General features: G+C 46.8%; 1 protein-coding gene across 1 annotated transcript; it reads right to left on the bottom strand.

The window, feature by feature from the left end:
• Positions 1-41,197: 41,197 nt before the first annotated feature.
• On the bottom strand, positions 41,198-142,426 carry LOC128728774 (uncharacterized). The gene is made up of 9 exons (XM_053822420.1): positions 142,366-142,426; positions 61,942-62,051; positions 61,777-61,872; positions 60,929-61,064; positions 60,723-60,856; positions 60,167-60,338; positions 58,737-59,178; positions 51,219-51,433; positions 41,198-41,388 (listed from the first exon to the last, which is right to left on the bottom strand). Exons 1-9 carry the CDS (start codon positions 142,424-142,426, stop codon positions 41,198-41,200), a joined length of 1,557 nt encoding a protein of 518 aa, XP_053678395.1.
• Between the last annotated feature and the right edge of the window lie 1,753 nt (positions 142,427-144,179).

The raw sequence follows: 144,179 nt of genomic DNA, 5'->3' as shown, positions 1-144,179 counted from the left end.
AGCTATGTCCTTGCGTTCGTTAGCTTTTACTTATAGTTAAAAGGAAAAAAACTCACATCGCCGGTGGCCGACCACTGGTTGTACGATAAAAAGACATGAACGGCGAGCTCGGCCCCTTATACACACTAGGTACACACAGCTATGATAGTTACATATAGGAAAGATAGCATGATCTCGTCTGTTTTATGATGTTCATATAGTTACCGTAAACGTTAGTTACCTCTTACATGCAGCAAACGCTCTTATACGCTTTGAAGTGTGCCCACCATTGACGCATGGCGTTTGACATTAGCGAAACAACGATTTCTTACTGGCCCATTTGCTTCACACCCACCGGTCAACTCGCAAACTAGCGGCTACTCTGCATCCTACGGATGTGTACAACCTATCGAACCGAATCTGACCAGGCAAAGCTCCTAACACTCGCCACGCGGCAGCTGCTCGCTTTTCTTTATCTCTCTCTTTGTCACCTCACACCGTTGGGGTTATGTTTCCATTTGCTGAAGGAGCTCCTTCCAGGGCCATCTCGTAACATTCACGCTAGCTAACAATAGACTTCGATAGACTTTCAACGCAACAGTTCGTGGAAAAATAGTAACACAGCGCTCTTGCCGTCGTGGAATGTTTGAACAGAAACAAATATGGACCTCTGGAATTGTATACTCTACGAACAACATGCTGACGTTGCCTTTGCCCTATTAACCGTATCGAATCGCACACACAACTCGCGCACGATCCTTCGAGCGTTTTCCGCTAAGCAGTTTTACGAGACATTTTGCTTTTCGAGTGTTTTCTTTTGCAGCGATTACTGGTGGGTGGAACATCATCCTTTGATGAAACAGCGTCGGTATGTTAGTAAACGGGCAGAATGAAACGTGTATACTGACAACGTAAAGTAGGCAGCAGGTTCAATCTGCGACGTGCGTTTATCTTATCGATATTCGTACTCGTGGCAGCTTACCTTGTGGCTTTCGTTTGTACGAAGCTAATGGTTAGAGTTACCAGTAGTACTAAGTAACTACGCACATCCCAGCTCAATGTCTGACGCAACCGGGAGCATACATGTACACGAACACAAACAGAGACATGTAATTCGTTTTTCTTTTGCTGCGCTGACTTTTCCACATCCAGTGTATGGATCGGTGTGTGCAACGCTCTGTGTGTATGCATAATGTTTGTTTTGGTAGCTTTTCTGCTGCATAGTATTCTAGCCTAACCACCTTCGCCAGAGCCGACCTTTACGGTCAGTTTCTGTTGCTTAATTATTACATGTTGTTGGTTTACGGTTTTACTTTTACACTTTCGTTCGCGTGCGATCGCGCCTTGCAATGTTCATCCTGCTCGCGCAAGGACCTTCGGCTGGTTCTGACCAAACTTTCAGCCATCTTGCGCCCTCCATTCCTCGATGGCTCGCCAGCTCTGCACATAATGGGGTTTCTTTTTGTCTTGTGTATTTTTTTTTGTTCTTAGCGCACCATCGATCGTGTCAGTTACACGCTAAAGTTACCTCATTATATATAAAATGAATTGTCATCAATTACGCGTTCACTCGAGCCTCGCAGCGCCATCTAGCACGCGCAAGCGGCTGCGTATCCTGCGCATATCGCGCGCATCCCTCATCTCTTTACATGCAACTTATCGATGTAAAATTCGAGTGAAAGTCTTATGTTTTGCTTTGTAATGTATAATAAGTATAATGTGTATATATGTATATATACCGTTTCGCGCTCTTTTCCAGTTGCCCTTTTTTTTCTCTCTTCTTTCTGCCCGGAAAAGCCCGCCGTCCAGCTGCTGCAGCTGCTGCCCAGCTAATCTCGCAAGCAGGATTTCAAATATGCATACTAAACCGTCAATTTAGTTCCACGGTGCCCTCGAATGTGAGCCCTCGATTAGTAGAATAAATATTTACTATCTCTTAACATTCTGCTAAACTATTCTCGCTCCGTCTCGCTGTGGTGTGTGAGGGAAGTGCGCATTTTGTGGGTTGCTGACAGCTGAGTTTTTGTCCGTTTTGCGAGTGGTTTGAAGGTGCGCGTGCTGCGTATTAACGGGGAGCGTGCGTTTACTCGCATGGGTTTTGTGCTTCGTCGGTTTACAGCGCGCATTTTGAGCTGTAAATTAGGATGAACGTAACAATGAAGCCCTGGTGTACAAGCCGTGTTGCTCACGATTCGGGAACCAGCACTCATTGGTAGGAAGCCCTTTCGGGACGAGACACACATACTTGCAGGGCGTCTCGGTTGGAAATTAATTCAGCGATATTTGTGCGTTTTGTGACGAACGTTGACCAAGACCGGTCAGATGACTGATATGGCCGGCGGTATTTAATACACAGCTGCTAGATCGGTGCTTGGAGACATCAATTCGGGGTGGGCTGAGAAAGAGGAAAAAATAAGAGAAGAAACCCCATTAGTGGGTGCTGTTTATTCGCTTCCACTTTCGTTCTATTCGATAATTATTTTGGTGCATTTTGACAGTGAATAGATGATTTTTGGCTTCGTAAAGGTTCGAGACCCCTAAACTCAAATGAAGAAGAGCCAGCTAAATGGGGGCTAATATCCTTTCTGTTTGGAAGGTTCAGGTTCACCCGGTGAATGGAACTTACACCGAATACTGAAAACTGCCCGAAATCAGGGACCGACTAGCCGACCAATAAATGGAACCACGTGTAAGGATTTTCACATTAATCTTGATTTACGGTAACATTTGTAACGTCGCACTCTACGCTACCGACAAACCGTAAAACCCTTCGCTTCACACTAATGGTGCCCATTATATTTAAACTCCAGCTTCATTGGCTAACCCTGCCGAGCAGTTCAGGGTGCATTTTCGAGTTGTACTCCATCTCTAGAAGCAGAGTCGGGCAATTTTCGGTCTGTGAATTTTGCGGTTGCAGCTGAGCGCACGAGATATGATGCTTCATGAAAAGAAATGGGTAATTTTGGCACAATGTTCGTGAACCATTGACTCCTCGCGGATAAATTCTAGGCTCGAAAAAGCTTCCGATGGGCGGTTCAGGTCGATAGCAAGCGTCCTATACACAATGGTGTTTGATAAATTGATCGCGATACTGTTCGTTCTGAAAGCCTGAATTCCAATAATAGTAGCAGCGAAAGCGTTACGACACAGAAAAAAAAGCTCTGCTGTGAAAACCAACCAGTTGATCCTTCTTCACCCAGCGCTGGCTATAAACGCTTCAGTTGAGCAGCCACCGTGGCGCTGAGGTTGATTTAAAATCGATAATTCGCTCGACCACCGCAAACATCAAACCCTGGGGCTCATACTTGGGATCGGTGTCGTAAGTGAGCGAGCTCACTCTGTCCCTCTCTCGCCCACTTTCCTCCTGCAAAAAGGCTGTTCTGATTTAATGCTGCAACCGAAACCCGCCCACCGTGAAGCCGACGCCCATTTATCATCCCCTGCAAGGCCTGCTGATGATGGCCGTCAGGAGTTCACCCTTCTCTACCAGGCTCTCGGCGTCGATTCGTCGATGCTGCCTTTATGCTCGCTTCCGGATCGCAAGGATCTTTCCCTTGATGGGAGGCCTAACGACATGCAACCAAAAAAAGAAAAAATAACGGAAAAAACGCGCGCGCACACACACACCGGCATAGGGTGCGGAAAAGCGCTCTCGGTGACGCTGTGTGGGTCTAATTTGTTACACACTAGCCATCCGTCCCGTCCTGGTGGCTCTGCATGGTGCCGCAACAGGTGATCCCTGGGGGAGGAGAGAGGGGTGGGTCAGCGCAGGAGTGAAACCGGTAGAAGGAAAACCCGGCGGGAAAGCAAAATTATCTGCCTCATTGATCAGCCACTGCGGTGGAATCGATTGGCAGCCAAGGAGCCAGGGTCGAAAACAGGGAGCTTAGGGTTGAATTGATTGCCGCTTAAAACGATATCGATTTGCGTGGGGTGGCTGGGGGAAGGGGGGAGGGGGTGGTGGGTATGAAGGGCGGGGTGCACGCAGTTTTTGTTGTTTGTTGTTGCAACCACCTCGTGCAGTTGTCGACTCGCCCAAACGCAACATCTGGCGTTCGCTGGGGTGCAGCATTTCCGGATCCGGAAACTAACCATTCATTCTTGTGGGTGGTGACGAGGGGAGGTGATTTTCAAATGCTTAAACTCCCACCTCTCCCCTCTCCTCCCCTTCATCTCTCATCCACCAACCGTAATGCCGGTAATTTGTGGCCTAGCTCTGCGGGCATTCGATGGTTTGATTCGATGTAAAACCCCGTAGGAGGGAGGTGATTGTATTTCCGTTTTATTACCACCCAGACTGGCTGGCCAAATGGACATTTTGAACAGTTTCTCTCTCTCTCTCTCTCTCTTTGTCTCACAATACGAGATAATGATAAGTAGTGGCTTTGATGGTTAAAGGTTAAATGTACTCTCAAATTGGAAGCGCTGGAGGCTGTGAGTAATTCTGTTTGATTGTTTGAATTGATAATTTCTTCGTCTCACAGCGCACGTCTGCATAAATAGTACTAGAAGTGTGTATAATGCTGGCGAAAATACACCGTAAAATAGGTACACATTTACTAATAATGGTTAGCAGTATGTCGTAATTGATTACTTAACAGTCGCGTAGTAGTAATGTATGTCAATTAGTTTACTCACACGGACAGGTTTATTTTTATTTTAATGCAATTTTTGGTATAGCTCTTCATTATTACCCGCTAGTGCCGATGATCTTTTTCTTTTTATTTGATTACGATGATTATCCTATGAAATTGAATGTATTCCTTCGCTATACGGTGCTGTAAAAATTTGCTCATGCTTAGAAGTGATAAAAATGTTGCAATTTTCTCTAGATTAGCTGCAGGGCAGGTTTTGCGTTAATAATTGCTCATGGTGTTGATTTAGTTGATAAAAATGTTTTAGAAAATGCATGAGTATGAGTTTTATGAGCCTCCTTATATATATATATATATATATAAATGTATATATATATATATATATATATATATATATATATATATATATATATATATATATATATATATATATATATATACATATATATATATACATACATATATAATATTTATGCATCACTTAAAGGAAAAGACAGAGATAAATCTAGTGTAAAATCCTATAAATATTGAGTATTTTTAATCAAAACATATCTGGAACGCGTGATCTTAACTCAACTTGAACTTAAAAAGATTTTAAAATTTTTTTTCAGGAACGCTTATGAAATTTTAATACAACAAATTTATTTCTCTCTTTTTTTCTATATATGTCTATTGATGCATGTCTTCGATTCAGAATATATTATTTTTGACCCATTACTTGTTTTTAGTTCGGCGATTTAGCTTCTGTTGCTTTGTTTGTATTTGCAAAAAAAAACATCTGTGTGCAAAACACGCTGAGCGGTAAAACTATTGTGTAAGAGTTGAGGTCATGGAAGAATCGAGAATGCAATACAAGCGGTGCACAGTGTGCCTTCGCAAGCTGCTTAATTATGATAAAGGCACTCTTTTAAGGGATGAAAGACTCCAGGATGAGAGGGTGCGGTTATTTTCATTTCAGGTAAATAGATGCGCGTGTAAACAGTGTAAACGTGTATTAAGAACTAATATCTGGGATATGCTTTTTTAGATAAAAACTGGATTATATAAGCCATATAAGATGTGTACAAGTTGTTTATCAGTGATATACCGTTTCTACTCCTTTGGCAGAATTGTGGAAGATGTCGAAGAAAAGTTGATTTTTGATGATGATCCAGATCAAATAAATATTAATAGCGATAGCGACAGTGATGAAGAAGATAATGACGGCACAAATTCCGAGGCACGTGAGCCAATTGTCGATATGGAGACAGATTCTGAAATTATGCAAGCGCCAGAAGTTAATGATTTGCCGATTGCCAGTAGTGCTATGCTACAAAGCCAAGACGAATCCTCCTGCTATTTTACTTACAATATTCCAAAAAATCATACCGGTACGACTTCCGAGGCGCATGAGAAAAGTCTCGATATGAAAGCAGATTATGGACGCCAGAGAATTATGCAGACGCCAGAAGTTAAAGATCTGCCGATGGATAGTAGTACTATGCCACAATCTCAAAACGAGTACTCTAGCAATTATACAGACAGTGATGAAGAAGATTATGACTTTACGAATTCCGAGGCGCATGAGCTAGGTCTTGATATGATGACAGATTCTGGAATTATGCAGACGCTAGAAGTTAAAGATGTGCCGATGGATAGTAGCACTATGCCACAAAACCAAGACGAATTCACCCACTTCATTGGATGCAGTGATGACGAAGATCATGACGGTACGAATTCCGAGGCGCATGAGCTAAGTCTTGATATGATGACAGATTCTGGAATTATGCAGACGCTAGAAGTTGAAATAGTACCGATGGATAGTAGCACTATGCCACAAAACCAAGGCGAATTCACCTTCTTTATTAGATGCAGTGTTGACAAAGATCCTGACGGTACGAATTCCGAGGCGCATGAGCAAAGTCTTGATATGAAGGCAGATTCTGGAGTTATGCAGACGCTAGAAGTTGAAGTTGTGCCGATGGATAGTAGCACTATGCCACAAAACCAAGACGAATTTACCTACATTATTAGATGCATTGTTGACGAAAATCGTGACGGTACGAATTCCAAGGTGCATGAGCAAAGTCTTGATATGAAGGCAGATTCTGGAGTTATGCAGACGCCAGAAGTTGAAGTTGTGCCGATGGATAGTAGCACTATGCCACAAAACCAAGACGAATTCACCCACTTGATTAGATGCAGTGTTGACGAAGATCATGACGGTACGAATTCCGAGGCGCATGAGCAAACTGACACAAACAAGAATGACTCAGCGATGACATCAATGACCGAAAAGGTAGATAATTCAAATGAAGAACAGACCAGCTCAATGGAACAAGATTATTTTGGTAGCGATAGCACCACACTACAAACATTAGTTTGCAAATTTTGCAATACATGGTGTATCACAGAAAAAGCATTTATTCGACATCAATTTACTTTACATCCTACTTTTTTTTCTGAGAATATTGTCAGAGATTATTTTAGAATCGAAAAAATGCTTACGAAAAGCAAAAAAATAAAAAAGCGTATACATGCAGAACACGAAAAACACAATTACCAAATATGTCACAAAAATTTGAATTTTAAAAATCATCCATGTGATGTATCTGCCCATGAAAATTTGAGCGTTCGTAAATTGAAATGTGATAAAAACATGAGCAAAAAAGTTCCAATATGCAATCAAACAGTTACTCCACATAACAATTCTACTCGCTATAGTTTTAGGAATCGTTTCCTATGCGAAATGTGCGGTTTACTTTTTCCACGCAGCAAAATTCTAATGAATCATATCCAACGAAAGCATTCAGCTGATGTTTCCACCAACATCTACTACTATTAACGGTCATCCCCAAAAACATGTACAACTCAAAATGAAGCGATCTTCAAAGACAAAAATACTAAAGAAATCAAAGATCAGTAAAAACATCACATCATAGAATGTTTCGTGAGTTTCCAATGGAAAAGTTTTAAGGAAAAGTTCACCTTGCTACCTATTAATATAGTTTCTAGTATTTTCAAATGCTTGGAGTTTGGCAGAATGTCTTTATATCCAATAGGACTACGAATATTGAATAATGCTTTGAGAAAATTTAACAGTCCCACCCACATTTAATCCGTCCGATTTCTTACATAACTAGTAGTTTTAAACGGAATACAAGTTGAAAAATGGTAAATTTCTGCTATTGAAAGGAGCACACACAATCCCGCATCTTTGAGTATGCTTTGCTAGATCATTCGTAAACTCAAGCATCTGCCTTTGCAATAAACACCAACTTACATGTTTTGAGAAGAAAAAAGTACAACTTGTTTATTAAGCTTTGTTCTCCGCTATTCTGAAAAGGATCGAGACAAGAGCTTCATAAAATGTGTTTTATGGGGCTTAAAGGACCTCAATGAGATACAATTACAATTTTACTCTTTGTTCGTTTTACGTAGATACGTGTTAATTTCTCTTTATTAATCCTTACCCGTCAAACGTAGAAAGCATAGCATGACATGTCCTCAAAAAAGGCTCCATCAAAACATACCTTTCGATCAAACAGGAACCATTTTCAAGTAAGCAAAGCTCTATGTTTTGTTTTAAACTAAACTTAAAAAACTTTTTCCACTATCAGAGCATTCTGTGACTATTGCAGACTAAGGTTTTATTACTAACGGCTCCTAGGAAGTTGATAGTGTAAAAATTAATTACATTTTCGCCGCTCTTCACTATAATCTAACAAATCAACGAAATCTTTCTTCACTATCGCTTGTATGTAATTTTTGGTGTAAAATGAAGCTTATCTGGTGATTTTATTTTTCTACTGCTTGAATGAATATTGAATACCGTCCGGGTTTTTTCTTGATACCTTTACACCCTCGATCAACGCCACGATATACTTCCCGGCAACAAGTATCGCGAAGCACGTCGATAAATCATGAAGGAAATGACTAATTTATGGTCAAAGTGACCGAATTCCTTTCGTGCTGGCCGGATCACGGAAATTCATCCGATTGGTATCCGACTGGTTTTCCAAGCGTTATCTTATGTAAGCCCCGGCACACGCTTATGCACGAGCAGTAACGGATGGGTTGGTGCGGTCAGTGTTAATTCTTTAGGGGCACGAACGAGCATGCGATCCGAAAAGAGCCCTAATCTCGGATTCGCTTGCTGGGTGTAGCGCTGCTCGGTTGCCGCACAGGCTTGCAGCGCCACGAAAAGCGCAGCTAATAACATTTATTCATGAGACCAATTTATATTAATAGTCAGCTATTCCCACCAACAGCCGCCGCCATCTTGCAGCTAGTTTGCATTTAAATGAAGCGTTGCGGGTGGACGAGTTTTTGAAGTATTCATCGACACGTTCACCATGCAGGCTCGTGGGCTTGCTGGTGGGTTATCTGCGTGTGCTGCCACCGTCCATCAAGTGGTGGAAATGATATGATAAAAGCAGGTTCAGTTGGAAAATAACAATCCCATTCGCGCACCTTCGCGTGCAGCACCGTGGCGAATATTGTCAAAACAAAAAACAAAAAACAAAAAAAAAAACGATGCGCAAAATGCAAAACAAAGCGCATCAAGCCAAGTGGCACGAGTGCGAAAAAGATCAGGAAATCAAACGATTCCAAATAACTCGGCTCAAATGGGCAACCAACACAGCCGATGGAGGCGCCTGGTGGTTCAGCGTTCCGGAGCGAATTGAAGGCGAGCCAGTTGCGGTCTCGTTATTTTATATGTTAGTGTGTGTGTGTGAGATTGTGTATAGTTTTCGATTTAAGTATATCGTAAAGATTAATGCCCCGCAAAGGCACGAGCTTGTTACGCCTGCTGCCGTTCTCAAATCTGCGCCGGCGAGTTTGCTTAGCTTCAGATTTTTCTTTTATTTCTCTTCCAACCCCATTCGAGTGTGTCGCCATGACGCCATCACATCGTAACAAAGCGAAGACCTTTTCCCTGGCCTTGCTCGCTCGTGAAACCAGCGATGGAAAAGCGATGCAAAAGCGATGCAAATGCACCACCGGCGCCGTAATCGAATCAACCTAATGGCGGCCTGCGCTCGCTTTATTGCCCATTGTGACGAATCGCCGCAACTCAAGGCACTCGGTACTTCGTGCCCTCTGGCAAGCTCCAGGAAAATGGCCATTTTTCAAATCGTATCCTACCTTAACGCCGGACACGTAATCGAGCGGAAGCGAAACCGCAATTATCCCAAGCGCTTGGTGAGCTGCAAACTGCCGGCCAAATCACCGACTGTCATGCAACCGCGTCCGGCGGAACTTTAATTGCTCATATTTATCTACACGTTCCTGAGCTGGCATGTAAATTGGATCGGGTCGTAACTTCGCGTGGAAAACAGTTTAAGAGTTTTAAACCACCGTCACCGGGCGCTTTTTCGAGAGTCTCCATTACACGCTCGGTACGTGTGCCGAAACGGATTAGCGGGCGCGCGAAAAAATGGCGCCCAAGAAGCTGCCCCAAGAATCGATTGATTGTATTTTACGGCTAACGGTCACACTCGCTAGTGAGATTCATCCGTTCACACACCGCTTGCAAAATGGCGCCATGGTTGAGCCATGGCTTCCGTCACAGCTGTTTCGTTTCCGGCTGGGTTTTTTTGGGTTTCCAGCCGAGTGGAAGTTAGTACCGAACCTCAAACCAGACTGCTAGAATGCGAATCGAGCTCCACCCACCGGAACCAGTGTGGAGTGCCCTGGAATGTGATCGTGAAACTATAAAGATGTCAACCTTGGCCCACAGCGGTTCGCCCGCGCGTTCCGGTGCGCTGCTTCTCGGTTTCGGTGTTGGAAAAAGGAAGGAGGGGTGGGAGGGGTGGTAGGCTTAAGGGTGGCTAAGGGTGGGTGGCCGATCAAGCAAGTGTTTTTCGGGAAGAATGCTACGTTCATCCCTCGACGGGTCGATTAAAAGGGTTGTAGATGCTGGACCGATCAGGGTGGTTGGGGTGATTGGGGTGGGAGAGTTACGTCATGTCGTCTCGCAATCTCCCACGCATGAGCACGTCTCCCTCGCCACCCCCCCCCCGCCCCCTTCCCCCGGGCACCCAAAATTGCCGGATAAAATATGAGCCGGTCCGATAGGGATGTGTTTCGCTCGCTCGGCCCAAACAGCGTTGGGCGAAAAACGGGAACCCGTGTCGTTAGTGCTGTCAATATTTTATGGATTACATTCCATTCAATTCCGCCAAATTACAGTGGCACCGGCCGGTGCCGGCAGAAACAACGCGCTACGCAATAATCCACTCGGTTTGGTTTGGTTCGGTTTATATGTGGCCCTCTCTGAAGGGCGCCGTTGACATCAAACGGAGTTGTGCGTGTGTATGCGTGTTAGGATCCGGGTTGTTGTTTTAAGGTCGGGTGTTCAGCTGGGAAAAGGATCACATAGTGGAAAAGCTAGGAAAAAATCGCACGCGTAACTAAATTTTTTGAGGAAATATCTGCTTTTTTTGTGTGTTGCAAACAGAATTGAATATTGGCCTGTTAATTCATTTAAAATGATTCATTTATCACAGTGTTTCAAAACTTTTTGTCATATTAGTAAAAAATTGGACATATGACCGTCTTATCCCCGAAGTGGGGTGTTTTGTTAATTATTCGAAGTATAAAAGAGTTTGAAACAATTAGTTTTATTGGCAAAATTTCACTTTGTTTTCGCGAAACAAGCCATGCGGTAGCGATTACACTAAAACAAATACATCGTTCATTTGACTGTTCTTTAAAGCAATCTTTAACGCTAAAAAAGGCTCCAAAGCGAGCATAAATGACGCCACCTACCAAACGTACACTCGACAAGGGAGTTCAAAAGCATAACTCTGCTCGACGCCGCGTTCAAAAAGGCCGAGCCGGTGCCCGGTTTCGACCGGTATATTTTCTTCACGATCCTTGGGGTATTTGTGAAAACGAAAATCCCCAACGAAATGTAAACGAGAAAGAGAGAACCGAAGGGGGAAAAAATCCACCCCAAACCCATCCCCACACATACACACATACTTCACAAACCGCATTAGTTCGCACGCGAGCTGTTTTGCATTTTATTGCTTACTCTTTGCGGGGCACTGGTGAGAAACATATTTCTTGCCCCGTCCCTGGGTAAAAAAGGACCACTGATGGGTGGGTGGAGATGGAATTCGATTTACCGCAGGTCCGTGCGTTGGAGTGAGTAAAAACCAAAACAACAGGACGAATGGAAATGGAAACACGCTTTCCTACTGGCGCAGCATCCAACGTGGGTGAATTTAAAATTCATTCCAGCCGCTACATGCCAGCGGAATGCGCTCGTTTTTTTTTGCACTTTTACTTTTGCATAAATGACGAATTAATTGATGTTACGTTTTGCTGTAACACCCATAGACCGATGTCCAGCCGAGGCGCAACAGTTCCGGTGGCAAAAAGGCTCATCATCATGAAATCGACCCTTGTGGCTAATTCATCTGCATTTTGTATTTCCGCGGTCAGAAAAAATGCTGACCGTTGAGCTCTTTATAGAAATATTAAAAGAGCATTTCTCGGGATGGCAAAGACTTGAGCAAGTCTCTCGTCTAACTTCATGCAGCAACTTGGGACTTTTTTATGTCAAATTGTAAACTTTAATAATAAACGAAATCGATCAAAATGATGAATATTGCGCACCTGAATCTATACCTAAAACGCTGCGATTTGCTTGTTTTGGTAATTTAAACAGTTGATAATCCACTGCGATCCATGCAATGAGAGTTGGAATGGTATTGCTATTATTGTGGAAAAACATGAAGTAAATAATTCTATCCTGAATCATGTTCTGGTTTTTATCAAACATTAAACAAACATGTTTTGGTATCAGCTCAAAATGTTCCATAACTATTGTAATTTTCAATGCCTAATCAAGTAAGGAAAAATGATGTTGAAATAGGTTTACAAGCTGATCATAATGTAAAAGTTGACCGATAGAAGTTAATAACAGGCGATGAAAGCAGACCATACGTGTTAGTATTAGACGTTCGAGTGCCCTGGACGTCTAATACTAACACGCATGGTCTGCTCTCATCGCCTGTAAACCTAAAAACCTATCGCCTGTAAAGCTTATGAACCTATTTATACATCATTTTTCCTTACTTGATTAGGCATTGAAAATTACAATAGTTATGGACAATTTTCAGCTGATGCCAAAGCACGTTTAATGTTTAATGTTTAATAAACACCAAAACATGTTTAATATTTTAGGTCCAATACATTGGAGGTGTTTGAGACTATTAAAAATTGGTATTAAGCATTTTTGCTAAATGCGTACTTATTCTGATATACGATATGATATGGGAATGAATCATTTACTTCGCGTTTTTCTACCATAATAAAAAAAACATCATTCATGAAGAAATTGTCATTTTTTGGATATTTTTCGCATTGGGTATTGTCATGACTATTAAAAATTCGTATTGAGCATTTTCACGATTTAATTTGATATAGGTTGTAAGATTTGATTATTCACTTTGACTTTTTGTACCATTTTCGGTGTTGGGTTTTTTTTGAAAATTTTTTTTATAACAAGGACGAATATTTGAATTTTTTAAAAATTTTATTATTTTATAAGGATATTTTGACATACATTTTCATGACTTGCTCTAATTTTCTCATATTTGGTTGATTGATTTGATCTGTGGTTTCCTATTAAAACTAATGTGATTATAATTTATTCTATCATTACTTTTGTATACTTTGAAGTAGGACTTTTTTATCATTACTACTTTCGTATTCCTCTTATCACGTTTCGGTAATATCCCTTGTAGTGTCTCCTGAAATTTTTTAATCTAATTCTCTCTATGAAACATAATGAATATACTATGATATTGTGAAGCAGAAGATAAAACAGATTCATGTTGTATTTCAGTTCAAAAATGCAAGCAAAACAAAATAAGTACTATTTTTTAAGAGAAGGGGTTTTAAACAATTCAAAAGTTAAACTTCATTGTTGTCTCACAAAGATCTATGAAAATGCGTTTTAATCGATTCAATTTTAATTTGTCTACTGCTCGTACAATTATATGCAAATTCAAAATTTCAAATTTATCCGTTTAACTTGTATGTCAAAAGATCGATATCTATTTTTAAGCATAACGATTTTATTAAGAAATGTTTCTTAATAGAATAAAAAAAATGAATAAAATAAAATAAAAATGGATGTTTGCAACACCACTCAACGTTTTTTTATTTTCGGCAAATTTATCAAAAATATTTCGAATGAAATCTATAAGACTCAATCGAGCCCAATCATTCTTTTCTATCGAATTTGAGAAAAAATACTTAAATATTTGTGGGTCTAGCCAAACTATCAAGCAAAGTTAGTCATAGCCATAGGTCATAGCCATTGTATCTAATTGTCATTGTAATAACGAACGGAACGGTTCGAAGGAACGGTTCACTGACCTCACTCGTGACCCAGCTGGCCACATTTCGCAAATGTTGTTTCATTTCATTATGCTTTAGTGACTGAAACCCCGAACGGTTTTGGAAAATAAATGTCGCAAAAAAAAAGGAAAAAGAAATAAGAATCATAATTTTAAAATGGGAAAAACTCAAACAAAAGCACTTTTCCCGAAACATTCCTCGTTCCTACGCGGCATTTTGCCCGTCGTCCTGGCGGGATTGGAAATCGTTCATGTTTTATTTCGTGGCGATAATTTCAGCCCACTCAACACCACCACTAAAAGGGTGGATGGGGTGAGGGAATGCAATTTTCCCTCTTGCCCGCACACCAGATCGCTTTACCCCACCCTGTGGCCTCGATAGAGCGTTGTGCGGGGATTATTAAACGTTTGAAAATGTTACCACATCAATCATTGTTAGTAAATACAGCGAACCGTAACGGGTCGCCGCCAAACCTGCCCGAGCTGCTCGATAACGGAAAAAGAGAACAGCAGAAAACCAGCAAAAAAAAAAAACGAAAGAAAAAAGGAACCCATGCACGAGAGTTGGAACGGTCGTATGAAAACTTCCAGCAAAACCGCGCCGCTTCGGGCTTTCCACCTGCACCTGAGCCACCCCTCCAAATCCGCCTTCTTCTCTTTCAACTCTGCCGTCCCGCTGGCCACCCTTCGTCCGTTTCTTTTGAATGGCGAAACGCAAAATGGCACAAAATAAAATAAACACAATCAACCATAACTGACCGCAGCAGTTGTTCCTATGAGTGACATTTCCACGCAGCTTGGGCTTGGGGGGGGGGGAGGGATTGTGCATTGGCAAAAAGGACTCAACCTTCGGTGGGATAGTAAGCGAGAGCGAGAGCGAGAGAGAGAGAGACGGAGGGCGAACGCACAAAGTGAAATGCTTATCGCTATCATAAATCCTGTCAACCCCTCTGGGGGAAAACGGAGCCTACCGGAGGTGAAAGAGGGGGGGGTGGGGGAGGACGCTTGAGGTGACCTTTTCTGAAAAGGCTCGAAAGTTCGGTCAGCGCGAACAGCCCCGGAGTCTGTCACAATATTAATTACCTGTGCTTGAAACTTTGCTACATGTGGTTGTTAATTTCAACGATTTTTGCTGTCGTTGTTGTTGTTGTTGTTGTTGATTGTCGTTCCCCGCGGCAGCGGCGTTGGGAAATTAATTCCACAAAACCGGTCTAAGTTTTTTTACTTCACTTGTTTTATTTTTCCTCACTCTCACTTTTCTGTTTCGCTGAGCGCAACCGCTCACTTCTCGCCCTTTTCCCCATTGCTCCCTCAAGCACTGGTTTGGGAAAATAAACATTAATTGGGTTTTAATAGTGTGAATAGATTTATTTCTCCCATACAATGTGCATCAATCTTCCAGCTACAATGATAGCCGTTTCAAACGAGATGAATGGTTATGTGTGAGGGTAACATGAGCTTGACATCTATGAGACACAAGCTTTCCTTTACGGGTGCAGTGGTATAAAAGGAGATGAAGGCTAGATTTAATTTATTTGAAAGAGCTTAGACAAAACGAATCGAGCGGTTGTTAAAGAATAAACACCAAGCCAATAACTTAATTTACATTTAGTTGAAATCAAGTTTACATTTAGTTGAATTTATCTATTTTCCGACTTATGTTTGTTTGTTTAAAATATAACAAACTGAATTGATAACTTTTCGGTATCTTGAATGTTTAGCTTGATTTACCTAGCTTAGCAGGTTTAGATAGTTTAACAGGTTTAACTGATCATATAAGTATGCTTATACCGTGCTTTGTAGTTTTTATACATTCTTGAAATAGAATTATTTGAAAAAATTTTTTTTTTCAATAGATTATGTATACGAATAGTAAATTGATAACAAAAACCGCTTGTAAATCGAGGTATAAGAAATTATCGCCTATTTCAGGCAGGTTAACTTTCATATAATAATTCTGGATGCATCTGAGAAGGCTCGCAACAACCTGCTCTTGAAGAAGCTTAGTCTGATTTAGTCAAAAGGCAAAACCTTGCACCAAATCACATGTTGTTAATTAGCATAATTTACATGTCAGGTAAAGTTTGACTTGAAAATAATTGTAAAATAATAATTTCAACTAAACACACTCCAGATTTGATGCGCCGATATTTGGAAACGTGCGTCACAACATCACGATGCAATCAGCTCAACAACTTTGTTGAAATTTGTTTGTATTCGATGCCTGTTTTTTTTCTGTTTGCATTTTTCCCTCCCATGAAACGGTTCCGCCTTCTGCACGGTGCAAGCTTGTTTTGATGGGGGAAAATACGCAGAAAAGCCTCGCTCATCATTCCTTCACGTTCCAGGCAGGATGACGCGCTGCCATCCTCGTTTCATGCCGGGGTTTTATAACCTTATAACCGGTAACCGATCGATCCTCACCGCTCGGTGACACCGAAATATCAAAGTTCACCTGCCGACCCGTCGCGCGACGGGGCGAAACAATCGAATGAACCGTGAATGGCATTTCCCAAGCCGTGGCCACGCGAGCTCGGCGTGGGAGATTGGTTTTTCATTTTCCGAAAGCTTGCCCACGCTCGCATCAAATCGAGTGTTTTATTTCTTCATCCGCAGGGCTGCTTTTCAGGTTGCTTTGGTGCTGCGGAAAGCCGGCATTTTGTTTTTCGTTCACTCTCGGGCAAGCGAGAGTGAGGCTGGGCAGGGCTCTCGTTAATGGTAATCGCACTAGGGCTAGGCCCGACCCAATATATATGTCTCGAAAAAGGGTTGCATTTGTTTAACAAGATGACTCCGCATAAGGGGATTGCCTTTCGCTGACCGAACCGGCTTAGTTTCGTATTTTTCTCTTCTTCGAACAACTAAGCCCATCAATTTTGAGCCATTTTCTCACCCCGAGGGAGGCGGCTCTGGTGCGGAGTATCCTGGAAAGTTAATACCACTGGAAAAACAGGGGAAAAAATAACACGAAAAAAGATTCTCAAAAATTCAACACGAGCAGGAATCACGAGCGCGAACGTTTGATGGAGGAATGAAGCCACTTCCAAGGTTGGCATATATTGGTTTGCGAGTAAGTTTTGGCTCATTTTTCATACTGTTTCCAAGAAGGAGAGGGGCGGAAAGCAGGCGCGGAAAGGGAAAGCGTTTGTTGTTCTTTTCAATTTCACAGCCTTCCGGCTAGCGGTAAATGTGTTGCCAATATTGTGAAGCGAGCAGAAAAGAAAGAGCCTTTTTTTTTGTCGACAACCGATTTTAAACCGAGTTTCTCCTCGCTAGTAGTTTCGAAATGTAACCATGGGAAGTTTTGTTAAGAGTATTTTATCCTTGCCGAAGAATGTCGTGATATGGGTAGATTTCTTCTGAAAACATGAACCGTATTTAAATGGGAGCGTGGGACACAAAGATATATTTGTTGGGTTTTTTTAATGGGTGATTAGTTGGCTTTGAATTCGTATACACAAGATGGGTAATTATTTGAAAAAATCGATGAATCATATATTTTTTAACCTTTCTGTAAAGGGTTTCAATTTATTTAAAACGTGAAAGTAATTTTCTAAAGAAGATTTCCAGCTAATCATCATCAATTAGCTTTTTGTTTCATTTCGAAATGATTTGATGATCCACCTAGGTTAGGGCATTAATAAAACAACAAATTTTCTCGCAAAATAAGTATCTTACTGCGGGCAAACAACAGGCAAACTAGCCTGTAGAATGTTTTAGGGTGGTTTTCGTGCTAGGAACCCGAGTACTCTGCTAGGTCAAGATTCTTCGAAGGAAAAGATTGTTTCAACGACCTCTAAAAGGTAAACCGGTGCAGGGTAATGTCGTTTATTTGCTTTGACCTTTGTTATTCTTCTTTCTTCGACTGCTTCTTCGCCGAAAAACGTCAAACTAAAATCATACATAAATCATAACTCGCGCACGAGCTGAGCTTGGTAGCCCTCGCGACACGATGGAAAGGTCAACTGTGGCTGATCAAATTGCAATTTCCCGCGAACCGGGCCAAAACAAACACTCTCTCGAACGTTTGTCCCATCTCAGGCCCATAGTGCGGCCGCGTAAACCCACTGTATCGTTCATAACGCGCTCAAAATGGCGCTTGGCCACGTCCTTCGTGCGCTTTCTCCGGCACTCCGCTTCGTGGGATGGTTGGGTTTTTGTGTGTAATTTTTTCGACATTCATCCGTTACAGTTTTTCGCCGGATTGATTGTTTCCCATTTTCTTGCCCTGCGCTTGCTGGCCCATTCGTGGTGGCCTGGGAAAGTAAAAAAAAAAGGGTTTTGCATGGCGGCCCCAACATGGCGAAACCGTCTAAGGATCTCCGACACGCTCGCCCAAGCGGCTGGGTTCTCGGGGACGGGTCGGTTGGTGTTTTAATCAATTCCTCACTTGAGCGAGCGCGTTTCCACATTTTAAGAAGGGCTGAATCAGGATACGGAGCGCTACTGCACGGGTAAACCAATAACATTATGTTTGGGTTGCTGCGCTGTTGGCGAAGGCGAGATGGCGTTGCATACGGGCGTTATGCAAATGTACGCCACAGTTCGGTGCTTCTGAGTTCCTTTTTTGGCCACCCACTCTTTGCGTCGAAGAAAATAAGGGTGGATGAAGAACAATCACCAACAAGAAAGCGCGACACACGCATACCAAAAGAAGGAGAAACTCCATTCGCCCAAAATGGTCGAACAAAGAAATCGTTTATCGAATGATTTGGCCACGATTTCGGGGGGGTTTTTGCAAAATTGAAAAACCAAAACCGCATCGAGAGTGGGTGCACGTGAAAGGCGATGTTTCGGTGCGTTTCGATGGAAATTTGCGTTTTCTAAAGTTGCGCCCACACAAACCAACCCACTTGGGGGCTTTTATTGTTGCTGTTGTTGTCGCCCACACTCGTAAATTCACCCAATTTATGTGCCCTCGGTGGGTGCCTTTTTTTTGAGATTTTTCTTTTCGCCAGTAGTTTTCGTTTCACCAGCCCAAGGTACGGGTAAATGCGTGGTCATTGCGATGAGAAATGGGATCTTTTTGCCAGAAGGGATTCTCGATTAGAGTTTGGGTAAAGTTTGCTTCTCCATATCCACCATAACTATTGTCGTGTAACAGATGGCATTTGAAATGGGATATGTCTGAGAAACAGCAGGCTAAATGCACTAGTAGCATGGCATGTGAAGCAAGCGATTGGTGTCCCATCGATTTTCCCAGCATATTTCAATCGGTTGTATTCGAATCTGGCTCGTCAGACATGTACTCCAGGGCGCATAATGTTGGGCAGTTCATGGAAAGTTTCGTAAAACACCCCATCTTGTTTTGGAAGAGTCGAAGGGCAGTTTCTTGTTGAGGAATAGATAGTATCGCAATTCATGCATAATTCAAGAGGATATTAGATAGAAAATATCTTCTGGAAATATCATTTTAAATTGTTGTTGGACATTGCACAACAAGCTGTTATCGTATATGCTTCCGTTTTTTGGCATTTTGAATGTTTGTGTTGTGTATATATGTAAGAAAGTGAAAATGAGCTAATCAATAATCATAAGTCATTTTAATATCATTGTGTTAAGCCAATAGAGAAGCTTTTTAGAACTATTAAACAAGAGATAGATATTCAGGGCCTAAAAAGATTTCCACAAGGAAGATAACGTATGAATTCATTTTCTATAAGTTCCTTCGTATATAAGCGATTGAAAACAAGCTTTTTGCGTAAGCAATTCTAGAAATTTTATGGAACTAATGGTGAATATATTATGATATATTTCTGGAAGGATAAAAGAGAATATGTATTAACATTATTTTGACTTTGGATTGATTAACTTGAATGAACAGATTTTTTTACAAAGAATTTTTCATAATTTTTTCTAAAATTGTCCTAATATTTGTCAAAGGTATATGAAACATATTTATGTCCATTTGAAATGAAATGAAAAGGAACCAAAGCTCAACATAAGAGTTCCATGATCTCGATATGAATTGGCTATAGAATAATAAAATGTTAATGTTAAGAACTACATTTATACATGAACATTTAAACAAAAGATGAAAAGACTACGATAGGAGGACAAAACGTGACCGAGTAGAGCTGAGGCTAGAGGTTAGGGTGATGATTCAGGAACATTTTTCTGCTTCCAACTGCAACCCATATAAGAGTGATACAATGTTGCATCGCCACAGGTATTGCAATGAAGGGCGCATTGAAAGAGAGTCTATTTGTTCGCAACAATGTCAACATGACAACTCCATATGTAAACCCCGTACCATCGTAAAGTTCGCACATCGAGCAGCTGCAAAATAGCGCCCACAATTCGGTAGCATGCATAAGGGAAACTAATTCGCACGTACACGTCGCAGCGCGTCCATTGCCAAAGCGAAAACCTGTGCACTGTACGATGTTGATCTATTTGATGCGCCCGGTGTAAACGCAATTTGGGCACCCCCCCCAGGCTCAAATACAGCGCCCTCTCAAGCGTCAAATCACAAATGTCAAATCCCTCGGGGTCGAGGATACGGCCGGTTCACCCGGTAGTCGATGACAATGGATGCAAATATCATTATTCTCATTAGTGAAACTGCAATGGCGGTGGCGCACTCGTCAGGCTGCGTGCCCTGCATCGTTTCGTCGTACAACATTTTCCGACACACCCGCTCCTGCTTCTCCGTCTCCCAGCTGCTCTCCCCACATGGTGCAATTGAATTTCCCACCGTGCTCGGTGAATGGGGAGTTTTCCATCGTTCCCAGCTGCATGCGCACACGCGGTGGTTTCGCACGCGACCGTACAAACAACTGGACGGGGGGTAGTTTTCCTTTACGAAGGGAGCGGGTTTGGCTGGCACAGAAAAGAGGCGGGAGGGGAGATAAACCAATTAGAATAACAAACTTCGTCTCGCTTGCCCCCACCATGCTGCCTACCTGTGCCATTTCCACCACCAGTTCAGGTTGGATCTTCCGGTTCAGCTCCTTAAAGTTTGCCTCCGGGGTTTCGTCGCGTTTTCTCTCGCTCGTTAAAATACAATATAAAGCTCAGACACCTCTTACTGCGCTTGGGGCTTTCCTTTCCGCTTCCTCCTGCTCAAGCAAACGCCGGGATGAACGGACCACATCCCTTTTCGGAGTCGCTCTCAGGTTTCGTGACGCGAACAGAAGAGTTTTCCCACCGAAGCGGGATGGAACTATTTGGCCATCTCCGGCGTGCGCTCGAGCACTACCCCGTGCGAATGCGTGCGGAAACCTCAAAGCGAACCCCTGGCTCGGTGTCTTCGTCCTTTTTCGTGCCCGTTTTTCCGTGTTTTCCCCCCCAGCTCGTCGTCAACCAACGCCAACACTCGTTCGTCAGATAATGGTGCACGAAATTACGATAAGAAAGTACGAAGCGCAAAAGACACACGGAGTTGGTGCGGGGGCGGGAGCAGGGGTGAAGGAAAAACACCTACACCAGCGTGCGCACGCTGAAAGGCACGAAAATGCTACAAGAAAACACATAAAATAATCCACTCGGAGTCGCGTCAGCTGAAGCGATTTCGCCACTTCTCGGGCAAACCTTTTGGTTGGGTTGCTATCTTTTCTTTGAGTTTTCCACCCCACCATCAGGAGGAACCCCCCCCCCCCCCCCTTCGCTCTCACCTTCTCTCGGTGCTGCAGTACACTTTTCCGACGTTAATTTTTATGGCACAATTTGATTTGCAAAACTTGCGCCGGCCAAAAACGCCACGGGAGCGTGTCCCCTTGCGGGAAACTTGCTTACACCCTTTCCAAAACCAGTTTTCCTCTCTTCTCTCTCTCTCTCTCCTCCCCACCCTCTGCTGCATGCACTCTCTATCACCCGACAGCACGCTTTTCCATTTTCCCGATAGTTTTGTGCCCCCGCGGTTTCGTTTTTTGTTGCTTTGTCTTTTCTCCCACGTTCTCGCGGCGCTGTCGGCTGCCTGTGTTATTAAATTAATTAAATTTCCATCCCCCCCCCCCCCCACGGTTCCTTTCCACTCCTTCACCCCCCCCCAAGTGGGGTCGAGTGTACGCACGCACACGCGCACCCAATCCAGCTTCCGGTGGTTGGTTGCATCCCGTCCGGCATTAATGCTTATGTTACGGGCATGCTCGGGTGCCCTTTTTTTTCACCTACATGAGCCCGTGCGGGTGACTGTATGTGTGCGTGTATGTGCCCTCTAAAAACATCCCCGTAGTGGGTCGCATTCTGCCAACGTTTGGAGAGGTCACGTCTGTTTTTTTTTTCGCGGCAACTCGTCGCACTCGCGCTTTCCATTTGGCACCTCTCGGCGAATGCATCTGCTGCACTGTACGGTAAGCGGTTGCGTTTCTACCGTTCGATTGCAACACCGGCATGCCGCGGAAAGTGCGCGCGAGATGCGCTAATAGCCGTAAAAGAACGTTTGGGAAGCTTTCACGCGTCGAAGCATTTCGCAAGTTGGTTGGAATGCGCCCGCCGAAGGATGCACCACAGCGAATGCAATGCTGGGTGTGGTTCATTGGTGTGTGCATGTGGCAGCCATTTTGTGACAATTCAACGCCATAATGGCGGCCCTGGGAGCGCGCTTCGGACGGTACGGGTGATTATTCCAGCTCAGCTAACCAAATCGAACGAATGAAACTGTTCAATGTTCAAACGAAAACCATTTAAAATCGAAGCACTTCAGGCACTAAATTTGGATTAAAAAAGCACAAGCAGCTTTGGTTGCAGCAAACGGGACAAAAATGAGACTTGCGAACCGTTGTTTCATTGCGACATTCAACATAGTCATTCATTTGAGGCTAGCTGACATTGCAGCCTGTCGCCTGCAACCAACCGGCAGCAAGTCCGACTAAAAAGCGAGAAAATGAGTGCACAAAGCCTGCACCGGCGGGCCAGATGTTTTCCGCGGCCCTTTCCGGTTTGACAGTGGAAAAACCACACTCGACAGCCACGCGACACCCTTCGCCGAGGGAAAACGAAGAGATCAAGCGCTCTCCGACAAGCTCCGGACGCTGATGGAAGCGAGCGTTTCCAGCAGTGTGTGAATGAAAATGGTGCCTTCGCTGGAGGACGAAAAACCTACGACAAGCTGGCTGCCGTCACACATGGAGTGGAGGGAAAAATCAACGTTAGAAACGAGCAAAAAACAAAAAAAAAAGAAAATAACGAGATAAACACTCATCCATTACACGAGCAGCTCGGTTGTGCTCGTGCGCCCATTTTTTGGATCCATCCTGGCGCTGACGGTGAGGATTTTCCATTTCGCGTTTTCCCAATGCACGGAAGGAAAACGGATACGGTGGGGGAGAAAAAAAGAAAAGAAAAACCCCCCGCATCGCTCCGCGCCGTTCAATCAGCGATGGCACTTGTTGCACTTTTAGTGCGCTCGGAGTCCATTTTATATATGTGTATGTGTGTGCGTGTGTGTGTGTTGGAGTCACCGGAGCGTTTGCTTTGCAACCGAAGCGAGAAAAACCGGGCTCCCAATGAGTAGCGTAATCAATCATTTTCCAACCCTCCATGTCGAGCGTGGAAAGAGCGATGTAGCTGCAGATATGTTGAAGCGCATCATGTTTAAACGGTTGCCCTTAGCAGTGGTTGCTTTCTACTACTTATTGCTTGCTGCGTTTTTCTCCCCTCTTCCGACATCCATTTGAGTTTGATTGCTTTCTGTCGCTCGTGTTCGTTCGTTTTTCTTTTCACCCCACACCGACTAGTGTCCCGCGGGAACCTATCGTGTTTGATGGAGCTGGGTAAATCAAACACCATTAAGTAATAATGGTCCATCCTTGGGGTTTGGGGTTTTTCCCTCTTCCCGCAACAGAGTCCCAGCTCTGCCATTCTATGGGTGCGTGGAAAACTTGTTTAAAGGTGGGTTGGGAAAACACAAACCTGTCCCGATCGCCCTGGCATCATGCATTATTCAACTCGCAGGTCGCCGATACGCATGTACCACGCGGTTTAGTGACGTAGGCAGGATTTATGCAGTCCGAGTGGGGCTGGCAAATGGGTCGCATACGAGGAGTCTGCGAAATTATGACGGATAGCATGGTTATGATCATGCACGGCGCGTTTTCCCATCCGGTACGTGATTTTCGTGCACGAGTACGAACAACGCATCGTCGGCACGTGTGGTGGAGCCGCATCGAATGGGGGCGATCGTTTATTTTCATTCTTCGGTGGGGTTTGCTTTTCCAGGTGCTAGCATTGGTACTGTTTGGGATAGTTGCTTCTGTGGGTTGGTATGGCAAAGAAAATATCCTTATTTTGTCCCATTTTGGAATGCATATAAATAGCGATGGTTTATTTAGTCGTTTCGTAAGTTTTAGCTATTAAAAGATTATCAAGAAAAACTCACTTCTGCTAGGTATTGAGATTGAGTATAATTGAAACAAATACTTTTTACATAAATCCATTTTTCATTCAAAATTTGTCATGGTACACATGATTTAAATGATTTTTTTATTTGAAAAAAAAAAAATGTAAGTACTAAAATTAAAAAATTCCATTTCTTTTTATAAAGCATTGGCTTATTTGACAAAGAGATGTATTGAGATATATAGATCAAAAACACTATGATTGGAAATTATTTTTTTTTATATTTTTATATTTTATAAAAAGTATCTTTTGTATGTTAGTTTTATTGTGACTTTCATTTTACGCTCCGTTCAGTAATCCTATTTCTTGAAGATAGAAGGTTTAGAATTGTTTTATTATTACATTGCACTTTATTAGACTTTTAAATCCTTTAAATTGGTGGATTTAAGGTTCGTTTTAGAGTAGTATATCCTCTTCAAATGTTACCAAATGTATTTAATCTAACAAATCTGTTTATTAAGTTTCCTGTTGGTTAGTTATAGTTTTTTTTTTGCCAAAATGCAAATCAATATCCCTGAATATGATTGTATATCGGCGGGTAACTCAATCCGAATAGAGTGAATAGTTTATTTCCCAACAACTAAAAGAGACATGAATCGATACGAGCCTCAATTCGACAGCATAAAACTCACCGCCTGTAGGAAACAAATAACGAAACAATCATTTTAGCCGGATCGAACCATCGAGGAGTATAATCATTTTCACTCCGACCGCTTTTCAGGCCATTTGATTGTTTTTTTTCTCTTCCACCCGCTCATGCTCAAACACTCAATCGGAAAAGCGGCTTGCGGTAGAAATGAAATAAAAATCGTTTGGATGGAGGCGCAAATCCGCATGTGTAGACACTCAACTATGTGCAATTGGGACGCACGATAAAAAAAAAATGCGTGCTATATCTGGAACAGCAACTCCGCCTCTTTTCTGCCGCACATGTAATGAAAATCGTGCAACAAGCTGAATGAATGCTGCAATTGTGGGTAAACAATCACGGGCCCGGTGTGGGTGATGAGAAAGGGAATTTTCTCGAGCCATTCAGCATTGAATGGGTGAATGGATGCGCCAGACGTTTAGCTGCTCGGTTATCGTTCCTTTCGCTGTTGTTTTAATGCAACAGAAAACAGTCTGTCTGGTTTATTTGCACAACGGCGTGTGTTTGGTGGCTATAAAAGCGTTCAGAAGATGTGAGACGCCATAAAACGTCTATTTTGAGTTCAATGAATGGAAGAAAACTGCATTCTGGATGTAGTTTTAATTTTAGAAATGATGCACGTGCGTTCAATAGCGGATTATTTCATTTTATAGAAGATAAAATATGTAGCCCTCATGCAGAAACGCATTGAAAAAAAAACTGAAGTATTTTATGCCTAGATATAAACCGAATTGGGAGAAATACTTACGTCTTAATTAACGTGTTTGAAGAACTGCCGCTTTAGTAACGTTTAGGAGAAAAAGACCAACATTTGAGAGCTACAAATGATAGCTCAAACTACCACAAGCGAGTAGGTTTCCTCGGTGAAAATACCCAGCGGCCATGGTAAACAACGAACTTCGATATCATTCTTCCAGGAAATGGCGGCCTGTGCAGTGCCGTTTCATGCTATTTGATATCTTGATTCGTTTAGAAGATATTTACAGCAGACGGCGACAAAGACACGGTCGAACCTTGCGCCTAATAACACCTAATAACAAGACACATCACTACTCCACAGCCTGCGCCAGCACGAAACACGACCTCAGATGGCAGACAAAAATAATATCCACGCCGAACGTTGACCGGGCACAGATCTGACATTTCAATTTTGCCAATCTAATTAGCCGGAATGAGATTAGTTCGCAAACAGTGCCCGGGAAATCTGTTTGCTGCAGGAGGTTCTCGACCCAAAAAAAAAACCCCACCCACAACTGTCTCCACGGGGTGGCTAAAGTTGCCACCTCGAGCTGGCTGAACGTTCCCGTTCGATGTCACTGCATTAAAATGCCAACGTCTTTTTTGGGTAACGGTGACACTCCACTATATGACCACAGACGGACTCGTCGATGGTGCCAGCTTTTGGGGTAGGTTTGGGGCTAATATTTGCCATTAGAGGCATTACTGCGCATCCATAATTTCTTCAATTCGATTAAAAAGGGTCAGCTCGTGGGTGGATCGTCGCAGATGCCGTCTTGCCGTATCGTTTTTGCTACACAAATGGCACGAATGTGGAATCTTTTTTGTCTGCCAACGTCAACCTGCTAGAAGAAGTGTTTAAATGTTTCTTTATACTTGACCTTGGTTCGGGAAAGCGCAGGATCGAAGGTTTAAAGATCTTGATCTGTCACTTTAAGATTGTAGTAAATAAACGAGCGTTTGTATCGAATGTGCTTGACTTTTAAAGCTTAATGATTAACTCTTACATTACTTTATTCCATTGCTATTGGAGTAAATGGGAATGTTTCTGTTGAATAGCTGAAAGACGACAACTTGTTTTATCAATAAAACAGCTTAGTAGTAGGTGAAATAACAGAGTAAAGATTGTTTAAAGAATATCTCACGAAAAGTAAAAGCAATTCACACTCTACTGCACAGCCTCAAATGTCGCAGTTTAACATATTTACATAAAATCCCAAATTGCTGAGCAAATACCTCCTTAAGTCCTGAAAGAAAGATGGCGGCTTCCCACGCTCCAGCGACTCCCCAAAACGACCACAAACCATTTTTAGCTTGCAAAACATTCCACCCTTCAACAAATCCCAGCTGCCCTTCGCACGGACCCATCGAGCCCATCGGTGCCTGGGGCTGATCAAAAATTAAAATCAAAGGAAAGCAACAAACTGCCCCACCGGCCCCGTGCGGACTTCGTGCGCATGAAATATGCATACCGATTCGCCTGCCTTGTACGAGCATTTGCCCCGGACTGGGTGCAGCATTTCGACAATGTTTGGGTGCCCTTTTTTTTTCCACCTCAGCTCGCTCAGCACGAGTTATTTGCAGCACGTTCGCTTACATCGATCAATTTTATGCTCCCCGGCTGGAAGAATGCACCGGCATCGGTTCGCGTTGATTGGCTTTTGGGTTGGTGCAACACATTCGTGGAATTGCTGCAGCTCACCATTGAGATATTCGTCGAAATCCGTGCGAGAACATCCGCACCGTGACGAAGGACTCGACAGGGTGACTGTTTTCTAGCGCTTTCTGCGCTGCCAGCTGTGGTTCACTCGCTTCTATTCGCAGCAGGATGTGCATCTAGATTACCACCGGCAGCTTTTGGGGTGCTCACGTGAAGGAACCGTAGTTTGGTTCGTTTTGGGGCCACTCGAGCTTCCGGGTTGACCGGTATTAGTCAATATTTGTATACCCGGTTCTCTGTGACCGGACAAAGACTGGCTCCGGTGGACGTTTTGGGTCAACTTACGATGCGATGGGTGGGAGTGAAACTAAAAAAAAAAAAAAAAACACGCCACACGCCAAGCAAAGCGGAAAGCGTTTTGATTTGTGCCCTGTTTGCTTCGCGATTCGTTTGCGTGCGTTATGCTGCGAAGGTTCAACAGGTCGCATGGGTTGGTTTTGTTTCGTGGAATTTCGGTTGTTTTACTTCTGATCTGAGCGCTGTTAGAGAGGGATATAGGGTGGGTCAATTTCAATTCGGAAAAGAGCGTTTTGGGAAAGAGCGTCAATGCGAATTTACTGCGAACCTTGCGCAATGCCGTTGGGTGTTGGACAATCTGCTGAGAGTTGGCAACTTGTTGGGCGTAAATTTGGTGGAGTGAAGTTCAAAATGTTTTACTCTAAGCTTTCAATAATTGTGTTGTGAAATTTATTATAAATTGATGATTCAAATGAATGACATTTATATGCTTCTATAGTTTCATACGTTGGGATATTTAAATTCCCAATTTTTTTTTACAACCTATTTGATAACAGTGAAAGCATGAGCGTTAAAAATATAAACCTAAATATAACTGATAAATAAGCCAGTATAACCAACACTTTCCTGTATGGTATTAACAAGCAAGCGACTGCATAAACTCTATGTTATTAAAGTTGTTTAAAAACTCTACTGCCTGCTATTAGGGAACAGCTTGAAAAACAATTTTGCACGCCAAAAGCAGCCCAATGACACCTGAAAGAAGTGCATCTAGCTCAATTCAATTCAGAGATGATCGAAGTTAAATCGATTGCTCGCGAAACACACATCCCTGCTGGGCGTTAGAAGCAACAATTTTCAATCCAGCGAAGGCTCTCGCTACGTGCATGGAAACTATGCCCAAGAAAGCAGGTCAAGGACGGCAAGTTTTCGTGGTAAGATCAAACGAGCAATCGCAGCTCAAAAACCGGTTTCGAAGCGGCACATTTCCAACGATTATCGACGCACGTATGAGTGTGAGTGGTTTTTTGTTTGTTTGCTGCTTCATTTTCTCGATCAAACGCGACTGTCAAGCGTTCCCCGTCAACGTCAACGCTCTGTTATCGGACGCTCAGAAGAAAGGGCAATAGTTTTCAACCGCAAGCGTAGTTTTGCAAGCGAATGCGTGCGTGTCAAACGAATTCTACGCCAGCGTGCGCGTCTCGCTGCGTGTTCCGTCACGTGCCATTTTGCGTGCTCCAGCGTGTTACATTGCTCCGGCAGACGCCGATAAGTGCGGCTGAGACTTCACCGAACACCGAAGAGTGTTTCGGTAGAGCAACAGTGGCAGGATGTTGGGTTGGCCCTTCGATTCGTGCCCCTCCAGCGCACAAACAGCGGATAATCGTGGAAGGTAGTCGCAACCTAATTGCGACTTCGAGAGCCACCACCGTTGCGCTGGCGGGCTGGAAATGGAATCCATTACACGGTGCAAATGAGGTTTCGCTCTCGAGAGAAATAAGATAAGCTTGGGCGGTGTTGAGTGGGGTGGCTTTTTGCCCACCAGAATCTCGCTCCTTTTCGTGAGCGCTTCCAAAAATGAGCTTTGCGTCGGAGGGTCAAAATACGGTTTCAGTTGCGTGGGCGCTCGCAGGAGTTGGCTTTAACGGTGGGGTTTTTCACCTTCAGGAAGGCTTCAAGATGCCCTCAGCTCGAAGGCACGTGTCCACTCGGTTCGCACCACCCACACATTGGTATATTGGAAATGAAGCCCGCAAGGAGCTGTGACCATTGGCTGTTAATATTGGGTCTAATTCACTGGCACCACCGGGCGTTCGGGCGTGATTTGGTGGCCCTTTGCTGGTGCGCTGCGAGTGCCATAAATTTCGCCAGGACTCGCAAGGACGAGCGCACAAATAAATAAGCACAGCGCGTGTCCCAATTAGGGGTTTTGGCAAACTGGCGCATTCGCTCTCGCTGGAGCTTACCGGAGAAGGCACGGCTGCAGGTGGCGCCGGCGCAGTGTGTTTGTGTGGGTGCGTGTGTATGTGGTTTATATTGGCGCGTCGAGTCCTTTTGCTAAAGTTTCCACCCAAGCTGTACTTCATTATCGCCGTCAGCCTGTTTTTTTTTACGACCCACATATGCCCGGATTTTATGGACACGTTCGCGGTGTTCGATGTGTCTTACATGACACATCCGGGGTTGGTGTTGGGTGGATGATTGAATTCGAAGGGTGGGGGGAAAGAAAACTTTCCCACGAAGGCGTGACGTGTGAGAAGAGCGCATCAATTAGCGGGACACCTTCGCGGGATGGGCGGATTTTCGCGAACTTGCTGCGGGAGTTTGCCGGAAAAGTTCACCTCCCAGCTGTGTGTCGGCATTTTGAGAGTTGGTGTTAGGCGCGTTTTTTTTCCGGTTCAAGAACTTTGGAATTTCTTAACAAGGACGCGCTGATGATACGAAGTAGCGGAAGCTCGGAATGTGGCGTAGCGAGTATTTGTATGTACATTTCAAGCATGAGGAGGTGATTATTTTTCGACTAAAATGACAGTCATTCTCAGAACAGTTACTTCGCGAGCATTGGAATTTCTTATGAAAAGTTTTACAAGAATTTCCCAAAACACAAGAATATACAATTAGGAAATGATGTCAGGCATTTAGAAAGTTGGAATAAAAACATCAATATAAAAGTGATTATACACATGGTTGGGATTTTTTGGTTCAATTCAATGAAGTGTTCAATTGCCTTGTTCAAAAATACTAAAAGCATAGATCACTGCAGCTGAGCCAACTACGAGTGTATAAATAACAGAATCTACTGCCAGCGTCACAACGTTGTAGCACCGTTACTCCACCAGTCGAAGCACGTTCAGAAGCAACAATCATCGTCCTGTCGGGACGTAATTGCTTTACCATGCGGCTCTACGCCCACGTCTCTCATCGACATCCCAAAAATACGCCACCAGACAGACAAATAAACAGCCTCGATGGGCAAAGCTGCATAAACCAGCAAGTACACACTCACCAGCCGCCGGGGCTAATTGGGCGCGCACATGCAGAAGGTAAATTTCATTAGTAACGTTCGATGGGTGCATCTCCCACCGGCCGGCTGGGATCGTTATCCGATTAGGCCGGATTTGCTGACGTTCGGTTGTCCGCGACAGACAACCGTGCCGGTTGCATTCCTGATTGCACCGGACGGGTTTGGCTCATAAATACCAATCAACCGTCGGCTGCCTGGATGGCAGAAACTCGATAGAGTGAAGGTGGTCAAGCTGCTGGATGATGCTCTCGAACATGGGCTTTAAGATTCACCGAATCAGGGCAACCCGAAACCGGTTTCTCGTAACGCTCCACTGAGTCTTGGGATTGTCGTTTGGGATGTTAGTCACGCACCGGTGTTGGGATTGTCTCAGAAACAGCTGTAGGAATGCTGATTTCAAGGTCATCTAATACGCGCGCAGATGAATCGCTTTCCATTAGAATCATATTTCGAACGGGTTTCAAATCGAAATCAAGCCAGATCCAGCCAGCCTCTCGGAAAAGCTCCCTTGGGGAACAAATAATTTGTAGTCGCTCTAGACCACTACTCAGGAACAAGATGGAGCATTTTCCTTCCGTTCCAATTAATGCCACGCGTCGTTCCAGCGCTCAACTTCAGCCTACGGTTCGTCCTGATGACCGGAAAATCGTTTCGTTCCAAGCATGCGGTGGGCAACTCGTTTTGGTTAGCGAGCGTTTTTTCTTTGCTTTCGTTTTCGGGTTGCTCTATATTTTTCATTTACTCGCCCGCTTGCAAGCACTTCCGGGGGGGTGGCGCGAGTTCGAGCAGAGGCTTAAAGGATAATCAGTGGCACGCGATGGATTGCCCGAGCCGACGGGTGGAAAACTCATTTTCACGAAATTAGAATTAAATCGACTGCCGCTCGAGGTCTCGCTAGCTGAAGGCCAAGCGCGGCTTCTGCCCGGGTGAACCCGGACCTAGGAAAACTGCCCTTGTGGGGAAAATCGGAAAGCCCGGACGTGGTTCCGGACGACCCTTTGAAGGGCGAATAGGGCTCGTGTTCGCAGAGTGGAAGCAAGCGGAACGGACCATAATCAATTTAATTACAGTCGGTATTCGCGCGCGGTTTTCGATTGCGCCGTGGTGGATGGAAATTCGTTCACCGTCAACGATTGCCTGCAGCCGATTGAGGTCGATTGTGGAGGGTGGAATTTTGGGAACATCACAACTATAGTGTCGGAATGGTATTCAGGATCGGAGGGATTTTCAGTCTAGCTCGAGCTATTTCAGAGCAGCATAAAGACCAATTCTAGGTTATTGGTAGAATAATATATCTACACCAGAAGGTCTAGAACTGATGAGGTATTCCAGCCAGGGGTTTCTGCTTTCAAAATCTCCTAATCACGGATTCTCAGACTGTCTAGTTTCGTTCAATATCTTATCATTTGAGCTCGAGGTTCACTCGCGTTCCATCGTTCGCTGTGCTTCATCACTCCAATTAGATCTTTGTTTCTTCTGCTGAACTTCCGCCACATTTGTGCGCCTCCAGAGCAAAACCCTACACGGGTCACAGTTGCATTTACCACAGTACAAAGAAGTTTTCCCTCATTCCGTTGTTGCGCCGCAAAAATGTCGTCATGCTTCGGTGGCAGCGAGCAGAAGTTCCCAAAACGGCAGCTCGACATTTTATCGCTTGCCCCGGACATGTCGGGTGACATTTTGCTCCAGCGACCGGACGAACTTTCTCGACCCCCGTCGGCTTATCTGGGCGGCCTTTTGATAAGCCCGTAAGCACGCAACTCCAAACCATCGGCTCCGGTGGGGAAAGTTTTCCTCTCCACCCAAGCCAGGGACGCGCGCGACAGACGGGACTTAATTATCTACCGCCTGGAGCAGCTACATGGCGTGCTGGCACGCGATTGTGGCACGGTTCCTCGGAGCGACGTGGGCTGACATTGTTGGCCTGCTAGATGCATCGTTGTGAGCTGGTTTAGTTCCGTAGATACGCGACCGAGATTCAGGATGTCTGAAGCGACAGGCTCGACGACTTTTCGTGGTGGTGCATCGTGCTACTGGCTGGTAATCGACAGACTTAGCCATCATTCTCGAGGTCAAAATGACGGTCTAACTCGTGGAAATGCTCGGTGTTTAGGTTGACGGAAAAACCCCCCAGTTTTAGGCACATCTCTCAGTGAAGAGCATTTCGATGTAAACACGAGCGTGAAGGTCCTGCGAAGCTTCCGTGCGATGTACATCTGCTCGAGCCCATTCCGGGTCGCGTTTTCGTTTCAAGATTCCCTATTCTTTACAAGCCCGTGAGAGCGCCCGCTGGAACGGCATGTTTATTATCATTTTTATTATTATTACCATTTGCTGGTGGTTTCCGCGCTTTACCCAAAAGGGCCACCATACGAGGGTTCGCTATTTCAATGTTCATATTTTACAATTACTTGCCGTCACCTCCTCGGGCCGGTTGAATTGGGGTGCCTTCGCTTTTCCGGAAGGCTTCGCTTTGCCATACGCCATTCATGGGCTTCCCGGGGCGCTTATTTCCAACCGGGGGGTAGGTGTGGGAAATGGGAAATGGTTTCCGTTTGCTACCCGCGCGACAAACAGGCATATGAGCGAAGGGTTTCGTTTTCCGGGCGAAGTGAAATGGAAAATTGGGAAATGGAGTGCCGTCTGCGATGGATCGCGAGCGGTTGGTGGGGCGGGCTGATAGTTATGAAAGGAATGCAAAAGTTGCCCACCCCCCCCCCCCCCCTCCCTCACACACACACACAAACGGGTCCCGATGAGCCACCCTCGGGGCCGGTTCCGGTTGCCTCCATTTTGCATTCCTTCTTCATGCAATTCTGTCCCGGTCAGGTTTTCTCTCTCTCTCTCTCTCTCTCTCTCTCTCACTTTGTCTCTCTCTCTCTATCTCTCTTGTGATGACCATCGTCGGTTTGGACGGCAGAAACACATTAGGCGGCTTGCCTTCAGGCGCTAGGTTTGGAGCCCGGGGTCGTCGGGAAATTAATTTCCCGAAACTAAAAACCCAAATCCAGAGCCCAAGCACGCCCTTTTCAGGGGTCCGCATCGCAAGCGGAACGTGGGCATTTTCACCACCACTCTCTACCCCCCCCCCCCCCCCCGGGGGAAGGTGGTTCGCAACCACGCGCAACAGATTGTAGCAAATAGTTTTCCCACCGCCTGGTTTGGCTCTGTAGGTCGCTGAATTCGAAACTCCCAAAACGCCAGGGGTGCGTTCGAATGATTAAGGGTTGGTGCAGGCGTCCGGGCTGGGCGAGGGTAGGGTAACGGGTGGCGAGGAAGGAAACGATGGAACTAGGCACCATTTTATCCGTTCGTTTACGCTCGCTATGGTCTAGATGTGTCAAATGTGCGAAAAGCGAGCCGCTTCGAGGTCTTCGTTAAGCCATACTCCTGGGTTTTGTTTGCCCGGGAAAATGGTAGTTGGTTTTTTTGGGTGTTTCCGCTGAACAAAGTTCGTTTTCCCAGCGAGCTTAAGGGTGGAGAGTGGTACTGATTGAGCCCAATAAAAAAAGGAAATGCCTGGAAACCAAGATGGCTACGACAATTTGCTTCGTGCCATAGAATTTGTAAATGAATGCAGTAGTTGAGGTGTGTGTGAAACAAAATCCCACGCAAAAAATTTCTCTTGATGTGAAACAGATTCCTTAAGCACTTGAAAGTACGTGATTAAAGAGAGCATCGTCGTTTTCCACGAGAAAGTGAGGTGATTGGCAAACGATTGTATGTTTGCAGTTAACTCACGTGCATTACACGAGCAAAAACGACGAATGAAGGCAATAATTATGCACGCATCGAGTTAAGAGATGAACAATCAAAGCGAAAGAACTCCATGGTGTAATGAGAGCTCATTTCCACACAAATGCCTCAAAAGATTCACTGCATCCAACGTTTAGTTCACTGAAAAGGATGGAGCTTTCTCTACACCCACACCAGCACATGCCTAATGAAAGCTCCCACCATCATCAAAGCGTGTCACGATCAAAAGCTCCTCGATTAGCTCGGCAGCCTTCGCCACGGTAACGCTTTTCCGGGGGGTGAGCTCGAGCTTGGTTGAAGAAAAATAATAATTTTCCCTCGCCACGAGCGCCAATGAAATCGTAAAGGACCCAAATGGGCCTATTGTCTTTCCCAACCGACGCCAGCGATGAGCGTGAGCGTGTGTTTGTGTGTGGAAAAACAAGACCCGAGCCGGTCAAAATAGAAATAAAATAAACCAGTGCCGAGGCGCGTCGAAAGAAGGCGCTAACAGTTTCCGGTGGAAAACGGCCCGGGAACAGGAGGGTGGGTTACGGTGAGAAAAACTTTGCTCTTCCCGCCAGTGGCTAGGGAGGAAAGCCGCGATGGAACGCGCGGACAAAGGTGGTGGGGGAGGGGGTTGTCCCCTCCCCCCCCCTCCCTCGGTTGGACAGTGAAAAATAACAAACTACGTGCCGGGCGGCGACACGGGCCTGGAATGGACAATGTATTCATCCGAGACAAACTTTGTCGTGGGTCCAACGGGGAAATGCGAAGAAGGAGGGGTGGGTGGTAGAAAATTTCGTCGGAAAAATGCCACCCCTCTGGCGGAATGGAACGGGAAAATTGTACGGGATGGCGGTGAAGGAGCAAAAAAAAAAATACACGTTAAAATGACGGCTAGGGAAATGTCGCTCTTAGGGGGTGGGTGTGTGTTTGTGGTGGAGAGGGATGATGATGTGGGAGAGAGATGGAAGGAATGGGTGCCAGAAGGACGCGGCCAGCTCCAACACGGCCAATCGACTGCCTTGTAAGCCTTTTTGCTTAGGTACGAAAGAGAGAGAGAGAAAAAGAGGGCAGAAAAGCAGCTCAAAAAGAACCGGAAAAACTTGCACAGAAGAAGAAGAAAACTAAAAAAAAAACGATGGGTAAAAGATAAAACTCCTCTACGGTTTCACTTCGCCGACCGGCCACCCCCCCCCCCTCCCCCCACCCTCATCGACGGGTGGGTAAGAAAAATGGCTGTGGCAAGTTCTGAATAAATAAATTGAATTTATGCCTCGGGGAATCGGTGTTGATTTCTGAATGTTTGGGTTCCATTTCCTCGGTGTGAAGGTAAAAAAAAAAGGCACCGATAATGAACTTTTTAACAGTGAGGGGAGCTCGCCACCCAGCAACCACGCTGGATTAGGGCTGGATAGGAAAAGATGGAAATGATGATGATGATGATGATAATGTTGATCATGACGCTGGGCGTTGATGGAGTGGATTGGGTTTGGTGCGTGTTTCTAAGAACGAAATTTTTGGATTGTTCTCGGTGTCTCACTTTGATGCCTGTCGTGCAAATCTCGGATGTGCGAAAATGCCTTGAAATCAAATGTGTTTAGTTTGATATCAAATAAATGCTTTACGCCACGCATCTCGAGAGTGTACAAAAGCCAAAGAGATCAAGACATACTGACTGTTTGTTGCATCGAGAGGTAAATGATGCAGATATGATGAGTAGAGAAATAATTCGACAAATTGTTTGATGCTGCTCAGGCAGCATAACGCAAATCGGTTTGATAGACAAAACTTGTGAAAGAATCATCGTACTTTAGCTAAATTGGTTAAATCTATTGGACTAAATCGAGAAGAAATAAAAAGTAATGATTTCAGAGGTAAAAGGATCGTTCGTAATAACCCGCAAAGCGTACATTTTAAGATAAATATCATTTTGGAACTAATCGCTATCATATTTTTTTTTGTTCTAAAAGTTGTTTCAGGCCTCACGGTGCACTAAACCATTCACAGTACCCAGTAACAATGGAGCAAATTAGGTTCTACCTGTTGCGGAGCATCGATTCGCATCTTTCCACGCTTCATACGTGGTCTGCTACGATTAAAGATGAAAGGATGTTTAAAGCCATAAAATCATTTATTCGCAGTACTCGGTTAAGTGCGGGTGCAAACTCGCATGATGTACGTGTGTTGCAACAATTGATAGTACGGATTGCTTTGCAAACGCAGCATATTATTCACCTCATCGATGATGATGAAGATGAAGAAAGCGACAGTGGCATAGACGCATAACGAGTGAAAAGTAAACCAAGAACAAATGATTATTTTAAAACAAGATACTTAATCGCAAGTGATGATGAAAAAAATATGCTAACGGTGTGTTGGGAAGCAGGAGCAAAAACTATACGACATACGATACGACAGAATTCGTAGGAACGGATGAGCAAAATTGACGTTGGAACTGGATTAACTAAAGAGCAATTTCGATAACAGACTATAAGCAAAGGAAAGACGAAATGCAGAAAAATATCTTAACGAAGGTACAATTTCTAAAGGACGGAGAGAAGACTGCAATCATTGTACTATGAGAAGATGAGCTGAATCAATGTAAGAAACAAAACGTTATATAAATATTTAGAAATTAAATCCGTATATATATATATATATATATATATATATATATATATATATATATATATATATAAACATATATATATATATATATATATATATATATATATATATATATATATATATATATATATATATATATATATATAAATGTTTCTTCTTTAAAATGTTATTTTTCAATTCAAAAATATTGTACAATCATCAATGTAAAGCTTTTATTCCACCTACTGTATTGATCGATATAGCTGTTGATTAAATTTTAGAGTAATTTTTGAACGGAGGCAACATTTGAAACCATATATTAGAACATATTTGTTAGCAACCAGTAAAAAATAAGGATAAAAAAGTTTTTTTGATGAAGTTTGTTGTAACTGTCTTGATTATTTTTTATTTTATATAACTACAGGTTTAAATTGAAATGTGGAAGCTATTGCAAGAAAATGTGGATCGATGCGTTGTAGGACGAGCCAATGGAGCAGCTATCATTAAAAGACAAAAAGGATCCCAACAACGTGAAAGCAGTGTACAGCAGGATATGATGGCTCTAATGGGATACAACGTCGAGTTTCGTAGCGTCCTGTAGGCGATGAGTTAATGAGCAGCAAAGGATGCATGCATAAAGGACCTCAGGGGTACTGACAGAGCGCTTAAATGAAGATGACTTCAAGGTTCTACAACTTCTGATACTTCCTAAACTTCTAATTGACTATTAATTATTATTTACAGATGTTAAATGCCTATGCGTAGGTAAATGATAAGCAATTAACTACAAACGACAAATGAAAACAGGGCTGAATAAAGCCTTGTGAGAGTATATGATGCGATGAGCTATTAGACTGGGTAAAGAAGGCCGTTTTGATTTTTTATAATTCTGCTGCTTTTGAAATCCGCAGATCTTAAATTTCTCTTGTGAAAAATTATCAACCAACAATCATCTAGACGTTTTTTTTTTAATTTCTACTGATTTGCTCTTTACTCGAAGAAGCATTAAATATACATATAATTTTTCAGTTAAAGAATGTTTTGTTTTAGGAACCAAATTTAATATTCAATTGTCAACATTCAGATTGAAGTCTAAAACCTGCAACGGTATTGCTGAATGCGTTAACTGTATTTGAAATGCTTATGATACGGCTTCAAAGGTATTGAGACTAGTTATTGAGGGTATATAATCTGCTGAGTAGCGTTGTAGAAGTGCTTCTGTAGTGCATGAATGTTGAAAATTATAAAACAATGCTGCGTAGATTTGTAACATCCCCTATTTCGTGAAGATGCGTGAAGATTCTGGAGCTCCTGTCCAGAGCTAACAGCTTTAGCTAAATGGGCAAACAACTGATAAGAAGTGTATGAAAATTAATTGTAGCACATTATGGGCAAATTTTCTTCCGAGCAATCCATGCCCATTGCAGAAATTTCGGTGTGTTTGGGTGTTTAATGTTTCTCCGGTAATTATGTCTTGTAAGAGAGAAAAACCGAAGGTGCGCCAATCGATTATGCAAATTGGCTCTAATCAATTCCATCACATTGGTGCATTCATTTCCAATTATCTGTAGCCAATCAGCCCACTTCCGGCAGCACTCCGGTGGGTGGGTAAAAACAAAACCCGGAAGTAAATCGGTTACATTTCCCCCGTGTGGTGTGGGGATTAATTTTCCACTTAACCGCTTCACCTCGCTTTCAAAATGAAACCCACCCCGCTCGGTTGGGTGCGAGGAATCGTGCATCTGGGGGTCGTTTGCGTTCAACTTCTTCCGGTTCGGGTGATGCACCTAATTGCTGGTAGTGATTACCGCTCGGCCATGATCGATTCCATTAGCCAGTGCAATCAAGGGGGTTTGATAAAATCGAACCGACGAAGTTACCACCATCGCCGATTGTCTCCCAACCTTCGGCTCCGGTGGTGAAAAGTTGGCCCGTGTTGATTCGCAAAGCGACTGTTTGGTTGATTACATGTTTGCTTAGGGATTTTCCGGCCCCAAAACCAACCCGAAGGTATCTGCTTCAGGGTGGAGGGTGAGCTGGAAGCAAGAAACCTGTTCCTTCGTCAGGTTTCTTACGTATCTACCTTACGTATCGTTACTCATTAGAGTGAGCGTTTCGGTAGAAGCTAGACGTTGATTGCAGCCATCAGATGGGATTGGTTTGGAAAAGAAAATCAATTGACTGAATCAATTTAAAATATCTTTGGTACAGGGTTGCGAAGGGTAATGAGGATTATTTTACTCGATGAGGGTTGAAATACTTGATGGAAATGAATATCGTATGTCCTAAAAAATTTTAAATTCTGCTTTACCAGATATTGTAGAATTTAAAGTTTGAATAAGTGCGGTCGGTTATCTTTAATATTGAAACCTAATCAATTTATCAATTTATTATTTATTATTTATCAATTTATTATTTAATGGTAGATTAAAGAACTGTTTCATAGATTGGATCCACAACGTTCAGATTTTATCGATCAAACCAATCAAGTAATAAGTGTAATTAGTTCTGTTTCACAACTGCAAGTAATTAGCTTTATAAATATTGCAGAAAAAGATTGCAAAAAAAATCTTTAAAGACTCTTTTATCAAAGAAAAAAATCATTATTCAATTGTATTTGTTAAAAACAATATTCATTGCTTTTACAATTTGTTTTTCACATCCCAGATTCGAATCAGTCATTATAAACGGCAAATAAGAGAAATACAGTTGCTTTTCAAGATCAGTCCCATGTTTTAATGCACTCCAACAAAAATTAAGTACTGAGGAATGAATGATTCGTCACCATTTGGTGCTGAAAAGTGATTGCCTTTGGATCCATTATTACAATTACCGACTCAATGTCCGATCGCACAACTCAACTTACGATAAATTGATTCGAATCCCACGTTGACAGGTGTGACCGGGAAAAGATCCTATTATTTCAGATATGCCCATGCCCCCTTCAACCCCTGTACCACCGCATGTGGGCGGTAACCGGAAGAAGCAAAAACAAAAGCCTGTAAATCTGAAAAAAAAGCACCCACACGCAAACGATGGCGTCCCGAACGAAAATGCCACTTCCGTGCAGCTGAGCCCAACCCCGGAAGTGAGACCGCTTAAATTCAATATTGTTTCAGCAAACCCACCCCTTTGGGGGTTGAAAAATGGCGTTCGTGTTTAAAGCCGCGCGCCGCCAGCCCGGTGGAGGGAAAAATCCCAACAATACACACATCGCAAAATGAAGCCCTTCAGCTGGAAGGGTGTAAAGGGATTCTCTTGGGCACGTTCGCGGAAGGGCCCGACACGGTTTGCCGATTGGCTTTCCTTTTTGCGCCCCACAGAAGGAGTTTGTATCGGTTGACAATGAATTCCCCGCGGCGCAGTCGGCTTTAATTAGTATCATTTTTCTTCCCCAGTTCGGTGCGAGCTTTCCCAGTGAGTGAGCGAGCTAGGTGGCATCATTTCATTCCTTTTCCACGTAAGGATGCTTCCGCTCATCCCAGAACAAAGAATCCTGTGAAAATGGCTAGTCCTCCACCTACCTTTAAGGAAATTTTCTCCACACCGCCGGTCGTCCTTTGCTAGCAGGACGATAATTTAAGGTCCCTGGTTGACACGTGAGACGCTTACGCGCCGTTGATTGAGGCTTTCTCGCACACAGGGACGATCCCCGGCACGGGCTCGGTGGTTGATTGTGGCCTCGTTATCTTCGCACATCACACAAAATGGCCACGCATCGCACGAGGGTTTTCGGTGGCGCCCTCTGGCGGTTCGATTCCCTTGACTCGGGTATTCCGCGTGCGTATCGCATCTGTCTTCGTTTCCGTTTCGCGGAAGGGGTTCCACGGGCAGCCTCACTCCGGGCGGTTCGCGATCCGAACGGATTTCGAGAGCTCGAAGGGATCAACAGCAGGATGGAGCCGAACGAAAAAAGCACACACGCAAAAACACGGCACTCTTCCACGATCGTCTTTTCGCACACCTTCACACCCGTTCACGCACACATACACACCAATGCACGACGATACACGAACACACACACACGCGCACACAAAGGGCCACACTGAGCAGACTCACGTGGAGGACCCTTGGCAGGACGAAAAACGAAAGTGGGGAAAAAAATGCGCAGGAATGTAAGAAAACTAAGCACACGCACTCACACACCCACACACCCAAGTAGGGCTGTACCCGGGGCCGGTTCGCGTGGGGGAGGAGAGGTTCAATTTACACAAGCTGCGGCCGGATACGACGATGGGCACTGGCCAGGGCAAGCAGGGCACCGGCAAGGGCCAGAGCCGAGCGACTACGGACGGGTACCGCATGGAAGCTGTTCTGCACGGCACCAGAGTTGCCAAGGGCGGCCATGCCACTCATTGACGGCTGGGGAGACGTTTGATCGTTCTGCTCGATGTCCACTGTGGGTTTACAAGAAGAGAAAAGGAGAAAATGAGATAGAATTATGATAAGAACGAAAGCTTTTGTAATGGCGACGAATGGCACATTGGTGTAGGTAATGTTGCGTGTAATAGAAATTAGCTGTTGTCTCCCTTTTTATGCCTTTAAAAGAATAAGAATTTTTAGGAAAGTACTCGACAATTTGATACTTCACTGGGTAGAGCCATATCAAGCGAAAGATCCAAACAAAATAAATAATTTTTGGCTTCATTTTTAAGCTTCATTTTCCATTCGTATCTTCTATTTAAAGCTCGGTCTAGTTTTCTCATCGCCTCGGTTCTATTCATCTCGTAGAAGATGTTTTATTTGATTGATGGAAAATCAAATTTATATTTTTTGCATCGAATACTTCTTCAATCATTAAAACTACGATTCAGCCTAAAAAAAAGCTCTCTTCATATATGTATGATGCAAAAAAGGTATAAGAAAAAGAAAATGAGTTGTTTTGACTGAAATAAAAATACTTAAATTTGTCAACATAACTTATTAAATTTTACATTTCGGCTGAATAAAGAATAACGAGTGTCAGATTCAAACGTTTAAAGGGGTTTTCCAAATTAATATATATTACTTTGGAACGGTTATTTCTCAAATGGATTCTTTTTTATAAATGATTATATAAATTTACTAACAGAGAGCTGTAAACAAAGATTTGGCCAATGGCAAAAGAACTTTCTGTATATGAGTGATAGCAAAACAGTTAAATAGAAAAGCATAAAGAAATATTCCAATGGATAAAAAAAGCATAAAGAAATATTCCAAGCTGTAACACTGCAAACGATGTATGGAAATCAAGAGATAAATACTAATAACATGTAACATAAAATATTGGATGAATAAAAATTGATTCTCTGTTAAGTAAAATGTGTTTCATGTATGTTAAATTACTTTTTCCGTAACCTATCATTCGCTTTGAACAATCACCGAGATTTCTCCCCAACTAAGACGATTTTTTCACTCGCTTTTGTTTCTTGCACCCTAAGGAACACGAAAAGTCCTCGCAAAGTACGTCGGATTAACGGCGCAGAGTGCGAAAATGTTGCTGCAAAAGTTCGGCAATTATGCTGCTCGAAGCCGTAAAAGTAAAATAGACAAAAGACATTGCTGCGATGTTTATCGATGCTTATTGTTGTCGATTTTGGGTCGGTTTGCTCATCCACGCCGCCTGTTAAGGTTTACATTTCCAATCCTCCCACCCGTTTTCCAGCTCAAATCGCATTACAACAAATGGATGCTGGCGGATTTTTTCCAGGCGTCAACGCGCCCACAAAGGATTCGGCTGCCCTTTGGCTTCGAGCACCGGCACGACGAAGGGCAAAATGGGAAAAAAGCCGGAAGCTGCCAGAAAACGGTCACCGTAATTATCGGCTAATAAGCGTCGTGGGAATATTGCCACAAATGCGCCCAAAATGGTTGCGCCCTAACGGTTGAAAAGGGCGGTGACAATGGGTTCGTCCTTTCATAGTGAAGAAATCGATCGCAAACGCGACACGCAATGTAAGCGGCCAAACGGTAATGTTGACTTTGTTTTCCGGGGTAGCGCGTTCCAGTGCTGCTCTAAAACTGGCAAACCTTGAGCAAGGGTCATTAACCGAGACAGATTTAAGGCGACCGAAGGGTTGTCCGGCAGTTAATTTGAGAGTCTAAATTCGATTCACGGAATGGAATTGCAACCGATTTGCTGCACTGCACGCAAGAGCTCCGAGTTTCGAAAAACATCTGTTCCTCAACCTAATTTGTTTCTCGTTCTCCTTCTCTCACTCACATGCATTCTCATTCGCTCCGCACTTTCTACTCCCACGAATGGTGATTGACTTTCTATTTTTGTGCCCGCAAGACGGCGTGAAATTGCTGAGCCAAATGCGTTGTACTCAAACCATAAAAATACATGTGGTGTGGAAAATTAACCAATTACTGTCGACAATGATTCCGTCTGAGCGAGCTGCGGAGTGCATTGAGTAGACTTTATGGATTTTTGTGCGCATAAGACACGCTATTTAGGGCCACTTTTGAACTGACTTCATTATCGGTCACTTGAGACTGACACGTGTTTGCATAATCTGTATATCTTTAGATCGCAAAACATTGCTCGATTCAATTCAAAAGAAGATTCTTCAAGAAATGTTTAGCATATAAAGCGAATGAATACGCATCAATTTAAAGGTGGGGTTTTTGGCCTTTGAAGTGTTTTACAACATTTAACAATTCACAGTAGAGCTCATAAGATTAATGAAATGAAATTTATAAAATACATTGATTCGTGAGAATTTTATTCACTATAGTCTGTGTGGCTAAGAAACAATCAGATGAACAGAGGTTTCACACTGTTAAGTGTTAAAGAATTATTTTTTATTTTTATGAAATTTGGATCTGCTTTTGTGCAATAATAACAAAACAAAGTATTTATTTTTGCAACATAAAAACTAATAAAAATTATGTAATAATGTTTTTCAACATCTTTAGGATAATATCATAATCTGCAAAAATAAAAGCGGTAATGGAAGAACCGCTAAAAATCGGTTTGTTTCCATTAAAATGTGATTCTGTTGTTCCGCTAGCACAGAAAAATATGTACATTATGTAGAAACATGTATTTTTTTTTACTTTTTTTTCTAGTTTTTACTTTTGACTCATGAATTTTACATAAGCTTGAAGAAGCTTCATTATTTTCAATTGATTTTTTATGTAAAAGTCTGAGTGTTTTGATAAATTTACAAAATTAATAAGCCAGATTTGGCCAATCTTTTTAGTAATGATATCGGCTTCGTAAAGCTATTTGTAGTCCGTGTGTGTGTACCCGCGTGTATGTTTGTGAGTAATACAATTCTTTTTTGCTCCTTTTTTGAAGGCTCTTGACACAGAATTTGTCAGAATTGCGCCACAAGGCACCGTATTGTAGCCGTGCCGTTTATTGCTTGTAAGAACGTATTTGTGCTTTCTGTGTGCCATATAGATGGCCTTAAAAAGGATGCCAAAATAAAAATAACAACCGAAAAAACAAAGCAATCTGAACGCGGCAGATGGAAGCAATAACGCATTCGCGTTCATTACCGGCACGGTACGATTTGTTTACACTTCCACGAGCCTCCATTTTATCGGCACAATAAAATGGCCCCGGTACAAATGGAAAGCAGCCCCGGACCAGGCGCTATTTGCGCAACTTTTAATGACAAAGGACTCCCCGGTGGGGGCACTCCCGATTCGTGTTCTTTTTTGTAACTTTTGCCTTGGAGGGGGTTTTGGCGTCACCCTCTCGCCATTCGCTTTTCCTTGCCCATTCGCTCCACCCTACACTCACTGCTTCCAAAGATTGGAGATAAAAAATTAAGCAAACAAAAAAGAAATCGTTTACCGGGGTAGCACAAGATAGGACTGGGAAGGAAAACAAATGCAAGAAAAAAAAACAACCTACAAGCCGGCGGACAGACACGAAAAATGGTGCATGTACGAATAGGGGTTGGGGGTACAAAAAAAAAAAAAGGGCAAAGCAAAAGAGCGCGCCGTGTTGCTGTGCTCAATGTTTTCTAATTGAATTTCCACCGACGGGGAGTCGTTTTTCGAAATGAGCTGCTTTTCAAAATGACCGCCACGCCATTACGGATAAGGCACGGTTTTGCTGAAGGTGGGAAAGCCGGGCATTTTTCCCCGAGACCCGGCGTGGGATTTCTCCCAGACACTAGACGGTTGCCGGGGGAGAAAGAGGTGGCGCGGTTTTGGAAGGTGGGGAGGGGAGGGGGGGGGAGGGGAAGGCAAAGGAGGCAAATTACGTAAGAAGTAAAAGAGCTTTGACAAATGAAAGCTATTAGAGGTTGATTATTTGCTTCACGGCCAAAACCGGAACGGCGCAAAAGGGAAATGTGAAATGGAGAAAATGTGCTTTCCGTTTTTTTTTGTCTTCTTTTCTTTCCCCTTTTTCCGCTTTTCCCACCCACCCGCGTGGGTGAAGGGCCCGAGCCTGTTCGCCGGCAGAAGGGATTAGGACAGCTCGCAGGAAGGAGGGCAATAACAAGAAACGTTCGCATGCGAAGGAACCACCGGTAAACCGTGGCAATCATTATCAGGTTTAAATTCGGAACACAACACAAGTGCCGCCATGTTGTCGGTCTGTCGGAGGAAAAAAAAAAAACCTCCCCAGCACGGGAAAATGACCGGACGCTAAATGGCTGGACGTGAGGTGCGATTGTTGCGGCAGGACGGAAGCAAATCGCTGTGAGCGTGTTTCTTCCCGCACAAGAAACCTATTAAAAAACCTAGCCCCACGTGGGTGGATGGATTATGAGCTTTCGGGGAGGGGGGGGGGCGAGTTTGGCGCTTTCGTCCGGCTTCATCCATCATCGAGGGTGGTTCAAGCGTGTGGCGTGAGCCAATGAAACTTAAGGAAAACAAAACAAAAGCTCCCGGAACCGGAAACGCGAGCCCTTCGATGTAAGCAACGGATACGATTCGGTGAACAGATGCGCCCGGAAGTGAGTCGGAAAATTCGAATCGTTTGGCGCGGATGCCGCCATTTATGCTGCAGTCTTGGGGGTTGAGCGAGAGAGAGAGAGAGAGCGCGTTGGAGTGAAAGAGAAAGGGGAAACAACCTCGAGGTCAACGTCGATGCGACCGCGATTCTACAAGAGGCGCATCCTAACGGTGGCGTATCCTGTTGCGCTTCCCGGCCCAGGCTGGCAGCAGACGCAGGAATTGGGAAAATGGTGGAAAACCCATCCCTCACGTGGTGGAAAGTTGGGGGGGAGTGGGGGAAAACCGACTGGAGCAAAGATAAATAAACAATGATGAATGCCTTCGCTGTCAAGCACAAAAGAGGATACTTCATTTTCCTTTTCCTTGGGCGCCAACCGCGCCCTCCCCCACACCGGGGAAGGAACCCTTTTCCTCGCTAATGATGTTGCTTTTGTTCCATTTGCTGCAAATAGCGGCCCCCAGTCGGTCGGTTTAGGGGGGGGGGAGGGTGGCACGCGAGGACGGATTGCTTGCTTGGCTAAGCACCTTTTTCTTGAAGCGGCAAGAAAAACGAGCTAAACAGGGCAAACAAATCGTGCAGGCTTTTCATGGTGATGGCATATTTTTTTCACAGCCCCCTAGTGGTGTTTTTTTTTCCTTTTTTTTCACTTTGCCCACCCTGTCTCTTTCTCTCTCTCTGTCGCACATACTCGCGAAGCGTGACAAACATGTGCTGCGCTTTCGATGTTTTCCGTTGATCAATCAATCTCACCCGGTGAGGGTTTTCCGTGCGCCAGTTTACCGCTAAAGCGTGCGGTGGATAACGGCCCGTGGGGACTGGGGGGAGGGGAAGGTGCACATTATTCGGCTTTAATTGCTTCTTGGAAAATGGTGGTTGAGCGAGCCGGTTTTTCGTTTACTTTCGTTTCAACGGCGGCTCGCGTGGCTTGGCAGGTTGGCTGTTTATTTTTAATCAGGCTGTCTGCAGTTTTTCCAGAAGGAGTTGGTTATCGGGAAACCGAGGGAGAAGGAGTAGGACGGAACATCGATCGCATTCGCCCATTCGATGATGTACGACAAATTTGGTTATTATTTTTGGATTTTTGGAATTTTGGTAAGCATGTTTATTTCCCCTTTTAACACGAAAAGAAAACTGTCCTTACTCCACGAAGGTAGCAGCCCGTTTTCCACCTAATTTTCCACGCTCAGGGTGCACCTTTGAAAGGCAGATCGTATGCCAAACCCGTGCGTAAAGCGATCCTAATGTGCTTGAGCGAAAAAGTTAAGCCACTCCACTCAACCAGTGTGGGGGGTTGTGGAAAATCATCCCCCTCCCCATATGCTGGTGTTTATTTCCATTGCAAGGCGAATGTTTGTGCACACCCTAAGGCGACTCTACCGCCAACATCAGACCCTCGGAAGGGCAAGTTTTGACAGAACATTTCTCCAGCGCGAATCCAACCGAGGTCGGTGACGCATCCGTGCACTTTCGTTTTAACCTCACTTTTCAGCCACACCCGGCAGGAGTTGAAACTAGTTGGGCGAGCAGAAACGACCCTTTAGTGGAGGGCAAAGGGCGAATGTCCTACCACTGAGAGATCTGAGCTTCATACCGCCAGGACTGCCGTTGACGGGGGGCTTCCATTTCCGACCATTTTCACTCTCTCTCTCTCGCTTTCTTTCTGGCTCACTCACTGCGGGTGTCCTGCGCAGAGTGGGCCTCGGGCTTGGCTGAACTTGCAGCCCTCTCTGCCCACCCTGTAGGCCACATCAACAACAGAAGAGGTAAAACACGCAGAAAAAAAGGGGGAAATAAAAGACAAGAGTGAATGCCAGCCAACCGCAGGCAAGCTCGTGGAGATGGACCCAACAGACAGCTGGACGCTTCCAGGCGCTTCCACTAGTTGCCTGGCTGACATTAGCAGAATGAAATAAATTTATTACAATCTCCCCGGCAAACCCGTGTTCCGTCCCGGGTTCCGGTACCCGGGGGTCCTTTCGTCCTGCGACCTGCACAAACGGAATGCGAAGCGAACCACCATTCCGGCCTGTGGTCATTCACGCGCCCGGAGTGCAGCTGGGAAGCTACAAAAAGTCAGGCTAGAAAAACGAGCAGCAAACGAAAAAACACAACCTTCCACCCACTGTGGAGGAGGCTTTTCTCTTGTTTTTCTGAGTGTTTGCTTTTTGTTGCTGTGGAGGCAATCGTGTTGGGAAAGCGTGGAAAACACGGCCAATGCCCACTGCAGCTGGCACTCGCTTTGACGTGGAATTCAATCGCGAGTGGTTATCATTTCCACTCGTACTGTTGGTGCTTTTGCTGCTGGCAAAGCTTTCCAGGTTTTCTACGCACACTTCTTTACTACTCCAGCAGCTGCCGTGTGGATTGTGCGTCGCCAAAAGTCATTTCGAAGTAGACAGCAAGTCTGGAAAAGCACAGTAGGAGTGGTTTTTTTTTCGAACTTCTCTCGTCTCCTTTTACACTTTTCTGCACCAACACAAAGCAAGCGCTTGTGAGTTTCATTCGATGGGCTTTTTCACTCTTTTGAGGATGCTTTTTAGGGCATCTGTGGCTCGGTGAGGTGGGCTTTGATAGCTATAATTTTAAGCATGATTTTTTTTCCTCCCACTGAACGCTTTGTCTCATTTAGGTGGGTGAGTGAATGTAGAAAAACTGAAAAAAAGTATCTCGTTAGTGTAACTACAAGCCATCAGAATCTGGATTATTGTTGTTAACAATTGATTAACATGTGATGCTTATAAATATTCACTCAAACGGTTTTTATACTATGTTTTAAACTTTGATACAGACACGAGCAGAGAAAAGCGCCACCCACCCTGAGATGATACGCAAATTTGCACAAAATCCACACATTGCGCGGCACGAGAACGACTCCGAACTAATGGAAAGAAAATTAGTATGGTTTTCCATTCTATTTTCCACCCAAAAGACACACCCACGCGCGCATTCGATGCACACCGCTAAGTGCTTGCAGTGGAGCGTCGTTGTTTGAGCGCTTTTTAATTCTATTAAAGCGTTCGACAAACAAGTCAACACCCTATCAGTAGTCGCCGTCCAAGAACAAACTTTGCGTTTGTAAATGAATGCTAGTCACTCTGGCCAGCGCTCGTTGCGATAAGTGCGCGCGGGGTGGGTTTTATTTACAACCGTTCGCCTCGACGGAGCATAAGCTTTATGTTCGTTTCCTTACATTTCCCGTCGTATTTTCTTCGCTCTGTTTCAACCTACGCTGGAAGAAAACGAGATCGTTGCTCGCATCCCGCATCGGACGAGAAGTTATCCTTGCTAATCGGTTCGCGGCGACTCGACAAAAAGCGATAACCGTCGCCGGAAGGAATGGCGCGTTCCGAGCCGTGTGCTGGTGGAGTGCATAAAATAATAGTACAGCTGCCATTTTCTCTCCACCCCGAGGGGTGTGCCTTGACCTCTTGTGGTGCCCTTTTTTGGGGTGGTTTGAAGGGCAAAGTGGGGTTGAAGTGCGTGCGAGGTGGAGTGTCTGGTGGAGAAGTTTCCATGACGAGTTTCCTCGGATGCGATCGTGGTGCGTCCGGAAAAGCGTGCTGTGGGTGGCGTGAAACAATGACCCGGAAGTGGTAATCCCGGGGGTTGAGAGTGGGATGGAATGACGTTGGAAGCCAAGTGAAATTAAAAGATACATAAGAAAGGACACGGGAAATCTCGGACCCAGGGGTGTCTTCGGGCGTGCGCTTCCGTCTTTTGGAATCGCTGCGCTGGAATAATGATGGTGGACAGAAACGGTGCTGCCGGAAGTGGAGCGGTGGATCTGACGGGAAGGAAGGAAGTGCCGGGGCATTGAAACAGATAAAGAAAAAGCGGAACCGACCCCTTCTGTGGGGTTGTTCCGACGTGTCCGTCTGGGTGAGATTTCCAATCCCTTCAGCGTTTTGTGGCGTTGGCGTCTATTAGCGTGGTGGTGTTGGTGACGAGGAAAAGTGGTCTCACACTTTTTTACGCAAAATACGCAGCAGTGGTTGGTGAATTTGTTCGGGTAATTTTTAGATAGCTTATTGGGCAATAAATAAGCCCAAGAACAGAGGAATAAAGGAACATTTTCAATTAATTGCATTTAATTTATTGAACTCATTTAACTCATAGTTAATGGCTTGCGTGTGTTTCATAATACATTGTTGAACTAGTTTCTGAATCTAAAAACAAAAAACTATGTATAAAATATAAAACTTATAAGACAATAAATCAAATAACAAAAGAATCAATAAACAAGTGTTTGAAAATGCTCTACATAATAAATTTAAGATCTCTATGCACATTAATTGTGAATGCAAATGTTCATGCAAATATTGATAAATGTTACAACATTGAAATATGTGTTATAAGAAATAGAGAATTACGCAAAAATAAGGATAATCAATGTAATGAAAGATACAAATTGAAGTAAATCAGTAATAAAAGTAATAATAATTATATTTATAACATTTTTTCGTTAGCTATTTTAAAGCTTCAGTTCGATTTATCAAATTTGGTATCTACAAATTATTATAAAACTCAAACACAAGCAAGCAATGCAAACTACTACATTTAAAACCTCCAGCATACAGGTGACGAGGGTTGCTTACGCAATCTTCTAGCACAATCTTCTCGAGAATGCTCTCAACGTAATCATTCCAAACGCTCGACTGGGTCTTATTTAAATTACAAACTCTTCTCGAGAAAGTGTCTCAAGACAAAAAGCTCAAAGACACAACAATGAAATTAATGCAGATTCATGAAGGGCAAACATCCTCTTCCACCACGCAACAGCCAGCGTAGAGCTAGCTCGAGCTTCGGTATGCATTCCAGCCTTCACCGAGCCGGCATTACTACTCGGTAGCAAATAATTACGCAGCTGCGAGGCAGCGAGTAGCAATAAAAATAAATAAAAACCCTTCGGTTGGTCGAGATTGAGGCTGCCCACGCAGAAGATGGCAATCTTCTGCTGATTTCCAACGCCTCCACCAAAAGGCTCGCACTACCCAATTGCCTTGGCCCGAGCGGTGTTTGTCGAGTGGAAAATGGACCCCTTTTTGGGCATCGAGCACAAAAAAGTGGCGCCCGGGAAATGGCATTTTCCACCCCCATTTCACAATGGGGCCATCCGCGCGGCCGACTTTCCGGTGGGCGATTGTCAACAGTTGATTTCATTTAATCTGCAGCCAGTGGTTGGGATTTTTCATGGGGTGGTTTTCCGCCCATTTTCCGGCTACATAGGGGTGTGAATCCTACCGACTTGAGAGGCAAGATTTGATTGTACCGAAGGATTAAGACCGCGCTTATTCTAATGGCTCGCCAGATGGCGCTACTCACGCTTGATCAGTGAAGTCTTGTAGTCGGCGTACTGCTCGCCTGGTTCGACGTGTGCTGGAATTGTGGCGAGACAGGTGATCTCTATCCGGCCGAGGTTGTTCGTCAGTGCCTCGGTGATGCGGATGGACAGCTGGCTATAGGAAGCGGACACCCGGTGGCTCTTGCGCGGTTCGCCCTCGTTCACATGCCGCCGGTACTTGTGCTCGAACGAGGTGCTGGAATGGAAGGACGACAATAGCGAACTGTTATTCGTGTTGTTGGAGATTCGACAAGGGCTTTTCGATGATATAAAACGATTTCTTAGGGATTGTGTTCATTGAGACTCGTATGTTTGAACAAGGAACTTTCATGTGGACTTTATGCAAGATAACCAAGAATGTGCTCATGTATTGAAGGTCCTTACGAATATAATTGCTAAAGATAAAGGAGTCATTGAGCTTTACATTCCATCAAGTTGAAGTTAATACCATATTCGAATGCTTCACATCTACCTTAAATCCCAAAGTTATTCAACCGAACAATGGAGGCGATCAATGTTCGATTCATCAAACTCTTTATGACAATTCAGGATCTGATTTCAGACAACTGATCAACAGAACGTCGGGATTGAGTCGATGTGGTAATTTCCTGCAGCATTCTGTGAAATGCTTCCTGCTGATGCGGAGAGTATTGATTGTTATTTACGTCGTCCAAACACCATGTCAAACTAGCATATTGTGAGCAGCAATAATGAGAGGCATATAACCGATGTTTCATCACCATCATGAGTTGCATAATTAATGTTGTGTCTATTTAAACCAAAGTAATAATTAACATCATTCCTGTCGTTGTTGGAATTCGTTTCAACTTCAAACAAATGGTTGTGGCTTATTGAATGCATTTTCTACTGGCCAACAAATTTATTATAATTTCGGGGAAAATTGAATCACAATTATTAAGGTATTCCTGGGATCCAATTAGCTCAGTTTCCTCATGGGCCAGAAATGTTCAACTCGAAACCCGAGCTAATAATGCTAGACTAGCGAAACCCCCCGTTGTTTTCACGAATTACACATTCCATTACCCTAACTGATGTTGTCTTTGTGTCGCAAATAAAAACAACTGTGCTGTGAGTACAACTTAGACAGAAAATTAATAATCTATCACAACTTTTCCTTCACATTTGGAATTTTCGAGCTGGGGGGGTATATTTTATAGGCTAATTTGCTAATTGAGGAACGTTGTACTGCTGGTGTGGAGAGGTTGCATCCTCAATTTCATAATTTTGTGCTCGAAATTCACAGATACGTGTGATGATGGAGTGTGCAGCAGAAGTGCTGGTCGCTACCAGGCACTATTAATTACATGTCTGCGGTAAATGTATGTGAGAGCTTCCGGAAAGGGAACGTTTGCACATTGTTCTTTTTTGAACACAAGCAACATTTACACTTCTACGAGTTGGTAATTAATTAAATGACTGTCACTCGATGCTCTAACCAGAGAATATTGGAATTTAATAATGGCATAATATTCTGAGAATAGGTATATTTTACAACAAAAAATTGGAAGTTAATTAACAAAATTGCCTGTTTAGCTACCTGAAAATAGTACTACAATGTGTCATAAATATTTAAAGGTGTTTAACCTCTATCACGTGACATTTCTCAAAACGAAGAGATGTAAATTGCTCATTATCGCCACACAAAAAAAACTTGGCAAAAAAGATTTGGTACTTAATTAGCAAAGCATCTTTACCCCACTGTTTCTTTAGTGCCCTTTTTCTTCTTAAAAGGCAGCTGCTCGTTTTGCTACCCCTAAACCATGCCGGAAAGTGTCCCACAAGCGGCCACTCAAATCGACCATTAATTGGGGCTGTAAACAGACATTACAGCGCAATGGTACTGGTGGAATAAAAGTGGCCGTAAATTCACAGCTGCCGAGCGATGAAAATATCCTCAAGGCACTCGACGGGAACCAGAATAGACAAGCACGGAAAGCACGCGAACTAACGACGCTTATATCCACGTAAAACCGGGCCACTTAAACCGGCAAACATGGATGCCGGCGCGGATGAATACTGCAGCAACGGTTATGCTCGTTCGCTTTAAAAGCCCGCACAACCCGTGGCGCAAACGAGACCCGACGGTGAGGCTAGACGGGTGTCACCAAATCAAATATAAATCCATTCACAGCAACCCTTTTGCCGGTGCTTGACGTGTCGAGTGCAGCGATGCCCGCCCGGGCTGGTTGCGATGCATACATGATGATCCAATCCGAAATCCAATGAAACTGTAGGAAAACATAAATTTTGGACGAACCCGTCTGGCGCGCGCTCGCGAAGGAAAAAACGCTCTCGAAGGGGTTCCAGCGCTAAGGGTGGCTGGTTGGGACAAAAAAAGGGGGCGAACATACCCTAGACTGCATTTTCTTTGCGAACTGAGTGGAGCCACACAAAAAAATAAAATAGAAAAGAAGGTTATATACGTCGCCTCGTGTCGATGAAGGCTCTCCGTCGCAATCGATTTGTGACAGCGATCCGGAAGGGAAAAATAGCTTCGATATCTGCCATTCGCCAGCTGGAGCGTTGTGCCGGGCGTGGATCTCGGAACAATGAATTGCGCCGGGTGAGAGCGCGAGCGAACATAACGGGGAGGTGAGATGGAAAACAAAAGAAAAAGGCTTGGACCTTAAATAAAAGCGATTGAAACGCAATTTTCTTCGCAAGCACTCACGGTAAAATTGCTGCCCTTTCGCTTTTTTTTTGTGTGTTGCTCGTGCTCCCAAGCCTAGGTGGCGCTCGGGAAGTAGAGCGAGCGATCCAGGAAGTTGGCATTTGTTCCGTAAGAGTTTTCCAAAATTCCACGAGGGGATGTGGAACTTTGCAAATCCGTTTCTCTGCTGAAGATGGGAGGATAAAAACCCCATCATCAGGGTCGGCACTCGGCTTTAAGGACAACGCACACCTTAAAGCTTGCTTCCAGCTGGATCGGTGTTGGATCGTGTACCGGTTTCGGGTGCCTTTGTATGTGCCCACCCTCAATACCCTCATCAGTACCTTCAAAAGAGTAATTTATTACATTAAATACAGTCCCTTTGCTGGGGCGTGGCGTTGTTCGGTTTGGGGGTTTTAACATAATTTCCAAATTTAGCCTTCTCTCAGCGTCATCTCGATGGAGGCGCCCAGTACCGTTGGCCACGTAGTAAGAGCGCCGTGATGTGTGGATGTGTGGGTGAGTGTGGGCACAGGACAACTGTTTTGGAGCATCAATCATGACCGAAATGAAATGACAAGCACGAGTGTTAACTAGCGTTTACCAAAGTTAGCTTTTCCCTCCGTAAGCGGAACTTAGAACGGACCCGCACTATGAGAAATGGTTCTATAAAGTAGCCCAAAAATACAATTGAGTCAACGATAAGAAGAAGTGTGTGATAAAAAAGTACACATTTGGCATTTTTTGCAAGCAAAAAGTTGTACATTTTTGACAAAAATTTAGCTGTGAACAAAAAATTATGTTTTTTTGCTGTTTTCTGTGCGATATGCTTTCAGTTTGTAATAGTTGTCCACAGTTTTCCACCATTGATTTCACTGTGCAAAGCCAGAAGAATGCCGCTAACAAAATGCCTGTGTTGCGCAAGTTCCCCCCCCCCCCCCCGCCCCGCTCCCTCTCACCACCAGCGCTTGAAGTTGAAAATTTGGTTTTTAAATTTATGCTGTTAATAATTAATAACTCACTTCTCGCCCACTTACGGCCCACCTCCAGCTGACCCTCTAGAATGTAAATGGCAGCAAACGCAGGACCACATTAAGGCGGAGCAGTCGTCCACACACACACACACAGGCAATGATGGGGCGATGAAAAATGCACACCGTTTTCGCGCACAGGCCAACGGCAGCATATTTATAGGTTTTTCCCAAGAAAAACCAGACACGAAAACAGCCCCCGAGCATGGCACGAAAAATGTGAAATTGTTCCCAATGAGCAAATAGCACGGTCGCGAAACGAGCACCAGCTCACTTCCGCCGTTTAATGACGTCCTGCCTGACCGACAGGCGGTGGCCAACTTCTCGCAGGCGAAAACACGCCAGTTGCAAAAATATATCCCACTCCCACACCCGATAACGAACCTGGGCGGGATGTTGGGTTTGAAATTCGCCTCGGGAACGAGCCGATTTGATAAATCATACTCCCGGAGCGGGTGCCGGCCGCTTTCGTACCGTGGCTAATGACTTTTTTCCGAGCCCTTGAAGCCCCTCGCCGGCTGGTGGGCTGTGCATGGGAACAGGTTCCTGACGCAGATTTAGTTTCGCGATAATCGGAAAGATGTGTTTCCGGTGCGGGCCCTCGTCTTACATCTTGATTGATTTAGCCATTTATTTCGTTTGCGCAATTTTGGGCCAAGGTCATTTGAAGTTCACTGAGGCACTTCGGGTGTGAGGGAGAGCGAGAGAGAGAGAGAGAGCGAAAATAAAAATCGCTTCATCATGTAGTAATTAGGTGGGCATAATTGGTTGGATGTTTCCGTTCAAACGGTGACGCCCTAAAGTACGGGAGGGCTTAATCAACAATCCTTGGAGGGTGAAGGTGAACAAAAAAAAGCGCCATCATGCCAGAATTCACCCCAAGGGTGGTTCACCCTCGATCAATGTCGCACGTAAGCTTCGTTAGCTTACGGCGTGTGCGCCTTAAGGGGTCGAATCTTCAGCTTTTCGCTTTTCACCAATCGGTTCCATCGTCCTCGTCGAGATAGCCCCTTGCGAAACCGGGAGTCGGTTTGCATAACGTTTGCTTCTGCAGCAGGTGTTTGTGTGAGTGTGTGTGTGTGTGTGCAAGCACACGTACTAAGCCAAGCTCTCACTCGGTCCGCGTTAGACGCCGCTACGTCTTTTTCAATTACGCGAAGAGCAAACATTGGGAAAGCGTCAATATTTCCCCAAACGCTACTCATCAGTTTAGTCCGATTAGTGCCACTTTGCTGGTTGTGCGTTCGCCCGCCACAATACACGTGGCTCCAAAATCGTACCTTGGAGAAAGGCGTTGGTGTAAGAGGGTTTGACACGAGCTCCGGAGGCCTATTCAACCTAACGCCGCAACAAAGGCACCGTACAGGGAGGCTGCGAAGTACTTCACGGCTTCTGTCTGTATGCAAACGCCCTCTTTGACACTCGATGGCGGCGAGTTTTCTCCCAACGCCAGGTGCTCGATTTCCACTCAGACGCTGTTACGCTCGTTGCGTTGTTCCGAGTAGCGACCTATTTTATCTGCACCACACGTCAAACACACGCGGTGCTCGGGCCTATCGGTAATGGTTCAATATTCTCGCCGTTTTTTTTTTGTTCGGCTACCAAGTGCCGTTCCTTCTCGTTGCCGTGTGATTAGCTTTCTCAGGCGAACAGCCGCTTATCGGAAGGTAAATAGATACCCGCCTTATGTAGCCAGCTCGAGACGCTTATTGGAAGCTGTTGCAAGCGTCAAACGCCTCTTCGTGCTCGTCGCGGAAAACGTAATTTCCTCGGCAACAGAACATCCCTGTCAGCTGGTGTGGGGCTATGAACTAGGCCAATCAATACGTCTAATCTCCCGCCTGAAGGCCGGCACTTGGTAACCTAACCGCTGGTCAACAGGCTGATCGTCAGCACCAGCACCAGCACAGCAACCTTAGAACGAACGGTCGACGCATCATTTACACGCGGCGATAAATAATGAACGCCATTGCGCTTCTTCGAACGCGGGCATCAATCATGCAGCGGAATATGACTGCTCGATGTTGGCGTTTGCCGCAAAGGACACGATTGTCCTCACTCGCACGAGAACGGCTCTATTATTTCCGGTGAAATAACACTTTTGAAGGTATCGCCGTGGGCGTGAGTGTGTGCGATTTGTCCTCAATAAGTGGTAAACTGATTCCGAACATCGGTACGTGGTCTGGAAGACGAAGGATGTCCACCACGGTCGTTGCATTGTGCCGGTACGTTGACATTGGCCAGGAATGTTGCGGTATTTCATCGACACGTTGGGTGTGCTGTAACCGGAAGCCGTAGTGTCTTTTAGCTGTTTGCATTCGGGCGTATTTGCACTTGCCAGGAAGGTAACGACGTCAAGAAGATATGCTTCTGACAGCCATTACTTGGGAATGCCTTCCAGCGTGTTTTACAGGCGTAAGAGAGCAACGGCTGGTTTGGAGCGTAGTGTGAAGAAAAGCCCAAGAAGCTTAAATTGTAAGTTTGAAATCACTGCAAGAACATGCTCAAAGAGCTTTCATTCGAGCTGTGCGTACGAGATATGCATCGACAAACGCGTCTTCTCAGAACTACCACCTTGAGGCGTGTGATGAGGGCAATTAATTTGCTGCGTGCTTACCTAAAGCTTAGATACGGCTGCAGAAGGTACTACGCGAAGTCAGCAACCACGGTTTTGTGTAACAATGATACCTATCATCAACTTCAACATCATTTGCTTTGTCTATGAAGGTCTAGCATACGAGCAGCGCATCTTAAAACGCACCCTTGTGGTTTTGTAACGCTTTTACTCCTGTTTGCAATAAGGACACCGGTTTTTAGTTGCATCCGGCGGTGCGTGAAGTTAACGGGAGCAAAACCCTAATGCAAGAAGCCACAAAAAAGGGAGATGAATGTTCACATCCACACGCGGTGTTTGCTTTCCATTTTGGCGTTCTAATTGAAATCAATTTACTCCGGTTTACTCAAGCTCAGTGTGCTGCTTTGGTGAAAGAAAAGTGCAAGATAACCGTCACCAAGGTGTGGCCACAAAGGTGTGATAGCCAAAAGCAAAGAAGCGACCACTCTGGGTGTCCGTTGCCGTTCACTTGCACAGAAAAGCGCAAAGTGTGGCCCGCATCCTGGCACCAGGACACCTCGTTATTCTGAAATTGGAACCCAACGCCATCGCGGTCCACTTACTGCCTTGCGCAAAAAGGGGGAAATGTTTATTTTAATTTAATCCGGCCAAAACGGTTAATGAACGGAAACCAACGCTGAAGGTACCGTGGCCACCAGGCGCGCTGTTGGGTGGTGTGTGTGTGTGTTAATGGCGTTTTCCGTCCGCATGAAAGGTGCTTCAGTCGTCGTGCTTTGGTGCATTCGTCTGAGAAGCGTCTTAACGTGGCTTCCGAAGTCAGCCACCGTGGTCGACGTCGACAAAGTGTGGTGTTGCTTCGTTTATCGGGCCCTCTTGGTTGGGTTTATTAATTGGCGTAATATATTGATGCTACCGTTCGCCTGACGCTCGAGTCGTCGAGGATGGCCGGGATCCTGCCGCGAGGAATATCACCGGACACGCAAATGTCGTGCGAAGCCTTGGCTGATAATTAATTGGTATTGTTTTCGGTCGCTTTTCACTTGAGCTGACGACCGTAGGGAAAGGATCCGGCGTGAAGGATATTGTTCCGTGTCTAGCCGCTATTCAGGCGCAATGATCGGGCGGCCATTGTGGTTCGGGAGCGAAAAAAAAAAGAAGACACGCCACTCGAACGATTCCTGCTGAAACGAAATAGATCGCAAGCATATTCCCACACACTCACCGGTGCTTTCGGTAGCCGTTGTCGTAGTGCTGCTGTTGCTGCTGCTGCAGCGGCTTATTGTCGTAATACTGGTTGTAATTATAGTTGTAGTCGTTTCGCTGCCAAGTCTTTTTATCACTCTCCTCCACGGCGATGTCAGGCGACCCGAGACCAGGTCCAGTGCCCAAGGATCCGAGTCCTGCCATACCACCAAAGCTACCGTACGCTGAACCACCGAAGGCGCCATTCAGCAGCCCGATCGTGCTGCCACCGCTTCGCTCCCGACCTGGGTGGTGCATTTTGATGCCGTAGTTGTAGCCGCTCTCGAAGCTGTTGTACCCGATGTTGGGCTGTATCTCGAAGCTGCCCGAGTAGCCACCGTTGCCGGCACCATTGGTGACGCCTCCCAGACCCATCGAGCTGGTGGATTTGGTCAGCTTATCCTGGAAGTCGTTTTCTACCGCTGGCGGGTGCCGGAAATGAGCGTGCAAGGAAAGCGAAAGGATGGAATTGAATTCTTTTCTCCATTGTGTACGTGTGGGAAGGGTTTTTTGTTGTGAGGTGTGAATTTCTTGGAAAAAGCTTTTTGGAAGGGTTTCAGGAGCAGCCGATGGGTTGTTACTCTGGTGTTATTAGAAGAGCTTATAACTGTTTAACGATTATTGGGAAACGATCCTTCTTGAAACACATCTTTGAAACTTGTTTGCTTACATTAATTCTACATTTAATTATCCTACAAATAGCAGAAAATTAAACAATAAGTGATGATTCCAGGAAAAGAAAACCATCACGACAATATATCTAGATGAACTTCCTTACTTAGTTGACTAGCTGTACTTTATGCAAGAGTAATGGTACTTAAATGCGTGTCATTGTCATGGTTATGTTTCATTTTACGATTCGCACATGTTTGACTATCATTTACTCGAGAAATCAACAAGATAAAGGGCGTCAAGAGTGCATCGTGAAATATGACACATTCCTTGAAAAGCTGATGTTTGCTTTTCGCCTCCTTCCACCTCATCGCCTGAGTCCGAGTCCTTGAAACATTATGAATCTCGTTGCAGGGATAAATAACGCAGCTTTTGTTTTCTGCTAATGAGGGTTTACCTATCTCTGTCAGTTTTCCTACTTCTGGCAGGTGCAACAGGCTGCCTGGAGGTGGACAATGCACAGCTGTAGAATTATGATACGGCATGCTGAGTGGCTGGCTTACGTTGCTGGCATAAATGTTTATCCTTCTCACACAGCTGTTACTCGAAGCTTTACAGAACGTGAGATTTTATTATTCGACCTTCCAGCTTAAAACGTAATTCATTTCAGACAATTTTGCTCATCTGCATTTATAACAGAGCCGTTCCTAAACGTTACCCAGGCGTTACTCCTTTAAAAAAAACTCCCCAAAAAGCCTTGCATTCCATAACGCAACCATGTTCCGGGTAGGGGATTACCTTTCGTTCGTTGTTTGAGTTCCTTCAGGCTACCACTGCTGGCCAAACCGTTGCCAGCGCCGATGACTTTCCCATGGTAGACGGCTGATTGTTGACCGATGGTTTGCTGCACCTTCGCCCGATGGCTGTTCTTCGAATTGTGATGTAACTGCCGGACGTGCGAGTCATCCACCTGTGTGTTTGCAGGTGTATTTTGATGGAATAGACAAGAAAACGCAACCACGGATCGGTAACGGATGGGTAATTAAGTTGCCATAAATTGAGGAACAAAATGTACGCTGCTGGATTTATTACTTCACGAGTTTGTTTGGCTTTCGAATTATGTGTCATTATGCTAATGGATTTGGAAGTTCATGGAACGTAGGTTTGAATGTTTGTGAAGCAAATACAGCAGGATTTTGAGCAAATAAATAAAAGTAAAATTGATCTCTCTAATTTAGGTTATCTTTTGAGAGATGTATTGAAGACAATTGTAAAAGGATTTTTTTTAGTTTAATAATATTTCAGAAAAAAAAATTTTAGCAGGTATTGAAGAGTTATCAGAAATGCTTCCTACCTGCTTTCCATTAATAAGCCACGTAATGTGCGGCGGTGGACGGGCTCTGGAGGTGGTGCAGTTCGCAATCAGCATATCACCGTAGTACAGCTGCTTTTTGGCAAACTCGATCGTTGGAGGACCTTTCTGGGGCACTATAAAAGAAAAGATTGAAGATAATAGCTCAAAAATACACCGGAAAAAGTACACGAGAATAGACAACTTACACATCACGTGCAGCATCTCATCGTTCGACGCCTTAGTGAAGATAGGCGTATCGGTCGACACCTCGCAGTAGTACGAACCGGACGCATCATAGTCCACGTTCTTCAGCGTCAACGTCGACGGTGTCACCTTCTTCCACTAGGTGTTGATTAAGTTGGCGTGTGAAAAAGAGAGAGATAGAGTGAGGTTGCATTTAATTACACGCCTCTCAGCGAAGGTAATGCCGCTGAATGGTTTATTATTCCAATGGTTTATGGTTCGGTTCAGCTAAGCGGTACGCAATGGGTTAATGTTGCTGCCATCCAGCGCTAGGTGGCAGTAAAATTTACCTCCCAAAAAAACCGCGCTATTACGGTGTTGACTCCACGGAACGGCCACTTGGCCGCGGGCGAATCGAAGGACCAAACGCTTTTAATGGCCCTCGATAATGGCTCGCCCCACCAAACCGGTCTCCAAATGGGTCTCCCTAACCGCTCCCGGGGTTTGGCAGGAAGCCGTTGGCCACCGTGGAGGTGTTTATTGAAAATGTTCCTAATGCTTCAATGGGCATTTTTTTTTTGTTCGCTCTTCTTCTCGTGCTCTCATCTCTCGCCTAGAGCTCTTCCATTCCCCGGAAGCACTTCCGTAGGAAGGGCCTCCGATCGCCATCCTTGCCATCCCCATTAAAAAAGGCTCACTCAGCTCTGTGCGGCAAAAAGTTTTCCCCCGTTAAACGAGCTTAATGGGCGTTCGGTGAATCTTTTCCGAAGCGCAATCGATGGCGCCGTTACCCAGCGAGAGTCCAAAAACGTCGGGCAAGCGCATTCAAACGCGTCGATTAAGGAACCTGGACCACGTGGGCACTACTTACGTCGATTTCGGCACCCGCTATGCTGAAGTTCCGGTACGGTGGGCTGCGCCCTTTGATGTACTCGAAGATTTTGCTGTCCTCCTTCAGAAACGTCACCTGCGCGGGAAGAACCAGGGCGAGCGCAATTAGCAATTGGCAAAGGCGGATGGAAGCGGCAGGACTCACCTTGTACAGGATGTCGGGCAGGACATCGTTCTCGCAGTACAGTGCCACCGCACTGCCCCGCTCGACGTACTTCTTCACCACGAGCTGCACGTTCACCGTTGATTGTCCATCTGGAAGAGGTAGCGCGTTGGGAGAGAAAGAACAGGAAATTAACAAAAAAAAGGAAAGCACGAGAGAAAAAAGGGCTCCTTCGTACGCCAAGCACATCCGGTAGGTGAACGAGTGCTAGTAATGGAGGGATTGGAGTGTGGAATATAGGGAACATCTCTGCGAAAACGAACGAATGAAATCGACAGCCACCAGGGCAAGCACAACAACACCTGCCACTGGACGGGATTCAGGATTGCGAAAAGGACGTCCGTGTCCGTGTGTGGCAGCGAGCCAATCGGACAGCTTCCCCGTCCCATTTTGGCAGCAGTTTCGGGCGGATGTGATGATTGAATGGATTGCCCAGCAGCAGAAGCTGTAAGGGCTTAAAGGATCGCACGCGAGAACGTTCCAGACATCGTCCCGTGGAAGCACCAACATTACGCTGACGTTAATAAATAATCAATAGAAGCTGCTTCCGGGAGGGATAGAAAAAAAAAACCGGCGAGTGGCTCGTTGTGCTCGGGATGACAGCTGGCGCGCACGGGAAACGTATCCGAAACGTCGGCCATTTTGCTGCCGGCAGGTGGATGAAGGAAGTATCCTGTCGTATGAAAGTGCGCGGAAAATCGGTACAATTTCAAGGATGTCGTGCTGTGTTGTGTGATACTGCTGCATGATGCTGAAGCCCGCCGGTCGTTAGTTGTTGATCGATTTATATTTAACATTTTAAGTTGATTATTCACTGGCTGGGGTTCATTTTCCTGAAGCTCAGAAGATAACATTTCAATTCGGAAAAGGCAACGAGCTGCCGTTACGTTTGGCGGTTTAATAAACCAACGAAGTAGAGTACGAAAGCTTCGGTTTAAATTAAGGCGCGTCGATCCCTGCCCGTGTGTGCGTGTTTTATTTGGCCACAAATATTATCCCGTGACATGGTAGCCGTCAAATGAATATTCTCGTGACAAGCGCTGTTAAACTCCGACCTTTCTGAGCTCGCTGCAATAGCGAAGAAGGCAATAAACCTTGCGCTACACGAGTAAACTAGAGCTTCTTAATAAGGCAAGTGCACGAACGGCCTTATTAAGAAGCTCTAGTTTACTCGTGTAGCGCAAGGTTTATTGCCCTCTTCGCTATCTGATATCCTTTAGACAGCTTTTATCGAACGAAGCGATTCGATAACCTCTTCGACAGTGCTGCAGCATAACGCTGGTGTGCTGCAGATGTGTGTCGCCAGCATGTTTTTGCTGAAGCACGATGGTTTTGCTACAGCACAGCTGCAAAGCTGCTTCTCCTCGGCTCTGACAGTGCATCTGGGCACGGGTTAGAGTGTTTGAGAGGGCCATACTTTTGGGTTACTGGCAACTACGCCTCAAACTGATAAGACAACATTTGCATACCTCCATACAAAGAAAGCACACACACACATAAAGCATCGCTTTCCAGCAGCACCAGGCGCCCATCTGGGACCGTGTGGCGTGTGGGTGACGGTTAATTTGAATTTCAGATGACCACCGAACGGCTGGTATCCTCGCCGGGGCTGCGTGCGAGAGACCTTTCGAGGCTTTCGCTCCATTTTACATAATGCCAAATACGCACGCCCGCTTTTCCGGTCGCGGTGCGTGTCCTGCCAGGCTCGCTCGCCCTCGCACGCTGGGGAATTAAATTCAATTCGAATGGCATAATTCTTCCGGTCTGATTCCCGAACCGGGCGTTCGGATGCGAAGGTGAAATAGATTGTGCCAGCCTTTCGGGCTGGGGGCTTCAGCCAGGACACGGCGAAAAGGATAACGGGCTGGTGGGCCACAAATGACCGAGCGTCAAAGCCAGCGTGCCGGGAACGTGAGGCCGGTGCCGTCAGCGTCAATCATTTACATATCTATCTATTATTCATTTACGCTTTATGGATGTCCTGAGCGGTGGTAAGAAGGTGGTGTGGGCCTACAGGGTTTTAGGCCAGCTTTTTTTCCAGCTTCTGTTGCCGCTCGGTAATCGTTTTGCGTACACGTGCAACCGCTGGTGATGGTCAAAAAATGAACCCAGCGCGATGTGCAGGTTGGCAGAGATATAAGAGACATTGCAGAGCTCGCCAGGAGTCGATCTAATCCAAAAAAAAGGGCATCAGTCTGTCCCAAAATTGGGCTTCGGTCGGTTATCTACTAAACCACAGCCCTCTTTAGCAAGCGCTGAAATTAAATGTGTGTGCGCGCGCGTGTGGGTGTGTATGTGTTTTTAAACAACCCCGTCAGCAGGCCCCATTCTGTGCCGGATGTGTTTCTTAGCACGCTTTCTTCCACTCATGCCATTTGAACGTGGGTGTAGAACGCCGAGTGTGTGTTTTGCCTCATGTAGAGCCTCTTCGCGTGCCTCGAAGGGCGTGTTCTGGGCCACCGGACCGTGTCGTGGGGCCGTCCAGCACGCTGGCTGCAGCTGTCAGCAGGGCCGTGTAGCTCCTTTCGAAATTGGTTTCATATTGTTTGAGCGCTCAAGGCGGCCCAGCGCCGGACACGTTCTGCAGAAGAGAGTGCGTCGTGGAGAGCGTGTGTGTGTGTGTGTGTGTGTGTGTGTAGGGAAAGCAATCAGAGCAAGAGCAAGGGGGGAGGGGTTGGTCGGTGTTCCCGAACGGTCAGTGTAAGCAACAAGCGAGGACAACAAGTGCAAGCACTCCAGCGCAAGGGATGCGATTCGCAAAACCGTTTGCTTCCAACGCCTGCTCGGGTGTGCTTGTATGCATGTGTTTGTGCATGATGCGAGAGTTTTCCCATGTCCTTGCGGAAACAATCACGAGTGTCTTTATGCTTGTGTTACGTAACAAACCGCTCTTCCACTGCCGCGTGCCATGTGTTTTTTTTTCTCCGATGGCACCGGAAATGCGACACAAGATAGCGAGAACCCGAACGGAAAGGGGTTGAAAGAGAAAGTGAGAAAGCGAGAGAGATGGAGCGAGAGAGCGAGAGAAAAATCGATGGATGACAGGGCGGCGTGTTCACTAGTGACCCAAATGCAGTACGTGCGGCGAGCTCGGCGTCCTTTTTGCCTTCAGGGAGGTTGGTTGTGTTGAAGACAAAATGGCTGCCAGGATACCGTAGGAGGGTGAGTTTCTTTTCTCCTTTCCTCTTGGCTCAAGATCCAGATCTCAACCCACCCCGCGGTACAACCCGAGAGCGTCCTCCCGGTTGCTGAAAAGCGCCAGAAAAGCAGGTCAACCCTCGCGGGCACAGGAGCCGGAGCCCAAAGGACCTCCGCACGCGGCATGAACGATCGATGATCGATTCTAAATTACCACCCGAACACCAGGGCATCATGCCGGCGAGATTTCCGTCGGCCCCGATGGGCTTTTCCGTCGTGACGTCTGGTTCGTCCTGGCGCCAGGAGCGCACTTCCGGTACGCCGGGAAACGCAACAGGAAGCGCACCGGAGATGAGCCTCGAGGCGTGGCTAATGAAACGCACGCCAGGAGATGAGCTATTACGGTCACCAGGGGTCTAAATCCGTGGGCCGTCGGGGAAACGTGAATGCCACCGAAATCGTGGCCACCGAAAGCCGCGAGTTTGCGTTGCCAGGCTGACGCTCATTAGCGGGCGTGGTGGATGTTATCGTGGTTTAAAGCTGAATAATGATTACACTTTCCCTTTCCGCTGAGGTGGAGCTGATTCGGAAGCTTGGGAAGCTGGAATTTCCTGTTGTTAAGGAGATGGGATTAAGATAGGGTGTTGGGTCGTGTTCTTCCAAAGTTAGCCAAAGTTTGTTCATTTTTTACTAAAGCCAAAAAAAATCTAACATATTAAACATTCTTATCTTTCTTGATATTGGAGTTAATGAACTAAATCATTAGTGAAGAGCTTCCAAGCAGTCACATCCATAAATATAAACCTAAATTATGCAAAAAAAATCCTCCAAAATAATGTTTTTACTAAAACAACCTTAAAATTGAAAAAACACGTTTGCACCACGCAGTGGAAACCCATCATCGTACTGCCCTCAGCCACGTGCAATTTTGATTGATTTTTCCGATGCACCACCACAACGAGCGCCCCCTTTTTCCCGCGACAATCCACCCATGCATGGCATCCTCACATCGAGGCCCGGCTCAGAGACGCCACGCGCCACTGGATCACGCTGGAAAACTCCACCGGCAGTAAACCCGAGCCACCCGAAAACCCACCATAAGGCTAGAATTTCCGTACGTGCGCAAAAGGCATTCGGTTTCCCCTAATGGAACTTTTCACATCCAGCGAAATGCGTGTTTTGGGTTTCGGGCTTTGTTTTCGTGCCCTTCCGTAATTCGCGCCCCGGCCGCACGTGGCGCTTGGCGCGTGGCCCCAAGATTACGGTCCATGATGGCGGCTCCACTTAGGTTTCAGCCCTTCCCGCTCTGTCACCATCCCTGTTGGTGTGTATGTGTGTGTGTGTGTTTGAGGAGGAAAAGAACCAAAAAAGAAAAACAACACCAACCGAAAGCTCCGTTGCAAGGAAAATCCCGCGCACGTTGTTGCTGGGTGATCTTTCGCCCAGCGTGTTCTTTAGTACTTCTTTACGAACAAACCAGCGACTGGGTGTGTGTGTGTGTGTGTGTGTGTGTGAAGGAGAGATAGTTGATACGAGTGTGAGAGAGAAGGAGAACACATCATCCATAAGCCACGGCACACCCGAAGGCGAAGTGAAAAGCCTCAGCTGTCGGTTATTGCTGTTGTTTTATTATTTGAGATTTTGTTGCCACCTTCGGTGCAGGAGTACGGGCAAGGACCTCCTCACGGCGAGGATGCAAAGCATCAAAGTGAGCCCACAGGAAGGCCACGGAGCAGGTTGTTGGCAGGGTGCGGGGATAGATCGTGAAGAAGATGGCTTTTTGGGGGTTTTGCGAAGGATCAGCACCGGTGTCGACATGATGGAATGAAAGCGCACTAAAGGATGCTATCACCGCCACGGCCCACGCGTCCTCGAGAATCGCGCTCTCGGATGCCGGGCCACAGGATCAGCGGGCCTGGGATGGGCAAGAGAAAAAGAAGAGAAAAAAAGGACCAACAAGCGAGCCAGCCGGTCGGGAGGAAAATAATTTCAAAGGATATGACAAAGCAAACCGAAAGGACAGCCGCAGACAGCCGCAGCAAAGAACCCGCAGGCGTTGGTGGTGCTAAAATGTAAAGGTTGCGTGAGTGTGTCTTTGGGTTTTTTTTTTTTTGCATTTTTCCCGCTAGCCGAGCAACGCATTCCCTTCGCTTTTCTTAACACCCACTCGTACGCTCGTCTCCACCCGGGAGGGTGGCATTTTCCGGCTTTTTTTTGCTTCTTTGAGGCAAATTTTGGCTTCTGGAAAAAGGTGACGCACCGTGCTGTGGTTGACTCGAGCCCTAAGGGAGATGACGTTCACACAATCGATGTTGTTGGCGGTTCGAAAAGGGCGTAAAAAAACCAAAGGTGAGAGCATTCCGTAATGGCATTCACCTCACCTTGTGTGTGTGTTTTTTTTGACGTTGTTCGGACATTGGTTTCTGTAGGGCCGTAAGGCTAAGGTCTGATTGGTTTCCGCCTAAAATGGTTAGAGATTTTTTTTTGCGCCTTCATCGACGACATTGAAAGCTGGTTTGCTTCTCAGCTTGGTGGTGTAAGGCTATTAAAGTGGGAGTTGCAAATTTGGTGCTACCTTACCTAAGGTTAGGCTTCGGAATGTGTTAGCTCAGACACTCAGTTCCATCCACCAGTTGGCCGGTGATTGAAGTTTTTATCTCCAGCTTATCTCAAATGACAGCTATCCTAATTTCCACGTTCAGATTTTCAAAGTAAAAATGAAGCCTACAAAGGACTATCGGTCTTAGCGAGCGATTCCGGTGTAATTCGAACGGCAAAAACCCACGCACATTCTCGCACCACCCAGAAACTTCCAACAACCAAACCGTAGCTGGAAAGTTTCGCGATTACCGTTTTTTTCTTCAGGGAGGGTTGTAGAGTTAAATTTCACCACCGAGTGTCACCGGGGCCTTCTATCGCGCCCGCATGGTTGCCGCAATCCGGCGATGGAACGTTCAATTAAATGTTTCTCCCAAGCATGGCCACCCCACGCGCGTTTACGAGCCCGATTCGGAGACTCGATTCTTTTCCCTGCTGGGGCAGCGAGTTGAAGCGAGAAGCAAAAAAAGCATCCACAACCTATTTAACCGGAGCCGCCTGTTTGTGTGCTCTTTACTTTACAATCCCATTAGCAGCCGAGCCGGGAGGCGTGTAATTTTGCGCCCAACAACGAACCGTTGCACCCCCCCCCCCCCACCCACGCGGCAAATGTTTTCCCTGGGCCAATAGAACATAAAACACACTCGCGAATTTCATGAGCCGCGAGCAAAAATCATGTCCCGGCTGGGATGGGCGCGGGATGTGTTGATAACGTTTTATTTGCATATGGAGGCGCGCAACAGGCTATGCTGGAGGTAGAGGGGGCTGGGTGGGTTTTCCACGAGGCCGGGAAAACTTCCATAAACTTGCGCCCCACGCGTAGGGAACGGAAGCATATGTAACCGAGGGAAGCGAAGCGAATTGGGAAATCGGAAATTTTCCACACCACACCACGACACGAGCGTTCCGCAAATGGGGCAAAACGGTAATAACAAAAGCATAACTATATGTATTTATATTTATTAACGTGCTCCATTCCGCTGCTTATAATAGGGGTGGAAAAAAATCGTGATACAAGCGTATCGAATTTGACCGAACCGAGCTCGGTTTATGTGCGCGATGGAGGACCACGTTTTGTCCCTTTTTGAAGGCATTCAAGGGAATATTTTTTTTACTTCTCGAGTACCTCTACATGAACCGATGACAGCTAAACGCAAGCAAACATCGACCGTGGGTTGGGTGGAATTGAAATTTTTAATTAAAACCACGACAGTGCTCGTAATTGCCTATCGGTTCGAACTGCACCGAGCGCTTTTAAATGTGCGATCGATTTTTCGCCAACTTTCCACGGGCTGCGGGAAATGGTCGCTTGGGACCAGCAATGGGTGACCCTTTTATTGAGGTTAGAATTTGAGTAACAATTTTAGCATGTGCAAAATAGGCCGAAAGCGAAAGCACTTGGAATGAGCAAAGGCTTTTAGGAATTCGAGCATAGGCAATTTTGTACGTTTGGTGGTTGAAAAAATTTAATTACGTTGAACTTGTCTTGAAAACCCGTTACATTCTTGAATGTTAGCTTTGTCAGGTAGTTTGAAGCATCCAACACATTAGATTTTACTTGTAAGTAAATTTTATCTTACGAGTTATTCCAAATTGATTGCTAACAAATGTTCTCTAGTAGAAATCGTCCTTAATGTCGCTACTGTCAGTGGTGGTTGAATTCAACAAAATGCTTTGTGGTTGTTTTTTATATTTTTAAAGATTAACATTTAACACGATTACGGTTGATGTCATGTTAAAGTACCTCTGGAGTTACGTATTAAGTTATTCTACTGTAAAAAATCATAGTTGGATTCACACGAGATTTTTTTTAATGTTAAACAAACTATTTTTCGTCATTCTAGAATGGTTGAATGTAATACACCAAACCAAATGCTGAATAATGTTTGAGCGATCCTGTCGATCATTGACATATGCTACTCGATGTAAAAATTGCATCTACGTGCTCTTAATTACTCTTGATATACAAAAGTTTTTCAAGCACTTAACATTAATTGATAGAGACACTACTGACACTTTTGCTGGCTGCATAATGTAGCAGTGAATAGAAAAAACTGTGTAAATGCTAGTGAAAATTGAGCAATTGAAATAGATGAAGCGCATTTATTATGCAGGTGTCAATCTTACAGTGAATTTGATGGAAAAAGCGAGCAGCTTCGAGCGAAATCGATCAACTGGCGTGTGGGTTATCTCTCCACCTGACTTATACAAATACGGGTTCCTACGCGCTGACGTCTGAGCCAAACCCTGGAATGCAGCCCACACTTGTATAAAACGTCTCGACTGGTGCAGCCAAGCTCACGTTGTGCAAGTGGCATGCACCCACAACGGAATGTCTGCATCTGAGCCGAGTGCTAGGAAAGAAGATACCTGAAGTTGATGCAGAGGCGCTGTAGCTATTCGAACTCTCAGACCTGAACAACCCACAACGCCTCGCTAGATGAAACACCCTCAGGGCCATCGTCAGCAGGCGAGAGTAAACAAGCGAACGACCTGCTCCTGCATTATCGGTCACCTTTTGGTCGAGATAAAAACGTGCACCCGAATCACTTCCACTATCGCCGGATGCAATTTAAAATTGATAGTTTTTCCAGGTTAATGGATTTCCATTAGCCTGACGCTCCGAGCGCTCGGGGGCAACAGTACGGAGCGAAGGTGTTGCAGATCGGCTTCCAGCAAAGCACCGGCTGCCATGTAACACTGGCCCCGAAAGAAGCCACCTGCATGCGCTACAGGAGCCTCTGTAACGGGCTCACCCAATGGGTGGCTGTTTGTGCGGAATCGCTTTCAATAAACGGCTTATAATTAAGCAATTATTGCTTACATCGCAGCAGCAAAACGGGGTCAGCGATAGCGATCGGTGGTGGTGTTGGTGGGCCGGGTGCCTGATTTCGTGACACCCGCACGTAAGCTGGCTAGTAAAGCGAGTGATGGCACCGACGGTGAGGCTACGGTTGGTCCGGGTGTGCGTAATTACGTCCCTGGACCTGAGGACTAGCTGCATGGGGATGGAAGAGCCTGGAAAAGGACCCTCCCGAGGCGTGCCTCACCATAATACGGTTTAATTTTCTGACCGAACGCCTTGACAACCGAACGCGTCAGAGCTGAAGTAAATGTCGCTCGGGTGTATCCAACCGTGTTGCCTGCCTAATCGGCTCCCCATGCGGTCTAGGCACAGTGGGTGTCAAAGCGTGACAATTCTCAATATTTTCTACTTCCTTTAGTTTACGCTAAACGCCTAAGGTAGAACGATGAAGATGCTATATAGAAGTGTGCCAGACGACACTTTACGGACAAGAGTAGTTTTTTAACCACATTAAACCGTCCATTCCCATAGTGCGAGTGGATTTCTGTGTATGTGACCTGTTATTATTTCGAATATCCTCCCGTAAAACACCAAAATCCACCAATTAATGGGCATCCGCCTGTTATTTGGGACCCGTACTCCCACCAGCTCACCAGACAGGCTCGTCCATCATTTAAATATTCAGCTCCTGCTGGCATGTAGTGCGCTCCAGCGTATGCAGCGAAATGCTCATGCCTCATCGTTACTGCGAAGGTATCTTTTTTCGCCGGGATTAACGAGTGTAAATAAATTGGTGCCCTTCCGTTGAGCCGTGAGGGCCTGACGTGGAGCAACCGTGACATAAAATACTGCCGCAATGGAAGAACGTCCAGAGATGGTCAAGGTCCACGACTAAGCGCGATGGGCCGTGTGGTTGGAAGTAAAACTTTATTAGCATCAAATATTGGACGGTATCCACGTTCTGGTAGGAAGTTTGATAGCTCCCGGTGCCATCATCCTGTGTGCGGCGTGGATCCTGGCACGAGCCGAAATATTCAGTGTCCCGAAATGACCCCCGGGACGGCCTCTAGGCATTCAGGTTGCGTTCACTTTGGTGTAGTAATTGAACAACCGCAAAGAACCTGAGGCACCGACAGCGAGTCCTTTGGGGAAGAGACCTGATGGACTCGAACGAGCTTCAGTCCTCGGTAGTGACCGGCAGTGCCCCAAAACCGGTCGCTAATTAGATCTGGAAAATGTGGTCCCCGACAGCACGGTGGCGTATTACTTTGATTGCGACGTGTTCGGGCGCGTTCGCGTTGATTGGAGCCGTGCAGGAGTCCCGTTGGAGCTGACAGCGTCTATCCCGCTCGCATGAGGGAAAGTCACCCAAAGCTTTGGCAGGTCTCACCGGAAGTATGTGTGTGTGAGGCGCTTCTCCCGCGAGGGATGAAGCGAGTACCGGAATAACTAATCATTCTTCATCCAGAAACCGAAGATGACGAGCCTGCCGGTGGTCACAAGACCTCGCAGAACTAACACTGCCCGTGCAATCGTGATGCGACGTTTCCAGGCGAATATTAATTATTCACTGCTGCATGCTTCAAAGAACGCAGTAACGAGCGAATCGTCTATCTCTCCCTGGCCCATATCACACGGTCTCTGATCCAGAAACAAGCGTTGAGAACTGCAGCTATGAGTTTCACGAGTCCTCCAAAAGCGTGGACATCCCTCAGAAGTAGCCGCCCAATGTCCGAAGCGATGCGTGCCAAGTTCGGTTCCCGGACCCCTCGGTTGCTGCTTTCCCCAAAACGGCAAAGTTTTGCTAATCCCGACTGGATTAGGGTTGTCGACAGCAATGAAAACAACCGAGATTAAGGCACGACTCCACACCAAACCGGCACGCCGCCGGCTTTGCGGTGGTGTTGAATTTTCGTCGTAATGCGGCTTAGTGTATCGAACCATACTTCCTGGGGATTTTAGGAACCAAAATTAGGGGAGATAATACACCGCCCTACACCTCTCCCGGAGGACCACCGGTGGATGGACTGATGGTCGTGTCTGGTGCACTCGAGTTGCCATTTGTGGCAAACGAAATGTGCTTTTCTTTTGGGGGCACGCGTGCTTTGGTTCGCCTCTTAGCAGTACATCGAGTGCAACCGAAAATCAACTACACCTTCTCCACAGACGGGTCACCGAGCTGCGAGCTGCGAGTGACATGGAGCCATCGTGCTGGGTTCGTGTTTGCCTGTTGCGCTTGTGCAAGTTTGCATCCACAGACTGGGACGCGTCACATGCAGAAGTACACCAAGCTTCGCCTATGCTAATGCGCCTGAACGGCACGAACCGACGGTTTTATGTGCGCCATCTTTCACCTCCAGCGACGTCCCCGAGCGACGTAACGGACAGGCTCTCGTGTGGTGCTCGCCTTGCTCGTTCGCGGTACTAACTACAGCTCCACAGGCTAAAGGGAACAGGGTAAATATTTCACCACACTGTCTTTTGGCCCATCTCGCACCGGTACACTGAGGCAAACAGAATAGCGAGAGAGAGATAGAAGTACACACGTATATACATGTAAAGCAAGAACACTAGCAAACCCAATTTCTTTGCCGTTCTACCGGTGGCTGATAGCGATAAGTTTGCTCGGCCATGTTGCATCGTGTAAGAAGACGCCCTCGCATGGTCGAAGTGCGAAAAATGGAGCTCGAATGGGCGCCATTGCACGTTGCGATAGCCTGAGTACGGTGCGCTTATCTAAACAGCAGTAAAGGTGTGGCTCGGGATAGAATGCAAATTCCTTTCGTTCATTTTTTTTCTGTACTGCTTGCTCTTCCTTAAGCCCCTAGTTTGATATGCTACGGCACTAGCACAGGGCAACGTTGTAGCGGAATTATCTTATCCGCTGCCTTCCAGACGGGAACGAATCGATGGACGCAGAAAACCCACAACACAACTGACAACTGTTGGACCACTGGCCCCGGAGAGACGAAGCAAGTAAACCTAGTTACAAGCTGTTAAAAAAAAACACCTACACACACACCGTCAACATGTGGGCTGATCCGGGGCCGCTGCTAAACGAGATCGAACGATGGCAGAATCTCGATGGTTAAACGAAATAAAATGCCAACCAGTGAGCTGCGGGCACCAGCTGGATATGGAGAAGCTCGCAAATACAGATATCTTTTATATCTGCACCGAATCCGGTGCTGCTGTCGGCTGGTTATTTGCTTAGCTCAAACTAGTACCGTTGCTTCGTGGATGCTGTGCGGATGTGCGCTAGTAACCACTACTTCTCTTTCACTCTGTCCTCTAGGTGTTCTCTCTCTCTCTCTCTCTAACGCGTCTAGCACACGTAAGCCTTGGAAGCGTGATGAGATGCGACTACCCACTCCAAGTGTAGAAAACGACGACGACGCAGGCACATTTGTCACGGCACCCAGAGTTTACCGAGGGTCGCGTGTGTTGGTGCCGCTCGTGGGAAGAGCATAAAAGGAAAGAATAATAGAACTGAACGTACACTCAGCCACCGGAGGCTGGTGTCGTCGACATGGAATTGCCGGGGAACCGGTGGTCGGGGTGAATTAAAATTAGATTTAAAGTCACCGCGTGTGCAGGATGTGGTTTGGTGAGGGCTTGTGTGCATGCCATCCTCTGGACGTACCCACCCACGCCAACAGGTTGTCTTACGGTTGGGCTTGGGAGACCACGAGCTAGCTCCACCTAAAAGGACCTCAGATGTCGCGCCACAAACCAATCCCACCGAGCTGTGGGTGGAGGTGGACGAGAATAAAATATTTAACAACCCTCACACTAAAGTGACAGCCGTGGCCAAATGGTGTTGGCCATTTCTTCGTGATTCGATTATTAGCATCACTTCGACACCGCTCGGTGTTCCAGATCTCGTATCCAGCTGGATGAGATTTTGAAGAATAACGGTGGCCATCTTCAGTATCTTACGTAACGGATTTGTCGGAACCTGCACGAACACAATGAAGAAAGATCCCTTGCTCTAGAGGGAGTTATCATGCGTCTTCTTGAGCTTCTAACAACGGTAAATCGATGTTCGATCGATGCCAATATAGATCCCGCAAAGTTCACCGTTAGCAGGCATTAACATCACCGTTATTAGCAGCAGTTCTTGCAACATGACAGATGTCCAGGTTCAATTAAGTGACGTGAGACACTTCTACGTTCGTGTAGAACAATGGCGGTGGCTCTGCGGTTTGTTTCGTGTAAGCGATGCACAACGGTAATAAATCGTGCGGCACTTTCTCCCCAAAACCAGCCAACCACGCCAAGAACCCATTCACCTCGTTCTGGTGATGTGAATAATTCAAATCGTAAAAACTCCTTCGAAAGCCGCAACCCGCTCCCCGTCGGTTGGCTCCCTCTTGGGAGCGTTTCTACGACGTACTATTAATAAATTTCAATAGCAAACAGGTCGACAGCGATGACGAACAGGCACACGACAGGTGCCTCTTCCAATTTACTTTCCCACCGAGAGCGATTCCCACAGCAGGGCGCACGGCGAGAGCAATCCACTCGAGGAACAAAGCTAAAGTGTTTCTCTCCTTCGTCCTGGCGCCGCCCACCGCCTCTGAAGGTCCTGACCGTACGTCGAGGGCTTTCTTCCTGTGGAGGAGCCACTCAATCAATAACCGATGTACCGATTTGTAGTGCAACATCAAAACCCGCTCGGTCGCACGTGTGGTTCAGCCCGTTCCTGGTGCAAGATGTCTCGTTTTCATTCCTCCAGTGGAATGCATTTGCCTTCCGGTTACCCCACACCCAACCCGCCTCCTTCCACGCAACCTGTACCGGAAAGGGAGTCGTGCTCGGCTCCCGCTTACCCACCAGGTTTGGCATATTTTCCGGAAAGGGAATGAATAACATAAAACTTCACCATTACCGGTTGCATTGAATTGAGTGTGTTTTATTCTATCCCTCAAGCCCTTTCGGTCAACCACCTCAACCAACCCCCGCAGTCCCACTAAGTCAGCACTTCCGGTCCCTACAGCTTCCGGTTCTCGGCATTTTCAGTCGATGCTTTTATTTACGGCAATAGTTTTAGCGTAACGAGGCAAACCCGGCCCTGGAGGAGCTTCCGCGTAAGGAGATTTACAGCTCATAAACCGTGAAGTTGTTTAAAGTTTCTTCTTTGTGGTCGGATGCGGTGCAGTATGACAGTCCGTTTGAGCTTGGCATCTGCTTGTGTGACCCGAGCTGACGTTGGTTGGCGATAGTACGAGTAACGAGTTGGAATAAGACCCGGCTTAAGAAGAGGGTGAATTATTGAAGGACAAATGAATCCGCAACAATCTTCCGTTTCTGAAGATAAATAAATGAATGAATAGCTGTCAAGGCAACTGGCGTAATTGCAGGAAAGATTCTTTTTATTATTAAAAATTGATACCTCAGGTAAACAGTTTAATTTCTCTGGGTTTGAAGAACGATATGCCAAATCGAATTCCTTCTCTTTTCTTCTGATGTATTTGTTTAATTTTAAGCTTTAGACAACAGTAAATATAGACAGGAGTTATTGTAGATTTAAACACATTTAAGGTAATTATAGATCCTGGCATCGGTTACAGCCAAGGACAACTTCCAGCTTTTTACCAAAGTCTTACTTCTTTTTTTATCTTCTTGCACCTCTAAAAAATTGTTGTTATGATACAATCATTCTTCAATCATTGAAACTCAGGCTATTTTTATTTTAATAATCGTGTGCACCAACTTATACAATGTTCTGCTCTACTTTTTTATCTCTAACAATGTATTAAAAAAGATTACCAAAATCATTGCACACATCAAAAACACTACTAGATTAATGGCAGTCAGCTTTCCTAGGCACTGTTTTAGAAGACTGGAGCCGTGCAGAACTCTGACTTTGAAATAATACATGCTTTTGTTAGTCCACTTCTTGTCACAAGTGTTCTCATTAAAGAGCTACTATCTGTATTGTTACGGTGGGATTCGAACTCGTAAACACCTGTGGTCAAAGCTCAACACTCTCTTCCGAATAGGCCACGGAGCTCGATTGCCTAAGATCGAAAAGTGCCAAAGAAAAGCTCCCATCCTCCAGCAGGCGGAATCAGTGAATCGTAAACAACGACGGGATTTTTCTCGATCCCCCCCCCCCCGCTCCTAACCACGCTTTCCCCCAAACCCAACGTGCCACCCCAACACCCCTCCAGCTGTACAGCATTATGCGACAATCATAATCCGCCCGAAGGGTCGAGGGGACGTGATTACAGCATCTGTTATCGGATTGCCTCATCCCTGCGGTTATGCTGCGGTACCGAAAGAAGAGTTGAAAGCCTGCGCGAGGAGAAGGTCGAGCATCATGTTGATGATGATGATGATGATGGTGATGATAAAAAAAAGAAAAGCAAATAAACACATAACGAAGACAAATCGTTATCGCATGGAACAAATCGGCACCGGTTGTGGCCGCCACGCTGTAGGCTCGGGATTTGGGCTACTAGGGGGGGGGGGGGAAGAAGCGAGCGGAATTTTTGCACACATGCCGCTCCCCTTCCCCCACCGATTTCCCTCTACCACCGTCCCCCAGCTCGTCAAGAGTGTGATCAAGCATAAATCGAATGCTGAAAGCTCATCATCATCAAGCACACCGAGCTGTCATTTGCGCCCGGTACCCGGAACGGTGGAAAATGCCACAAAGAAAACCGACCCTTCTCGTCCTCCACTGCCATTCGCTCCCCACCACGTTTCGTGATGGAAAAATGGCGCGGTTTGAGACCCAGCAGGGGGTGCGGTGGGTTCGCGTTTTCCAGGGGTTGCTTCATTTTCACCCCCACTGGAACGGCTGGCGTGACTAGGGCTGCAGAACTTTTGCTGGTCCGACTTTGGTGGAAAAGCGTGAGGGTAGGAAAAACCCGCCCCCTCCCCCTCTCCATTCCACCCGGATAAACCGAGCCCAAGATGTAATTTAGCTGCCTTTTCATTAGGCTTAGATTGATACACTTCGTAATCCGATAGCGTCCTCTCTCCCGCCTACACAAGGGTGGTTTCTTTGGGAAATCTTTCACCCCCACCCATCTTCGTTTTCACCCTCACTCCAGCAAGGACACGAACCAAAGCCAAAGAGCAAGATGTGTAATAAATAATGCTAATATTATCTGTCAAACAAGTTGACGCCGGGGAAATCGATTTCGTCTCCGTGCCGATTTTGTTTCCACTCCTGACCTCAGGCACCGCTTCTAGCGTCGGCACGCGTCCTGCCGCACCTCTGGTAGGACCCCTTCACCTCCGTTTCTTCTCCATTTCCCGACGTCAATGTTCCTAGAAGTCGATTTTCACTGAAGCACGAGTCCTTGCCGTGCCAATAATCCAGCCGCTGTTTCCTTTCCAGAACCAGTCGCTTCTTTTATGTGTTCTTTTCACCCCCTCCCCCTTCCTTTTTCACCGCTCATCTCACCACACTTCCAAACCCCCCTGGTGGTCGCATTTTTCTATGAGGGATCTAATCGCGCTTCAGCGTCGCTTGAAGCGCGGCTCCATCTGATAAAGTCAGCATAAAGCATCGTCACGCGGTGCTCCAGCGCGCTCGAGTGCTCGAGTAGCTGTATCATCCTGCGCCCCTCGCCCACTCTCTCTCTCTCTCTCCCTTCCTTACCCCTCTATCGAGCCCACACGCGACGGCTGGCTCACTCCCGGCGAAGGTCCTTGCAGTGCCACGCGGCGAAACTTTTCCGCTTTCACCCCAAACTTCACGCCAAACGTATTGCGTGGACAGACTTGGAGGGTCAGAAGATGGTGGGACGGTGGGAGTGTGCTTCGTTTTCGAGTTTTCCCGCTGGCCAGCTGGTGTATTCAGCGTTTTGTTTTTCCACACACCCACCAACCCAGCCCGACCGTAATCTCGCGCTTAATCTAGCAGCGTGTGGGAAGGGCAAAATGAACCACCTTTAGAAAATAAAACAAAACAGTTCGGGAGGAGAGAGTGAGACAGTGAGTGGGAGAGAGAGAGAGTGAGAGAGAGCGAGAAGTATCGTCACAAATCTCATCTTCCAGCGGGAACGGGAAATTAGCTTCGCAGTGGTGCACAACAGGCCTGGACAGCAAGGACAGCCGTTGCCGATGACACCCCGAACCACCCCCTTCTCACCCCCATGACCTACCCCACAACGGCACCCTCATCACCATCGCAAGGGTCGTTTTGATTGATGGCGGCACCAGGTCGTGGTGAAAAAAAAAAGTTCTCGAAAGAAAAAACCCCACCGCTTGGTGCGGCTTGCTGTGGGAAATAAAAATCCAACAAGTAAATCGCCTGCCCTGCCACCCTTTGCAACCCTCACCTTACGTACCACCCACAACCTTCCACCACCGTACCCGCTTCGCTCGATTTCGATCGAGCTCCGGCAGCCGTCTTCGGCTTTTGCGCTTTTAAACCGCACAGTTCGGCCCGCGAGCATGAGTATTTTCACCCCACGATTGATGTGAGTGAGTGGGTGGAAAAGCGACAGCCGAAGAACGACGCCTCGAAGGACGCGTCACGGTGCGTGTGTGTGTGTGTGTGCGAGCTGGAGATTATGCGGTAGCTTGCTTTTTTTGCCTCGTCGAGTATGTCGAGTGGCGATGGAGCCCGCTTTGTGTGCAGGAAAAAGCCACACAAACACGTTCAAAGCAGAGGCGAAACAAAACCAAAAAAAAAACCTAAGCCAAAAAGGAAAAACACACACAAAATCCCACGGCCACACGCGAACCTGTGGAACAAAAATAATAAGATTCGGCGGCACCCACGATCCATGACATGACAACTTTTGCAATTAGGAACAACAAGCAAGTGCAACATGTTTTTGCGGTAAGGATGTGGTTTATGTTATTTATTTTTTTTAAAGCCCTCCACCCCTATTCCGAGCGGGAAAACGCGATACGCTCTGGCCACCGGAGCGATGTAAGTGCCGTCATGTGGTGGGTATAATTTTTGAATTTCCATCATTACACCATTGGGCATCGTGAAGCAGCCCTCGTAAAAAGCAAACCAAAACAGGAAAAAAAACGCATCCAAAAGACGGCAAAACAAACCGAAGCAGCGAGGGCTTTGTGAGCCTTTCTCCACGCGATGCGGAAGGCCTTCCGTGGACGGTATGACGGACCGATATTATTGTTTCGTTTAACATGTTTTTTTATGCAACATGTTTTTGCAGGACAGCACGTAGAGGGCGGGAAAACTACGTTCCGTGTTCGGTGATGTTCTGATAATGAATCGTTGACACAGAGAATACGGGAGGGATAAAGATATAGTTACGTTGTGTTATGCACGAGAATTATGGATTTTTTGTTTTGGTTAAAAATCGCAACATTTTTGTTAAAACAAACAGTGTTATTATGTCCAATTATTTGCAACCATATCAAACATAGCAATCATATCAATTGTGTATAATTGAATTGTTTGGTGGTTGAAAGCCCAAGAAATTATAAAAAATCTAGTTAATTGGCCTGAATTTAACTAAAGATTGAAAATTCGTTAAGTGAAATTGTCTACGAATAAATCCGATCATCATTTTCCAATCTAAAATTTTTCCATTGTAATTTTTTATTTGACAAACATTCAACATTTGTGGGGAATCAAACAACCTTGTAAAAAAAAATTATACGAAACGTTGAAAAAGAACTGCTCTTTCATTAAAAGAAAGATACAGTTTCATATAATTAATGTTTTATAATTATCATACACATAATTTGAGCGAGGATTCTCTTTTTATTAAAAACATTTCACATTTAGTGTCGTTTAGTTTATATAGATTTATTATTAGCAGAAGTTGCTCAGAGAAAATTGATTTTAAAGCATTAGACCTTTTATTAAAAATTTACGTTATAATATAGGTTATATCATAGTCTTATAGAGTATATAAAGTTTACAATAATGCTTGTCAGAATATGACAGAAAATTTGAAAGATCATTCTTTTCGCTAGCTTGAAGGCAAATACGCTTAAGGCTGAGCAAACGATTCAATTTAAACCATCAACAGACGTTATATCAGGTTTCAGTTTAAACCGTACCATTCGCAAGGTCTGATACACAAAAGAAAATGGATTATAATAGGTTTGAGAATATCTCGTTTGCAGAACCAAGAGAGGACATCAAAAGTAAAAAATAACAAAATATAGACATCATAAAACATGAAGATATTCTTCTTGGAAAGCATCACCGGGGTTTTTCAAATAAAAAGCACAATCATGTAAACATAATGGTATAAAACAATCTCAAACAATAGAGTCAGGATGTCACTAGAAAATCATCTACTTCGTTGGTTATTTTTTAGACTTAGGTATGGAAGTCAAATCCGAGGCGCTGTCAAATAACACTTCACTGTGAAGGGATAAGCTGGCGTTTGAAGGCATAAAGTACGCCCAGCGACGCGAAGCAGTAGCACCATTTGTGAGGATGACGAAGCACTAAAGCGATGGACCCAGCAGCAGCAGCAGCAGCAATAATGCTGACCGGTCGCAAAATCTCGAATTAAGGTATAATTGAATTCTACAAGATGTAGTACGCCTGGTTCCGGTGTCGCCTCAAACCGAGCAAGGGATCGGACTGGAACGGACAGCCGCTCGAAGGGCGCATAAATTTTCAAACCAACGCACGCTCACATCGTTCGAAGGCTCGTACAATGAATTTACGGCAATGTCGTCTTCGATGTGTGGCCGTGAGAGTGAAGTAAAAAAATACACAGAAAAGCGCCCTGCGAAAGGTGCGGCACGCCCGGAGAGCACTGAATGATATACTCCGGGAAAACGGGTTTGCGAAACGTTTGCGTCAACCCCGGGGGGTGGCACAAACGGGATGAAACCGGATAAGTAGCAGCGTGGGTTTGATCCAAGCACCTTCGGGGTCAACTATCTGCCGCATTTGCCGTCACCTAGCATGGTACCGGTGACCAGGCGGCTCCATTAGTAAATTGCGATCGTCCACCCGCTGGTTTTCGCCCTACTCCTGGGTGGGTGGGATCACCCACGCTTGAAGAAAAACAAACATCCTCTAGTGATGGTGGCGTGCTTCACCCACCAGCCCGCCCGCCCGGGAACGGGTAATGCCGACTTCCGCTGAAAATTGCTCACCTCGATGGTTCTATAAATAAACCAACCCGGTTTAGGGCATGCCAGCAACGCGGTGCAACATTTGCTCTGAAGCTAGTGGAAATGCTTGCCCTAGGTTGCTACCAGCCACCAGGTTGGCAAAGAAACACACCTAGCTGGCAGGTGACAGGTAACCTTCGTCAGAATCCTGCTGGCGTGCATCGATCGGAATATTAGTGCTGTTATTAGTATCAAATTTTCCGATTAATAAATTACGACCCCGGGTGGTAAATATTTGATACACCCTCCAAGGGGGGAAGGGAGCATTGTACTTCTCCCCCCCCCTCCCCTCCTTCCCTCTCCCGAGAGGCCAACACGAGTTCAATCCCCAAAAGCACAAAACACCGGGCGTCTCCATCGTCGGGTGCGCCTAAAAGCAGGCAATGTGTTTGCCCGTTAATGCATCGCCCCCGGTGACGGAGGCGTCGTGGCCACTAATTAGCGATATTGTGCCCAAAACCACGAGTACGGCAACCGGTTTCAAGGTGGGCGTGCAAATTGTACATAAACGAGACCGAAATTTGTCCGACAAAATCAATGCGTGGGTGTCGCGCGTCACAGGACGTATTTCCGCTACCTACACGAAGACGCACGCACACATTGAGCCAGCGAGTTGTGGGTGCATTATTTAGCGGTGTCGATTTATAGCCAGCTCAGAGGAATAGTTGGCCGCTAGAAGGACGGCTCCTTGGCATTTAACGGTGTTTTCTCGGTTCCATTTCCGGTTGCGACTATTTCAGGCGATGAACTGCTTGTTTGAATGGCGTCAGGAAAGCAACGTGGGATGTTCATGCTGGCGTTAAAATATAAATAAATTTTCTGTGCACAAAACCACCACCCACCGAGTTGAGGTTGCTTTAGACCCGTCAGGCTAATAGCGAGCTGGAAAACGCCAGCAAGACACAAAAAGGACGCGATCGGATAGTGGCTAGCTTAATGGCATCAACTTCACGCCAGCATCGGGTGCCTGGCTGGAGATGGGATTGATTTTGACGTCACTTTGGGTACAAGGTGAGTGCGTTAGTTTCAATCCAATAAAAGCCACCCCCATAACGGATACGACGCGTAATGGCGCCGGTAACAGGAGCACGAACGGTTGGATTGAAAATCTTTCCACGAATCAACGCAATCGATTCGCGTGGTAATGAAAAATGACGTTGAAATGAGATGATGTTTCGTGGATTTTTCTTTCTCGCCTTCTTGTTCTTGGAAAGCTTTACCGTGCCGTGTCTTTATCCTTGTGGATGTAGGCCAGCGAAAAGAAGCCAATAATGCGCTTCTGGTGCTGGTATTATCGCAAAGTATATTTGAGTACGAGATAGACGACCAAACATGACTGATGAATTCCAAAATCTTCGAAATACCAAGAAGCAAACACACAAAGTGAAAGCTTCCAAAACTTCCTTACACTTCTGCTATTATTTATCGATCAAATCTCTTTCGAACTGCAATATCTCAATCGTTAAGGCACCGTTTCTGCGAGTCGTGGCTCATTTTCTAGGAAGGCATCAAATCAAACTCTACGAGTCAATTCTCGTGAATATCTCAGTGCGCCGTGTCATAGACTATCTACGTTTGGTGGTCCCAAAATTTCCACGAGCCCCTTTTGAAGGCATGACGAGTCAATTGTGAGTAGAGTGTTTTCGTAGTTTACTACTAAATGGTTTGTTTAATCCACTCTCAATGAGACATTTCCTTCTGCTTTTGTAATAAAGCGCAAGATTTATCGCAAAGATGTCCCCCACACGCCTCAGAAGGTGTTGTGAATCAACATTCTAGAACGTCCAAAGTCACAAATACACATTAGTTACAGCAGCACAGTGGGAGGTCCGAGCAGTCTGTCGTCTGACTCACCCTTCCACAACTAACAAAACAATTTCACAACCCTCCCACGAGCCTGGTGCTGCACGCTGTGCAAAGGTCATCAGAAAATGGAATTATTTCAAGCAAAGCGCACCCACACTCCCATATTAGCGGTGTGGGTGAATGATAGCGCAACGACCATCGTCCTCGAGAGTGAGCGACGATGACGTTGGTGGCCGAGTTCACCACGGGACCTAGTGGTTGGATGCGCACAGTAAATGATGTGATGAAAATTAGATGCCCCGAATAGCGCTCTCGCATAAGGTCAGTGAAAAGAACCTTCCCTAATGTTGCCGGATCCACCGAAACGCTGAATCTCGTTCCTCTATCATTCAAACAGAGAGTATAAACGTTCACCAACGTTGGGAAAATTCATCTTCGACGCGTGAACCTCACTGTCCGGAGCCATTTTGTCTGTGCGATTTGCGCTGGAATACGCGCGTCGATTACACGCTCACACATCACCATCATCGCCTCCGTAGCTGTTCTGGTTGCTGGGTCATGTAATGGTAATGCTATTTTCGTCTGTTAGCCTCTGTTAGTCTGTCGACCCCCTCGAACGGTGAAGGTTTCGTTTACCCAAGAGCCCACGCACTTCGGTACACTGTGCCCATTCCACCGGTGCTGCCCCGAACAAACATGTGTCAACAGTAATGTAAATATGACGGAAAACGTACATAAACGTAGCGACGTGCACGTACCTGGCTAATTTGCTCCCAACCGTCGGTATCGTTCACGAGATACGCCACCGAAGCGAAAGGAGCATCCTACCCTGGTGATACGCTGGGAATAAGGACACTTGCGGTGCCGTAGAATCGACCCGCGTTAAGCAGGGGTCGAGGCTCCAAAGATGCCACATATTGAAGGTTACGGTCATCTCGTACTAATCTGACGAACTGGAGCTCGTTTGCTGGGGTCTAAAGGAAGCAAGCGCGCTGTAACTCCACCCTCCAGCAATGAAGACATAACCTCACGCTCACTTCACCGAGTAATGTGGAATTCCAGCAAGCAGCAAATGAAGCATGGCTTGTTTCGAACATGTCTGCTCAGGCAACATGGTCTCGAAATGTGGATTCTACTGAGGGTAAAACCTCACACGGGACAGCATTTTCTCGGAAGAAGCGATCCCAACCTGGTTGTTCCTTCCTTCAGGTTTCACCTGCTCGATTATCGATCCGTGGCATCGTTAAGTCGCGCTATTGAGAGGAGCTCCAAGCGCTGAATGCAACCGAGTGTGGGCTCAAAACTCGATACAGCTCGATTGCGAGCGGCATTAATTGAGTCATTTACATGGAGGCGTACATAAATTCGCCTCTGCTTCGGTTGTCGGGCGACGCCCGACATGCCCGGAGCCCGTAAACTTATCGCTCCCGCAAAACAGACCCGGAAAGCCCATTAAAGGATAATGTGTGGCGCGGAAAGGCTAAAAATAGCCCATCTCCGATACCGTCCGAGTTGCGGATGCACCGATGCTTCGGTCGTTCGTTCCAATGCATGGTTTCGGCGTGGGCTGCAGTCGGTATCAGGATATCTTTCACATCCTGCGCTCGCTTGGGTTTTTCCCCTTATTTTTGTTAAGCCTGCAAGCATGCACGCGCGATGCCATACCCGTGCGGCACCGGAACCGGCCGCCATGATTACCGATCGGTTGGGAAAATTGATTCCAATGGTGGATTGGTGTGCGTTAAAAATAAAACAGCGGAAGGCGTGTGGCATCACGAACGAGCGTGTAGCCTTTCCAATCGTCCCGCTGGCGATTGGGTGGAAATTCACAGAAAAGGATACCCCGGAGCGACGCGTTTTCCGTGTTGTCGGAGTTTGCTCGAACGTGTGGGCGTGTGTATGAAAGCTGCTGGAGATGGTTGCGAGAAGCTTCGCGGTTCCATCGCGAAGCGAAACCCACCAGCGTTTTGTGCAATTTGATATATTTGCATAATTTCTATTTTTATCCATTTTTTTTGCACCAGCAATGTGGAAGTAATAAGCACGTAAGCGCCGGCAACAACACGTCGTCGTGTGGAAATGAAATCGGTACATTCTCGATCGTGAGCTCAGTTTTTATTTATCCTCCTTTTCTGGCTCGAGCTAAAGCAGCTACGAAAAAAAAACTGGAAAAGAAATGGCGGCAATGTGTTTTATACGGTTTTATACACATTTTTTGCATTTCCTCTCGCTGGCAGCTCGAGTCGAGGCTTTTTCTCGAGCAGCCAGCAAGCGGGCGTATAAATATTCCGATGAAATATCGCAAACCAGCGAACCAGAAGCGAAATAAGTTAGCAACACTGGCACAATGGGTTTTGCGTTGCAAAAACGAAAAAAAAAGAAAGAAAACAGTGTACTTCATTACCCGTTCGCTGTGCCGGCGCGATTGGAAAGCGATAGTTACGAGCGGCGCAGCTCGAAATTGTTGCGCGGTCGGCTCACTTAAAGGTAAATATTCAAACCCTTACCGAGCTCCGAAGGCAGGGCCAAGGGCTACACTTTATCGCCGCAGTGAAATTGCTCATAACAAAGCCTTTTACCGCACGTCAAGCTGTAAAAAGCTGCCATAAATTTGCGTCCTGCCGGAGCGGAGGCGCGCCCCCCGGAAGGTAGGCACAACGCGCGTCACACCGCAGCTAAACTGCACACTGTTGCGTGGTGGTGGACCGGTAAGGGTGTGAATGTAACAGCGGTACTCACAGTTCGAGCCTCTTAATCGTTTCGTGATTTATGCATGCCCTTCCCGCTTGCTTGCTAGAGGCCAGCAGGGTATGGTTAAAGCAATGGCGCGAAATGCGCACCGCCTGAAAGGTAGGCCGTACGCTTTGCACTTTTGTAAATATAGAACTAACAAAGCCCCAAAATAAGGTCTTGCTTATGCGCCCGCAAATAGGCACAGTGGCACGTGTAGCTGTGTTTTAATTTTCGCGCTCAAAAGCCCACTCTCGGTGGGTTTTTGAGGCACCCCTTTTTGTACGGTCGTGACACAGGTGTCAGGTTAACCGGGGCAATTGATGATAGCCCACCAGGGACGACGAACCGGATCCTGCCCGCTGGTGACGGTGGAGGCGTAACATTAATTCCTGCCACCGAAAGGCTGGCCTCGCGTACGAACCCTTCCCAGCGCGGGTTGCACTTTCCGAGAAGGCATTAAAGGAGCGCACGGTGTTTGGGTTATTCCGCCTGTTTTTTTTTTTTTTCGCTTATCCTTTTCGCAAACCCAGCGAGCAGGTGGCGAAGTTCCGAGATTGTGCACCGAGGCTTAACCGTGCTGGTAGGGCAGTTTCACCACGACAGCAGCATGGTGGCGCGTGATTCGCATTTTTTTTAACGTTCGTTCAAGCGACATCATGCTGCTCAATCTGTAGGGAAGGAATACGAAAAAAAGAAAGTGGCAAAATAACCGAAGCCCGATTTGAGTGGCTTACTCAGGCGGCCAACCCGCCACGGTTCCAGCGAAGCTTCCCGGTATCGCTATTTTGTCAGGCGTCCGACGCGAACCGATCCGGTAATGACTTTGTTTCGCCCATCCACTCTCGATAGGGCTTTAATTTTTTATCGAACCGAGGCACTTTCTCATCGAACCGGGCCGGCTTTAGGGCTCGCACCGAAGATGGATAGATTTGTGGTGGAAAATAAAACCCACCGCCCCCGGGAAAGCGCGCGTGCTCGTCTGCTTCGAGGCCAGCAACGGCGAACATTGATCTCGTGCAAGAGAGGGGCCATAAAAAGAAAAGGAAAGGCACGGAAAAACGCACTCACCGCACCCCCGAGCACCCACCCACTATCCGCAAAGTGGATGAAGATGGAGTGCAGATCGTTTGAAGACCCCCGCAAAAGGCGAGGAAAATAAAGAAAGCAATTTATATTCATAAAGCAAGTGGCGGCGCTTTGGCTGCTCGTCCGGAGATAAAACACGTGTCGTGGATAGTCGAAGGGCGATACGCCGTTTCGAAGCACGAGCGTGGGGCTGTGAACTGCATTGGAGCGAGGTGGCAATCTTTGATAGATAAACGGAGGGCAGCCGAATGGGGCAAAAAGTGTATGAAAAAAAAGCTCGAGTCCGCACCCACGCGCCCTTCGGTTGCTTTCTTCTCCGGTACTTTGGTGGAAAACCAAACACTTTTCAATAGCGGATAGCTCACAAGCTAAAAGCGTTTCCCTGCTTGCCGGTGGATGTGATGAGGGGGTTCTAATCGACCGCAGAAGTTGTAGGTGAAAAATGGATAATAGGCACTTCTGAGATGGGAGTCCTTTTTTCATCGATCCGCGTGATGTGTCCATGGGGTTTTGTTTTTTTCCTGACTTTTTGAAATTGCTCTAGGTTGATTTTGAATCAATTCATGATTCGATGAATTTTCCTTTTCGATGAGAAAATGAATATATGAAGCTAGTGAACTTGGAGCTACACGTATCGAAGTGCGTTAAAATACTCAAAAAAAACTAAACGCCTTCATGCACAAAACCCCGGATACATTATTTTCTTAAACGCTCTTCTCTTTATCAAACCACAAACGAAACGAAATTGCCGCTTTCACGTAAAAGGTCACATTAAATGGCGCCCGCTTGGCCATCACTCACCACGATGATCAAAACAAACTGCGCCATTTTCTTGGGCGGAAAAATCCCAACCTTAAGCACATAATTCACGGCACCGATTACAGCCGCGCTCGTACGCGCAATTACAAGTGCATTCGTTCCGGCGCAATCTTCGCCATCTTCGCGCTTACAATTGCAACTCGCGACGAATCAACACCTGCACGGTTGGTTGCTGGCATGCACCGTTCCTCTTGCGCTTTTCCACGCGCTTTCACGCTTTTCCCCAGCTACGGGAGCGACTGGCAGAGCACCACACGTGCGCCCACTTGTTCCTTAATTATGCGATGCGCTTGGGATGCACTCGGGCCGTTAATGGAATCGCAAGCTCCCGCTCTGTTGGTTGCACCTTTTTCCTTCTTCAACCCCGGGTGGTGGGAAAAAACTTTCCCCAGTCAAGTTGTCATTTCCGCGTTCCGGAAGCCACCGGTAGCGGTAGAAACGCCCCGAAGGAACGCCACCAGGTCCAGGTAGTTGCGCGCTTGAGAGCAAAATGATAATAACTCGCTCCACCTATACGCGCCTTCTTCCAAGGGATGCCTCAGCATTAGCTCATAATCTGCGTGGTTGAGGGTGAGGTGTGACTGGGTGTGGGTCGAGGTGTTAAATGGTAAATAGAGACCATTTTTCCTCGCTCGAAGCGCTCTGTTTGCCCGCCTGCGATACATCTGCATTCAAGCTAAATGTGTTTAGTTATAATAGGAGAAAGTTTCAGCTTCTTCAGTGGCTGAATGGTTGAGATGGCGTGTTGGTTTTTTTTCTCTCTCTCTATTTTTTACATCCACCGCATTTAATTCTATTTGTGCCCATTCTTCGGCTTATTCTACCCACCTACTGGACGAGCTCACTGAAAGGTGTTCGCTCGGTGTCTGATAAAAAAATAGCAAAAAGAAACCAAACTAAAAGTGAACTCCAAATTAATTCTGCCCCACACGCAAACAACGCGAATTGTTATAAATTGTCAGTTATTGGAACACGCTTTTGCTTTTCCTCTCTGTCACCCAGTGCGGTTGGGAAAAGAAAGTTCACCAGCTAATGGAACATCGCGATAGCGCTGGCTACGGCTCCAAGGGCAACGGAACTTTCCGCTGGGTGTTAGTTAATTTTTAAAATTGGTTTGCCTTCACACCGTTGCCTTGGCAGCGCAATCAAAGCCCGTCACGGAAGGATAGCCATGGTACCGAAGTGAAGTTGTTCTCTTCGGCGTCTGCCAGCTTCCGGCAGACCTGCCACTGGCGAGTCCTGGAGCGAGCGAAATGATGTTGTAACGGTAATTAACCTTCGGTTAAGTGAGCAGTGCCATTTTGAATTCACCCGGCAGGAATGCTCCATGGGCGACCATTTGAGGTGGCACGATGCACCTGTCCGGTGCTGAATGTTACCTCAAGGTCACACAACTAGCTGGGAGGAAACAAAATGGCGAAGAGCAGCACGAAACCGAGATGAACTTCCCGCTTTGCGGATGACGAGCGGCTGCCATAATTGCGAACCGGTAGTGAGCGACAAAGGACTTCTATTAACATTTCGCTTTAAGCGGGCACAAGTGAATGCGGACAATTTCTATGGAACGGTGTATTAGTGATAGACGCCTGTGACGTCTTTCGTTGGAAGCACTCCGAGCAGCCTGAAGAGGACGTGGTGAATTGAGAAGCGTTCATTGACGTAAAAGCAATCGCTGGGTGAAATATGATTCCTTCAAAAAATAACCGACCAAAAAAAGGAGATCAAACAAATACTCGTGCTTCTCGTTGCGAGCACAAATTTGACTTGAGGGTGATTTTATGTCCTTGCGAGCGTATCGGATCCAGCTGTAGCGCTCGCACGGATCTTGTGCAGGTTGAGCTGTGCATGTTAACGCTTCACTGACGACCGACGGTGTGCTGCTGCATGGCGTACGTCAATTTTGGTCGAGAAGAAGTCGGTTCTGGGGTGCTTACCGGTGAATTACGAGAATACCTGCGACCGTGTGCAGTGTGGTGAAAAATGCTCTAAAAATATACTCTTCTTTTGAGCTGGATTGACGCGTGGGAGAAGCAACTTGGGTCGGATCCTCCCATTCTTATCCATCGTCTATGAAACGCTATAGCAAGCGCTTTCAACCGGTGTCGAAAGATATACATTTCATTCAGCTTTGTTTAATAAATTGAGTAAAACATGCATTTCGTGCAGCGTGGGCGATGGATTGCAGATAGTGAGATGTAGAAGAATGAAAGCTCAGAAAAATATAGCCAAGTGAGCAACTGCTACGCTTGCCTGGCGAGTGCATTCCTGCCTCCTGACCCGAACTAGCATCGATCGAGGAAAGATTACGATTGCGATTTTATAAGGTCGATAAAACTTTCCAACCGTCCGAACCGGTCGATGCACGACAACATCCGGCCGGCAGCTGGCTTTTTGCAAGATGTTATATTTACAGCGAGTGTATCTCTGCACATGCCATCATGTTGTCGTTGTCAGGCATCCTGACTTTCTCCCCCTAGTGCGCTCTATCGTCGCTTATAAGCTTCCTTTCCGGTTGGGTGCATTTTTCCGGATGCATACGTAATCCTTTTGCGGCCCGGAAGTGGCCAGCACATAATTGCGCTTAGAGATTGAGCGAACCGGAACTATCAGCCTTCGGATGTTGGGTGTTTTGCGGGAAAAGAAAAGTTCCGCAAACAGTTTAAAGAACAATGGCAGCAACTTGTAACGCCCACTGAGTCACGTGATTAAAGTGTTTGAGGCTGGAACGAGATTTCATCGGATAGACGACTGATGAGCACTCGATTAGGTGTGTCTTTTTTTAACTTCCTGTTGAATTTGGATGCTGGTATCTTTTTGCTCAGATGTGTATGGTAATTAAACAGTTTAGATCTGATAATTCGTTTTCCGTTGGCGTTAATATCCGCGCTCAAGGTCACTGAAAACCGGAAATGATCCTTAGCAACATCAGGCAAAATACAAGACGAAATAGCGCAACGCTAAATCTAGATTAAAATACGCAACCAGCCCGAACGCTGTCTTCAGTAATGAGCTCCCGTGGCCATGACCTGCTCGTCCTGGTTTGCGGAAAATGGCAAAACCGGGCATTATGGCATTCGAAGTTTTGATTTGATTCCACCACCCACCGGACACGCGCAGGAAAAGGCCACGGAAATGGAAGCCACCATCAACGGGTGGATTTGTCTCGCTTTTCGGGGGCAAATAATTAAGTCAAATTGATCTCCGTCTGGCCTGGTTGAGGCTGAAGTTGAAGGTCTCTAGCGTAAAACATCCCGGCAGGACCTTTGCCCGTTTGTGGTGGGCGAAAGGTTCCGAAAAGTGGTCTGACGTGGGTTTTCTCGAGCATCCCGAACGTGTCAAACGTCGTTTCCGGTGTGGTTCCGGTGTTACCTTCGTATCTTCTTGATCACTCCAAAGAAGTGCGGTCAAATGAGGCAACAGGGGCATGATTTGTGTACGGTGCTCGGATGCGTGTGAGTGTGTGGTTTTGAAATTTGAAACTGCTAATTTGAACCACCCGAAATTACGGCGCCATTGCTGTTGAAGCAAACCTTGCTTTTGCGTGAAAGTTAAACCCGGGAAGCTAAAATATCTTTCACATGCCCGAAAAACTTTGCCGCTTAATTATTACAAAACGCGAAGGCTAGAGAAGGTAGAAGTATTGGTGCAAACTTCGAACACATCTCGTATACCTACTGGCAAAAGCTTTGGTTTTTTTAAGCCAAAGAAAACGTTGTGGATGTAGAAAAAGGATCTCAAAAACGTCTGAAATAATTTGATGTAACTTCGAGAGGGTTGAAATGAGCTCTTTAAGGGTTTTACTGCCAAAAAAAACCATCCTCCATTGACTGGAACAAATGTATGCTTTTGAGCTTCCCAAACTACTAACCAAGGAATGGTTGATGCATTTTTTATTTGACACTGCTTTTCTGCCAAACAATTAGCTCCCGAGAGCCATCTGAGGCTTTAACACGTTTGCACTAGCAGAGCGAGCCCTGAAAGTGTCGATTTTCACCAGCTTTTTCCATGGCCCTCGTTCAGAAGCTTGCCCTATAGATGACATCGCAGAATGATGAGATAAAGCGAAAGAGAGAGCGAAAATGAGAGAGAGTGAAAAAGGAAACCCATCAGTCACAAACAATCCGATTAGTTTCCTCCCTTAAGTCCTCCGCAAGACTGAGCGCTCGTGATTAGCTTAGGATTACACAATTGGCATGAAAACGCTTTCATTAGCTGATGGAACCGGCAAGATCGTCCTGGTGATGCAGACGTCCTTGTTGTGATGCGAAAACACACCTTTTTTCATCGCTACCGCGCCTCGTTTCTCAAGTGCTAAGTTGAAGCATTCGAGTAGAGCTTTTATACGTTTTGGTTACTTATTTTAAGAAAACGTCACTTAAGGTTTTAATTCTACGTCATATAAATGTTTTTCAAATTCACAAATTAATCATACCAATCGAGCACACAAGCGCAAAGTGAAAAAGAGCTCATTTCGGTTCGATAATTTCGTCGATGAGTAATCGCCACCCCCTTAAGTCGAAGTTGCTCGTATCTCAATGTGTCTGTGGCGTCGAACACAATTAGCCGCACCCAAGAAAACAGAGACACTGCCTGAAGCCAGGCCACTGAGACGTTTTTCGACCCTATTTTCGCATCGAATCGATAGAAATAGCTGCCCATCCCTTCGCGCGCGAGCCATGGTCAACAAAACATAACACTTTCGCAATGGCTGGCGCAGGGAAAACAACATGCCGTCGATTCCCAAGAAAGCCAAACCATTTCGGTTCCTACAAGGGAAGCCATGAAAAAGACGGAAACTTAACGCAGGAAGGTGTAACAGCGCTGGTTCGTGGAAAACCCGACGGTAACAAGCTGTATCGCTTCCGATACCGGGCGCCTCCATCGGTGACGGTGTTTGATTATTGTCACCAACGAGACACCACACAAAAACACCGGCAAACCACATCAAAGCACACTGTGGTGAGTTGGCGATAACGCGAGCCATCTGAAGGTTACCGTCGTGGCTCGATAATGAAGTAATGAACGGCTCGTTACTCGCTTAATTGCCATTTCGTCAACCTTTCGTGGATCGATTAGCAATTCATCGAAGGGGTTCGACTTCGGTGTCATTTATTATCCTTTGGGCCATTGGACTTTTTATTGTTTCATTTTGAAAGATACAAAAAAGTTTAAAAACTAAGTATCCGCTCAATGGGAGCACGTTAAAGAGAAATCTCAAGAGACAGTGAAAATGAAGTGTTTCCTAAAAATGCCAAAATTTATGTAAAATTTAAAGTGTATTTAACTTTAATTTTGCATATTTTAAAGTATTTTTGCTATTAATAACATTTTATTTAAATTTCATCAACTCTTTTATTCTTGATAGCTCAGAATATTTTTGCTACTCAATTATTACCTCAATTATTTTTAAATATTTAGATTCAAGAGAGAAAATAAAATAAAAAGAAATAGATTCCAATCCATAGATTATAATAGTCATAAAATTTCACAACCAAGAAGGTCAGTAAAATTTCGGTTTAAACAATTTTGAAAACAAAATAAACTTTAGTTTCCCTAACTAACGCAAATCACTTAAGCAAAATGTTTCTAAAAAAATGTCGTATATACAGTGCAGTAATCTCATACATTTACCCGCGTCTTTCGATGGACTATTTCAGCTGTTAAAAAATAGAACTATTTTCAGCTTTCACCATCAATTTGGGACTTCTAGTTGGCGGTTTGAATAGTTACCCCAAAATTCATCGCAAACTTGGCACCCCCCAACGGCTGGCGTGGAAAAGATAACCGCTGCAAATTTCGTCCAACCAAAAGAAAATCAACCCGATCCAATAAAACGCAGATTCAACCGAGTGAAGGCAATCATGCAGCTAGGCGGGAAGCAAAGGAAGGGATTTTAAAATGGCGAACCACTTCCGGAAAGTGGACCCGACTGTGGCCACCGGCATGACATATGACCCGGCCCTTCGACCTTCTGCGGCGCCATTTTCTTCGGCCATTGATTCGGTACGCGGCGATGGGATGTAAAATACTTTTCAAACCCTAGCCGCATTCCTGACCTGAACCAACGGGTTTCCCCTCATCGGGATCAACGCGATCTCGACAGGGCCACACAAAAAGGCATATTATAGTAGGCGGCGTGGGAAGGTGAAAATAAAAGAAGAGAACAAAAAAAAACAACGCGAGCCGGAATGAACGCCGGTGTCTTACTTTCTAACTTTGCCGAACTTCTCCGATTTCCACATCAAAACAGCAAAGTGCAGCCTAGCTTCCGAGGTGCGCTGTATGTATGTATGGATGTGTGTGTGTGTACGTTTCGTCCTTTCTCCTTTTAAAAGTTTCTTTCTCTTTCGCTTTCTTTTTATTTTGAGACTACCGGTGCTTCTCTCCCTTTAGTCCTTGGAAAATGAGCGTACTTGTGCCGAAATAGCACTACGTGGAGAGGAGGGGAGGGAATGAGGGAGGAGGGAGAGAGAGAGGAGATAAAAGCAAAATGGAGATGGACGGGGGACGTGTTTTCAATCCTGAGTTCAAGCCACAGGATAAGGGATGAGAGCACGGGCCGGCGAATATTTGTGATAAAAGTTAAGTTGGTAACAGTTTTCGTCCCCACATCGCGTGGGCGCGGACTGCCCCTAAGGGGAAGTGAGTGGAAGGGAACGAAGGGATGCATGGGCAGCCACCCTGGAAGCGGGTGGCGAAGGGTGCTTTGGCGAAGGGAGTGCGATCACTTGAGCAAACACATTCGACCACTTTCTGCGATAGTAAAGCTAATCTGCCTGGCCCCTTGCGGTGGGGAGTCCGTGTGTTAGGGTCAGGAAAATAGCGGACGGGGGGGAGGGGGGGGAGAAGAGGAAAAGCACGAAGGGGAAGAGGGACATTGGGAGGGGAGGGAGGGAGGGTTCTTCGCTGGGAGAAACTTTTAGCCCACCCGAATTACGTTTTCCCGTGGCTTTTCTTCTTTCCGGGGTAAGAAACTTACCGGGTGCCTCACACACACACACACACACATACATGTGCAGGACGTGCGTTCAGGGAAACCATCGTCCTTTTTCAACCCACCCTCCCCCCTTCCACCCCTGTTGTAGTGAGTCACGCAACGCCGCGTGCACGCTGTCAAGGGAAGGGCAATTTATCTGGTGGCCCCGTTGCATGAGCTGACCGGAAAGTGCGCCTTGTAAGACACCGGAAATGGCAACACCCCCCTATTGGAAAGGGTGAGAAAGGGAGGGGGGTGGGGGGCGGGTGGAATGACGAAAAGAGGGATGATGGGGGTGGAAAGTGAAGGGAACACAGGCAAATAAACGCAAACGGCACCAGGCCGATGCAGCGCAACCTGAGCGCAGCAGTTCAACCCCCGTCACTCCCAGCCCTCCTCGTTTCCCTCACCCTCTCTCTCTCTCTCTCTCTCTCTCCCCCCCCCCCTCACTCCACCACCAACCCTCGCACTCGCAACTTTCCGCAACATGTTCCCACGAAATGGTGCCCGGGAAAATGTTTTCGCCCATAAAAAGGAAAACTTTTTCTTCGCCAACCGTTTTCCTCACCGGGGCGACCCCTCGGATGCCTCCCCCCCCCCTTCACCTATGCCCGGTGCTTCTCTTTGTCTTGCACTACCCCCTCCTTGATCTTTTCCCTCTTTTCTTTCTTCGGTCGTCTAATGTGCCACAGAAACCACAACTCATTCCACTCGCGCGTCAGTTGGACCTCGCTCGCTGGGTTTCGGTGAGCCCCTTTTCCACTCTCGAACCTTTTCCACCCCCAAACCCCAACCCACCCAGTGGCGTCCGGAGCGTTCGGGGCAATAATGTGAAAGCCAGCAAAAAAAAGAAAAGCGACCACAAACCCGAACCCAAAGGCCCTCTGGGGGTGGGGCGCACTTTTCCTTCGCCGGATGACAGCCGAAAAATCGGCCCAAGAAAAGCCACTGGGCAGACGGTGAACCAACCCACCCCCGGTACGAAGCCCGCGGGTCCGCAGCGCTTCCGTTTTTCCCGGGCACTTTTCCGGGGAATATTTCATCCACGGTGCGGAGGACGCACGCGAATACACACACAGAAAAAGGTGGAAATGTAATGAAAATGCGAGCGGAAGAGTGATTGAGAGTATGGGAGGGAATGAGGTGGAAGGGGTGCTGCGTCGTCCACTCCCGCTGGACGCGCTTCTCATGTGGAAAAATCTGCCCGAATAGAGCAAATTGAATCAAGTGCAAGCGGGCGGCGCTAAACTATGTGGCAAAGATTTTCGTTTCGTTTGCTTAGCACCGGCTCGTGGGCTCGTGCGGTTGAAGGGGTTTCGGGTTTTCCCGGTCTGTCGCACGGGGAAAAGGAACAATTAAAGCTATCATAAGGGTATTTTGATAAAGTTCGAGCTCTTAGCAGAAGCCACCAGGAGGTTGTTGCTTTTGATTTTTCTTTATTAGCTTGAATTTGTCGTCACTTCGCGATGAGATAAGCAATTTTGGTATTGGAAAATTGAGTTTCCGTGTGTCAATGATTCGTAGAAAATTATTTCATAAAATTGATTTCCTTTTTTGAAGAACGGAAAAAAAGCCATTTAAGTTTTCAAACGAATCCTCCATTTCATTTTCAACCAAATTATATGAAAAAAAACCTTTAGGTCGTGTGATTATTTCGAAATAATTTACAATTCGAAACACTCGCTTTAAAATATTCGCTTTTATTGTTGTTCTTTACCCTCCATAAACTCGCTTTTCTCTCATCCACCACGAGCACGAACACGTTATATTTTATCTAGTTTATCACGAATCGTAAACTTTTGTGTCATAAGATCCTTTTGTCACCCATTTTACACGAATTTATTCACCTGTCGAACGAGTAAAATTCGCCCACCAGGCGTTCCTGCTAGCGTGTGGGAAAAGCTAGCCTCACTTAAAAAAAAAACAGAAAAAATGTCAAATACACTCCTCGAAACGCCTGCAAATTGTCAAGCAAATACACCCACCCCGGAGGAGTTTTAATTTATGGGTCAAAACACAACCACCGGGGCCCAAAAAAAACCGGTCGCCTCGGTTTTTTCCTTCGCCCACGTCAAGCGGGGCCAGGTGGAAAATCACATATTGCAAACGTCTCCATTTTCGGCCGTCCACCGGACGAAATAAATGATAACGAAGCCCAGCCACAGGCTTCCCTGAACCGGCGCATAAAAATGATGAATGAGGTGATTGAGCATAAACATGGCAAATAAATAGGCCCCGCGTGGCGGTCGAAAACGGTGCGCGTAAAGCTACGAAGCGAGTAACGATGATGAACGATGCCGGTGGCAGGACAAGCACTCGAGTCCTGCCAGGCAAAAGGGAGCGTCACCGGCCAGGCCCTGCTGGGGTTGCAATCCAGCGCAAAGAGTGCTTCAGGTGAAGGGATCGATTAAACGGTGGTAACTGCGGGATGGTGGTGGTGGTTCGCGAGTGGCCCTGGAGGGTCGTGGTGGTTTGGTTTGAAGATCAATTGAAACACCTGAATGAACTGTTTAGATGCTGTGGGCTGGCATGCCGCCTTTGAGCGCTCTTTGGTGAGCATTCTCGAGCTCAATTACACTGTCTCAGCCGGTTGTACAGTGAGATCTTTTTTTGTAGAATTAATTTCAAGCTTCATTCCATTTAAGATAAGTTGAAAAGCCGGACAGGACCGAAATTGACAGGTAAGAGCTTAGTTTTGCTGTTGAAATCGCTTTAAATGTCGCGATGTATGCAACCTTTAAACAGCATGGGGGGGGATTATAAAACCCCCTTCTTGACTATTGACCCAATTGTTTATACCCTTTAATCCAAAACTGATTCACGAGCTGAACGCATCTTTAATTCCAATCACTCGCATGAATACCCCTATTCCGAGAATGTGCGTATTTATATGCATTTATTCGTAAACGTAGATTGGATCGATTTAGCATTATCGATTTGTTCGTGAGCGTGAGGCGAGGGTTATCGTTTGCCGCTCCCCATAATTCAGGTTCGATAGCCGTTAACTATCACTCCCAGTCCGGCAACCATTTCATTTTATAATTGAGCTCGCCTTTTACGACACAACCATCCCTCGTTGACCGACCCCAGGCCGGATGCGACCCTTCCCCTTTCTCGATGGGTGAAATAAAGGGCTCGCTTACAAACCTTACAACGATAACGAAGCGCACAACCACCAGCGAGCGCCTTTCGGAATCGGTTGATAGATTGCACCGTAAAACAGCGCAACCCGTCTTTCATCGCTCGAGGCATCGTTTCTCGTGGTGTGCTAGCGGGAACAGGACACGCCGTGACTTGTTGGTTTCGTCAACCGCCCGTATCGGTCCTTCCACCCTTTCCCTTCCCCCCCTTCCACCCACAAACGGTAATGTGGGTGTAGCTTATCGAGCGGGCACATTAAAAACGAACTCCACACCCATTCTGAGGCATGCCCACCTGATGCGATAAGCTGCTGCTTCGTTTTGAGGGTGGTTTCCTTCGGCACTGCACTCGATCGTTATTTATGCAGGGCATGAGCCTTCCATCTGCTTCACCCACCGACTCACCCTAGCTTCCCTTGCACGGGCGTCATATTTTTACGATCGTTTCCCTGCGATAAGGGGGGTTTGGAAAACTGGAACACCTTCAAGGACGAGACAACGTTCGCGCGCACTTCAAGCTCGCTGAAATCTGAATCTTTTCGGTTCAAGCCGCACTGTACGTGTGTGTGTGTGTGTGTGTGAGTATGTGTGTGTGCCACGCTAACCAAAGAATGGTTCCTTCTCCCTATCGGAGGCCGCCATCGCGAGAAGCCGTCAGGTTGCTGCAGCCTGCAACAATTTGCCGCCGTATCCTTGATGGATACGTACACCCCCACATGCACACACACACACATACACACACGTTACCGCCAATTACTCGTCGGCAAATGTTTTACATCATTAACATTGCTCCAGAAGGAAATGGTTTCCGTGTACGTAAGCCTGCGGTGTTGTAACGCGCTGTTGTAGAGTGCAACAAACGCATCATTATGGGTCGGGTTTGAAATCACGGTTCCCGGTGATTCAATCGTGGGCGTGCCGGTATCGCAGCGTTTGATAATTAAGTTAACTAATAATTCACCGGCGCTCGGTGCGGGAGATTGATTCTGCTGAATTTTGCCCAACACCGTGGAAGGGTAAGCCGATTTTACGCTCCCGTGGCGAAGCGAACCGGTGGCTATAAACACAGAAATCACTTAGTTATATGACGCCATAAAGGCAGATTTACGACGGTTTCATGCAGCAACCGCTGATTGTTGGAGGCATTGGTGGTTTGTTGCGTGTACTTTGATCGCCAACTGCCGATGGGTGTAAGCAACTATTAATAGGTGATAATGTAGAGGTTTTGCAAGCGACGATCAGCGCAAAATTTGCTTTCGTTGGTTGGTGAAGAAATGAGCAGGATATGTTGGTCTTTCGTTGCTATAAGTTGTCTTCGTGTATTCTAGAACAAGAGCGATGTTTTACAAAAGGATCTTGATGATTCCAGGATATAAAAGATACTCGGAATTTTTGCAGATAGCTCTCTTCAACACAACAACAAGAATAAGCTCACTCTGGATGAAAGCTGTCCTATGGAACGCTCTAACGAGTCATCCCGATCGTCACATCCCGGGCATTGAAAGTCAGATCATCCACCGTTTCGAATAAATCCCACAGCTGATGAAAGACATCAGCATCTTTCCCGCACGGGCAAAACCGATCGTGATCGAATCGCTTCGATCTCGGGCGCATCTGTTGCGGCACGGACGTCCCAATCTCGCTCGGTACGGCTGCTGCCGACCCAATCAACCGTGCGCGGTCCTTCATATTTGACGCACTGCTGCCAATTTCGTTCGGCCCTTCGAAACCCAACGCAGCCACACGCGTGCGACGGCACCGGCGGGGTACAACGCGCGCAGGCGGACCCGGTTCCGTTTCGTCGAAGGTATAAATATTGAAATTCAATCAGCTCAAGTGCCAGCTTGCTCCGAAATTTCCCAAAATGATAAAAAAAAGAGAACACGAAAAACGAATCACACACTCTCACGCTCGTGGACGCACACACACACGTGCATCGGGAATCGATTTTTCGATTACGCCCGCCGAAGGCGCCCGCAATCCCGGGATCCTTGGAAGAAATAAAACAAGGACGCCCTGAAACCCTGAGGATGGTGTGATGCATGGCCGCAGCGCGACTGTTCCGGCACAGGGTGTGTACGGTTCGGCACACATTTTATTTTTGCGTACCTCCCACCCGGTTTCGGTTCCCTTTTCTGTTCCTTTTTTTTCTCTGGTTGCTCCTTCTCGCTCGCTCGAGCGTGTGGGATATGATTTTCCCATTCATACCGATGCTCCGGCGCCATGTTCGATTCGGTTGATGCCATTGTTGGCAACTCGACGAGGGAACGTGTGGATGGACCGGCGGGGCTTGTTATGCACCCGTTCCCCTTCCCACCACGCCCCCGGGCACCCCAGGGACGGGCAGGAAATACATACATCCGGTGCCGAATGGCGTCCCTACACACACTGCAAGCTGGTGCGACTTCGGAGCCTGGATTTGCCAGGACGCCTGCTCTGGCACTCGGTCGCGTTCGATTCAACAGCGTCCGGTAATGTGATTTCGTTTTGATGAAAATTAATTTTGCCTTCCTTGTGTCGATCTTCACCACGCACACACGCACACACACACCCACACGAATGGGCTGAAGAACCGACCAAGTGGTGGCAATGGAGCATCTGGATCCCGAGGGGTTTGAACACACATTCGTCGGTCTGTCGGGAACTCGGGATGGAAGTCGACATACGAATAAGCCTGCACTGGGTTGGGAACTCCATAGGAACTTGGGCGAGTTCTTGGGGAAGAAAATGTAAATTTTTCCCGACGGTTCGTAGCTCGATGGATAAAATTGAGCTGTTCTGACGTACCTTCTAGAGAGTGGTGCTTACGTGGGATAATTATGGAGGTTGCTTCCGACGAGGCGAGTCTCTGACGAGTCTCCATTTATTGAAGTTATTGGCCCTATATAATCTGAAATTCCGCCCGCTTTGGGTGATAAAGCTGCGGTACTTTCAGATATTAATCCACTTACCGGAACGCATACACCCTGACAACCATTTTGAGCTCTTGGGCTGTGGTCTAAAACCGTGCCTCGTTCATTAATCACACCGTTAGCAGGAAGGTCGGAGGTGACCCATTACTACGCGGTTGGCTAATTGCTGATCCCATCGGTAACTGTCAATCGTCACTGACAAACCCGATACGTCAATCGGCTGGCCTAGGGGCAGCAAAACAACTCATACAGCACGCTGAAGCACTGCCGTAGGTGATGATTGGCCCCATTTCCGGGAACGACCCGTGCTGATTCGGATTCTAAAAAGGCTTTTCCGGTGGACGGTGGAAAACTCATTTACTTGAGAGTGTGGGAAATGGCCCGTTTTCTGAGGTACAGCTGCTGGATGCAATCGTGCGTGTTTGAACCATTAGCGGACATGTCAAATGCGCATCGGAAGCTGTTGACAGGCACAATGACGATCCTGCAGTATTTCCACCGCATTTTCCATCCACCGGTGTAAGTGTTTGTGGATGTGAAGTTTGCCAGTTGTGTGAGTATGTGTGTGGGTGTGAAAGGGAAACTTTTTTTGGCTCCATGCAAGTCCATTCAGCCAAACTTTTCGCACCCTTAGCTCCCGTTGCTAACCTCCGGCAAACCAAACTTTTCCACCACCCAAACCACGCGGGTGCGAATAAGGAGCGGTTCGCTTAATTCATTTAACTCTCAGCGATGCTTACGGTTCGCGGCTCGGCAAGCACGGATCTCCCCACAGCTTCCACCCACCGGGAGCTTTTTGCTTCGCCTGTGTTTTGTTCCTTCGTGCCCTCGATTTGTCGCGTGAGGGTCCATCCCGTCTCTTCGACACGTCGTCGTCAGGGGGTGTTGGAAAATATCCTGCCCTTGCGAGAATCAAATTAATACTCCCCAAACCCCCGGGTGCCGAGCCGTGCCGTCGGTGGGTGGTTGAAGTTAATAACCACCTCCCGGAGGACTGACGCTGGGGCCGAAACCGTCAACCGAGGGTGTCTTTGATGTTCTCGCCGTTCGCCCCTCAGCAGCAACAAAATAGAAGATGAAAATTATCTTCCCTCATCTCGGGGCACTTTTGCATCGCTCTCTCTCGCGCATTCGCGATCACACGGGCGTCGGGTCTCGTTAATTTACCCCTTAATGACATTGGCAGTAATTTGTAGTTGTACTGCACGTCATTGCGGTTAATAAATATTAACGGCAGCGACCGAGACGAGGGGTCCTTCGCACGAGGGAATACGGCACCGTGTGTTGGGGAAGGCTCGAGCTTTGTCTCGTGGCCCCTCACCGATTGCTTGCTTGTGAAGGTGGCGATGGCTGTGGGTGTGCATACGGTGTTTGGAAGGACGTGTTTCATGTTCGAAGCCACCGTGGTTTGGAATTGTGGTCGGTGTGCATGACACGCGTGAAGGTAATATGAATTTAAAATGCAATTTATTCAGAGGCTCATTGTTTGTTGTCATAAATAATAATGAAAAATTGCACGCTCAAACGGAGCGCCGAAAACTGACAGGCTATCGGTGTTTCAGGCAACCAATACTTTTGTAGCGTTGCAACGAATATTTGTTCGGTTGGGGATTTTAACAAAAGGAAAGTAACAATATTAATTATGGTACTATTAAAGACAACTCAATGTCGGTTTTTTCTTGCTTTAAAATCATGCTTCTGATTCAAATATTATGCGCAATATATTTTTTAATTTTATTCCCTTAATTAATTCCAAGCTCTTTATCGTTGTTTTCCTTTGTTTTCTCAAAGTTTTAAAAGAAATTAGGTTGAGAAAAGTCCCCAAAGAGAAGGATAATCACAGAATATTATGAGTCTTAACGACAAAGTGACCCCAAAAGGACTGTGGCCCATCTCAAACGACGCATTTCCAACGACAAGAACGGCGACTATGTGCACAAATTATTGGTCCTTCGAGATCACGCCGTTTGCGTACACCTCTGTTGCTTGCATTGCATCGATTGGTCAACTTTTCCTGTTCGCCCGGGCATGTTGCCACGTTATCCTCGCTCCCAAGCCGAACTCGAACGGGCATAAAGTGAACCACCAAAGGCATACCAGCGCAGGACATTCCGCCTATTCTCAGAAGCCTACCCGATACAAATGCAGATGCTCGATTTGTGCGCACCACTGGCTGGGATTTTGTGGCATTCTTTCTGTTTTAATCTTGTCGCTCGTAAACCGCTATCCACCGGCAGCTTACTTCCGGTTGCGTGGAAAACGACCCACAGACCTGTGGCGAAATGTGACGCTTTCGGTGGAGGATGGCAGGATTCTAAAAAAAAACAGAAAAGCGAACGCCAACGAGCGAAAAGGCGGAAAGCGATCGAGAACGCGGGAAAGAGTTCGGAAAAGTAAGCAAGAACAAAAAAAAAAAGGCGAGCGAGAATGGCAGTTTTCCCGCATCCTGCCGACGACCCATTAGGCGTTGGGAAAAACCACCAAGGCAAGCGAAATCGTGCTAGACCTCCGGCTCCGCTGAAAAAGGAGTGCGCGCCCACCCGCAGAAACTTTGCAAACCAATTTATTGCAACAAACAACACAACTTTTTCCTCGTCATTTTTTTAGTTGTTGTTGCTTTGGTTCACTTTCTTCTGTTGCCGTTTTTTTTTTCTATCCCCGCCCTTGTTGAAACGCACCGCCCGAGCGCGCGGACCGAATCTATTATTTTCTCCGTTCTTTTGTTTGATGCTGAATGCTCGAGACGTTTCTATCCGTTTCTTCTGTTGGCGCAGCAGTTTTCTTTTGGCGGGCGCTGTTTGCTTGTCTTACATTTTGCTTTGCTTCGGCGTTTGCGATGTACCACCGCGGACAAGGGAGCCATTTCGCTAAATGTTGTCTCCCGTCAGCGATTCGCGCGATGTCAAACATTGCTCTTTCAATTAAGCGCGCGTCGGATGAGCAAACGGTGCAGTTGGAGCGCTAGTTTTTCATGATAAAGCTCACTATTGACTCGGTGTTGTTTTTATTTTCTCTTCGCTTTACATTCTTAATCATTTGCATTTTACTCCCGCCCGCTTTCATATTTCTGGGGAGAGTTTTTTTTTCTGAAAATCAAAAAACAAATCACCGTTCTAAACATCCTCAAGGCGCCTTCGAGCGGGGTTGGTTGGGCATGCTATAAAATGCCTATTCCGTTAAATTCACTTCCCGTCTACGTGGTATTAATTTTCCACTCCAGTACCGTTTCAATTTTCTAATAGTGAACACCTCCACCACGCTCACGCGTTTTCCTCGGCGAACGGAAATTTGTGGAATTATGATTCCCCCCAAAAAGTGGAAAAAGGCATATAAAAAAAAAGAGAAAAAAAGCACAACGGCAACATTGTGCAAAATTAAGAACCATACGGCACCGCGGCACCCAAAAAACCACACAGCGGGCGAGGTAATGCAATTTATAAAGTTGCAAATTACCACAGCTAATGTCGCTATCCTGCGCGTTAGCAACCACGCACCGGACATGAACGGCACCGGCAAAAACCGACAGACCGCAAAACAAACAAACGCACCAATTTTCGCCGTTTGATGAACGCGCAACAGAAGACGAAAGAAACTCGCCCGGGCGGAAGCAGAAATAATCATAAATGCTGCCACATCGCCAACGCCTGCGGCAAGTTTTCCTGCCGAGCCGTCGCACCGCATTTAGGGTGCTGTTCGCGCGTCACCGGCCGTGCGTCAGGACAACGCTGACGGTCCTCGTGGCTAGGGGACGTTAATTTCCCGAAAATGCTGGGAAATAAAATAATTATCTAATCCAGCTACGGTGCAGTGGCTGGAGAGTGTGGCGGTCTGCTCGGTTGTCGCCGGTAATTAGTGGTGGTTTTGCTGGCGGAAAACAAAATAACGTTTCGGTAGGAGATTGCAACCAGCGCAACACCTACAGGGTGAGTGAGGACTAACATGTACATACACACACACACAAAAGTCGTCGAAATGCCCACCAAACCAGAACCTAAATATTCCACCGTGGAGTTGATGATGCCACTCAATTTTCGACGAGAGTTTAAATTACGTTCTCTTCCACCTCAAGCTCTGGACAGCCAACCTCGACAGGTACTCGTACTGCACCTCAGTTAAGCGCATCACAGTGGCCTTGTGACCCGTTTTTTGAGCTGCATTTGTGGTCATTCCCACCTGTGTGGGTGCATTTTTTTTTTGTTACGCGAGCCAAACAGATCCGGGCGCGGTGGGCTTCCACCGCGAAGTCGAACAACTTTTCTCTCTCACTCTCGAGGACACTCCGGGAAACCACTTGCCGGGTGCTCTCGGTGGTGGAGGTTTTGTGTGTGTTTTTCCCATCGGCCACCTTTACGGGTAGGCAAGGCTTGCAAACAAGAAACAGCCTCCAACCGCTTGAGCTGAAGGAATTTCCCAGAATCAAAACACTCAGCCGGTCTCGCGAGAAGGAGGATTTTGTTCCGCCAAGTGGAGCGTCTGCCAGCTTTGCCGACATGGAATCGGGTATTTCCGAGGCCTGAGCATGGGCTAGGAGGAGCGAAGAATACGACAAAAAAAAAAACAATCAACACCCGCGTCCCGGGATGCGCACGAATGATGGAAAAATGTTTCGCTCGGTCGAAACTAAATTCCTGCACAGCGCCCTCTGGCGGTCGCTAAGCTTCCACAGCTCCGTTTGAGGTTAGGCTCGGCCATTGCGGTCGGTGTAGGTCGCGGAGTGGATGGATCACAGGTTGCCTTTCTCCTTTCACCACCCCCCCTCCCCTACAGCCCCTCTGGCATGCTTGAAGCGCCTGCTGCATGAGGCAAGATTCCACCGACGTCCGGAATGTTTCGGACAGTGTTGCGCATATTTATTGCAGTTATTTACGGTGCACTGGGCGGATCCTGAAAGCCGTAGCGTGCATGCGTAGAGCGTCCGCATGGGGCCAACTGGCCACATTCCCATCGCCCACCAGCCGGACGTTCGCGCGCGTAATGGCCGGAGGAATAAATTTAAATTTAGCTAAATTAACTACCCCCGAGGATCGATCCAGCGGGGTGGAGCAGGGGGGGGAAGGAGGGGAGGAAGGTGGAGTGGAACCCCGTAAGCGGTCGTAATCGCTGTTGCCGGTTACACACCTTGCACAGAGATCCGCGTCCTGGTGCTGAAAATACCGACACCAAAACGGTGGAATGTTAATAAAGATTATGAGCGGTAACGCTTCATATCTCTTTCTCTATCTCGCTATTTTCCCGCCAGGTGGTGCAGGGTGTTGCAGTTCAAGGTAGGGGGAATGGGGAGGTCGAGAAAAGGGGGGGGGGGGGCTGATGTAATTTTCAGGTAATTCCCGGCGAAGCCCGCACATCACCCATCCTGATGCTGATCCATTAGTGCCGACCACCGATACAGATCCCTTACCCTAGCTCGCTTTCACTCTCGCACTCACTCTCTCTCTCTCTCTCTGTCCCTGCGCACCCCCAAATACCCACCCCTAGAAGCGGCATTTGATCGCTCGCAATGTGCCGACTCGTCCTGCCGCTAATTCGCTGATTTAGTGCCGTCGGTTCGCGTTTCAACGCCAACCTTTTCCGGCTCGCTCCAGGGGGTGGGTTGTCATTTATGGATCGGTTTATCGCCCCGCAGCAATCAACACCCCTCCCCCTTTGGGTTGGAGATTAAGCAATTACACGCCAGCGATCCCAGGCGCTTGCTTCGGGCGAATATATGCATTGGATTGTTGGGTGCCACGATATGTCGAATCCAATTTCGCGAAACATTCCGTGCGCATTTCCAGGCATCCGGGCGTGGTCGGTTCCTAGTTCCCTAGCCCTTTCGACCGTCCTTGTGACCGTGGCGTAACGGTAGGTAGGCGTTACAATGCGCTCGAAAATAACACCGCTCGCGTGGTGAGTGGAGTCACTTCACACACGCGAAAGCTATTTTTGTGCGCGCGTGGGACGTAATAATGTGAACAGTATTTTTGATTTCATTCCAGGACGAATGGGGTGAATTTCCTCCACACACACACAAGGGCCATCGGAAAAGCTACCTACACTTGAGCTTTTCCCTAGCCCACCTAGGGACGAGATTCCGGGGCCAGTTCTTCGTTTTGTACTCGAAATACAAAACGCAAAAGCGACGCTTTCTCGCTCAGCCTTAAAAGGGATGAAAGCTGTATAAGGGTGTGTGGGAAATTCACTCCCCTGCCATCGCACGATGGTCTTCCCATTGGCTAAACGAGTGGAAAGCTTATTTCGCTGAATAAATCATCGCCGTATATCCGGCTTCTTTTTCTGTCAGGAGGAAACCTGCCGTCGAGAAGGCGCACATACGGACTGCAAATGGACATTGATTCGTTTTTCCTTCGGTGGGATGCAAGCTCAGTTGAGTCGTTTCTATAGTGCTAAGTTACAGACTATAAACGCGAGCTCGAAACGCAGACTCAGTGGGATAAAAAAACGAGCTCACTACTCTTCGAAGCGCATTTAATAACTGATTTGACATCTGTTTGATGTGGTGAAGGTTGTTAAAAAAAAGTAGTGAGTCGACTAGTCTGGCTCCAGACCTGTCTATTAAACCAATGATGTCTACAATAAATCGTGCTTATGAATACGGTCGCGTGCCAGCGAGAGTCCGCTGGCAGAAAATATGGACCATAAAATCGTACCAATATTCGCACCATCCATTTCCAAGGGTAGCTCCAAAACAGCGCACTTTTGAAGTCCCAATCCGACGAATCGATTCTGACAGACTTCATATCTGTTACTGTCGGTGATTCTCGCAAGCGGACGTGTTGCTGTCGTCCCTCTCATAGCTCGTCTCCACCACAGAAGACGTGCAGCAAAAAATGATGAGAAATTCACCAGACCACATGGGGCTCTTTGCATGTGTGTTTGTGCTTCAACACTCCCACAACTCGGAACATCGCAGAACGTAGCAATGGTTGGCAGAAGTTCATCCAATCCTTCACAACCGCCAGAAAACCACCAGAGATGCCCTTCGAATAAACGAGCTGAATTGATTAGAGGCACTGGCGATAAAAAGGACCCAGCGAGTGCGTTCTTCTGCACCACGGGACGGTTTCCTTGAAATGCTACTCCAGTCTGGCTTTTCGTTGCGATAAGAAACTCACGCTCCTCGCGCAGAGACGATGACAGCGACGGTTGGCACCGGGCGGAACCCGAGCGGATGTGTTCATTAAGGTACCACCATTAGCCCGGATCGAAATCCCCAACACAGCCGCGTTGAAATATTTCACGTGACGCTCGCGATAAGCGGCTCAGGTTGGAGCTTCTTTCCGCTGGTTCCGGTTTCGGTTTCGGACCCAAAATCCGGCCAGATTAGCGACGCGCGAGGGCACAATCTCCAACGCAACCGAGTGCTGGAACGATGATTGAATGTAGCAGGTTGTGTGAAGCCGCAGGTCGAGTTTCCGTCCGAGTGTCCCGCAACAGGAGCGAACCTTTAAGCAGCCATTAACTGGTCAGTTATTTGACACTAAATGATAGAGTCAGCTTGCGACGGGTTCGCCCTGCACCCCAGGTTACCGTGGGTTGATTGATCGCTGGAGGCTGTCTCGTGTGCTGGTACGTGCGATTATCGTCGGTCACCTCTGGTCACCTTGCGTACCTGTTGCCACCCTTCTAGCAGGCTGATGGATGTCCTCGAGGTACGTTGTGTGGCGAAATACTCGCTACAGCTCGATTACGTCCCGAAAACGCAATCACTAGCCACTCGAGAAAGTGCCTACTGCTTGTATGAGCCTTCCAGGCCCCATCCCAAAACAGCGATGTAGAAGACAATACTCTCTACGAACCGCCAGAGCCGTCCGGGGGTCGTTGGGGCGCATTTTTACGACCAGCAGTAAAAAAGGGCTCGGCATTTGTGCGAACCCGAGGCCTAGCGCCGCTGGTGCGGGTCGTAAAATGGGGCACAACAAAAAAAGCAACAAAAACAACAAGAAAAAACAAGCAAATGGCGGCCGGTGAATTCGCTCGTCAGAACCTCTTGCATGTGGCGCATACTTCTGCTGGGAGCACCGACGAGCCTCTGGGGAGGGGCGCTCTCGACGAGCGGCATTAATTAAAATGCTTTCGAGTGGCGTAAACGTGATTTCCGTTGCCATTACAGAAAGCGGTAGCATTTTTCCTTTCCTTCATCGGAATGTGGATGTGCTCTTTTTTTTTTCTTTTTTTAACACACCCACTATCGCTGCTCGCTCGCCTCACGCAAACACATACAGCACAAGGGGTGTGCTTGTGATGGCGGGTTTTCCTTCTGCCACCGGCGCTGGGGAGCTTATTTATCGTTATAATTTATTGATTAATTACTTTATTGCCCCGTTTAGCTGACGCCCCATGGGCAGCCGATGCACTGCTGGCGATGAATGAACATGAAATAGCCCCCAGTGGAGCGTGGGAGTGTTTCGCTAATATAGCAACAGTTTGCTAAAGAAGACGTACATGCTTGGTTACGTGCAATATATCAAATATCAAGCATTAAAGGATATTTTCTCATCACTATCTCTATCATTTGAGGATTAATTTATATTTTTTTCATTTGTTCTTGCTCGATAAAATATTTATCTGTCTACTTTCACTCGAAACGAAGTAAGCTATTTGAGCATTGAAACGAAAACCACCCCCAAGCTAGACAACAGGCTTTATTTAATCACCTAGCAATGGAAAAGCTAATTTCCAGATCAGACTAACTTAGTCGAGGCTGCCGAGCAATAACAAAAAAAAAGGCAGTCATCTCGGATCCGAAAAGCAACCGAGACATTTTCCGCTCAGCTCCACGACATGTCGGAAGATTGCGTTGCAAAGAAACGGATGTTCGAACGAAGAACAGACCAGAAAGGAGCCGGAAAAGTAGCTTACGAAATAGCGGTGCTCTGTGTGCTTTTTTTTTTGCACCATTTCTTGGCTCGCTCTATTGGCTGGAAAACCAAACCTTCGCGGTTCGTCCTCTCAGCGTGCCTTCATTCCGTCAGCTTATGAAAAGCTGCTCAATTGGCAACCGTAATCCCTAAATAAATTTTTAACATCTGCTTGATCCAATAAATTGTCGGAGATGCGTCTCCACTCTCTCTTTTTTTTTCGTATTGAAGCATTCGTAATGGTGTGTGTCTTTGTTTGATAGAAAGAAAACGACGAACCCACGCCCAGTAGATAGTTTGATTTTATTATTATATTAGTGTGGATATTTATAGGTTATGCTACAGCAATACCGAGCGAGTTGGCGGGGGCGTTTTCATGAAATTGTTATTTTTCCCCCCGAAGGCGCGTGTTTCATCCACGTTTCGGTCGGGTTTCCACCTCGCTGATATCAATTATCGTTTCCAAGCGCTCGTCAGCACTAATCTACGCAGCGCATCTACGACGTTATAATTTATTGACGCTCCAACTGCCGCGCCTGGAAAGCGCTTTTCCCAACCCAACCATATCGTGGGCGAAAGTTAATCCGTCAAGCAAACACTCGCCCAGCGGGCGTAGAACGAACGGCGTGAAAAGAGAAGATGCGCTTTGTTGCGTAAAAATTGATCATCGAGAGGCGCACGCTTGGGGCGCACTTTTGTGAGCAAACTGACAGCCAGCCAGCGCAGCGCTGCGTGGCACGAGAGATTTTATTTTTATACACCCGCACCGCATGTATACGCGGGTCTGTATCCTTCCACGGCTATTATTAGCCGAAGGATACCGAGCTGGCCCTGGCACGAGGCGAAACCGAGATCAAAGCGCGCGACCGGAACGCTGCCAGAGTGAAAGTCGGGCCAGAAATCGCACGCGCCCAGGCGAAGCGGAAAATATTCCCACCCGACGCGTGGGAGGGAAAAGGCCATCGTGCCAGGAGGGATGAAAGGCTGTTAAATCAATTCGAACGGCGAGCGTGGCTGAAGGTGGCATGATCACGCTACCGCTGCTCGTGAACCCGTGTGAGGTGGCTTAAATTGGAAAGAATAAATTAGATTAATTGAAAACCACACGGAAACATATTAGAAGGTCCAGAATGTGGTGGTGTCACGTGTTGACGTAGATAAAAGTGTTGTTTCAACGAAATAGCAAATGAATTTAATTAGGACTTGCCATAATTGCCAAGATCAAGTGCGTGCTTATATTTTCTTTCTCAAATTTAATCCACGCCACCGAGAAGCGTTGCTAAAGTAACGATATTTAAACGATCCTCGGCTATGAATAGCCTGCTTGATTTGATGGAAATTACTTCAATTTTTCTTTCGTCATCCACGATAATTAACCTGATTTGAATGACAAATTATTAATTATTTTCCGAGTTTTGTTTTCTAAGATTTTCAGGACAGAAATAATTCAAAATACTAATTTTAACATCAAATTCAAGTGTCTTTCATATTATCCGTTGAAAACTGAGCTTTCTTCAATTTTTCTATGATGATAAATAAGCTATCAAGTGTTCTGATGTATTTGATATTTTCCTCACCATGCTATTTTATCGTACAAAACTTTAAGTCCTTATTTTGTTTATGCATTTAAATAAATATTTTCTCAGGAAAATTTCCACATGAATATTGAAATAAGACTCAAATTTCGTTAATAGAACAAAGTAGCATATATTGATAGTAATTATCCTGATTGAATAATAAGGTATTGTTAACAAATAATTGATTTATTTATTTATTGGCATTTTAAAACAACCTAGAGAAATTTGAATTCTTTCTCGTAGCGACGAACACGAAACAAGTCAAGACGGGATGTAAAATAGTAAAAAGCTATCGAGCTTGAGAATTTCTGCCATCCTTTAAACCACCCTTAAAGCAACTCCCAAACTGTAAATACTAACGCTAATTGAAAGCTGCCTTACGCTACGAGTCACACATGCCCTTATCAACCCCCTCCCCACCCCCACCACCCTCCTATCTCACCGTTCCGTAAACATTACATTTCCATTAACCATCCCGATTCAGCGCCAGAAAATTCATGCAACTCCCGGAGCATCCCGTTTCCGTTTCCGCGAGCGGACATTTTTCGCCGGCGTAATATTTTCGCCTAAGCCAAACGAGGGCGAGTTTTACACCCGCCTGCCTTCGCTCCACCCTTGCCGGCAAGGTACAACGGTTTGACGACAAGATTATTGCATTTGAACGCTCGATGCTCAAAATAGATAGAATCCAAAAGCGGCAGCGTTCTCGCTGGGGCTGAGGATATTGAATATTTCAGTTGCCGAGCGTTGTCTGGAAGAAGCAAAATGAAGACGGTGTAAGAGAGTACAAACTATACACTACCGGCGCGAGAGGAAGGTGATATGAAAGGACACAAGAAAAGCTCGAGACGAAATGGCAATAATAAGCGTCTATCCGAACATGTGACGTACGTGGTTGTGTGAGAGAGGGAGCGAAAGAGAGAAAAAAAAGGAACGAAATGACGGTACAGTGGGCAACTGAAGCGGAAAGCAAACAACCACAGTAGAGGACAAAATAACACCTTCCTCACGTACGTTCATGCGTTGACCGAGAGTTATACGAGAGACAAAAGCTTCGTGGGTTGAACGGTGGAAATGGAAGGCGGTTGCAACTAACTAGCAAAAAAAAAAAGGGCCCAGACATCAACGATAACAACAACAAAAAATCTATTCACCCAGGACAAAAGCCCACCAACAGCTCACACACACGCGCGCGCACGTCCTGGGGAAAAAGGCCCCGAATTGATCCTCGGGCTGCTTTGGAGGAAATCCTTAAATCCTTGTACCCTTGGAATGTACCCGTAAAGGCCGAGAAAGAGGTTGGTGGAGGCGACAGAGGAAGGAGAGGAGAAAAGGTTCGATGGACTGTCGGTGGAAAGCTGAGACATCCTCACTGTTTGTCTCTTTCTCTCTCTCTCTCTTTTCGGGAGCGATTTGGAAGGATTTATAGAGAGAAAGAAGGCAGCATCTCGGGTGGATGGCGTAAAAGGTGGAAATTCCCCCCCTCCCCCTCCCGACCTCACCCCCTCCAAGACATCCTTAGGAGGGTGGGAAAAGGGACCACGCAACGAGTGAACGAGGCAAGGGTTTTCGGTTGCAGGGCAAATTGACCATGATACAGGTGGTTGAAAGTGAAGAATTGTGAAAGCAGGCAGACTGTCAGGGGATGGGAGGGGTGGAAAGGAGAAAAGCGAAGAAGCGGGGTTGAGGAGCATGTGAGAAGAAGATGGAGTTTTTGGGGGGTGAGACGTAAGTGGTTGGTTGATAAAAAATTAAGGGTTTGTTACTGTTTCGCTCGAACGGTGCGCCAGCGGAAAATCGGACATTCGCCCCTCTCCACCCCTTTTCCAACCACCTCGCACCCCCTACCCCCCGGCCCCTTCGTTCCTACCATCCCCTCGAAGTGAGGGCACAAAAGGAGAAGGAAGTGCGGCGGATGGTGTCGCACGGAACCGTGAAAGGGGGACGATGATGATTCAACACACAATTTGAAAAGAGATTGCTCGTGACAGCGGAAACCAGTCCACCGGAGGTTGCCTATCGCTTTCTCGTGTTGCGTGCTTTCTCTTTCCCTCGCGCCATCGCTCTCCAGCGCTTCCCTCACTTTTCCTATCTTCGCTCATGAGCCAGCGCTTATTTCAAGCTTTTCTAAGCTTCCCGAAAGGACTGAAATGGGCGACCAAAGATGGCTATTTCATTGGGGCTGTATTGATTTTGGATTTTTCTGTTTAACGACTGTGACTGTTGATTTCCCAAATGGCATTTTCTCAGGTGTTCTCTGTCACTCTCGAAGTCTTTAGTCTAATTTCGATCTTTGCCACATGGCGGCATTGGTTTGGGAAATCTCGACGCTCTTAATTTATTTCAACCGCACAAATTGCACTGACATTTAACTATCTCTTTCGCTCTCTCTCTCTCGCTCTCTCTCGCTCTCTCTTTCTCTTGCTTGCTTTCCACTTTCACGGTGATGTCAGCTTTTTGAGCCCGAAAGCTACAGACAGGTGAACAGTGCAGCAGCTGCACGAGTCAGAAGATTAAAAGGCCACCAGAAAAGAAGAGTATCGAACAGATCTACACCAAAAAAAAACCTCACCACTCGAAGACCGAGAACAGGCTTTTGGCCTTAGCAGTCGTCGAAATGCACGGAAATCCGCACGATAGTGGAACCTGCGACGGGGCTTTCCCGGACGGTGGCAGCGCGGGGTTAGCGAGTTTCGATTTTGCGAGCACAAATTGACTTCCTTTCGCACGGCAGTGATGGCCGCCCGGGGTGAAAGCGAATTTTGTGGTCCACCGAACCAGCCGTCAACGCGCGCACGACCGTTACACGCTTTCGACCCATTTTCGACCTTCTTTCGACCATATTCGCAGGCTTTGCGAACTGCCGGGGATTCACTGGCGGGAGAAATGTTTTCTAAACGCCCGAAAGATTAAGGGTCCATCCGCCGGTCCCCGCTTCCCCCTGCAACCCCTCGCGCGATCCCTTCCACCTTCCCAGCCGCATCCCGCTCACGACGTCGATTCAATTCAACCCTTTTAAATCGATGTGTCGATTTGTGAAAGGTGATGTGATTACTCGGGACCTCGTCTCACGCTTGTTCGCCCTTCACGAGACCCTGCTGCTAAAGGGAAGCAATGCGGAAACCATACGCCTCACCACACCTCCAGCAAACCCCTCTTACACCCCGCTTAGCGCGACCGAGCGGTGCACGGGACAGGGCAATGATTTTTATTCGTAATTTGGCTTGGGAGCATTTTTTATTGTTGTGTTTGATTTTCGGCTCCAACAACCAGAACCCCGAACCCTAGTTGACCTGCCCCTTGAACCCCCTTGCCCTTTACCAACTGCCAGTGCCCAAACGGTCGCCTAATCGCTCGCCGTTCGTGCGTGTCAGTTGCAACTCAATCGAGAAGCCGATAGACATCAACCAATCAGTGAAATGGCCAGGGAGAGCCCGAACGCGTGTGTCCAAAATTCCACCACCGTTAGCCGGGGCCATTTTATTTCGCCCCACCACCCACCCCCCTCCCGGTCCCGGTCGATCCAGCGCTCGATGCGGGGAATCGATTTAGGTAAAGTGGGTTTATTTTTATTTGCCGAGGCGCTACCCTCAAACGGTCGCAAGGAAGCGATATTTCGCTGTCTTCGTTATTTTCTGCTTCAATCCCTCGCCCAGCACCGCCTCTCCAGCCTTCAGCCTTCCTGCCTCCACCACAAACGGATCATGCACCGGAAGGCGAGCGATGATTCGAGGAAATGTTCTCGCCCAAGTTCGTTTTTATGATTTTATTCCGTTAAATATTCAGCACGCAATAGGCCGGGTTTTCGATCGGAAAGGCACGACGGGATTGTCCCCAGGCGTAGGGTTCCGGAACCGTGAAGGGCGAACGAAAACAACAACAGGATTTAATTCGTCCCACTCCGCAAACAAAAAAAAAACCGGGCGGCATTTGTACGTTTGCTAGTGGGGGCATTTTTGTGCTGTTGGACTTTTTTCTCTTGAGCTCCTCCTCTAGCACTAGCTTTCGTGAACTCACGCGCACCATTTTGACATTCCCCAGGGCCCAATTTCCCGCGCAAGGGCTTCTCATTTGGGTGCAAATAATTGTGCGGGTATTTGGTGTTTCCGCGTTGTTTTTTCTGTTTTCCTTCTTTCTCTTCGCCTCGCTTCACGCCGATCGCGCTGGATTCAATAGCAGCGATAGCGAATTAAATAATCCGCCAATGATAGGGTATTAGATTATGTTAACCAAACGCCTCCTGCCGCATGCCCAGCGCGGTCGTGTTTCGATTTGTTTGTCAGCCCAAAAACCGGCTGAAAGCAAATTAGATTTCGATTGCGCTCCGGTGACGCAAACGGTAGGACAACATCCGCTTCGTACGTTGGAGAAAAAAAATGCTCCTCAAACACCATACAGCAAACATCATTAGAATTATCGGCCGCCCTGACGAAAGCACCATGAAATGGACGGTTCAGTAACTAATCCGATTACGAATTCTAATTATCTACGTGCTGGCGTGCGCGCCTGCCCAGAGATGTCCGCGGGTTCGGTCAAATTTTGTTTACTGGACCGAAATTGATGGCTCGCTGCCGAGCCGTAATTATGCACGTGGCAATTGTACGACTGATGTATTCGTGCTGATAACGCGCCTCCACCGGTGCAGTGGGTTCTGTTTCTTTTTTTTTTTGTTTTATTTCATTCGCTCGTGAAAGTAACCCCTTCCATTTGATGTTTCACCCGAGCTCGACACGCGAATGAAAAATAAGCCCCACGACACGGGCACGGACCGAGAAAATCCACCGCACAACCAATCACTTCGCTAAGCCAGCTCGAGAGGCATCCGATCGTGGGGCTTCAAATCCGTTATTGAATATCCCAAACCACCGCACGGATCAATCAACGCCGCAAACGAGTCGACGGTCGAGCAAACGGTCGAGTGAACGGTCGAATGAACGGTCGAGTGAACGGTCGAATAGCACCGGCAATATCGACCTACGTCGAAAGAGCGAAGGCTTGCTTTGCCTATTGCAAGGAAGCCTTTCGCCTGGCGCCTTCAACGCAACGATGACGTTCCCGTACGATGGATGCGTAACGCTTTCTCACTTGCTCGCGCGAGTTTCACGAACTCGCTCAACGGCTCGTCCCATTCGAGCACTCATTCTGATTGATGTTTGACAGTTCGTTTGCGTACTCGCGGTCCCGATGCGGTAAGGCGCGAACCGAACCCTTGGGTGGCGCTTACTCGTTTGACGTGACAGTGACATTTTAGTGCACCCGAGATGGGGCACGTGTGCGCGAATGATGAGGCGGACGATTTTATATGTTTCGCGTAACCCAAGGACGATGATCGAGGTGCGTTTTGTCGCGGGTTGCACCGATCCGTGATTCGATCCGCTATTGCACCGAAGGGTGTTAAGGGGATTTGATTGGCATGCAGCTGCAGCCGACGGTGCTCCATAAAGCTATTGAGAATGATTATCCGTCAAAAAATCTGCCTCAAATTTTAATAACCATTCCCGTGGCTAACTAGCAAAACAACTGGTAAATGGTGAGTCCACGTGTACCATGCGTTTCCGTTGTTCAAACTCTGTTTCATCGCAAGCACCAGTTCACGTTCGCGGTCGTAGCCACCTAATTCAGTTTCCGTCAAGGATGTTTTTTTGTTGTTTCGGATTGAATTTCATCCGAACAACCAAACAACTAACGTTAGAAGAAAAAAAATACTCGGAGATAATTGATTCAGCAACAACCGAAGGGTCCTTGACCGGTCCAATTGGCGAGGGTTAGTACACGTGTTGGGATGAGTTTTTGGGGCATAAAAACGAGCCAACCGAAATTATAAACCCTCTAACTAATTCGCATCCCCAGAAACCACTGCTCTAGTGGAGAGAAAAATAACACCACCATCAACCGCGTCGAGTGAGAGCGAGAGAGAGAGAGAAAAAGTGCAAAAAGAAGCACTCTTTCCCAGCTTCCGGTTCCCGCCAAAACCCCGTCGGCAATGACCCTAACCCGAGGGGAGTGAGTTTTTGTTGGTGTTTTGCAAAAAATGGTTGCCCCGCTCCGAAATCTGCTTCATCCGCTTATCGCCAGTTCAAACCAAAGCGACATCCTGTGCCCTAAAGGACGCCAGGATCCGACCGGAACGCGCTGATTCACATTTTGGAGGGTTTGCGGTTTACCGTTCGCATTTGAATGGCTAGGTGGGGCGAATGTTGGCGTTCATATTTTTTTTTGTTCACCATCAGATTATATTTTCAGCTAGGTTCAACAGCGCCTCGTTTGCTTCCACCCGGACCGCCTGCGGGGTATGTGTCACACGCACGGAGAGAGGACACAAAAAAAAGGATGAGCTTTTAATTTTAGTCACATCTATTTTTTTTTGTCCTGGATTTCGATGCCCGCCCAAAATCCTCGAGGGTCGTTGTGGAATTTCACACAAATAGATTTCGCGCACTCATCGTTCATCGTCAATTTCAATTAACGACAGGAAAAACACACGCACACGCATACGCATTGATGAAGGTGCTGAGTGTGGGTGGGAAAACCCAGCAACATCCAGCGAGTGGTTTTTCCAGGGCCATCCAGCATGGTTGAGGAATGTGCAAGGATCCAAACGCGCCTCATTCTAATCAAATATCAATAGTCCGGAACCCCGGAATGGCAGGAGGAGTTTGCCAAGGGTGCCATCGTTTCCGGTCGCTCACGTCACGGGGTTGCGGGATCGTAAAATTTCCTCCTTTTGGGGCTGGAAAGGTGATAAAATGGCTCCCCGTAAGCTCGCCGGTCTAATTACAGATCTGGGGCCGTAATCGAGCCGCCGGGCATCGGACCCGGGAAGGATTATGGGCCGAGTGATAAAAATTAGCTCTGGTGTGCCTTTTGGGGGTGGCTTTCGAGGATGTAAAAGAGAGAATGAGTAAGAGAGAACGAGAAAAACCAAACCAAGTCAGCGATACTAGCAACGGAAACGATGCAGCTCGCCACCACAAAGTGCGGAAGTTAAATCTTGCTCTCTTTTTTTTCTCGTGTAATTGGAGGATGCTGGAAGGACGTAAAAAAAGTTACATTCTACCGGCTCCATTACATTCAATCTGCCATCGCTGGACGGAAAGCACTGCAAATGCCCGGGTGACTATCGCACCGAGATGGGAAAGAAGTTTATTGACGGACATTTAAAGTGACTCACTGAGCCATGAATCACAATCGAGAATCATCCATTTGGGTTACTCGTTTTAGTGTCAGCTCTTTTTTTTATTCCACTTTCTTTTTTTCCGCTGCTTTACGGGAGCTTTCAACGTTTCTCTGATAGTTTTAACTATTTTTTATTACAACTATCATTCATTTTGAATGAAATACGAGATGAAAAGATACAAAGATAGTCGTTTTCGATGCGCGTTTTGAACGATAAAAATGTGATAGCTAGCAAGTTCTGATAAGGCTTGGCTGTGTTCCTTCTTGGGTTCATTCTTCATCTCTCAAAGTTCCTCAAACTTTTGTTTGAAGTTCGTTTTACCGACAACATACACCCTCGACCGATTGAAGTAAATATCGAATAAACTCTACCAGAATCGGATAAAAATGAAGTTTTGGGCAAACAAAACAAACCCAAATGAAGCGGTCCTTTTTTTTGGTGATTATTCTGCCTGTTGCAATGGAGCCACCATTGCAGGCATTAATCTCCGCTCACACGCCGGTGGTCAACCGAAATCATTTACCTTCGGTCTCTCGTCCAGACGGGGCGTCCTTTACACGATCGCAACTCGAATGGATTACCCCAAATAAATGTCCCAGCACCCAGCACAGCTTGGGGTTCCGGTTCCGACCCGATTATAAACCGACCCACATCGCAATGCTCATCGATTTTCTTTTTCTGCTCCACCTCCCACCCTATGTGCGAACACCCACCGGAGCAAAAAAAGGGCGGTACTTTTTCTCCACACTGAAGTGTAATAAATATCACAAACTTTCCCCTTTCCAGTGCCGGAATTGTCGGGCCCCAGCACCCAGCCAGCTAATGCCATTAAGCGGTGGCAGGTAGAGTGGAGGGGTGTGGGGGGGGGTGGGAAAACTAGACCAAAAAAAAAAAAGCACACACACCCCGCACGTGCAAAAAAGCAAACCAGAACCCATCCAACGGATGGATGGGGCTGATAAAGAATTACGACCTGAAAGCTGTTTTCACTTTCTGACTTTAATTTATAGATCATGATGTGTGTGTGTTTCGGTTGGCTTTTTCCGTGTGCGCCGTTTCCGCCGATGGGGAGGCAAACAAAAACTCAAACGGAAGTGAGCGGGGCCAGGACGATGGTGGGGAAAATTTCCATCGCTTTCCACGGGCTCGGCTTTCTCGATGCTCGGGGGAGTTTTGCAGGCAGGGCTCGAACTGCTCCACTCATGCGAACGAACGGAAGCATCCAAGGAGAGGGGGTGGGGGGGAGGGTAAGAGTATAGGATGCCAGTCTCTTCAGTTACCCTTCCCTTTGGCAAACCGTGGCACCCTCCTCAAACGAAAGTTTAAATCGTACATCCACCCACCCTTTGGGGGATGAAAACTTTCACAAACCCCTTAAAACTCGGCCGCCATTTGTAGACATTTGTAAGCTAAATTAAGCAACCAACATGCGCCCGCCTTGGGGCCACCCCTTTCGGGTGGGTGGGGTCTAATGGACTTTTCACCCAACCTCCCCTTTCCCTTGCATACCGAGCCCTTGCGGTTGGGGTGGCGCGATGGCGGGATTGAGAATCGGCCAGGCAGAATTATTAATTGCCCCTCGTGTATTTGCGTATGTGTGTGTGTGTGTTAACAACCCCTTGTGGGTGCAGCCCGATGTTGCAGCCCTGCATTTCACCCCCCACAACACCCCACCGGAGCAACACCTGCTGCGCTTCTTGAAGGGAGAAGCGGAAAAACGGGCTTTCGGCGATGGGCGAGCGGAGACACGAACTTGTTGAATCGACAGTTAAGCAGTGCCGCTTTAAAGCCTCCAACACAAACACAGTGAAACCGCTGCTCTACGAGCGAAAGCTTCAATGGGAGCACTCCCCCGTGCTTTGGGTCGCTTCATTTTCCAAAAGATATCGCTCACGGAGCGTCGTGCTCGTAGTGGAAGGAGTCTTGCAGCGCTTTTAAATTCGCAATTGAAACCGAAACGGAAAAGGTAACAGGTTGACTTAGCGTTCCCGACGGGGGTGGGGTTCAAGGGAGAGAAAATCACAAAAACAACCCCTTCCCGGTAGACGTTCGAAGCTGGAGCTTTTCCGGGGGCAGATTTGTTTTTCTTTCATTTGTAATCAAATTGTCAATGCCCTTCTGCTCGCGTCGGTAGCAAAGGGCGCTAAAAAGAGGGAGCCCTTTTTGAAAACGGCGGGGGGGGGGGGGTGGCGTGGCTTCTCAAACACACCCCGCTCAATATTTCATAACCGTCTTTAATTAAATTGAACAAAGCGCATTTGGCCGGCCAATTCCGAAGCCCAGGCTGGGAAAAGGCGCACACGGAGTGGTTAGCGAAGGCCTCAAAAAATCCCTTCAAAAAAAAGGTCTCTCCTAAACCGTTTCCCTCGGTCGCCAGGAAGTCAGTTTTCCTCGCACTGCGGGAAAACCTCGCCACCGGACGGGACGAGGGGGTAAAACCGTTAAGCGCCGGAATTTCAATCACGCTCGGAAAAATCAACCTAATCCTAGGCCGCGCACGCCCGCGCAAAATTACGCCCGGGCCCATTCATTTATTTTGGTTTATCTCAAACTTCACCTATCTCCCCGCGTCGCCCGCGTGGTCGGGAAAGTATGTTTTTCCACCGGGCGCCGGAAAAGCGCCGGCGTGGAAACAGCGAACGAGTGAAAAGCATACCAAAGCAGGCAGAAGAATCATCACGGGTGCCCCTTCGAGAAGTGGAAACCCTTCGAGATGGCGATTTACACCCCGATCCTCAACCCTCACCGCCCATACACCCCGCACTCATAACGGGCCCCAATTCATTCGCGGCGAATATTCCCCGCTCGTAATTCAATTACGCCGCGCAATTCGCGCGCAGAGGTGCGGAATTTCACCAAAAACAACGCGAAAACGTGTCCGGCAATACGACAGCGGTCGAGAGGGAGCCGGAAAATGCGGCTGGACTGGTTTGGGGTGGCTGCTGGGGAACGGAGGTGGGCGTGGAAAGAATTCGCAAGGCATTGGAAACGAGTAAAGAAGCACCCCAATTTGGCGAGTGTTTTTTTTTTTCGTTGAATTTTCTACACTACTAAAAGTGAACTTGAGCTTTTACTTTTTCTTTTAACATGATCGAATGCGTCTTTGATCTCTTGGAAAAAAGGACAATTTACATTGCGTTACATTTGCTACAGGAAGCAAGGTTTATGAAAATTGTTTTCATCTTATCATCAAATATATGCCGTTTCTTCAAATATTGTTAAATAAAACTGAATACAATTTTGTTGAGAAATTTTTTAGCTTTTGAATTTTTATAACAATATAACATGCAGATGGATAAAAAAGCGTTGAGTGTCATATTTACACTATAATTTATGGTTTGTTAATTATTTTTAAGACATTCTTCAACGTTCATTTTTGCTACAGATTGCTAAGATTGTCTAATCAACATAATGGAAATAAATCATTGCAACAACCCTGAAACAAAATCTCCCTATCCATCCCTCGTGCCAATAAAATGATCTTCGTGATTCCGGAGCAAACAAACGATCCTTAAATAATCACACACTGTCATCTTGACGTATGCACTCCCACAATCCGGCAGGCTCAAAGCAAGCTTGACGTTTCGCTCACTCCCCTCCCCAAAAACCGGCGTCATTTCTCACGTTTTATCCGGCCACCGCATCGCCACCACGTGACACCAGGCCCACGCTTTTCCGGCCACGAATCGGGGGAAAAAAACCCTGACATCGCGCGCTGATATCGATACCCTTTTTCCACGAAGCGCAGCCAATTGTGTGCCGAAGCGCGCTGATTCCCGACACCACGGACAGATTTTGTAAATAATTCCAACCGGATGACTACCGCCACCCCAACCCCTCCCCCGTCAGTTCACCCGTTCGTGCGAGGGGATGGGGGTGGAAAATTGAAACCCATGAATGGCGGCCAAATGAAGTTACAACGGCGCGCACGAGACCACCGAAGATGGATTGTTTGCTGCCGATTCGCCGTTACAACGGCACGATCGCAAGTGTACTGGGAAAAAGAGCGAGAAAGAGAGAGAGAGAGAGAGAGAGAGAGAGAGAGAAAGAGGGAAGGGATGACAGAAAAACCCACCCACATGGACCGAGCCGTCGTTGGGTTTTGGTGTGCCAGACGTTGAGACTCGAAAAAAATAAAGGAAAAACGCCCTACGGCGAGGGCATTTGAAGGGAATTCTATACCACGAAGATTGTGGTGGTGGTGAGCAAACACACACACCCACACACCCACACACAATGAACCACCCCATCAGACATCTAGCCGACGTACGGTGAATAGTAAAACATGCTTCGACAGGGATTTTAATTAGAATTCACCCATCCGGAATCGTCCTGGCTTCGGTTTGGCCGACCGGAACCGTGCTACGGATTATTTCACGCTTCGCTTTCGTTTGCGCGCGAGCCCGCCGACGAGGAGGGAAAAATTAAATCCACACCTTTGTGGGGTGGCAGCGTGCGCGCGTGTGTGCTCTACCACTTGCGATAAATCGCGTGGACCCTTTTCATCCCCTCAAAGCTCGCCAGTGGCCGCTGGAGCTGCCAAAATCGTCGCGCCGTTATCGACGAGTTTATTCAAATCATTCCCCCGATTTGTGCCGTGGACAATGGGACGGTGGTGGTCGCCTGGTTGCAGGTGTGTGCGGATGCTGACAGGTAATGGACATTTTCCGGACGTGGTAGAGTTCCCGGAAGTACGATGTGGCAGCACTTGAACGAACGACGAGCTGAAACGCAAAGGTTTTTTTTTGTAAGGACTCGAACTCACGAATATATTATATGTACGATGAAATCACAGGGGATTCAGGACATCTTTACTTCTTACAAAACGGCCTGAATTATGCATCAAAAGATTATTTGTCAATCATTAGTTAACTGAATCTTGCAGTTCAATTAATCTTTGCAATGCATTTAAAGGGTTTATCAAATGAAATGATATTTATAAAAATCATACACCATTTCAGCGACATATTTAACTCTCTGCTTTATGAACCGCTGTAAAAATCATGCAAAACTCCTCCACTGCTCGCAATCCTCGTCTCGACAAACAAATAAACAAATTCCCTGCGCATTTCCCCGACCTTTGGTCCTTCCCACGCTCACACCCGGCACGAGATCCGTGTCCATTTATTCTTTTTCTTTAATTTATTTTCCTAAAAATAAGTTGTAAATGAAGACTCTCTGCGAGGGCTTCATCAGGCTTCAAGTGCACCCCTCGAGAAAACCTCCCGCAAGGAACTTCCCACCCCATCGCAAACACAATTTCACCTACCCATTCGTCCTGCCCCACCACAAGCCCCATAAAACACGACCCCACAATGCCGTCCATACCGCGACCAACCTTGGTTTCGTGTACGATGCAAAACAAATCGACTCCCAACCCCGACAGTGCCATTTTCCCGGCTTTGTTTACGCTCGTGGTCGCGCGGCCGGCGTGTCTTTGGGCGTTTCGCGACCATTTCCCACGCCACCGGGTGCCGTTAAATTGTGCCCCAAAAACCAGTTAACTTTCATCGTCCATTTCAGGGTGAGATGTATATATTTACACACAACAAAAAAAATGTATAAATATATACACACTCCACTCATCGTGCGATGGGAACAAGGGCCCTTGTTTTTTTGTTTATAACAAACCGCGCGTTGTTTTATGATTTCTTTTCTTTTTTTTTCCTCCGCTTCAAAGGGAATGCAAAAAAAACGCCATCAAGACACCGAGACTCGCGGCGGAAGAGAGAGAGAGAGAGAGAGGGAGCCCGCGGCGTGGCGAATTATTTTTGATGGCTTCCGGCCGCGGGTTATTGGGACCGGAAGAAGTGCCCTTTCGAGTGGAGGATGCTGGCAGGGAGCGCGCGTGAGGAGGACCGGGCAAATGAAATCCACCAGCTGTGTGGCACAAAAAACTACCACACCGAAGGAAGCCAAAACAGAACGGCATTAAATCTAGCGCCTCTGCCGCGCTTAGTACGGTTGAAAGATCAGCGAATCGTTCCGACAAGCGGTTGCGAACTGTTGTTACAAGCGGTTTGGGCGCTATTAAGACGGCACGTGGGTGTAGTCCGAAAAACGCACCACCCACTGCGCACAGTAGGTCGTGGCAGGCGATCAGGGTATGCTGGAGCTGTTGGATTGGTTATTTAAATTAATTTCACTTCGACTGCAGTCGGCATTTTCTGCGCAATTACATTGATTTGCTTACGAAAATCTAGCGTGTGAACAGAAACTTATAGTTCATTTATTAAATTAGAGTAAATACTAAATCAATTCAATGAGCTTTTTGCACAAATCTGACAAATTTTGTTTACTTTAAAATTTATTAATCCGATAATTTTTCCACAAGGAGGATTTAAAACCAGAAAAAAAAAAGATATTTTGCTGCACACAATCAACGGAAATATGTTAGTATGTTATTAATTCTTTCGAAAGTATGTTGGCTTGTGTAAAAAATATTTTTGCATTAGTAACAAAAAATAAACCGATAAATTTCAGATTTTAAACAATTTCGTCACTGCAATTTACGATTTTCTGCAAAACTCATTAGTAAATTTACATTATTTGCTTCTCAATTATAATACATATACAATTATTTTATAAACAATACAGTAAATTGTTTTATTTTAAATAAAAAAAATATTTTTAATTACAGACTTGCAACTTGAATATATCCAACGCAGACGAGATGAAAAATGGCAACAACACGTTTTAGAAAATTTATTCGAGTAATGTTGAGGCTCGAGTGTATGCATTCGTTAACCGCAATTTGCCCTCACACCATAAATAAAACAAAAAAAAAATGAAAAACTTCTCACCAGCATCCCAAAGTGCGAAGGAACAACATACCCCCCCTTTAAAAAGGATCCCGAACCACCCATTTCCTGCCCAGCCTGGGATATGTGTGCTGCGCAAATGATGCGCGTTGGGAATCGGAGTAAAAAATTTAATATCTTTGATTTCGCAGCCATTTTCCGGTGGGCGGTTGGGTGGGCGAGCAAAGGCAAGTGGTGCCGATTTGAGCAGCGCCATTTTACGACGAGTCGAAACCCGGGGCACGCGTTGTGCGGTCGCAAATTTTTATCTGCCTTTGTGGCAACAGGAGGCAACACAGCGAGGGAATGCCATACGTCCATTATGGCCAATAAAACCGCAGATTTCGTGAAAATCGCAGCACAAAGCAGTGGGAGCAGTGGAGCCGACAAAACGGGCCCGGTCGGTCGAAAACTCGACAATGAACGATCGGCTCTTGCGTGCGATTTGATTAAAGCGTTTGGGTGGAGATTAAGCGACGAATTCGTTACGCCTGGGCGCGCCTAATTTGGGTTAAGACGACCTAACCTGGTGGATTTATTCTGCACAAGCTAGCTCCAGCATGCCGTGGAAGTCCTGTTCCGGTGGAGCTGATGGTTAAAGCCGTGCATTTGTATTTGTGCTCCTTTGAAATGCTCGATAGAAGTCTTATAGATAATATGGAGTTAGCTTTAAGTTTTGTTCTATGATTTCTGGTTTTAAGCATTCCTGCTCTCTTTTTGAAAGGAAACAAGACCAGCTTGACGGGCGTTCACAAGGACCTTTATAAAGTAGCCCTCTTGCAACCCTCAAGGACCGCAAATTGCGCTTCCACATCGAAACAAAGCTGAGTGTGTTAGGAGAAAAACAAACGCGATATCTCCGGCACGAACTTAATCAATTGCGGCTCGCTGAGTTCTGTGTTTCACCCCTTTTGGAGCTGCCGCTCAGCAAAGGGGTTTTTTTTTCGCCTCCGTTTGCACCCCAACTCCCTTCAACCCCTCTTCAACAAGACGATTAAATTTCCCGCCCCACTGCAAACGGAAGATTGTTTGCCTGCGCCATGGAAACGGCTGGCGGAAAATGCTGCCAGTGAACGCGGGCGAGAAAAATCGTGCGCGTCTCGGAAACGTTTTTCCGCCACTTCGAAGCCCATTCAAGGCAAATCAACCACCCCCGGCTGGCGGCTCGGTGGGTGGTCGTGCGTGTGTACGGGTGTTTTGTTGTCCTTTCGGTGCCGTTTTCCCAACCAAAAGCTTTCCCGGTGCGGGCAAGCACGATCGAGGCCCACGCCCGGTGCGTGGTGGTGGCAAAAAGCCACGCCATGATACGATGAGCTATTTTTTCTTCCTCCTCTTCCACTTCCACGTTGTGCGAAAGAAACGAGAAAACTAGAGCGAGACAGGAAGCGAAGGAAACACACGCCACGAGCGTGGAAGCTCGCGCGTCCGAAGCTTAAAATTTAATAACTTTGATTTTAGGAACCACTCACTTTTAACGACACACGGCTGGTATGCCGCCGAGAAGCGCGAAACGTGAATTTTCACGGAAATCTCCATCGACGCGTCTCGCCCACGTGGCATCGGGGTGGAAATCTCTACCCTCTACCCTCCTTAGGGGTGCAAATTATTGTCTCTCCGTCGCTCCGATCGCTCTACCTCCCACAGGAAACACCATTTCGAGGCCAATGAAAACGCGAAATGTGATGCCACATACACACACACACAGACACCCACACACCCACACATGCAACTGGCGGCGGCTTTGCTTTTATCAATTACAACACACATTCGACTGGCAGCGAGTCCCGCGGGGAGAACGCTGTAACAGCCTTTTTATGGCTTTGCTGGCAGAGTCCTGCCACAGGGAAGGTATTAATGGGCTTCAACTCGCATTAAACACACCCGGAAGGTGGTTGGGCAGGGTGCGAGCAACAATACAGAGGCACCCGTGCAAAGGGGCAGCATCCCGTGCTACATGAGGCGAACTAATAGCTTCATTCCGGTGTTTTATTGTTGTGTTACAGTTTGCTAGGAAGCTTAGCTTTTATTGCCGTACTTTCACCGGTTCAGTGTAGTTTAATAATTTAAAATAATAAAAAAATGTTGATGGATCGATGGGTAGGATTTTCCGTGCGGGTCATATATTTGGTCACGGGCTTGGTAGATGGGAATTCACATTCCTTTGTTTAACACCTTTTGTATTTTTTGTAAAGCTTTGAATGGTGACTGAAGAGCTTGTGTGGTTTTTTTGGCATGCATTAATTTATGAGGTTTTAAAGCGCAGTGCAGAGAGCTTTAAGCTCTAGCAAGTAGTTTGAGTGTATGGTTCGAACCTCATCAAATCTTGATTTAAAGATAAAACTATTTTACATTCGAATTCTTAAGATTTTAGAAGCAATCAGTCGAGCAGCTTTTACTACATAAGTTCAGGCCTGAATTAAAAGATGAAATATCGAAATTAAATAAAAATCTGTTCGTACATGTGTGAATGTAAATATTAGTAATTTACCTCATGGGAACACTGAAATAAATTCCACAGAAGGTATTTACATGCTCAATTTTTCCCATCGAATACAAATTCGTCAACTGGATAAGTTCAGCCAAGCACCCCCATATACCTTTTGACTAGGGAGCCACCAAGCCAATTCAATTAATTCCTCAAACCCACGAAAGCTCCGTCAAGGAAAAACAAATCACACCCTGCTGGTTCATTTTCGTCAGCTCTCAAACATGTGCCACCCGTGGCGTAAGGACGATGACGATGTCCCACTGTATGACTTCGGGTGGGAAGGAGGGAGAGACTTCGGGTGGGTCCCTCGGGTGAATGGGGATGAGAAAGAGCGAGAAAGAAGCGACCTCGGTCACGTTAAACCCTTTTGCCGTATTATTGGTTTTATTTATTCATCGGAGTGCCGTTAATCAAGCTGAATTCATTCGTTCCATCGTGCGCTTGAATGCGCAAATAAACGAGCCCCTGGTGGGGGTGTCGAAGGGGAGGGGGAGGGGGTGGCAACCCACCCGCGGTCCGGTGAACATCGTGCGTGTGAAAAAAAAACACGAACCAACCCGCGGAATGTAGCCCAGCGCGAAGGGAACGCTTAGTAAACCCCATCACACCTCAACGAACCATCAGAACCGAGGAAGGAAAACAGCTTGCAATTGTACTTCATGCAACGCTGGATAAAAATTGAATAAAACGGCGTTGAAAAACTACCCCAACATGTATCGCAACCGAGAACGGCAGCAAGGATAACAAGTGCCACGAATGTGAGTGGTCGCGTGGCTCACAAATGTCACAATCGCAACTAAATGGCTGCAAATCAATTTCTCTTCGCATTCTGAGCATGAAAAGTGCTCCTGCGCCAGGTTTGCATTCCTTTTTGTTCCACCTCAGTTGCTGTTACTGTGACCAACACTGTATGGAGGCTTCGCGTGCAGCCGTTAAAACTAACTCGACCAACCGTACAGTTGCGCTTTCGGCTTCCTCTTTGACATTCGGCATGGGTGGCTTTTACATTTCCACTTGTTTTTCACGCTCCCAGCCCTTTCGTACGGTAGCAACAGTTAACTATTCCACCGGCAGCCCCACGAGGAACGCCAGACTGTGTCTGTGTATTGGAATATTAAAATTAACTCGCGCGCAAAGAAGGGTGAGTGAAAACAGCCCACACCAGGCTGACAGCGCAATCAAATCGTTGGGAAAAGCGGAAAGCTCGTCGCTGGCTTATTTTCACACGTGGTTCGGATGTGTGCACCAATTTTCGCACCAAACGAACGGGGAGTTCTTTTCTTTTTTTTCCGTTCTCTTCTCTCCACTGAAAGCGCAAACGGACAGCGGAAGGAATTGTAATTGTTTTCGCACGCTCGCTGAAACGGTTGTGCCGCGATGTCGTGCGGTGAAAATGTACGAACGAGCCACATATGCGTGTTGCGGCAAACGTGGTCCCATATTTTGCAGGCTGATTCAGCGTTTTTTTTCGCTGCCAAGCACCATACGTGCTCGTTGGGAGCTTTTTCCGTGTATCGATCGATCGTGGTGGGCGAGTATTGACCGGTTCAGCAGCTTCACGTCGAGATACCGAATCATCAGCATCATCAGTTTGCCCCCCGAGCCGACGGTGTAGCCTCGCGTGGGGTATTAGTTTGTAAAGAAATATTTCCTAATATAATATTCCCAATCCCGACGCCGCTCGGTACCTTTTTCGTGTCGCTATGTTCGGTTCGGCTGGCCGGATTGTTTTGCCGGCGAGGGTAGTCTCCAGAGGACGCTTCATAAGATTACCGGTGCGTCCTTCCTTTCGCAGAGGGTTTCGGGTCTATTTTAAGGATTTTTGTCGAATTTTCTCTCACCCTCGCGTTCGGGCGCATTCCCAGCTACGGCATTCTGGAGCTGCGCTATATCGGAAGTCACCCAAATTCGCCCCCATCGTCCCGCGGATTCCTTCAGCCGGTGGGTTTCCCGTGAACGTATCCGCACGATTTCATAATTCCCCACAAATACCTGCGTAGTTGTGACGGACTGGTTTTTTTTCTTCTCTCCTTTCGATTCGCTCGCTTTTTCGTGCCACACCGGAAACACCTGCTAGGGAAGGTGAAGGCAGTTGGAATAAAATAAAGTGTACCGGAAGGGATGCAATATCCCGTCCGCAAGGCCACCGAAACGAACCCTGCCCAAACTCTAGCCCATGATTGTGTGGCTCGATCGATCATCGGATGGGCTAAGACAGCAAAAAAACCCCCCGTGATGAACACCGTTAGAGCGAAGGATAAGACGCTTGAGCATATGCAAGCGAGCTAGAACAAAAACTGCGGGAAACTCCCGTGTTGGTGCTTCGTTCCAGCGCGCAGTCGAATTCGCTCGCTTTTGCGACCGCACATTCGGCTAACTTTTGTGCGAAAAGATGAAATTCATTTCCATAATTGTGCCCGCCTGGTTGCGCTTCCCAGCCAGGCCCGGAAATGGAGTGCCCGCACACACACACACCCACACACGTGTGTGTTCTGACGCGGTAAAGGACGCCCGAAAAAGGGCCCCTGAAATAAATTTAAACCACAGCCCACGTGTGGCACCTCCGACCGTTCCAAAACAGCGCTCGAGCCAAAGATGTCCCGCGCGACGTGAGACGGGCATAAATCGGAATTCGGTGTCTGGGGCAACCGAAATGGAACCCGATACGAACGCACCGGGCACGCACCCAGCTCGTGTGGCTAAATGCAGGCAAAAGCGCAAACACGGCAGCAGCCAGCGAGAAGGAACCGAACGCTCAACCATTCCGCGCATCAAAGCATGAACGCATTGGAACGTGCTCTCCGTGAGCCGAATAACATTTTGCGCAGGGTACGCAGGGATTCGGGGAAAGTTTTCCTTTCTTGCTTTTTTTCTTCGTGCCCCTCGCCGGGTGGAGAATGAAAAAACTGAAGCCCACCGGTGAGTTGAGATGGTACCGAGGACGAGACCCCGATGCGTAACCTAATTCAACCGGACGTGACCGATAAACGGAACCACCGGGTGACGGTTCTCAGCCATCACCAGGGTTTTCCGGGCCGCTTTTCCGAACGGCACTCCCGCTGGGTGAGCCAGTGAGCCAGTTTGCATACCACCATCGTTCGTCACCGGTCGCCGATCGCTGCGCAAGAATGGGGGAAAAAAAAGAAAATCAATTAACTTGCGACGCGTGCGAGCGGATGGAAAATGGGCCCTCGCCAACGCCCGGAAAATGGCTCTTTTTTCGCGCTCCACCATCCGGGAGCGCTTTGTGCTTGTGGGTTACACAGCTTACACAGGTGGAGGCGGCAATTGTCAAACCACTTGGATGGTTGGGTCGTTCACCAGCAAACCCCCGGTGGGTTCGTTCTGCCGAAGGATGAAGAGCACAGCTGGCAGAGTAGAGCAACTTTTACGCCAACCGAATCCCACGGATTAGCTCAAATCCGGCCACTACCGATGTACGGCTTTACCGACCCCAAAAATAAAAGTAAAGCCACCACGCGCGAACCCACCCCTAAAGCCAGGGTGGCCCTTCAGCCCTACGGAGGGTGGGCTGTTGTTTTTCTTCTCGTTGTGCGGCTTCCTCGCTCGCTGGCCTAATTACTACGGCACCTGCTCGCAGCTCGATCGTGGTGTGATTTTCGGTTTTCCACGCGTCCGTTCGTCACGGCGGGCAAATGCGAATGGTTCGCCGGAATTGATTCACTTTATGGTGCCGCCCTTCGGTTGGGTGCCTCAAAATCTCATCACAAAGCTCCGGCCGCAGGTGGATGGGTCGCAAAAGGTGATGGGGACCAATGGAAAATGCCAAGGCCACACATTACGGGTGCCTAATCTACCGGAAGTGCATGGAACGGAAGGTCGTAACATGTTCAAGGACACGCGCTTCAACGAGAGCACCTGCGTCATTTAATGTCCGGCAGTTTTTGCATGCGTCGTTGGGTTTTGGTTGGTGATTTTTTTTTTTTTTTGCGCGGGAAACATTTTTCCGACCGTTGTATCCCTGAAATATGGAGCCATTGACGTCCGAATGCGCTTTTGGGACTTGATTTTAAGCCACGGAATCAAGCGAACCGAACGACCGTCACCGGACGATAGAATGTTGGAGTTCGAAACTCGAATTGAGGTGATTTTAAACCACATTTACCTGTGGTTTTCTGCTCGATGTACAAACCCCAACTGCAAGACGATAGCTTTAGCTACAACAAAAAAGAGGTTAAGATATGTTTCCTTCAAATTTCCGGTGAAGTCACACGAGAGCTCCCTTTTTTTTTGGCGATCCCAAGGATGCTTTCTTCGTTTCGAACCTCACACCGATAACAAGCACCCGAGTGTGAGCACCCACCGACACCAATACACGCGCGTTGTAACGAAGTCATCCCATGGTTTCTCGTGGTTTTTAGGGCTACAAAACGCACCCTTTACGCTGGGCTCCCAATCACCGTTTGTGTATGAAAATAAACACAATTTGCTGCGGGCAGTGTGTACATATTAGACCCCAATAGCAAATAGGTCGGCTGGTGCCGTGTTACTGGAGCGGATCAGGGATAGGGATTTGAAGGGAGCCGAATAGGTGGGCAAGAGATTGAAATTTGGGCCATGTGAAGAGCCTCCTCCAATACACCTGCCAAGGTGGGCTCATTAGATGGGGTCGGAAAGGGACAATAATGCTGCAGTTCCGCATCGATGTGCCTTCCAAATTTGTCTCCTTTTGCTGAGCCGATGGGGCAAGGATAATAACACGTTTTACGAAGTTCCAATTTGTTCGTTCATGTCGTGTTGAAGGCGTTTTTAAACTTCTCCCCATCGGGATACTTTTTAGGCATTATCAGACATTAGTTCAACAATGGGCTTTGTCTTACTTCCATGTGATGTATTGACCTACTAAACACAATAAGATTTGTAACTTAAAGATTTAAAAAGCTAGTTGATTTTTTCAAATTGCTTCAATCTCAATGTTGGAATTGATGATTTATTACATCCCAAAAACAAAAGTTATCATACTCTTTGGCAGAGACTGAACGTTTGTTGAAAAAATTTGTTTAATATTCCATGATTTACGAGAGAAAATTATTTTATACTTTAGTTGATATATATCATCTTACAGCATAAAAAAGGTAGCCTGCATGATAAATAATTTAAAAATTAGTCTTCTACTTTAATCAAATAATTGCTGAAGATAACAGATATCAGATATCTGTACAAAATTAATTTAAAGTTATGGGGGTTATTACTCTTAAATAATTAAATTTATAAAGGCTCTCAAATAAATCGATTATTATAATCCCACATTCCTCTAAATTAGCTCAATAAACAAAGGCTCTCAGATTAATCAAAATTAAAATCAAAGTATAAACGCTAAATTTAATATAAAAAATGTTATGTATGCATTTCTAGTTTATTTAAAGATAGCAGTTCCTCGTTAAATACTCCTAAAAATTTGTAGCTCAATTATTCCAACACAACTAAATCACCCAACGAAAATTATAGTTGTTATTAAAACAGTACACAGCTCAAATCGTCACATGCAACAGTTAAGCTTATAAATTCTGTCAGCAAAATTAAGCACATCAAAAATTATAATTAAAACACGACGCTTAAGACAGTGTCCATTGGCACGCAGCCAGCAGCGACCCAAGCGTTTTTCCTGATTTCCACCCCAATGCAGCTCGCGTGGCCACGTGAATTATTAACCAATCACGAAGCATTGCAAAACCGTGTCCTGGAAGCATTGAAGAAAAAAAAGCAGCGAACCCTGCTCGCTCGAAGCGCGTAATTTTTCATTGCGACACAAAATGCGCTTGATAAATTTAGTCGCACGGAAAACTGACCATTCCCAAAACCCGCGAGGCACTCATTTCACCCTCGTATGGCGCCCTAGCCCTTCGGTCACCACCACCAGCGGAACCGCGAGCCCAACGTACCTTAAAGCCCCTCCCCCCCCGAGCGGCACCGCGCTGTTTGACGATTATAAATTATTATTAATGAAATAAATGAAAAGCGGAACCCGACGTTTGCTGGACTCCGCCGCCACGGAAAAGCACCATCCTGCGAAAAAAGGGCGACACGAAGGGTCCGCGCGAGCATCCTTCGCCGAGGAACCCGAAGGATTCGCACTAAGCCCTCTCCTGCGCCCCAAGTCCTGGCTGGTTTCTTTCGTTTTTCCTGTTTTTCCTCTCCATTTCCCATTTTTCCACGTGCTTTTCCGGCTCGCCACCGTTCGCCCGCTTCGGCAAGCCGACATTTGTCAATGAAGTGCCGGAGCCCAAGAAACCGGTGGCCGTAGGGATTCGGGCGAGGATTTAGTCCCATCGAGCCACCGGAGAAGAAGTACAAACACCGACCACTTCCGAGCAGCCGGTTTCACCGTAATGAATTGCTGTCGAACGAGGCCCGCCGGTGGTGGTCTCGCGTCACGTCCTCGCGGACCCTGCGCAGGGCTACGCGGGGCCGGAAAAGCGACCCTTCGTCCTTGCGTCCGGGGGCTGGCAGGCGAAAGTAAAAATGCTCCGCGTGGAAGGAAAATAATTTTAATTAAATTTCTGACACTTTCAAATTTTGGCTTTTCGCAGGGTCTTTTTTGGGCGATGGAGGTGCAGGGTTTGCCGACCAGTTTGTCAACGTCGCGTGTCGTGTCGAAAGGCGAAAGGGTTTTCCATCACACCACGTGCTTCTGCCTATTGGGACCGCGCTAAGCGATGGCGAGAATTTTCCTTCGCCTCTGAACCGCGTCAAATGCGATCGAAAAGTCGGCCAAGAGGGTTTTTTTTTTTGAGGAAATTTTCTCTACCTTTTTTTTGTTCCTTTACCGCCTTTTCAAATAAAACTTATCTTGCTCGATCGCTTCCACAGATCATACACAGAAAGCGAGGATCCTTGTCAAAAAAAAAAAAGGACGCAGAAGTTTAGCAAGCTGCCGTCCAATTTTACTCGCCTTCATGTCACCTTTCTCTCAGGCAGCTTTGGCAAGGAGTTGAGCCGATTGTAACGGATTATATGTGCGTGTTCGTTCGTCCATTCGTCCCGGTGCGTCCTTTTCTGGGTCAGCTAACTTTATTGCTCTACCGTGTTCCATTGTCCCGTTCCCGGGGATCCAATCTGGATCGCACGGCCGCTCGCCGCCAGTTCTCGCTCGAAATGTCACTAAGCGATGCGATTAAGGCGCATCCTTTTTGCACGAGCCGCACCCAACCGAGCAGGACGATCGCGTTGGGCATGGTGGGTCTTCGATAAATGACATTTTGGCTGGCACACGACCCGGCTGGGGAGTGTAATTTGCCGTAATCTCGGTCGTGCTCCGTGCACCGTGGATGGTTCGAATTTTCGCCGCAAGGGGGCGTTGCATGGGAATCGTAAATTTTCGCACGGGAAAGCTGGAGTCATTTTAGCGTGAGGACTTCGACACATAGTCGAACGTAGAGAGTAGCTCCATGACCATGGACTATAATGCGCTAATGCAGGAGAGCGATGGTTCGCACGCGCAAAGCAACATACCGCAACGTCCTGTGGATTGCAAACAGTCTTTTTAGACACACATTCCCCAGCTATCATTGAAATGGGACGATTGACGAGCTGTTAAAATGTGCGCTTGTTTGTGCTGGAGAATGCTCTTAACAAGCTCACTCCTAGACACATTCCCAGGCCAACGTCTGGGAAGAATTTAGACTAGCTTTATTTAGATACTGGACAAACTGGAGCTGGTAATATTTATTAAAGCGTAGAGAATTATATAAACCATAGAATATTATAGAAATTACGCAGAATTACAGAATAAAAACTTCCCGGTCTAATATAACAAGAATAACATTCAGAACTGCAGCATCAGAGTCTTTTACTTCAAGAACTAACACCGCTATTAATAAACTAATGCTCAAAAACCTACTTGAGGTGCATATTAATTAGATTGAATTGCTTAAAGTAACATTGAGAGATAATGCCCTTTAATTTTGCTCCCCAAAGCATATCCACTAACACCTTAAACATAAGTGGTAGGTGTAGATGTAAGTAACACCGTTTATTAGTTCTGGGAAACCTTACCGAGTAGGTCACCGAATTCATTAGTTACATGCAACATAACATGTCCAGTTGCCACTCCAGAGTCGTACTATTACAACGTATGAAAACACAATTCCTCCTCTAAACACCCACATGCAATAATGGGATTTTTAAGTGTTCTAACATCTCCACAGACCTACTTCTCTACCCATTGCCTCTGCTGCATCTTGTATTTTATCTCTCCATCTCTTTTTTTTTTCATGAAAAGGTCAAATTGTTCATGATGCTACAAAATAGCCAACATACTCATCCAACTCATAAGCGCAGGGATATTAAACGCAGCGCTACATTTCCCCTTGGTCCAATTCCCACCCACAGTCGGACTACAATGATGTCAAAAAGTTTCATTACCACTCGGTTTGCTCGAAGAGAAACGCTAGTCATTGCCGCGATTCCAGCACGCCACGAATGCCTTGCGAAGGGCTGAAAGTAGCCTTAATTTTATTCCCACACGTTGTTTGACTTCCGCCAGCCGTATGAGGCGTGCTAATCCACCAAGTAGGGGTTTTTTTTGTGTCGATCCGTTGCTTTTACGAAGGAATAACTGAATTTAAACACTTTTCAACAGAAAGCAGCCGATTCTAGATCGTAAAGTCATGAACAGCTACGACATGAAAGTTGTTGAGCGCCTTCAGCAACATTCTAAAGAGACACTTGCTCAATCATGCTGTCAGCTACAAGCAGTACATTAGCGCAGAAGAGTAACGTGACTCGTAAACCTTGACTACGCTGGAGGAAGCTAATATTTCACTCCCAAAATGCGCCGACTTCTTGGAGCACAATTATCCGCCCCAACGACTTTAACTTCCAAAATTTATACTCAATCAATTAAGCCAGCTGCAATCATCGCCCCAGCGCGGACGTGCGTGGTTCGCATGCCGTGTGTCCTGAGCACCACTAGGATCCTTCGAGACTCCGTGCCGGGGCTTGCGGATGTCACTTTATCGGGCCAATTATTTATGACCCGCTCGCAACGAAACCGACGCGTCCCAGCTGGCATTCGCGACGGTTCGAGGTCTTCATTCGCCCGGCACCCTGATAGGGCTCGGGAAAACCCACGTCAGGAAGTGTTGTTTTGCGTGCGTCCTCGCAGGGTGGCCCCGGTCGCAGTTAATCTCGCCCACGTTCGCCTACGTTCGCACGGCCCTTCGCTGCCGTGCGTAGGATCTTTCCAAGGCGAGGTTCCCAAAAACCGGACCGCCTCTGCGCCTTTAGGGGAAGCTAAACGCCTGCACCGTGGTAAACAACCCACCTAAGGCTGGAGTTGAGTGAGTTGACAGGATGCTTGGCAGGAAAAAGGGGGTGAAATTTATGCTGGTGCTACGGCAAACAAACCGCGCCAAGGGTGAAGTCCTTTGCCGAGGATTCACGGTCCACAGTCATACGCCTTCCTGACGCGGTGCCTTTCGCAGGGCTTTCGGGAAGGCTACGCCAACCCCAATGTGGCCCCTCGATGACGAAGCAACCAATCTAATCTGCATTTAATGCTGCTAATTACCACCCTACCGCTCGGTAGGCTCGAACCGTCTTCGACTACGGTGAGCAGGCTCCGTTTGCGCGACTCCGCAAAGACATCATGAGAACGCAGAAATGGAAGTGGGAGAAGAGAAAAAAAAAACGAAACAGGACCTTCCCATGGTCGGGATGTTATCGGTTGCAAAACGTGCGAACAACGGAAGGCCGATGTTTTGTGTGCGTGTGTTTGGCAGCAAAGGGAGCGTTTTTCGTTTGGTCAGAATTGCTGGACCACTGGCACAGCAGAATCTGGCACACACTCAACAGCTACCCCCAATGGAAAGGACATTCTCATCTTGCGCAGTAGCAAACACCGTCGGGCCCCAAAAACCCGGAGTATCAGCAAGCGCTGCTCCTACACTGTTTTTTTTTCTTTTTGCTCTCCCCAACAACTTTATCTACAACTCCACCCCGTTTGGTCGCTCGACGTGCACGAGCATATCTACCAGCAGCTCAGCAAACCGGGGAGAGCTAATCGTGACCCTGGACAGATAATTGTTCCACCACCTGCTGCGTCACACGCCACCCTTAGGTTGGCTAATGGACAACGCACATGGCTGCCATTGTCGTCAGTGCGCTGGTGCACGTCCTTGGAGGGACAGGACAGTGTGGGATCGGCAACAGGTTGGCCGTTTGGGCCCAAATTGCTGCCGTTCTGGGAGGAACTGGCCAGACCCCGAGGTCGGTGGTCTATGCTGCTGGCTCTCGGTGCGTGTTCAACTTTCCTTTCCCACGCGTGTGCCCAAAAGGCGGGAAAAAAAATGGAAAAAATATCATTCGACACCACATCAACCCTTTCGGAAGGGCTGCTGGTGAAGCGTTGTTCGCCTTTTTCCACACGAACGACCAACCCGAGTCAGGTGCATGCCGGTGGGCAGCTGGATTTAGTTTCATTTCAGAGATTAGAGAACCCGATCGGATGAAGATTAGTTCTTTTCAATTAAGCCAGCTCGATTCCTGTGGGAGAGCTAAAATAATGCAAAAAAAAAAATGCACATTAATGCAAAATCGATCAATAACTATCACCCCACCGGTGGCAGCCCCAATGGGCGCGAATTTCCATTAATGTATGTGCACGTTCAGTGCAGCTGACGCTTAAAATTACTCCATTCTGCATTGTCATTTTTGGGCAGGCTATCTGTTCGATCGAAACCGCGCCAGCGACGCCATGAGCATGAGCGCATGCATTTTAATTGCGTTATTTAATCGTGCAATAATTAATGCAAGCAAGAATAACGTGCACTCGCCTTCCCACAATGATAGCAATTTTCGATGACACTTTCCAATGCTGGCAGTACTTATTGCACGAGCCAGCGTCGATTTAATACTATTCATCTTTCAGTAATACTAGCTTTTGACAGCACAATGCTGTCATAATTACGTTTCAAAGTATAGAGTGGAAAGTAATTTTCAATTTTCAATACATAATGGAAATCATTGAGAAAATCTAACGCGAATTAGATTGTAAACGACGCCCTCTGTTTTCCTAAAAATCACTCAATATTGAATCACATCGTGGCTTTGCTTCTTAGATCTTAGGTGCACGCTGACGTGTGAGTTTGATTGCAGGTGTTGATTGATGTTAAAGCATTCTCCGACACCACGTCAAGCGCACGGACACTCACAACACATTTTGATGACACATTTAGATTCACACGGTGTTTACTTACCTGCGGGAATTTACCTACACTCGGTAAACAGCTGTTACATAGTAAAGAATAACATTACCGGGGTTTAAAACTGAGCTTATGCAGTAAACGAAATAAATCATTACACTCAAACGTGGACGAGCGGCGGAAGTTGAGAATTTCCCATATGTCCTTGAAGAAGAACACTTTAACGTTGAGCCTAAAACACAATCTCTTCGTTTCCACTCATCCAGGGTTGACTGCAATAATGTTTGTTGAAAACGAGCTAAGATATATTTACTCAGCCCGCCTCAACTCCGATATGTAAATGTAACTGATTTTTTGTTTTGCTCATAATTATAATACGCAGCGTGGTTGCACCGGAAGCAAGGAAAGGGCTACATTGGTTCACTTTTCGACGAACCGTTAAGATCAGATAGCAAATTTGCCGTTGCGGTCGCCGCTAATCCCCAGCCAGACGTGTCACGATCCCTGGAGCGTTTCCCATCGGCCCATCAATCCACGTCGCGCACCATATTGAAGGTTCGCTTTCCCAACACACGACGCCGGCAAGCGCCTCGGTGTGGCAGCGGGAAATAATTGAATTTAAAAATATAGGTGAAAAATGGCGAAAACCCGGAAAAAGGGAAACAAGGATACGAGCGCAAAAATTCCCTCCGGAGCGGATGGGGTGGCCTGGAAAAGTGGGGCGTACGATGGAGGTGGTAGAGGCGGGGGTGGTAAGGGCGGGGAAGTAGGAGGGAGGAGAATGAAACCCCTTAACCATCATCATGGTGGCGTGCTTTGCAGCTTCCGTCGAAAGGTTGATGGAGTGACGGTCGAGCGGGGTAGCAGAAGTACCAGTTGGGTTGGGGGCATCCACCGTCCTGTGGGTTGAAGTTCTGGGAGAAACGATGGAGGTGAGAGACGAAAAAAATCCTCCCAAACCACCCTAACCCACCGGAACAGGGAAACATCCTGCTCGAATTTAGCTACACTCCTTCGACACTTTTCCTGCAACATGTGCACACTTTTCTGGGCGCTTCCGTGGGTGGGTTTATGTGTGTGTGTGTGTATGTGTGAATTTGGGAGCGCCAACAGCTCCATTTTCCACACGAAACCCACGGTTGCTTGCAACAGGCACATCCACGTGGAGGAGTGTCTTCGAACACGATAATTCTATCCTGAGAAGGCAAGGGAAACTGCTTCGGTAGGTTGACGAAAAAAAGGAAATGGTTTGTCAGACAAAAAAGGGCAAACAGTGTGTCAGTGGGAGGGAGAGAGAGAGAGCGTGAAGATAGAAACAAAAATGCGAATCGGAAAAGCGTTCAATCGTTCCCGGGCACCTTCATTACATCACTCAGTGAGGCTGTACGGGCAGACTCACGTTCAAAAAAAAGGGAAAAATACCACGAAAGTAAGAGCACACCTGAGAGATTGAACTAAAGGCAGCCAAGATCTCTCTGTGTCAACCCGATCCACATCTCAAACGCGCTCAGTTTCGGTGCTTCTGAGACGGGTCGGAAAATTCGCGTTAATGATAACATTCTGTGCGACAAGCACGGCTGATTGATAGGCGCGCGGGAAGAAGATGAGCATGATTAACGGGGCAACCGCGAAGGTGTGTGGGGGGGGGGGGGGGGGGCGAACACCAGGAAGAAGGAACACCCGCTCCCAATCCCGACGCTTTTCCATTCACCATTTTCCCACCGGGAGCGGGCGCGCTTCGCGAACGGCTTTAAAGCGCCCACCCCAGGGTGGCTCGGGAAAACTCGGGAAAGCGGGAGGAAAATCGTTAGCGAAACCCGGGTGATAACGATCATCCTCAGCGGACACGGTGGCACCATCGCCAATCAACGCCGCTCAACCGCGCGGAACGACTAAATGCAAGCAAACCGTGAAAAAGCTCGCTCCAATCACCATACCCGACCGAGGCGTTCAACAATCGACATCCTGGCACGCGTCCTGGCGTTTACAAACGTTCCCTGTTTTTCTTCTTCTTCTGCTTTTGTGCTGTTGGACGCACTTTGTGTAGTGGCGCGATTTTAGGCGCCTCGAATCGAACGCCCGAATCAGAAACGTACTTCTGAGCTCAAACACCCCGTTCTGGAGCGCCCTCTGGTGGGTGTTTCGGTTGGACGTCTCCCTGGAGGGCATCAGAAAAGCATAAAAATTATGGGAACAAATTTGACATTCTCCTCACACGCCCGTAGCAAAAAAGGGGAGGGAAGGTTTGCTGGTGAAGGTCCTCCAACACCGTAAGGCTGCAGGAACGATCAGTGAAATACTCCAGCGCGATGAAGACGACAATGGCACGTCTAACGAGCAGGGACTGAAGACGCTTGCCGTCTGCTCCTTCACCAACACACACACCCATGCGGTCCGAGCAAACACACCACCAAAGGTTGCTCAACTCCCAGGGTCGAGCTATACCTGAACCGCAAGATAAACCGACCAGCGCGGCGATGCACACGTGGCGCACCTTACAAGGACGCCTTGGGCAAGGATCCAACGATAAGGACATGAACGGTGGAGCGCGACGCCTTTACCGGGTATTACATTATACCAGGGTACAATCGATTGTCTAACGAAGGGAACCAACACCCGCTCTAGCTCATCCTGTGCGTGCGTACGTGTTGCGGCGTGGTCTCGAGTTCCTAGAACCAAACCTCCTCAGGTGCCTCGGTGGCAGCTCAGCTGCAGCCTTCCACAGCCCCGGTGTTGACACGCTTCCTTCCACACGGGCACACACACACACACTCGCACCGTGGGCCAACACATGGACGTGCCAGAGGAAAAGAAAACGAAAGTTGGTCCCGCACGGATGCGGGCGATAAGGCGAAAGCTGCAGCGTCAGGAACCACCGTACTCAGGAGGTACGTGGGACGTTGTCGAGGGGTTAGAGGGGGGGAGGGGGGGAGGGAGGGGAGGGAAAACTCGGAAGGATGCGCTACTGGTGTGTATGTGTGTACATTGATATGCCTCGGCCCCACCCACCCAGCCTCGCTTTCCCGCGGGGTAAAGGTAAACTTTTCATCCCTTGCAACAGGATCCCGCTTTTGCTGCCTTCATCTTGCGTTTATTTACGTTTCATTCCTCCCTTCTTAAGGGCAGGCAACTGGGGACTTGGGGAAGAGAGTGCACGGACTCGCGGAAGGGCACGAAGCAGGAACGGCGTAAGTGGAGCCGGTTTTTTTTTTTCTTTCGCCCGTATCTGCCGCTGTACTTACTCGTTTGCACGTAAATGATGGCGATAATCAATAGCAAGAATGTTATCCAAATTCTATCCATTATTGGTGAGACCGCCCCCGTGGGAGTATGGTGGTGTTGGTGCTGGATGGGTGGATGACGCCGCTCTGGTGCCGCTGCAAGCCTCCGCCGGAAGGATGGTTAGCCTTAGCTGTCGAGGCACACAATCGGGAACAAAATGGACGCCCAGCCACCGGTGTCTCGTGTGTTCTCGCACACGCAGCTAACACGGCACTACACGCACTGCAACACCGGGTACACACCTTCACACTAGCACGCGTTCGGCGGCGCAAATATTTCGCCCTTCGCTCACTTTCTGCACACCTGAAGGATGGTGGTGGGGGGTGGGGAAAGGGTTTTTCTATTTCCTCTTCCCACGCGAGCCTTGTTTGATGGAAGAGGCTCTCGTTAAGTTGACCTGGCTGGCTTGGAATTGATGTTTCACCTCGCGATACAAACGGCACAGTTCCGCATCGCACAGCGGGCACACAAACAGACACCGTCGATCAAGCACGATCTTGCGTGCTTGGTCCGAGTGAAGGCTCACCCGTTGTCGAGTACACTCACGCACACACTCAAACCACGCCCGCTAGAAGCGGTTCGTTGCGTCCGAGCGCACGAGACGAACTAACACTAGCCGGTGAGATGACGGATGCTGGAGACACGCACCGGAAAGATGACGCTTGTACTCCTGCCACGCACACGGTTAGGATGGGGATGGGCACCGTCGAGGAGTACACCTGTGTGTGCGTTTGGATTAGTGGCTACGTTGCGATAGCCGACGTCATTGTCGCTTAATACACCGTCGCTAAATACTGCTGTGGGGGGGAAAAGAAATATCAACAAGCGCATCAGTTTGAAGCGCTTAAGTAACAGTGATAAACGTCATGGCGAGCTATTGCGCCCCAAATTTTGTCCCTGTGTTCTCGGGTGTCAAATCGAACGATCAAAACTAATGCAAAAATAACTTAAATCCCGTTCTGACAGCGACGCACGAAAAACTGCACCGCAAACTGCGGTGATTTGCCAACTTTCAACAACTCCACCGTGTTTGGGGGTTACTTACCCCAACCGGGGAGCTTATTTCGCCCACCCGCCGGTGGGATGGAAGGGATTATTATTCTATTTTCGGTCGGTTCTGGTAATCAACGGCTAAGTGCGTACGTTTGATGGATGGCGCTAGATTAAGGTAGCTCTGCTGGTAGGCCCCTTCATGCCCCCCAACGGTCAACCCTCAAGCACTCTGCAATATTCGGCAAATGGCCGAGGGAGAACGGCAGTGTGGCTTCGCTAAATTACTTCCAGCCATTTGCGTGCGAACTTCGCACAGTAATGGGCGGTTTTAACGCACAGCTGCTTGCCTTTTTGGGGCGCTCTGCAGTTCACAGAGACCGGAGTGCTGAACAGCACGAATTGGTCGGCGGATACTTCCCGACAAACGTCATTTAGGGATTGTTAGATCTGTTCGTTTGCTCATTTTGACGGGGAGAATCCAAATCCACCATCCACCCACATGGTCGTTAGCTGTTGAGTGTTACTTCACGTTTTTTTACAAGACTGTAAACTTAATCAAACGTGACTGATGCAGTCTGACTTTGAGTTTAATCAAACAGGACACCAGCAGCTGATGATAAACTTGTTTAAATTATGCTCTTTTCGTAATCCAGCGCCTTTTTGAAATGGCAGACACTCTTGTTTTGCTTAAAGGTAAGCTGCCTCAGGGAAGCAATTTCATGCACGATCTATAAATCTTTGATAAACCTCCCGAAAACAGTCACACAACAGCTCCTACTCA

Source organism: Anopheles nili, chromosome X (genome assembly GCF_943737925.1).
Source record: "Anopheles nili chromosome X, idAnoNiliSN_F5_01, whole genome shotgun sequence".
Taxonomy (NCBI): domain Eukaryota; kingdom Metazoa; phylum Arthropoda; class Insecta; order Diptera; family Culicidae; genus Anopheles; species Anopheles nili.
The sequence above is the reverse complement of the archived record's forward strand: the minus strand, read 5'-3'. Positions and strand labels throughout refer to the sequence as shown.

Coding starts and splice junctions, on each gene's coding strand:
- LOC128728774 (XM_053822420.1), bottom strand. CDS start 142,426: ATGGATAGAATTTGGATAACATTCTTGCTATTGATTATCGCCATCATT. Junction 61,873..61,941: donor TGCCCGACATCCTGTACAAG/GTGAGTCCTGCC, acceptor CTTCCCGCGCAG/GTGACGTTTCTGAAGGAGGA. Junction 41,389..51,218: donor CAAGACTTCACTGATCAAGC/GTGAGTAGCGCC, acceptor GTAAACCCACAG/TGGACATCGAGCAGAACGAT.